Source organism: Balaenoptera ricei, chromosome X (genome assembly GCF_028023285.1).
Source record: "Balaenoptera ricei isolate mBalRic1 chromosome X, mBalRic1.hap2, whole genome shotgun sequence".
Taxonomy (NCBI): domain Eukaryota; kingdom Metazoa; phylum Chordata; class Mammalia; order Artiodactyla; family Balaenopteridae; genus Balaenoptera; species Balaenoptera ricei.
The window spans coordinates 40,261,872-40,383,767 of record NC_082660.1 but is presented as its reverse complement, the minus strand read 5'-3'; the positions used below and the strand labels follow the sequence as shown (position 1 = coordinate 40,383,767).

At 41.4% G+C, this 121,896-nt stretch overlaps 2 protein-coding genes and 1 non-coding gene across 3 annotated transcripts; 1 reads left to right on the top strand and 2 right to left on the bottom strand.

Annotated features, from left to right (window-relative positions):
* Window positions 1-9,502: 9,502 nt before the first annotated feature.
* Window positions 9,503-82,824, bottom strand: MAOA (monoamine oxidase A). Its single transcript, XM_059909936.1, has 15 exons — window positions 81,458-82,824; window positions 63,783-63,877; window positions 53,965-54,102; window positions 34,967-35,071; window positions 34,185-34,276; window positions 27,730-27,871; window positions 24,266-24,415; window positions 23,676-23,835; window positions 22,702-22,798; window positions 19,229-19,282; window positions 14,996-15,053; window positions 13,394-13,491; window positions 11,108-11,219; window positions 10,840-10,902; window positions 9,503-10,653 (listed from the first exon to the last, which is right to left on the bottom strand). The coding sequence occupies exons 1-15, from the start codon at window positions 82,704-82,706 to the stop codon at window positions 10,507-10,509; spliced, it is 2,760 nt and encodes a 919-aa protein (XP_059765919.1). The 5' UTR covers window positions 82,707-82,824; the 3' UTR covers window positions 9,503-10,506.
* TRNAD-GUC (transfer RNA aspartic acid (anticodon GUC)) lies at window positions 39,303-39,375 on the top strand. Its single transcript has one exon. It is a non-coding gene; the product is annotated as a tRNA-Asp (tRNA).
* An 8,135-nt stretch (window positions 82,825-90,959) lies between the features above and the next one.
* Window positions 90,960-91,630, bottom strand: LOC132357296 (large ribosomal subunit protein eL14-like). Its single transcript, XM_059910649.1, has one exon. The coding sequence runs from the start codon at window positions 91,619-91,621 to the stop codon at window positions 90,986-90,988; it is 636 nt and encodes a 211-aa protein (XP_059766632.1). The 5' UTR covers window positions 91,622-91,630; the 3' UTR covers window positions 90,960-90,985.
* Between the last annotated feature and the right edge of the window lie 30,266 nt (window positions 91,631-121,896).

Here is a 121,896-nt window from a genome sequence, read left to right as displayed (position 1 = left end):
GAAAAGAAGGTTGGCCTGACTTTGAGAAGCCAGGGGCTGCCCTTCCCGGGTGTGCCCTTTGTCAGTCCTAGCCCTTGAAGTGAGCTGAGGTGAGACTGGATTTGTTCCTTTCTGTGCGTGTTAATTTTAATTTGTTAATTTTGTATTTCAGCCAGATCCCCAGCTTCCCCTCAAGACTGGGCATGTCATAAACGATTGAGTGAAATAAATAATGAATAAATGCTTCTCTCTTGGATTCCAATTTAAATCCAGGGAGCCCTGGTGAGATCTGAGGACTGGTCTTGTCAATTATTTCTTCCAGACTAACCTCCGGTTACTAATTGGCTCATTTAAATTCCTTCTTTTGAGGACATGTTACAATGGAAGTAAAATAATTAAAGAGCAGCAAACTTGAATTTGTGGTTGGATACGTTTGAAGCTCTGTCATTACCATTCTGATACTGGGCACCATATGAAATTGTGGTCCAGGGAAACAACAGTCAGTTTTAATTTTTCTCCTGCAAATGATGTTTCATAGTAAAATCTGAATATTAACGGTGATCCTTGATTCTTACTTGCTTATATCTCTATGTGTACCCAAAATACTAGCTTTAAGGCAGTGCTTTCCAAACTTTTTCACATCAAGTCACATAGGAAAAAAAATGACTGTATTTGTATGGCATATTTTGTAAATGGATAAGGTTACTCCATGCCTGGAAGTGAGGAGCTTGAGGGCTCCAGGCTCGCGAGACAACATCCCTGTGCCCAGAGGGCTGATGGCCTCCAGATCTCTGCACACGTATAACCCATTTGGGGTGGGACTTATCATCTGGGGAGACATCAAACATCATTTAAACAAATATGTAATTTAAAATCTTTATGGAGGGAAAGTAAAGATAAGGAATTATGATGGTGAATTAATTGTGAGGAAGGGATTGTCAGGAAAGGCATCTCTGAGGAAGTGATATGTCATCGGTGACCTGAAGGATTTAGCCAAGTGAAGAATGGAGAAAAGAACCTTCCAGAGAGAGGCAACTGAGACAGAAAAGGACTGGCTATGTCTGAGGATTTATAAGCAGAACTAGATGGCTAGAAGGTTCTGAGGGAGAGAGGAAGGATAGGTGAGGACAGGGAAGCAGGCAGGGGATAGAGCAGGCGAGGCCTTGGGAACCATGATCCGTCACATCCAAAGTGCAACAACAACTATTGAAGGGATATCGTCTCTGACTGAGGATCAGATTTGCACTTTTAAAGAGATCACTCAGGCTACTGAGTGGTGTGGTTTAAAAAAAAAAAAAAGAAAAGAAGGAAACCAGGGCATTTTGATAGAAGACTAACGGGAGACATGATAGTAGAGGAGAGAAGTACTTCAAGATGTATTTTTAGAAGTAGTAGTAATAACAGACCACAAACTGCTATTGCATCTTCATTTTTTTAAATTAATTTTTATTTTATATTGGAGAATAGTTGATTTACAATGTTGTGTTAGTTTCATGTGTACAGCTAAGTGATTCAGTTATACATATACATATATCCATTCTTTTTCAGATTCTTTTCCCATATAGGTTATTACAGAGTATTGAGTAGGGTTCCCTGTGCTATACAGTAGGTCCTTGTTGGTTATCTACTTTATATATAGTGGTGTGTATATGTTCATCCCAAACTCCTAATTTATTCCTCCCACCCATTCATTTTTGTTTTTGAGGCTATCATATACTGTTACTAACAGCTTCACCTGCCTTATCCTATTCAATGCTCAGAACAAGTGAAGAGCTCCACGTAACAGGTGAGAAAATCTACACTCAATACCAAGATTCAAACCCAGGCCTAGCTGGCTCCAGAAACCTGAGCTCCTCACACTTATGCTCTCCTACCAAGGATTTAACCAAGAATCTGTTTCCAAAGAAAATTCTTAGGGCCAACAAATCAAAATGTACATGTAAGAATAATAAGTATTCTCAGTTCTGTGTCAAATCTAAGAACTGAAACCAACATACTTTCCTGTCCCTGAGCTAAACAATATGAGAACTAATCAAAAATAACTTGGCTACTTGTCCCAGGAAGTACTTGCTCCTTGTATACAAAACTTTGAACCAACAAAAATAGACTATTTATTGAGATGAACAGCTTGTTCACCAAGACTCACTTCAAGACCCCCGCTTCAGTATGCCTACCAATCCTAAGCTATTATGTCATAGACTCTGCCAATCCAAACCAGTTTTCTGCCTTTCAAGACTGGCCTTAAAAATCACCCACCCCAAACTGAAACTTATAAACCCTATAAACCTATAAACTCTATAAACCTATAAACCCTGCCCTAATTACTCCACTTTGAGACACTGCTAAGACCCTGTTAATGTGATATTCGCCCTTACAGCAGTGAGTCGAATAAACTTAGCTTTGCTTGATCGACATGTTTCCTGGTGGTCTTTTGGGAGGTCAACGGTTGACAAGTGTCTGGTAGGAAGCTCTGTTACCTAAAGGGAGACCTGAGAAGAAGGTTCTCATAAGAGCACAGTATTCAGTTGTGTGCAGAATCTGAAAGAATTTGGATTAGAGAACAGAAATTTATTTGGATTGGAGAATAGAAATTTCTGTTCTCTAGTTTATTAAAGGTGCAAAATTGGAGTCTAGTTTCGTGCTTATGTAAGACAAATACACTTCTCAGGACCACAGATTCCGATCTTTTTGTATCTAAAAAGCAAAACTGGGAAATGGCTATATTCAGGAGTGTGGTGGGGCAGGGGATGGGGCATTGGTGGGAGCAGAGGACAGCCCATGTGGTTTTAAATCATTCAAAGTTCTACTTAATGCTCCAAATTCAGGTGCCTGAAATAGCAGGAATTTGAGGACAGGCCAATACTGGTATTTAACTCTCCGTTTTCAAGAACATCAAGGCCCACGTGGTAGGCTGAATAATGGCCCTGACAAAGATGTTCACACCCTAACCCCAGAACCTTATGTGGGAAAAGGGATTTTGCAGATGTGGTAAGTTAAGGATAGTAAAATAGGGAGATTATTCTGGGTTATCCAAGTGGGCCCAGTGTAGTCATAAGTGTCCCATAAGAGGGAGGCAGGAGGGTCAAAGTGAAGAGGAGGTGATGCGTTCATGGTAGCAAGAGATTGGGGTGATGTGGCCATGAGCTAAGGAATGCTGGCAACCTCTAGAAGCTGGAAGAGGCAAGGATTGGATTCTCCTCTGGAGCCTCCAGAAGGAACCAGCTTTGTTGACACCTTGATTTTAGCCCTGCAAGACCCATTTCAAACGTTTGACCTCTAGAACTGTAAGATAATACATTTGTGTTGTTTTAAGCCACTAAGTTTGTGGTAATTTGCTGCAAGAGCAATAGGAAACTAATGCAGCCCATAAAATTGAATGGCTGACATAGCAAAGGTATTCATGATGATTGTGAGAGAAGCTGATCTGCTCTCACTCCCTTTGGCCCACTTCCCAGTGAACTTGACTTCAGGATGCACATTATGGCCTGCTCTGCACAGTTCAACACCAGCAGATGGGCCCCCATCTGCGTGCATCTCCTGTGTTCCCTGGTTGATGCTGATACATTGACCCACGGGAGCTGGCTGAAGACACTTACAGGGCAAGCAGAACTCCTTTACTCATTTTCTTAATAAAATCGAATTCACTGCTAGACCTATTTGGTGTCTATTTAGTCTGGGGTGCACGGTTTACCAGCTTAGATGTCGGTCTTTTCAGGGTAGAGTGGCTGAGGTGCTTTATGTTTAGCTCCACTGAGATCCCATAAACGGAACCTACAGAACTCTTAGGCATCATTCAACATGTCAGGCACTATTAACCATATATTTTTTGAATTCATATAGCCCAGAATAATATAGGCTGTTTGGGGGACCTCCAAGTTAATCCCAGTACAATATAATGTGTAATCACAATTTTGACTCCCAGTGCTTAAAGCGTAGTTGCAGACGTTTATTGCACCAAACGACTCCAAGTCAAACTTCCTGAAAACCCTCCTTACATTCTGTCTCGCTAGGCTGTCAAGGCAGCTTTTGAAAACCCCTCCTTCTCTCCACCTGCACTCCATAGCCCCAAGTTGATTTTCTGAAAATTTCTCTTCTTCTCCCCACTTCCCTTCTCTTGCTTTTTCCAGATTAGTTCCCTACCCGATTTAAGGTAAAAGCCATTCCACCTCTCTCAGCTCACACCAATGTTCTTCCTTACCCATTACTGAGATGGACACAACAGAGGCTGAAGAACCAAGCAGTTCTAACAAAAAAATCTTACTGGGAGATTAGGGCAGTGGAAAGGCTGTAGATACTAGACATTAATATCTTTGATCCATGTCGCAACCGGAAAGTAAGAGAACCACAGGTAGATGTGTTTGGAGGAAATTCTGGAGGTGACGCCTCTTTAGTTTAGCGAAGGATGAAATTGTCTTGAACACTTTAGGTTTTCCGTTGGAAGGAAACAGCAGTGTTTGGCCAGAAGATGGCACTCTTTTAAAACAAATTTAGGCAGCCCTTTAGCACAGGGGGTTGGGAGACAGTGAGTCATAGTTGATAAAGATCTCAGAGTGCAGAGAAGGGCCAGGTAGAAAGGAACAGATGACTGTAGGGGTGAAAAATAGTCAGTGGAGCAAAAGGGATTTAACATTCAGCACTTACTGATGCTTGTTGTGGTTTTCTTTAACATTTAGCCGTGCCATCTGCTGTGGTCTGAATGTTTGTATCCTCCCAAAATTCATGTTGAAATTCTAACCCCGAAGTCGATGGTATTCGGAGCTGGGGCCTTTGGGAGGTGATTAGGTCATGAGGGTGGAACCTTCATGAACGGGATTAGTGCTCTTACAAAGAGGCCCAGCAGAGATCCTTTGCCCCTTCCACCATGTGAGGACACAGCTAGAAGTCTATGAACCAGAAAGCAGGTCCTTCTCAGACGTCGAATCTGCCAGTGCCTTGATCTTGGACTTCCCAGCCTCCAGAACTGTGAGAAATAAATTATTGCTGTTTAAAAGCCACCCAGTTTATGACATTTTTGTTATAGCAGCCCGAACAGACTAAGATACCATCTCATTATTTTTTATTTCCTTTCTCTGCCCTATGTAGTGTTCTTACTGACTTCCTCCACAGTGATGCTTATAGAGGTTTGAGGACAGATCCTCAAAACCTCCCCTGAAATCTCATGTCCTTCTGGAAACTCCCCCTGCATTCAGAGTATCTCAGGCTTTCCTGCCATAGCCACAGTGAATGTGTTGGTGTCTACAGTAGGCTATGTTCTCCACGAGGTAGGCTCTATCTGTCTTGTTCACTGCTGAGTCAGGGAACAGAGCCCTAAGTTCTGATAGAGGAGAAGAAATTCTTACTGTTACCCAACACCTTCCTTTGTTTCCATCCTGGTCCTCCAATGTCTCAGCCAGCTTCTCCTGGCTAAGGGCTATGTCTTGCATTTTTACCACAATCTCGGTGTAAAGCAGACAGTGTGGTTTTAAAAAGTTAATCCATTCAATATTGATGTGCTGTTTACTAGAATGATATCATAGTCAGCAGACATTAAATGCTGACAAAAGAGCTACGATTTCTATCTTATATAGTGAGGGTGCAGTTTTTCTAATAAACTTTGGCACTGCTCTTATCATCATGGCATTGACACAGCAGAGGATAAGAATTGTCTTGGGATGGGCTGCTGGAAGGGTTATTTCTTGAGGGGAATTTCTGGTCTAAGAGGGCTTTTTTCTAACTTTTTCGCCCCTATCTTTTTGCCCTTAACCAGGCCTTTCTTACCCATTCCCAGTAGTTTTACAAAATGGTTGCTGGTCTTGGTACTCATTTTTCAGAAAATCAAAGGCATCCAAAAAGAATTTGTCATTCACATGATGTAAAAACCAAACCTTGCATTTTTTTATTAGAGACCTGAGAACAATTTGGACCTCTGAGTAAAGCCTTCATATGTTTTGCTCGGTTAGGAATCTTTTAAAGGAATTTGAGTATAAACGTTCTTCTGAGGGGCAGATACTTCCCAGGTCAACCACAGTCCCTACTACGCCCTAATGTCTCATGCCTGCTGCTGTTCATTGTTAGCTGCCTGACTCCTGAAGACATTGGATTTTGGACTCCTGCTTATAAATGCACATTCCCCACACCTCCACCTTTAATCTTTCTATTAGTAACCTGTAGAGGGGGCTCCTTCGTTGAGACAGAGTTTGAATCATTTCCAGAGTACATTCCAATTTATTTTAATTAATTAATTAATTAATTTATGGCTGTGTTGGGTCTTCGTCTCTGTGCGAGGGCTTTCTCTAGTTGCGGCGAGTGGGGGCCACTCTTCATCGCGGTGCGCGGGCCTCTCACTATTGCGGCCTCGCTTGTTGCGGAGCACAGGCTCCAGACGCGCAGGCTCAGTAGCTGTGGCTCACGGGCCCAGTCGCTCCGCGGCATGTGGGATCCTCCCAGACCAGGGCTCGAACCCGTGTCCCCTGCATTGGCAGGCAGACTCTCAACCACTGTGCCACCAGGGAAGCCCCTACCTTCCAATTTTGATTTTTGATTTTTCTTCCACATAAATAGTGCAGAATACAATCTCCTAAAGTACAAAAATAGTGCAGAAATACAATCTTCTAAATGCAACTCTCTTACCTAATAGGGATAGGTTCACAGAGAGAGCTCCATTCTATCTGTAAAATCAAAGCTCAAGTCCACAATATCTCTTACCTGACAAAGGGCAACTCTCTATATTTTTGGAGGGTGTAAAGTGGATACTGTGGGTGCCCCTCTCTGGATTCCCCAGCTGCAGGGATTCCAGGCGGAGCTCAGTTCACAGCTGCAGTTCCTCACCCAAGGTAACACCCCTTCCTAGAGGGTGGCTAATGAAGGGATACAGAGGCCAGACCCCTTTGCCTCAATGGGAGACGATTCTGAAGGGCCTCCCCAGCTCCCCTTTAGGATCTGCTGAGGCCCCGGCTGCAACTGCTTTGTAGGTCAACTCCTGCCCAATCCTGCCTTCCTCACCCCCTTATGTGTATTTCCTGAGAGCCATCCCCAATAAACTTTCTAACCTGACTGCATGTCAGAGTCTGTTTCTAGAAAACCCAACCTAAGACAAGCAGTGAACCGAGATACAGAAAGGCTGAGTGACTTGCCCCTGCCATACTGATAGGCAAACATAGATAGAATTCTGGCAACAAATGCATAAATCACATAACGTTGTCGTGAAAAGAATCCTTGGAAGCTATCAAAGGCAGCCCACCCTTTTCCAGACAGGGAGACTGAGGCAGAGAACCAAAGCATTTGTTCAAGGAATCATAAGCTAATTAGGTGAGAAAGCTCTGATCAAACTCCACATTTTCTGTGGCCCAGTCGGGCAGACAATATTCTAGCATTTAATCAGCTCCCAGGAAACCTTGAAAAAAATACAAGTCAAACTGAACTTTGAGAATTTGGAGTCACTACCAGGTGGCTTTTTAAGCCCATCCTCCATGGACAACGTCTCATTGTGACCTCCTGCTATATGAAGCCATTTAACCTTCAAATCATCACCTAAATAGAGGAGCCAGGTCTGAATCAGAGGTGATAGTGCGCTTTATTAACAAACAAAACAGTACCACACAGGCGAAATCGTACTTCAGTGGCAACACATACACACATGTGTACTCCCACGTGTAGCACTGGGGCACGTTTCAGACAGAACATTAGGCGCCAAGTTCACAAACTAAACACAGTTCACAATCCTTCGATATTTTGTCTTCAGGCTAATATAAGTCCTTATTTAACAGCTGTGACAAAAAGGTTAACTTTTCAAATCTCATTCTCAACCTTACTATGGAGTGAGGCTGACTCAGCCTTCAGAACTGTGAAGCAGCTGACTTAACAGGGCCAGGCTCGATCAGCTGCCTAAACTGACTTGAGTATCTCTGGGTGGAAGAGAAGACCTATGGCATCTTGGTGCTGGACCACCTCATGTATGTTGGGAGTTCTCAGCTCCAATTTCATGCCTAGGCACACCTGGGCTGGCATTTATTTTTGATAATCTGTAGCTTAATGGCGCTGATCTAATTAGGAGGAATTAATTGGTTTGCTAAAAAGTTTGAGAAGAGGGTAAATCACATACTCTGGAGTCCTTCAACATTCGAGACTTAGATATGTTAACAAGCTGATGACTGTTAAAACAATTGCCAGTTAAGTTGAAGTCAGCATTTCCCAAAAGGTGTGTCAGAACCGAGTTAATCAGTAAGCAAACAGAAACAACTGAAATAGATCAGGGATGTGATTTCTCAAAGCAGTTTGGTATAAAATGCAGCAAGTCCTTATGTATTGGAGCATATCCAAGACAATACCATAACTCCCAAGTTAGCTAAAACACTTTTCAATTGCAAGGTAAAGAGTGGCAGAAAAATCCTCCACTTTGCTTTGAGGACGTAATTTTGGATTTACAATAAGGTTAATTATGTAATAAACTTGGGTTGGTTCCTCTGGCAATGTTTAATTCCCAGTCAATAAAAAATAGCCAGCGGATTAGATTGCATTATGGGGAGATAATGGAGATAAAAAGGATATGAAACAAAATACTGAATATGGGAGAAGATAGAAGCAGTAGACTCACCAGCTATAAAACAACTGTGTGACATTTAGTACAGGGGCAAAGACAAGGGTATCACTATTAAAAATGGTATCATTCTACTATAAACGGTATACTCTATTATAAAAGTATAAAATAATCAAGATGCAGAATAATTGACCTGATTAATTTTAAAAAAGGAATTTGAATCTAGCTTATATAATAAATGTGTGGAAGCAGGTCCATCAAAATTTTAATTGATTTAAAAATTTTGGCACATAAAGAATAAGCTTCAGCTAGCTAGAAACTTCATTTAAAATGAAAGGCCTCATTCATCAAAGATGCAGGATAAGGTATTACTGGGTATCTACCACCTGGGTAGCTGAGTCCACAGAATCTTCTCAACGGCTTTATTTGATCACATCTGTGTTGATTTTTCTCAGATATTTATATTAAAAAAAAGATACTTTATGGCTGAAACCTTTGGAAGGGGTTTTTAAAAATCTGACAGTCTTTTTTTTTTTGGCTGCACCTCAGGGCTTGCGGGATCTTAGTTCCCCGACCAGGGATCGAACCCAGGGCCCCCGGCAGTGAAAGCACCGAGTCCTAAGCACGGGACTGCCAGGGAACTCCCCTGACAGTTTTTAAAATGGGAAAGACAAGAGGTGAGCACTGTTCTGAGCCCACATTTCTCCTAAGACAGAGAACTTAGTCTTCATATATAAAATCACTCAATTTCATGTCTTTTATAAATCTTAATAACTAAGGCAAGTGGGGTTATAGTAAGAGCCCTCATTTCCTTTCTGTATTTGATAGTCTCGAGAAATAACAACCACTCTCGGCGCCCCCTCGATGCTCTTAGCTGAGTGTCCCGCGGAGCCCAAAGCGTTTACTTTGAAAAAATTAGAGTGTTCAAAGCAGGCCCGAAAAAAAAAAAAGAAAGAAATAACAATCAGAAATTTGTATTTCAGTACTTATTTGAGAGAAATTGGCATGATGGTATTTACTCAAAGGTAACCATGTCAAAGATATATTTAAGTTAACAGATCTGCCTAATTTTACTATGGCTGTAGGAAAAAAGAAAAGATATATGCCACTAGGGGCCTTCAGAAGGCCAGGGTGTACCTGAAAAAAGGAAACTACTGCTTCCCTGGAATTGGCAGAGAATGTTATCGACAACAAGCCAAGTGACGTCTAGCCACCTTCCAGGAGGACGAGAAGGAGCCTATTGCAGTCAGTTTCACGCAGAGCGAATCAGGGAGGCCTCCTGGGGGACACTCTTGCCACTATTTGACTCTGCTCACCTGGGGAGCTACAGACAAGTCACAGCAAGTCAGTTTATGCATTCTACCTTGGTAAACACTGTCCTTTTTAAGAAGAAAAAGAGGAAAAATACAAACAAACCAGCACGAAGGCTAGATGTCTAGAAACTTCACAGAAATTAGAAGATTCCTGAGGCAGCCGCCCACAAAATGTTGTCCCCTCACTGGTCTGAGGGCCTGAATCCTACCTCCACTGCTTTCCCTCATCCAAAGTGGGAGCTGCTCACCCCAGGAAGCTGTGAGTCTCTGGGCTTTAGGCCTACGCTTCACCCTTTGCTAAGGACTTCAAAGGACAGTCACAGGCTGGGCCTTAACCTACTCGGCCTCTACAGAGAGAAAGTTAAATGCTTCATTTCTGCGTTCATCAGACGTTTTGTGTTAAAGGGGAGAAAAACAGGACACAGAAACTGTTTCTTATGAGCATGTCAACTTTAACTTCTTGAAATTAAGAAATTGATCACAAGGTTATTTTCTACCAATCAATACGAGCTGGTCTACAGACAAATCACAAGATGGAGTTTGATCTTACGGAAATTAAGGAGGTGATACACTGAGATTAAACTGAGGGGTTAAATCAGTGCACTTAAAGATGATCCGATGACACAGCCTTTCAATTTGTCAACATTTTGCTTTAGATGATGCTGGGAAAGAGTAAGCAGAAAGCATGAAGCTGAAACTTCAGCATCGGGTCAGCAGCCTGAATTTGCACACCGCAAACCACAGGGCAGTTATCGATGTGGAAAATCCGATGATCTTCAGCAGGCCTGTCACGGAAGGCAGGTTCCTCTCCCAGAAGGTGTGGGTGATTTCTACAGCTGGAACATCCTGGATGAATGAACATAGATCTTTAGCAGAAAACTCTTACACGGACAAGGAGGGGCAAAACATATCAGTAAAATCAGGGCGTGGATCTGCCCTGGAGAGTGGCATCTACAATGACATCAGAGGCTAGAAGATGAGAGATTTTTACATGCAATTCCTGGTCTATGGAGACGGAGCTGCCAAACTTACCTCTGATTCAGGTTCTTGGACCCATATGTCATTCTTTGCCACCTTCCCCAAAGCATTCAAGACCTGAAAGAAAGTGGCCATGGTATTATGAAGTGAGGTTCTGTAGCTTCGACAGATTCAAGGCCCTGCTGGCCACAGCTGAGCCTCGTGTGTGGAGTGAGGGGCAGGGAAGTGGACATATAGACCATCAGTGGTAAGATCTGGAAAGACCAGATGCCAGCTATGTTGCTGGACTCGGGAGGGAGAGCGACTCGGCTTCCTGTCTTACCTCTCTAGCTGCCCGTTCTCCGGCCTCTACTGCCCCTTCCATGTAACCGCTCCACTGTGTGGCCGTCTCCGTGCCAGCAAAGTAAATCCTGCCCACGGGCTGGCGGATCACCCTTCAAGGGAACAGAGAGGTCACACAGAGTTACCTGCGAAGGTGCTGAGGATCAATGAACCAATCACTGCCCTCATCTACCCCGCAGAAGACAAGGAGACTCAGATTGTTTCCAAAACTCCCATGCAACTCAGCCAAAGGTGAAAGGTTCCTCCTTGTTTCCTGGGCCTGCACCGAAGGATCTGAGCTTTCAAGCCAGGGAGAATCAGGCTGTCAGTTCATCAATCACTAAAGGTGATGATGACCTTTTTCTAGCCAGCCAGAATTAGAAATATAAGAATGTGCATTAAGACCACACTCAGATCGATGTGCTGCATGTTTCCTGTTTGCAGTCCATTCTGCTACCTACAGTAAGGGGTGAGTTCTTCATGAGATCACATCTGACTGCAGACCCCAGCCATGCAGATACTCCCAGGGTGCCGGGAGGAACCATGGTGGCGAGTGGGAAGACAGGGAGAGAAACTGATTTGTAGCAAAGGAGAGACCCGAAGGATTATATGTCCGAAGGATTATATGTCTATCTCCTTAAAAAACAACCTCTGGGAGTTTGGGGTTAGTAGATGCAAACTATTACATATAGAATGGATGGATGACAAGGTCCTACTGTAGAGCACAGGGAACTACAGTATATTCAATGTCCTGGGATAAACCATAATGGAAAAGAATATAAAAAAGAATGTGTATAAGTGCATAACTGAGTCACTTTGCTGTACAGCAGAAATTAACACAACATTGTAAATCAATTATACTTCAATTTAAAAAAACCCTTCTGTACAGTTAGTTTCTATGGATTTATCTAGAGACTGCCTGAGGGTAGCAAAATGGGCCTTCTCTTATGAAGAGGTCCTAGTGAAGAGACCCACGGAAAGGTTGGGCTGAATGAGCAACTGTCCCCTCCTACCTTGTCAGCTTTGACTCCTGCCACGTCTGCAGCCACTTTCATGAAATCTCCTAAACCGCTACCTCCACCCCAAAGGCCTTCACCTCAACCCACTGTCACGCCTTTTTCCAACTCAGGAATTCCTAGCTTCATCTATTCCTGATCCTAGTCCCACCTTCTAGACTCCAGAAGCACTCCAGTTCATCAGTACAGTTATCACTAACAAAGGCTATTCATTCTCAGCTTGAGATTTGACACAAATAGCCAACACTAACTGCCCTTTGGAAAAGGAATTGTAAAAAGCACCCAAGACCTAAGTAGATTTTCCCATGAATCATTTAATCTTTTATCAGATATTGATGACTTTCACTGAAATACTGCACAAGTCTAAAATGATTGATTCTGGCACAAACCTAAAATTGAACTAAAATCATTGCTTATTTAATAATTCAATCAAGAAAAAACAAACAAAAAGCTCATGTAAGGTAAGGGTTAACAAACCCTTCTTCCTCCTCTGTGGACACACGTGACCTTGAGTTAACTTTCTAGTTCTGTTCCTCTAGAAACCTGATGAAGGTATAATGCCATATATGTTGCCAGGCAGCACTGCTTGTGGTAAAAATGGCCCTCTTGCATCCCCACATTGGTAAATTGTATCTGGGATGGGAAAACTGTCATGAATTGTAAATATCTGGGAAGAGTCTATAACTTTGGGCTCTCTTGAGTGTGGTACATCTTGTAACTGGGCATGTCCCTTGCGGGGACCCTGGACACTGCCTACGAGGCTGTTATAAGAGACCATGGCTCCTGTGATGCATGGGGCTTCTAAGCTAAGGTGAACTCTCCCATCTTGCACACATGTCAACTCCCCGTGAGTGAGCATGCTTCCCTGTGAAGAGGAATGTCTGATGCTGCTCTGCCGGCAAGACATGTGTAGCCCATGTCCTTCTATGTAGACTGGTGTCCAGGAGCCTAGAGTAGCTGTGCGAGACTAAATGTTTAGTTGAGCTCAAGAAGGCCCCTTGGAGGACACTGCAGCTTGCAGAATTCTCACACGTAGCGCTGACATCTGAAATCCTCACCAGTGTCCTGCGATTATTTTATGTGCTGTCGGCTACTGTCCTATGTACGGACATACTTCTTTTCCTATGGACATCCAGAAATATACAAACTATCTGGGACATTAGAAATAAGAATGCTGATTCCTATTTTTTTAAATTCCCATTGAGCTTTGCTTGTCTATCTTTACGTTTGGCTCACGCCTTGTATCAAGTGGTATAGGGTCTGGGTAGTACCTTCCGTACTGAGTCATGATCCCAGGGGGGAAGTAGGCCGTGTAGCAGCCCCCGGAGTACTGCTCCTCGCACCAGTTCTTCTCTTCATAGTGCACCGGCTGCAGTTAAATGGGGAGAAAATTTCAAAGGGAAGACAAAGCTGAAATGCTACCAGTCAACAATAAAGGCTCTTATGTGCTTTACTTTAACAAAAAGTTTACATGAAAAAAAAAAGCAGCACTGTTTCTGCTCCTGGGCTCTGCGACCACGTGTGTTAGAATATTTAGTCCCCTTCTCACAGCCACCTCTTCCTGTCTCTCATTTACAGATTCAAGGCGTGTGTATGTCTCCTTGTTAGAATCTGCACTGCTTAGGAATCTTGAGAGATGAATCTTCTCTACGTCAAGAAAGAGGGACTTTAAATGTGGGAAGTTAATAAAATATAAGGAAAGTATTCAAAGATGTTGGATAGCTACAGATGATTAAAATCCATGAGTATGAAGATTTTAAGTGTTCCGTGAGAAATAAAATTATAGTCTGTACCAAAAAAAAAAAAAAAAAAAAACAGCGCTGTTTTTCTAACTTAAGGGGAAACACGACAGTACCAAGTAATGGCCTTTTGTGAGGTACCAACTGACAAAACGTGTATACTTTGACTTTCTCAACCTCTTGCCCAGGAGAGACGTGAAGTATTCCAATATCTGGAAGACAGGGCATCTCCATGCAGATTCTGAAGTCTTTAGGACCCCATCAACAATCAGGTTCTGGAAAGGTCTGCTCCAATCTCCCCATTCTCTAAAAAACAGACTTTACTTCCCCATCTACCAAGGCATTACTGCCGAAAAAAAAAGGGTGGGAGGGAGAAGGTAGAAGAAAAGCACAGTGCCTAAGAAAAAGGCTTTTTTCAGAACCCCTTCTCTCAGCTGGAAACGTGAATGATGGGAATCCTGCTAAAAAGGGAACAATTAAAGATGAAAAATGTTTCCCAAGGGACATGAGAGAACCTTCTCTGATTTCCCTAACACATTCTGCAAGTTTATTCTTTGAACAGTTCAGATAGCCCCCAGCTATCTGGTAGGGCCTTTAAAAAGAATTTCATTCTCATAATTGCTTTCAATGGTGGATTGAAAGCACTGAAATTTCTAAATGAAGTGTGAATTGAGTCTGCAGATAGAAAAACAAATTAGTATGACTTTGACCTGGGCAGAGAGTCCAGATTCAGTCTATCTTATCAAGTATATACTACTGTGTCTTCACCAACAAATGATGATACAGCTGGGATTTTATTTTGCAGCAGTCATTTGACATTGACAAGAGGGCAGGACCTCTGTTCTTGGAACTGATCTCAATCACCCTGGAGATAATACCTGTAGCTCCTGCCTCTCATTACAACTGGCTGCCAGTTATCCAGTGAACATTTAAACAGCCCAGGAAACTGCTGCATCAGAAATTGCATACACTGACAGCAGCTTTTAATGGTGTTTTGTGATTGCTGAAGTTAAACCTCCAGTAAGCATATTCCTTCTCTTCATAAGATTGTCAGGAAACCAGAATCTGCTTTGCTTTACCACTTAGAGCAAACAGAGCAGAACCTGCTAGGGATTAAAGCTGGGGATTTCTTACTTGTAAAGCTTCTTGGGATCCTAGCACTTTGGCGTACAGCTCACAGATTTTCCTCTTCCTATAAAAAAGAACCAAAAAATGTTAAGGAAGTAATGACTGATGAGTATAGAATAAACACAATGTGTTCTAGGGCTCTTGCCAATGAACTAGATTTATTAAGGGAAAAATTAAAATCAATGGCCTTCTGTATGAACAGTTCCATGAATCTCTTCACTCAGATTAACTCTTTTCCTGAATACAGTCATGTGCTTTGAAGATGCAACAGAATTTTTCTTCTCTTTTACATTTTTGCCTCTTTCACTACCTAATACCATATCTATTCAGTTAAAATGGGGAAAATGAGATTAAATTCAGTTTTAGGAATTGATTCTAAGTCACTTTTCTGGAATATGTAAAATTCTAAAATAATCTCTTTTACAAGTCTATAGTAAGTATGATGGTGTCTTTTAACTATCCTATATTTATGTTTTAAAGATCTATGAACATATAAAGCTCATTTAATCTTTTTTTTTTTTTTTTTGCGGCACCGCGTGGCACGTGGGATCTTAGTTCCCCAACCAGGGATCGAACCGCACCCCCTGCAGTGGAAGCGCAGAGCCTTAACCACTGGACCGCCAGGGAAGTCCCCATTTAATCTTTTAAACATAACATAAAATATACTATATCAGGAAAGGCCTACGGTTATTCCAAGCTAATAACCTGTCACTTGACAGAATGGTCTGTGGACACAGTACTGGGTCCAAAGGGCATCTGGGGCGGGGGTTGGGCATGATGCGCTATGTGATGTTACCTCAAACAGTCTTTGGTCACCCGCATAATTCATTATGTAAATGACCAGCACAGAACAAGGCACATCTTATATATTAAAAATCAGTAGCTTAATTTATCTAAGCACTTCTTGAAACAGATACATTTTAAACTCACAACCACTCTTGGTGAAATTAAAAAGTTCTAATTTACTAAAATCACCCATTTTAGAAATGAATGGTTCTATTTCGGGAATTGTTTGAACAGGTTCCCACTGACCCAGTTATATACTTTAGGTGTTTACCTTCTTTAGTCTTTATATAGTTTAAATACTGAAAGTACTCCAACATAATAAGGAGCTACTGTATAGCACAGGGAACTCTACCCAAAAGTCTGTAATGACCTATATGGGAAAAGAATCTAAAAAAGAGTGGATATACACCTGAAACTAACACAACATTGTAAATCAACTATACCCCAATAAAACATTTTTAAAAGTGCTCCAAAATATTTTTTACAGGCTAATAAGCAACTGTAAAAAAATATGGCAAAGGGTTTAATTCAAATCTGTAAGACAAGCATTATAAGCCAAAGAGACAAACGGTAAAACAATGTTGAGCCGGGAAGAAAGGGGGGAAGGGAAGGTTATAGTTATTAGTAATAAACAGATTTTAAAAGACGCCAATTTCGGAATTCCCTGGCGGTCCAGTGGTTAGGACTCTGCACTTTCACTGCAGGTGGCCCGGGTTTGATCCCTGGTCGGGGAACTAAGATCCCGCAAGCCATGCAACACAGCCAAAAAAAAAAAAAAAAAGACGCCAATTTAATGTTGCCAAGTTACATTAGAAAATATTTTTTATATGTGTCCCCAATCTCTCTGAATAATGTGGGACAAAATGTAACTTTATAGATTTATCCAAATGCTCACACTTACACCATTTACACAGCTCCTTCAAGGAGCTGTTCATACTACAGATCAATAATGATAAAGGAAAGGCAGAACTGGAAGAAGTCTCAAGACTACTGTCCACCTGACCGTCTCTCTCTGTCTAACCCAAGCCCCTCATTTCGGACGTGAGGAGGCTGAGGCTCAGTGCACTGAAGAGACTGGCTCAACATCACTCAGCCAATTAATGGCAGGGTCGAGGGTCTACTCTCCTGAGCATCCCTCCTATAGTGAGTGCTCAATAAAAATTTACTGAATCAAAATCCATCCTCAGCCAAGTACGGTACCCTCTTTCCTATGCTATGATAAGGTAGGTGACTGATTCTTACCTACTTCACATGAGTGTTACAAGAAATAATTCTGACATTTTGAGTCAATTAGAAAACAAAAGTATTGACAATCATTCTGAAAAACTTAATAATGCTTAACTTATTTTCAGTACATAAAAAATAATAAAATCTTTGTTACAACAGAGTGAACCTTAAAATCTAATCAACCTACTTCGTAGGCAATTTTTCATTCATGAACAATAAACTAGTAATAATAGAAATATAAGTCATTATTTACTATACTTCACATTATTAAATGAGTCAAGGATTAGTTCATACAAACACATCAGGAAATTATCTTCTCCATCCCTTCCTCTCATTAATATAAACATTTTTTAGAAAAGTTATATAAGGTAAGGATGTCGGAGCAATGCATTGATTGATTAGCTGGACTCTAAAAATAACACAACATACTTTACTATTTTTTTGAAATTAATTAATTAATTAATTTTTGGCTGCACTGGGTCTTCATTGCTGCGCGTGGGCTTTCTCTAGTTGCAGCGAGCAGGGGCTACTCTTCGTTGCAGTGCACGGGCTTCTCATTGCGGTGGCTTCTCTTGTTGTAGAGCACAGGCTCCAGGCGCACGGGCTTCAGTAGTTGTGGCGCATGGGCTCAGTAGTTGTGACTTGTGGGCTCTAGAGCGCAGGCTCAGTAGTTGTGGCGCACGGGCTTAGTTGCTCCGCGGCATGTGGGATCTTCCCAGACCAGGGCTTGAACCCGTGTCCCCTGCATTGGCAGGCAGATTCTTAAGCACCGCGCCACCAGGGAAGTCCCAACAGAACGTACTTTAAATGATGGCCAAAAGAGGTCACTGTGCAAGTTGAATTTACCCACTGGTTTCTAAATCTGGCTGCTCATCATAATCACTCAAAAGGCTTGTTAAAAAATACAAGTACTCGGGCCCCACCCCTAACCTACCAAATCATAATCTATCAGCCTCAGAAAAATTTTCCAAACATTCTTTGGGAAATGTTGATGCAGTTGGTCCTGAGAACCATTACTTTAGTCAATGACACTCGAAGTTCTAAGGGTTTTTGCCTTATAAAAATTTTGAGAAGTTTAGCCACTATGTGGAATCATAACCAAATGTCTACATCCAGGCTGGTATTTATTTTACTATTAATAAGGAGGGAAAGCAGGAAATCCAAAAGAAAATGTCAAGCTTAGTGTGACGTAATGAAAAAAAGTACATATTAGATGCTATTTCTGACTTTGTCAGAAGCTAGCTGTGGAGCCTAGAACAAATCATTCCCCATCACTGGACCCCCAAATTCTTCTTCTATTGAGTGAGTAGGTGAACAATAAAATAGTTCCCTTCCTGACATCAAATCTCATGGCTGCTCAAATAAACAAATCCGTGTGCAAATACGGGAACTTCTGCGGCCTTTCCCTGACTTGCAAAGTCATCAAAGTAACTCTCAAAGCAAGGGCCGCTAGTGGATTTGCTGCTTAATTTTTAAATCAAATGCAGAGAGAAGTATACATTTGCATGCGTATTGGCCCTCTTCAAAAGCTAACAAAGGATTTAGGGTTACCCTAAAGAAGGGAAGCCCAGAAATGTCCAGAGGCAGCCCCCCAACAGCCTAATGAGTGTTTCCAGGTAAGAGTTCCAGGTAAGATTTTACTTGAACAAAGGATTCCAGTGTAAAACAAAGCAAAACAAATACAACAAAACAGAAAGAGAGAAAGGGAGAAAAAAAGAAAAAAGCCATTGTCCTAAAATAATTGTTTTCTACTAGGAAGCTCTTGGGAGAAGGGAACATCAGAGCTGTATCCCAGATAATCAAAGGAGCATACTTTTATGTATACAAGTTGGAATAGGTTGGAAGACCTATGTATGGATTTGCTTTTCAGAAAAAGTACCTGTCAGAGAAACTTGGAGAAGGGCTAATGGTCTGGCAAGGTGATTGGGACTTGGCCTCTTAAGCTTTATTCACAGCTAACTTTTTTATGATTTTTCTCCATCCATTTACTGGGAAAGCCTACCTCTCAACCACTGTAAAATGAACACAAAGATGTGAAACTAAATTGATATACACATATGGGCAAGGACTGAGTCAAGGGGGCGTAGCGAAATACAAAAAGGTTGATTTGTTGGGATTTTGAGATGAATGAATTATTGCGTTTTTCATAATGCTGTTATCCTGTTGTTAGTGCAACAAGCACAATATAAAGCTAACCTTTTATACGTTTCAGGTGTAAATTCTTACCTTAGTTCTTTATGGACTTTAGCAAGGCGGTCAGCTTTTCGAGCAAGGATGAAGCTGGAGAGAGAGGTTACATTTGAACGATTAGGCGACAGTGGTTTATCTTAAGAGTTGTCTCTTTAAAGTGTTCTTGCCTCCACCTACTCAGCATTAATAAACTCTCCCACACCCTCCCATTATTTCCCTCTACTAGAGCAAATGCCAGACTGTCTTCATCTGCCTCTCTGTCCAAAACCCCTGCTAGGCTGTGGGATCCTAAACGACAGGTCACCTCCTACTCAATATTTTACCCCTAAAGTTTAGCACAGTCCTTGGCATACAGTAGGAAATCGACTGTTAGATGAATTAATGTTGCGTTAAATGATTATCCTGGCAATGACTGTTGCTGTCTGCCAAGTACTTGATAAAAGCTGGAAAAACAAATATCAATAAGTGCTTGTTGGGACTTCCCTGGCGGTCCAGTGGTTAGGACTCTGTGCCTCCACTGCAGGGGGCACGGGTTCGATCCTTGGTCGGGGAGCAATAAGACCCCGTATGCCGTGAGGCGTGGCCCCCCAAAAAAAAGTGCCTGTAGTGGCTGCCATGGTGGGCCACCCAGATCCCTCTTCAGGACCAAATGCTCATTACCCTCAGCTTACAACCAACCCCTCCCTAGCAATTGCACTCTGTAGCAGAGAACTGCCTGGCGCAAGGTCCCATCCCTTCCCAGAATGACTGGCTCCGGAGTGCGGTGGGTACCAAAACCCAGCCCTTCGCCTCAGTGCAGACACCTCTGAAGGGCCATCCCCGCTCCAGAGCTTCCCAAGGGATGGCTTTGGCCTCTGTTGGGGCAACACTGGAGCCCAGCCTCTCCCTCTGCGCAATCCCGATTCCTTCCCTTCCCCCCAGGTAGCGCTCCCCATAGCAGTTCCTGAAGAACCTCCTGCACCCAAATCTCCATCTCCGAGTTGGCTTCCTGGAAAATTGGCCTAGCACAGTCCTCAAATTCAGTGACTCAGTAAAACTCAGTTATAATCTCTCTGCTTCCCTTTAATCAAATAGATTCTATTTATTATACTGATATTACTAATTGCATGTATATTTTAAAGAATTGAATTGTGACAAGAAATCCTTAGTTATACTATTATTAGAAAGCTTTCAAAAAATCCAAATGAGCTAAAGGACAATGAAATTATTTCTCCATTTAAAAAAAGTTTTAAAATTGTATTTTTTTGTCCTAGACCGAAAAGACAAGTAGATCAAGACTGAAAATGCGAGGGCTGAAAACAGGTATTTCATCCTCTCCCTCAAGCCCCCCTCCCAATTAAACTGTTCCTCAATTTGATTGGCAATTCGTTTAGAGTTGTTATCGAGATCATTCTGGGAAGCAAAGATACAAAGCTGTGGACTGTTTAAGAAATTTGAACCATTGAACTTCTGGGGACATAGTCATGATTTTGGTTGATTTAACTAACACTTTATGTTGTGGCTTGCTGGTAATGATTTTAGTTAAATTTTAGGTTTCTGCAAGAATCAGTCATTTTAGACTTATGCAGTATTTCAATGAAAATCACCAACATCTGATAAAAGATTAAATGATTTATCTGAAAACCCTTTTAGATCTTGGGTGCTTTTTACAGTTTCTTTTCTAAAGGGCAGTTAGGGTTGGCTATATCTGTCAAATCTCAAGTCATGAATGAAATAACCTCTTTGATCTAATTGTAACAATGGACAATTATCATTGAACTTTCTTTGGTGTTTTATTGGGGAAATTAAACATCCTGGCTTTGGGCTGGGAACATTTCACAGCTCTAAAGTACAAGGTCCTTTCTAGTTTCCAAAAGGCACTAGTTATCACAAACAGTGCTGGGCAATTATACCACCCCTGTCTTCAAGGCTTTCATTGCCTAGAGCAAAGAGCAGGGTAGAGGCAATATAGCTTCAAGGCAAGAACAGGGTGGAAGCAATTGTCCAGATAAAACAGATCAGAGTATCACTTTCTAGGAACTCCCTAAATAAGCCCATTACCATCTAGAAGGCTTCTGCAATACATGTCCTTGTTAATAAACGTAAAGAAACCCCAGAAGAGCAGATGCTGCAACATTTAATACCCAGGGCAAGAAGAACATCAATATTCTTTCATCTACAGTTGGATTGATCTTGACCGACAAGTCTCCTGAAACCTCTACCTCAACCTCCTGCATTTCTTTGGCACATAGAAGGCGATGGCAAACTGCCCAAACAATCTATGTGTTTTCTTGCCCAGGGGGGTCAGAGGTGAACAGGGTGCAATGTTCCTATAGTCTTTACATTGTGAGCACCTGCCTTTACCAGGGAGGCTGGTGCTATTTCTTATATTTTACAGCCAGAGAAGTGGTTATAAAATGTCTTGTTAGCAGTCCAGTAGCATAGCCTTTTTCTAAGTCCCTAGGGTCATGGGTCTGCTCCTTTTGATTTTGTAATTTCCCTTCAGTGATGCAATGCACATGAGCTAACTCTCCTCGGGGTGAAGGGGAAAACCACTGGTTTCTAAAAGTCACTGACTGCTATAGAAGCTGTGCTCTTTTATTGCAATGTGGTAGAATAAATAGCCCTTTTGTTCATATTGCTTTGAGGAGGACTAAAAGACATGGCAACTGGGAGGCTACGGCACTCCTTAGAAATTTCTTTGTGGGAGCTCCGATTCCCTCTCTGGAACCGTAGTCTCCAGAGGGCAGAGCAGCTGTGTGAGGGGATGGTAGGAGAGAAAAAGAGCTCTCCTCTTCCAGACACAGAACCTTGCCCTGGACCATCTGTGGTGAAGTAGCCATGGAGTGACCTACTGGATAAAGTGCCCTACACTCAAGGCCCGGCTCTCCTTTGAACTGCACTTCCTCATTAGTCATCCATCTTATCTCCCAGGGTAACAATTAACATATTTTTCTTCACTTTCTTTTTTTTTTTTTTGGCTGTGCCACACAGCTTGTGGGATCTTAGTTCCTCGACCAGGGATCGAATCTGGGCCCTCGGCGGCGAAAGTGCGGAGTCCTAACCACTGGACCACCAGGGAATTCCAACAATTAACATATTGACATTTGCTATGTAGTGATGTCTAGAATGGAGAAAGGAATAAAGCCCAGAAAACATAACTTTGGAAGGTTTTACAGGATAAAACAGTTCTCATTCCAGAATGGTTGTCAACATCCTGTAGGCAAGGTGGTCTACCATCCCGCCTGTCTAGCTGCGTTTTTCACTCTGTCCTCCACATGTAAGTTTACGGGGGAAAGAAACATACGGGCACAAGTTCAAAGTGCTGTTAATTTTAGTACAGTTTCTCAGTGTTCTTGTGCCACATACTCTATTACTCTAATATTTTCATACATGGAAACATGACATAAATTGTCTGTAGGGTTATTTAGCATTGCTTGAGCTCTGGTCCAAAACAACATGTTCTGCCAGCACACACACCAATACACCAACAGAGTTTGAAAAATGCAGAACACCCAGCTCTAACTTACCCCATGATGGCGGGCAGCGATCCATCTGGCTTGGTGTCATCCAGGGTTATTGAAATGGGAGCTTCCTCATCTTCGATGATCATACAGCCACAGTAATCTTAACCAGAAGAAAATCAATAGGAGATTGAGTAACCTCACCAGAGATTTAAGAGGGATATTTATATATATATAACTCTTTTGCTAAGAGGAAGGCAAATCTTAAACTATTGGTCTTTGCCCCAACTCTAGAAGTTATTTCCTATTAAACACGCACACTGACTATACAAGGATGTTTGGTCGGTTACCCAGGCACATTAGAAAATGACCCATCTCAATGACCTTTACATAAAGGTCAGGTATGATCAGTGCATGAGTAAAATGGAGATGGCCCTGGAGTCCTGGAACACATGGGAAGGAGGGGGGTGTGTTAGAGGGAATCACCCCTGTGAAACCATGGAAGAAGTGGCAGGAAGGAATCCTTTCCTTCCTGAGTATGAGCTGAAGGCTTAGCAACAACAGGCACCATATCTGCCCAGACTCTGCCTCATTTTATCCTCACAACACCCCAACAGCAGGTCTCATTGTTACCATTTTACACAGAGGCTGAGGCTGAGAGAGGCGAAGTGTCACTTGAGGCCACACAGCTAGTAAGCAAGTGGAGCCCAGGGATGTGTAACTTCAAAGGAGTGCTCTTTCCATGGTGCTCCTTTGTCTCTGCTCATGAAGAGTAAGTGGTGAGACATATGCCAGGGGTCTGGGCAATGTGGTCCTGCGACCAGAGGGACCTCTTCCTTCCCCCTCACTGCCAGCAAGCGCTCTTGGGGTCATTTTGTGTTGTCCGGGGCTATGAGGAGTGGACAGACTGAGATTTCTGATCCTTTCTCTACCAACTGGAAACACTTATCGTTTTTTCTGTTCAGTGTGTAGTATAAAATGTTCCTAAAAGAGCATGGTCTTCGCTTAATACAATTTAAACATGAATAAGTGCAACCTACCCTTTTTCTTCCAAAAGGCCTCCTTGTAATACATCATGCACTTAATGATAGCCCCCATTGGAAGACGCTGAATTAACTGGTTTCTCTCTGAAGGAAGCTCTGGTCTGAAGTGTATCTTGGCAGTCAAAGTTGGAGGGACGGCACTAATTACGTATCGGCACTAAAACACACAAACACAAGATACCATCTCAAACGTGAGTCGCAATCTTTGCAGGGAGCGTGAAACATCACATTTACCATTTTGAATGACAGTGAGCGGTAACAGTGTACAGTATGAGGCCACTGTGAGGCAACAAAACAGAATAAGGCAGTCAACCAAGGCTGGTAATTTGGAAGACTGAGTCAGAAATACACCAGCATTAATTACGCCACTGCTTGGATTATATTTGGTTAGAAGCTGCAGAAGACAGGAGACCTATTTAATATAAGCTTCTCTTTTTTTTTTTGGCCTTGATGTGCAGCATGTAGGATCTTAGTTCCCCCACCAGGGATCGAACCTGTGCGCCCTGCTGTGCAAGCGGGTAGTCCTAACCAATGGACCACCAGGGAAGTCCCATAATATACGCTCTTTTTTGACGAAACTGGATTACCTCATAAAGTTGATGATTCAACGTCTCTATCATGATGTTGTCACCTGACTGGTCAACATAGGTGACAGGACACCTCAGCTTCACTCTGTCCCCGAGGAGGTGCATTATCCGCTCGCTTACTTGACCAGATCCACCTACAAACTTCCGTTCCTACAGGAGAAGGCAGGCAGGAAATGAAATGTTATAAAATCCCAAGGAAGGAAGATCATATTTACCACTGATCAGAAACCTCCAGAAAGTCACAGGCCATATCCCCACCCTCTGCACCCTTAACTATTGGAAGAACTCATTAGGACAGAGGCAGTCTACCAAGATACCTCAATCATCATGCTCTACACAGCGTCTGGTGACGAAAAGCTGTTACCAGCTTATAAAATCACAGAATGGCGGGGGAGGGATAAATTGGGAGATTGGGATTGACACATACACACTACTATATATAAAATAGATAACTAATAAGGACCTACTGTATAGCACAGGGAACTCTACTCAATACTCTGCAATGGCCTATGTGGGAAAAGAACCTAAAAAAGAGTGGACATATGCATATGTATAACTGATTCACTTTGCTGTACACCGGAAACTAACACAACATTGCAAGTCAACTATACCCCAATAAAAATTTAAAATAAAATCACAGAATCAGAAGGAAGGTTCCCCTATACCACTGGCACCTTGACCGAATGCAAATAACAGCAACTCCGTGGGCTTCAAGGGCCCAGGAGTGCAGTGCATGGAGGGAACCCTGGGACGGGGAGGGTGCTGTGCTTCTCCCAGGGGATGCGGTTTCTGTCTTTCTTTCTTTCTTTTTTTGATATTTTTAATAACTTAATAGTGAAAAAGTAAAATATATAAACCACTTATATGGTATAATCTTAATGAGGAAATACATTAAAATGTTAACAGTAGACGGGGTGAGATTATGTGTGAAGCTTTTGTCTTTATTCTTTATGTTCCAAGTATAAACACAAACGATAATGACCTTCTCTTTGCTAAAAACTGTTCAACTCAAGACAACAACCCTTGATTGATCTCCTTCAATAGGCAAGGCCCTGGCATTAGGCTCATTAGAAGACACAAACAATACAGCAGACATGAAGTTGCGTGATTTTGGAACCAAAAAGGCCCACATGTGACCCAGCAGCCGATGGGTAGGGGGGCCTTGGCTTCATAGTCTGTATGGGAATCTAAACTTTCAGAAGGTTTCTTTTTTTTTTTTAATTTATTTTATTTATTTACTTTTGGCTGCGTTGGGTCTTTGTTGCTGTGAGCGGGTTTTTCTCTAGTTGTGGCGAGCGGGGGCTACTCTTCGTTGCGCACGGGCTTCTCATTGCGGTGGCTTCTGTTGTTGCAGAGCACGGGCTCTAGGCGCACGGGCTTCAGTAATTGTGGCATGCAGGCTCAGTAGTTGTGGCTCGTGGGCTCTAGAGCACAGGCTCAGTAGTTGTGGCGCACGGGCTTAGTTGCTCCGCGGCATGTGGGATCTTCCCGGACCAGGGCTCGAACCCGTGTTCCCTGCGTTGGCAGGTGGATTCTTAACCACTGCGCCACCAGGGAAGTCCCAGGTTTCTTTTTTTTTTAAATTAATTATTTTTTTCTAGTTTCACTGAGATGGGGATGCGGTTTCTAACTCCCCTCGGTTTCTTAAAGTCCCAGCCCAGGGTTCTCTAGGCAGAACAGGCTCTGGTGCTCACAAGGATCACCTGGTCATCACCAAATGATGTTCTAAGAATCCAAACCTCAGCTCTTGAGAACTTTTTGCCAAAATGCCTGGAAGTTTCACTGCGGGGGCCGAAGGGTGAAGGCTAAGCATCTGCCTATTCCTCCAGACACTGTGAAATAGTTCCCCTGAGCAGCTCTGTAAGACCACAGGTGCTCTGCCCTACCGCCATCTGCTACACTCACCATGGTCATGCTTCCAGCTTAATCTAAGGTCAGTCCTTAATACAGTGCATTTTGTAAGAAGCAGGGGGAATGTTTTTAGCCTGCTGTAGAAGATTCATTGAATGGTTAGAAATACATGTAGGTAGACTGAAGAACAGCCCAACATTTGACAATCACCTTCTTCCAGAAAGCCTGTGTCAGCAGCCACAGAATGATTCTTACACTTGAATAACTGGTTGTTGTTCTAATGACACAACCACAGTTCTTTATAAAAATATTCCCACAGCAGTTTAGCCCTAAATTCATGATCCGTCCTTCCTCACAAAACTGGGACCATTTAATTTATAATTTGACTTCTGTTTTCCAAGAGTTACTTTGAATGTTAGTATAGTGGAAAGACCATGAACTATTTCCATTTGTGTTCACTACCCACTCCTTCACGTCTAGTATTTCTTGAACTAAGCTATTAAAGGATAAGTCTAAGTTCTTTGTAAAGATACTGGGATAATGGTCTGAGATTCATCATGTGAACTGTGCCCTCCAAAAGGTCATGTGGAGTTTGCCTAGAAGTATCTTGGCTCCTCTGAATGAGGGATATAAATATAAAATACGAGTCACGATATCTCAGAAAGTAAGATATAGGTTAAAAAGAGTAATGTGGGATTTCTGTGTAAAGACACTTAAAAAATGCAACTGCCTTAAGTTTGCTAAAGCTAAGGGTCAAATGGGCAATAACTCTTGGGACCACAAGAACAACTTGGGGACTTCTGGAGATCTCCCAAGGAGAGGAACATTTCACTCAGTTGACAAGGACTCTACACCTCACACTATGAAACAGAACATAAGTTAGAAGTAAACTGATCCTAATTAAACCTTATCCCATCGAGGCATAACATTCCTAGAAAAGAGATATCCGTTTTCTTCCGATAAAGGATAGCCTTGAAACAAAGAATCTCAGAATCTGGAAAATCAGGGAATTAAGATTCTGGTTTCACCACTGGTTTGCTGTGTGTCCAGCCAATGAGTCAAATGAGTTCATTCATCAGTAATGGAAGTAGTATGGAAGCTGGGCAAATGCTAGTGGGCAGCAAAAATTTAGAAGCCAAAATGTAGAATCTACTATTGAAAGAGTGACCAGTAAATCACTTCCATTCTATAACAGTTAACATAAAATAATAACTCCGAGACACAGAATGGGACAAAAAAGCCTCATGTCTGGAACAGAGATGACTTTAAGTACAATTTTACAAGTACTAGAAATTTTTGTTAATTAGTTGATTTTAGTAATTTAGCTCCTCCTACATAAATAGTCTAATTTTACCTACTTCCAAAAGGAAGAAACTGAATTCCTCAAACCTAATTAATTCAAAATGAAACATTCTTTAGTTGTGAACTTATTTTCAGGAACGAGAAAAGGAAATGAGAAATTTTGTTTTCAGAAAAGTTTTTTGGAGATCGTTTCAAAAATCCATGTTTCAAATTCACTCATGTTTCAAAATATAGAAGCAAGTATTAAGCTACTGCACTCGATGAGGGCAAAATCACAAATGAAGTTTAGTGTGAGAATGGACACTCCATACCTGGCCCCCATTGGTAATGGAGAATATCCGAGTGGTGCCTCCACACTGCTTCACATACCACAAGAACCACAGGGCAGACACCTCGTGGGGTTCAGAGGTCACATTGATATTCACAAAGAGAGATGCAAACTGCCTAGCAGTCCTGGTCACAGAACAAGAGCGGAAGTCAGGAGTAAATACGTACATGCTTCACAGGACATTATCTTTTTAAAACACAATTTAGCATGGCTAGAAAACAGTTCTATTGCTTTTGAAAAAAAAAAAAACCTCATGGACTCAATTTCTGAAGGAATGCAGATTTTAACCCTTGGGGAAAATAAACTTTTCCCTTACTTTTAGGAAATTATGGGTTAGTCCAAACATGCTAATCCCAATGCAATCTAAAGGGTTAATATGCTTGTCAGAGTTCATTAAGGATATTGTTTGCATTTATTTGAACAAACTTTCTCTCCTTAACACCCCCCCTGCCCCCACCCTGGTCCAGGCTACCACTGTCCCTACCTAGTCATATGACTACAGCCCCTCATGATCCTTCTCTACATTACAGCCAATTAAGTCTTTTAACAGTCCAAAACTTAAAAAAACAAACAAACAAAAAACCCCACTCTGCTTAAAATCCTTCAATGACATTCACAGCAAAAGGCAAAAGTCTTGAATATGGCCAATATATCTTGCACCATCAGCCTGTCAACAACTTCTCCAAACTCTCATTCCATCATTTCCTCATGGCATCTTTATGGTCCAGGTATACTGTCCACTCGTTGCTAAAACATGTCAATCTCCCCATCTCAGGGCCTTCATAAGCTGTTCCCTGTTCCCTATACTGGGGGGGGAGCATTTCCTACACTATCCAACCTTCACATTTCCCGCCATTATTTATGGCTAATAACTGGAAAATACCATGCCTCAACCATTTATCCTTCCATCCATCCCATCCACTATGATTCATTCCTGAAAGAAACCATCTCTCCCCTTCATTATTTTTCCCCATCTACTAAGGCTTGCTACTGGAACATCATCCCCCTCACTAACCATATCTCCTGTCTCCTCCATCCACTATGGCTTATTCCTGAAAGATACCATTCACTACATCATCCATCTTTCCTGTCTTCCCCCATCACTGTGGCTCACTCCTGTGAGATACCAACACCCCACACCATCTATTGGTCCTGTTTTATCCAATTCATTGTGACTCATTTCTGGAACATATATCCTCCCCATACCCACATGTCTGATCTCCACTCATCCACTGTGCTCATTTGTGGAAGATATATCATCCCCCAACACCATCCATCCTTCAGTCCTGTATCCCCCATCAATTGGCTCATTCCTTTAAGATACCATTCACTCTTCCTGTCTCTCTCAATAACTGATACATCATTGGAGGAAAGCATCCCCCTCACCATCTATCCTTCCTGACAGTCCCCCACCATTAATTGCAGGTCATTCCTGGAAGATACCATCCTCCTACATCATCCATCTTTCCTGTATCCCCCATACACTGTGATTCATTCCTGGAAGATACCATTCTTCACACCCAGCATGCACCAACCTGTCCCCCACCCCCATCCACAGTGGCTCTTTCCTGAAAGATACCATCCCCCACATCACTCATCTATCGTGTGTACAGCCCATCCAGTATGGCTCATCCCTTCCTGATACCTTGCACCCAGAACATTCACCCTACCTGTCTCCCCTTACAATCACTGTGGTTCATGCCTCATGATACCACCCTTTCACACCATCCACTCTTCCTGTAGCATTCTCCCAACAAGCACTGTGGTTCCTTCCTGGAAGATGCCATCACTCCAATGGCTTCCTGTCTCCTCCTAACCACTGTATCTTATCTTGGAAGATACCAGTTCCCTCACTATATTACTCCTGCTATATCCCCCATCATTGTGGCTCATTCCTGGAAGATACCATCTCCTCACACAACCATACCATCTAATCTTCCTGTAGACAACCCCCCACCCCGACATAACTGGTGCATTCCTGGAAGATGCCACCCTTCCCCCCCAAACACACACCATTCATCATTCTTGTCTCCCCTCATGCACTGTGGTTCATTCCTGGGAGATACCATATCCTCACTCCATCCACTATTCCTGTCTCTCCCATCAACTGGCTCATTCTTGAAAGATATCATCTCAACATATAATCAACCCTTCTGTTTCCCCCCATTTTATTATGGTTCATTCCTGGACCACACCATCTCCTCACACCATCACTCTTCCAGTCTCCCCCCCACATGCTATGGCTCATTCCAGGCACATACCATCCAAACATCATCCATCTTTCCTGTCTTCCCCATCTACAGTTCCTGGAACATACCATTCCCCTATACCGTGCACCCTTCCTGTATCCCTCCCCCCCAATCCACTATGGCTCATTCCTGGAAATTCCCATCCAACCACACACATCCTATCTCCCCCACTCACTGTGGTTCATTCCTGAAAGATACCATCCTCCCACACCATGCACTTTTTCCTGTCTACTGCCATCTACTGTGACTCATTCCTGGAAGATGGCATCTCACACCATCCATCATTCCTGTCTTCCCCCATCACTTGTCTCATTCCTGGAAGATATCATGCTCCCACATCATCCACCCTTCCTCTCCCCCCACCTCAGTCACTGTCACTCATTCCTGGATGACACCATCCACTTACAGCATTCACTTTTCCTGTCGTTCCCATTCACAATGGCTCATACCTGGACGATACCATGTTCTCACACCATCCACCTTTTTGCCCCCCCCACCCCGCCATCAACTATGGCTGACTCCTGGAACATACCATCCTCCCACACCATCCATCTTTTCTGTTTCCCACATCCACAGTCGGACATTCCTGGTAGATACCATCTTCCCACACCATCCATCCTTCCTGTAACCCACCATCCACTATGGTTTAATCCTGGCATATACCATCCCCTCACACCATCTACCCCCTTACTGTCTTCCCCTATCCACTGTGGTTCATTCCTGGAAGATACCATCTTCCCACACCATATATTTTCCCATATAACCACAATCCACTGTGGTTCATTCTTGGAAGATGGAATCTCTCACACCACGCATCATTCCTATCTCCCCCAACACTTGTCTCAGTTCTAGAAGATACCTTGCCCCCACCTCATCCACCCTTCCTGTTTCCCCCTACAGTCACTGTAGCTCATTCCTGAAAGATACCCTCCCCTCAAACCATCTAGCTTTCCTGTTGGCCCCTGCCCCCCCCCCCAAACTCACTCTCCTTCATTGCTAGAAGATACCATGGAAACTTCTAGTCTCTCCCCAAAACTGACTCATTACTGGAAGACAACATCTTCCCACACCATCTACCCTTGCTGTCTGCCCCCATTAATTGCATCTCATTCCAGGAACATAAATCCCCCTATCTCATCCATCCTTACCATCTCCCCCTATGCTCTGTGGCTCATTCCTGGAATATACCATTCCTCCACACCATGCACCCTTCCTCCCCAACCCCCATCCTCTATGTCTCACTCCTAGAACAACCATCCTCCCACACCATCCATCTTTTCTGTCTCCCACATCCACAGTGGCTCATTCTTGATAGATACCATACACTCATCCTGTCCCCACCATCAACTATGGGTTAATCCTGGAACATAATGTAACAGGGAAGAGCTAAATCCGACTCCACGTTGGACCTGTTTCTTTGACTTTAACCTTTGCTTTTCGTTGCTTTTGTTATTCTAATCATACATAATGGCCTGCCTCAGGGAACCCTGCCCCTCTGCTGTTCAGCTCACAGGGAGACAATCTGACCCCGCCCACCTGTGAAGGGCTGCAAGAAAGAAGAAACTAACGCATCCCCTCACAGAGGCTGGTCATTCCAGGAGATGTTTTGCAAGACTGATGGCCCTTTTACTTTACTTCCTCACCGCCTCTCCCTCTCGGATTCTATAAAAGAAACTGGCATCCAGACTCCGAGAAGATGGTTTTTCAGAGACACTAGTCTGTCATCTTCTCGGTCTGCCGGCTTTCTGAATAAAGTCATATTCCTTGCCTCAACATCCCGTCTCCGATTCACTGGCCTGTCGTGTGGCGAGCAAAGAGAGCTTGGACTTGGTAACAATAACATCCCCCACAGGATCCATCCTTCCTGTCTCTCCCCTTGCACTATGGCTCTTTCCTGGAAGATATCATTCCACCAAACCATCCATCTTTCATGTCTCCCTCCATGCACTGTGGCTTATTCCTGGAAGACACCATCCTCTCACACCACCCACTCCTCCTTTCTCTCCCATCAACTGGCTCATTCCTGGAAGATACCATAACACCACACTGTCCATCCTTTCCCTTTCCCCCATGCACTGTGGTTCATTCCTGGTGACACCATCCCACCAAACAAACCATCCTTACTGTCTCCCTTACGTACTATGGCTTATTTCTGGAAGATACCATCCTGTCACATCATCCACCTTTCTCCATCTATGCCCATCCACTGTGGCTTATTCCAGAAAGATATCATCATTCACATCATCCATCCTTACTTTCTCCACCATCCACTGTTGCTCATTCCTTGATGATACCATCTCCTCACACCATACTCTTCCTGTCTCACCCATCAGCTGACTTTATTCGTGGAAGATATCATCTCCCCACAGCATCCACTCTTCCTGTCTCCTCCATCAACCGACTTATTCTTGGAAGTTACCATCTACACATACCATCCCTCTTTCCTCTCTCCCCCCATCCTCTGTGACTCATTCCTGAAAGATACCATCATCTCACATAATATATCTCTTATATCCTCCACCAACTGGTGCATTCCCCAAAGATACTATCCCCACACCACACACCCTCCCCCCATGTACTGTGGTTTATCCTGGAAGACACCATCCCACCACACCATCTATCCTCCTGTCTCTACCCACGCACTATGGCTCATTCCTGGCACATACCATCTTCCCACACCATCCATCTTTCCTGTTTCCCCTGTCAACAGTGGCTCACTCTCAGAAGAAACCATTCTGCCACACCATCCACTGTTCCTGTCCCCTGCATACAATATGGTTTATTCCTGAATGTACCAACCCCACACACTATCCACCCTTCCTGTCCCCCTCCATGGTTAATGGCTCACTCCTGGAAGATATCATCCTACTGCACTATACATCCTTTCTGTCTCCCCTCATGCACTATAGCTCATTCCTGGAAGATACAATCCGACCCGTCCACCCTCCTATCTCCCCATCCACTGTTGCTCATTCCTGAAGATACCATCACCTCACACCATGCACTCTTCCTTTCTTTCCCATCAACTGGCTCATTCTTGGAAGATACCATCTGCACACACCACCCATCTTTCTTGTCTCCTTCCATCCACTGTGGCTCATTCCTGAAAGATACCATCCCCTCACAACATCCATTTTCTTGTTTCCCTCATCTACTAGATCATTCCTGGAATATACCACCTCTGCACACCATCCACTCTTCCTAACTCCCCCATCCACTGTTACTCATCCTGCAAGATAACACTTCCCCACACTAAACACCCTTCCTGTCTTCCCCCATCCACTATGGCACCTTCCATGAAGATTCTTAATTCCCACAGCATCCACCCTTCCTGTCTCCCCCCATCTGTTATGGCTCATTCATGGAAGATACCATCCTCTCACACCATCTATCTTTCCTGTTTTCCACATCCATTAGGGCACATTCCTGGAAGATTCCTTGCCCCGACACCATCCATCTTTCCCTGTCCCTTCCCATCCTCTGTGGCTCATTCTTAGTTGATGTACTAACTCCTTGGTTTCTGTTTAAAGATTGCTTCAACAAGGAATCTGTCCTTTGCCATCAGACAGGTCAGGTTCCCAGTTTCAGTCTCTCCTAGAATTATATAATATGTGTATAATGACAGTCTCTCCTGCTAAAAATATATCAACTCCATGAGGTTAGGGGCCATGCCTAACAAGGTCACCACCATTCCTCAGTGCTTCATACTGTGCCTTCACATAGCAGCCCCAAAATGCTGGCTGAATGATCTGTAAGTAACTCAGCTAATAACACAGATTCTCAGTGAAAACATATAGTTTATATCTTTTATTAATATAGACTAGCTTCCCTCCAGTTCTTCTATATTTATATGAAATTACTTTAATATCTTTCCAAATTGCTTCTGTAGCTGACCTCTATATTATCTGAAAACACAATTACTTCTTTTATTGCAAAGCACACAACCGTTTCATTAAAAAAAAGTTCAGCTTCCTTCACCTACTTTTCTTCTTACGTTTTAGATTCATTTTATGTTCAGTCCTGCTCTGAGTGTCTAAAGGGCCCCCAAAGTTGCTACTGATGGAAAGGTCATTAAGTTTCCTCTTAACTTTTTTCCTATAACTTATGAAGAAAAACACTGCAGTTCAAGATAGGATAGGAACGATCTGAAGGGAAGATAAAAGAAAATGTTTTAAATAGTCAAGGTTACTTTGTCCAGCAGATTTTTTCGATGAGATCTTTCATGGTCATCTTATCCCATTCCTCCGCATGTGGTGCCTCCCACGGTGCATCAGCTGGAATCTGCAGAGAAAGAAGGGCCCACATTTAGGTCTGATGGTTACTGCCCACTGCCCTGCCAAGAGGCCCTCAGGAGAACCTCTGAAAACTGGTTTCTCTGTCTATGTTGGACTGTGTGATTGGCATAGAATTCTATGTATAGATAGTGGTGGGTTCGGGATGGATAGCTCTTTGGATTCTATGCCTTAATGCTGTTGCCAAAATAATAATAATAATACATAAATATATGTATAAATTAATATGTAATTATGATGGTCAACATCATAATTATTATTGAAAGCTAACACCCATTTTAAAACTTTGGGGAAACAAATCTTTCTCTCCTTTACTATCTCAAGTGGCATGACATATGGATAAGATCACTATAAGTAGGACTCCTGGCAAAAATATGTCACATAAATTCTCAGTGGCATAGGTTGAAAACACAGGCACACACATTAGTATCAGAGACATGTGGGTTCGAATCCTGTCCCTTGTTGTGTGGTCTTGGGGAAATTATGTAACCCCTTGGCACTGATTTTCTTCATTTGTAAAGTAGAAATACTACCAGCTTGGCAGAGTTGTTGGGTACACTGGAAATGATATGCATCAACGTCCAGAGCAATGTTCCCTGCACTGTGGAAGGATGGATACTAAACATTTGCTATTGATATTTCAGTAACAGGTCACGTGCAAGCTGCACACACACTTTACCTCCTTTCCCATGTTATCCATTGTCCGCCACAGATTGTTGTAATCCAGATAGGCAATGGGATTCCACACTGGAGGGAAGGCACCCCGAAATGGATAAGTTCTCCCCTGTAACATTTAAAAGCAAAGGATAATACCTTAAATTAGGATGACATTCAAAAAATCCCAAACCAACCAGCCTAAGAGCCATTTTCAAGGAAACAGGATCCTCTACTGTGTCAGAAACATCACCTTTGATGGACAGTAAATATATTTGACCTATACAGGCCCCAAATTTCAACTAGATTAGCAAGATTTCCCCGGTGTTATATTACCCGTTTTTAATTTACAGGAAATAATAGCCTTGAACTTGTTTCTACTTACATAGAATAAACAAACAAACAAATAAATAAAGGTAGCTCATATTGATGCCACAATATCCTCAGCTCCTGAGTTCCTATCTAATCTCTTTGAAAGGATGTTCCCACTCAGATGAGAGCAGGATGATCACATGGAGGACTGTCTTTGGACCACATGGAGGACTGTCTCTGGACCACATACAGGACTGGAATAACGAAGTGGAATATCTCAAACTATGCCTTAAGGTTCACACAGGCTAAATAAAGACTGACTAGACTATGGACCATGCCCAAAGTCAAGAATCAAAATATTAGAAATATGGAATAATGGGCATTTGCCATTTTGGGTTGTCCAGTGTCTGTTCCCCTTTCCTAGTAAGCACTTTGGTTTCTTCTTGGGAAACTGCATCTTCTCCTCTGTGAATAGATGTGTAGAAAGGACAGTCCTGGGTACCATCTCCCATTACAGAAGGTGATGGTTTAGATTCTTTCTCCTGCCTCGGCCAGGCTGTGAGTCTGTGATATGAGTTTGGCCAATCACACACTCTCAGAGGACTCTGACCCTGCAATGGGTCACCCAAGGACAGAGGAAAGTTGACTCTGGGTTCTCCTTCCCCATGGCAGCATGCTGAGCAGATGCTTCCTGCTATAAAGACCATGGTTGTGGTTCCTGCCCCTAAATTGCTAGAGTTTCCTTGGTCTCTGCCCATTCTTAAGTGTGGCCCTTTAGCCTCCCATTGATTTTGTGGGCCCTCTGATATCCTTTCAGTAAATCCTCTCTTGTGAGCCTGAGTTGGTTTCTATTGCTTGGTACCAAAACCTCCAACACAAAGACAGCTAATTATTAGCCGCCATTTACTTCATTTCAGTTGTGTGACAGGCACTGTGCTACTGTGAGGGGAGGGTGAATCCTTAGGAAAACAGAGCATGTCTAGATAGTTTCTGAGACTTTATTTCCTTTTTTTTTTTTTTTGGTCGCACTGCACAGCTTGCAGGATCTTAGCTCTCCGACCAGGGATTGAACCTGTGCCCTCTGCAATGGAAGCACAGAGTCCTAACCACTGGACCGCTAGGGAATTCCCTTTATTTCCTAATTTAATTCCTTTTTCTTTAAAACATCTTGTAAACCTTCATAAGGTGAAAACATTGTCTATTAATACAATTTTGCACAAGATTTTGATTGTATCAAATAGAAACATATTCAATATTTGTAGAAAGCCTACTGTGTGCACTGAACAATATTAAGAGCTGGATTTTTTACAAAGGGCTAAAGCAAAACTCCTGACCATCAAGGCAGAGACATGAGACATCAGAGCATTTGCATTCATGTGTGCACACTCATACACACACACTCCAACTGAGTAAGAATATATGGCAGGTACTAAGTGACAAAGAAGTAATTTTCCCTTCCACAGTAGCAAATTCAAATAACCTTGGCAGATTATGTGACCTGATTTCTTATCTGAAAATGCTATACTGCAGTGCTCCAATATAACTTTTTAAGACTCCAAATCCTTTATCATCATCACTACCACCATCACCGCCATTATTACTAACATTTATTGAGATCTTTTTCCATGCCTGGTACTGGCCTAAGCTCTTCATGTGCGTTATCTCATGTAATGCTCACCCCAACTCTCTGGAGGCAAGAACTATTAATATTCCCATTTTATAAATGAGGAAACTAAAGCCCAGGGATATTAGCTAGAAAACAGTGGGACAGAAATTTCCTGCTCCCAAAACCCTTGTTTATAAACCTTGAGATTTCCAGCTTCCTATATGGTTGATGGAATGTTGAGATAGTTTTGTCCTAGAGACATCTTAAACTTCCTGTTTAAAAGAAAGAGAACTTTGAAATGTGAAACTTATAAATCTTCCACACATCTTTTGTGTTTCTAAGGAATAAACAAGGAAACTAAGAAGCTCTGGGGTAACAGGGTCAACTTTGGAAAATGCAGAAGCATGTTCTGAGAGAAACAGGCAGACACAAAAATAACTATGGAGAGGAGAGAGACTGGGTTAAGTAATAGATCACGGGCAGCTTTCAGAACAGTTGGTTCTTGTTATAATTCTTCCCTTAATTGAAATCGGGAAAAATCTATATGTTCCTTATGTTCAAGTAATAGTCTCATACCAAACTGATCTTCGCTTTGAAAAAAAATTGTCTTAAAAAAACCTTCAATATGCTTAATCATCTGGGGACATTAAGTACTATAAATAAAATTCAACAAAATGTGTCCCACATTCCCAATGAACTTCTTCACGGGATGATACCAACCAGAATATGATTTCACACAAGGTCCTAAAGACCCCATGATCTGAGCTTTGATAAACAAAGGGAGGTGGCAGGAGAGGTGAAGAGTTCAGGGAAAGAGAAGGGTCTAGCCTGGCAATCATTTTTAGAAATGGGAGCCATGGAATATTTTAAAAGAAGATCATAAAGGCCCACCATGACATTAATTTTTATCCTGTTGACAGAGGCACCAAGTTGATAGAAGGATTTCATGAGTGTTTCACTCTTAGCAGTTTTTGGCTTTTCTCTTTTTTGGGGGGGGGGCTACTTTGGGTCTTTGTTGCTGCGTGCGGGCTTTCTCTAGTTGCGGCGAGCGGGGGCTACTCTTCGTTGAGGTGCACGGGCTTCTCACTGCGGTGGCTTCTCTTGTTGAGGAGCACGGGCTCTAGGCGCATGGGCTCAGTAGTTGTGGCTCGCAGGCTCTAGAGCGCAGGCTCAGTAGTTGTGGAGCATGGGCTTAGTTGCTCCGCGGCATGTGGGATCTTCCCGGACCAGGGCTCAAGCCCGTGTCCCCTGCATTGGCAGGCGGATTCTTAACCACTGCACCACCAGGGAAGCCCTGGCTTCTCTACTCTTATTCCACAGAAAAATCTAAATTTGCTAAAGAAATGCATGTATGTGGGAACAGGCACGTACCTCTTCCTTTCTCACAAGCCCCTGGAAGGCTTATTTCCTCCATGGCCTGCGTCTAAACTAAACAACTCAAGACTACTTTTTGCATGTGTAAATCTCTAAAGTAGGGCAATGGGAGGGCCTGGAGACGGCTCTTGGTTGGGTGAGAACTGCTTGCGAACAGACCTTCTCAGTATCTTAAATGTGATTCTATAGTTTCCCCACAAAAGTGTCAGCTGTTTCGCAATCCTAAACCACTTCTCAGCAAGAAATGCCTTTAAGACCTAAGAGTGTGAGGCAGGATCTCCTGGAATACTTCTACATGGCTACTGCTCTTGAAAAATTAAAATTAAAAAAAATCTTGGGTAAAAGTCAAGTTCCATTTTGTGCCTATACTATGAAACCTTCCTACCCTTACTAAGTGGCCTTTAATCTCTAAAATGTCTCTGACACAGCAGAAGTTGATGTCGAGTAGAATACAGTGTCCCTGGAATTGTGCCCCAAATACTTAAGTTCCTTTGAGAAACCACACCTTCAATCTACCAGTGTTCATAATAAAGGGAGACTATTGCCAGGAGAGGACAGTTTTTTTTTTTAATTTAATTTTTTTTATTTCTTGGATGCTCGCCCAGTTAGGGCGGGGGAGGACGTTCTTAACACACTGATGGTACTGAGCAAGCTATTTTATGTTATTAACATTTTATTAAGAAATATGCCATATATGATAAAAATAGATAGCTTAAAGAGGAATAATAGAAATGAACAACCATGTGCACACCATCCAATTTGAGAAGCGTGATATCACCAGAAGTTTAGAAGTACACCATGTGCTTCTCCCCATCACGTCCAGCTCCCTCTGCCCAAGACAGAGCCACTGTAGTGAATTTTGTGTTTACCATTCCTTTTCTTTTCTTCCATCTGCCCTGTATACATACATAGATGATACACTGTTTTGTTTTGCCTATTTTTGAGCTTTATATAAACGGACTAAGACACACACTAATGTCCATTGTGGAGCAGTGAAAATGAATGAACTGTGAACAACACCAATCAACATGGATGTATTGATATCTTTAAAATATGTTGGTGCGGGAATTCCCTGGTGGTCCAGTGGTTAGGACTCGGCGCTGTCACTGCCGGGGCCCCAGGTTCAATCCCTGGTTGGGGACTAAGATCCCACAAGGCGAGCAGCGTGGCAAAAAAAAAAAAAAAATGTTGGTGAAAGAAGCAAGTCAAAGAATACATATAGTATGAGTCCATTTATATAAAGCTCAAAAATAGAGGACAGTTTGTGGCTCCCACATCATCCTTTATTGTTGGTCCTATAAGATACGCCAGCAAGTAGCATTTACCGATTGGCATGTTGGAGAATTTCAGCTCTCTGTACTTTTATAGTTTAGTTAAACAAAAGGAAATGAGCATTGGGGCTTCCCTGGTGGCGCAGTGGTTAAGAATCCGCCTGCCAATGCAGGGGACACAGGTTCAAGCACTGGTCCGGGAAGATCCCACATGCCGTGGAGCAACGAAGCCCACGTGCCACAACTACTGAGCCTGCACTCTAGAGCCCGCGAGCCACAACTACTGAGCCCACGTGCCACAACTACTGAAGCCCGTGGGCCTAGAGACCATGCTCTGCAACAAGAGAAGCCACCGCAATGAGAAGCCCGAGCACCGCAATGAAAAGTAGCCCCCGCTCGCCGCAACTAGAGAAAGCCCACGCGCAGCAACGAAGACACAACGCAGCCAAAAATAAATAAATAAATAAATAAATTCATTAAAAAAAAAAGGAAATGAGTGGTATTAAAGAATATCATAGGCCAGGGAGGAAAGCTGCCAAATATTTTTCTTTAATCATCTTGAAAATAAACAGATATGTTCTGCATTGATTTAGGAACATGTCTGCCCAACCCATATGAATTCCTTGGCACCATTCTCGTCCCACTGTTTTGTGACAGGCCTGTAAGAGAAATCTTTTGGTGGTTTATTTTCTATAGTTCATAACAATGCTTTAAATAAAGGAATCATCTAAAAAGAGACCCATTAAATAAGATCGTGTTGTATCAGTAGTTAAAAAAATCATCTTCTTCCTCCTTCCATATGCAGGTAGACAAACTCTTTTCAAACATTATACATAGTGCTACTTTACCCAGAAAAAGCCATCATAATCGACATGGAAACATCTATCCTATCTTTTTTTCTTTTTTTTTTGGCCATGTCACGAGGCTTGTGGGATCTTAGTTCCCCAGGGACCAGGGATTGAACCTGGGCCCTCCGCAGTGAGAGTGCCAGAGTCCTAACCACTGGACTGCCAGGGAATTCCCGTATCCTATCTTAATGTATTGGTTCTCCCAAGCGGCCATCTGGTTCCTCTGTTCTTCTTTGCAAGACCCTTTCTTCTCTCATCTACTGACTCTCCCGGGGTCTGATCCTCAGCCTCCCTTGGCCCACCCATTTCCCTGGGGAACTCATCCATCGTCTGGATTTATTATTATTATATTTGCACAGTCTCATGGTTTGCATTTTTCATGCCTCTGCTCCCTCTACCTCTCACACAACTTCAAGGTCTAGCAGCACATTCCTAAGTTCATGACCTGATTTTCATCTTACGCTCAGTCCCCTCTCTTAGGACTTGTACAGCTAAAACAACGGGCACTTGAGCTGTGCAATCTCATCCCTGGAAAAAGAGAACCATTACACTCAGGTATAAATAATGCCATAACATCAAGAATAAAAGGTTTCAAATGCATTGTTATGCCATCTTTCCCAAGGGACTCTAGGTATATACAGACATTACAAACAAACCATTTAATATAGAAATAATATGAGTTCTTCTGGATGCTCTTGGGTAAGTAAAGAGGGCATTGAAAAAAATATTTTTCCTCTTTCACAAATGCCATTAACTCAGAACTAGGCAGTTAGAAAAAAGATGAAAATATTACACTGTGAGGATGAGCGGCTGTTTTTCTTTAACAGCTTTATTAAGATATCATTCACATACTCTATAATCCATCCATTTGAAGTGTACAATGCAATGCTTTTTAGTATATTCACAGAGTTGTGAAACCATCACCACAGCTAATTTTAGAACATTTTCATCACCCCAAGAAGGAACCCCTACTCGTTAAAAGTCACTCTCCATTCTCTCCTACCCCATTTTGAAGAACTGCCAAACTATTTTGCAAAGCAGCTGCCACCCTTTTACATTCCCACCAGCAATGCATGAAGGTTCCAATCTCTCCATATCCTTGTCGACACTTGTTATTGTCTGTCTTTCTGATTCCAGTCATCCTGGTGGACGCAAAGTGGTATCTCATTGTGGTTTGGACTTGCATTTCCCTGATGACTAATGATAGCCAAAAGTCAAACCTGGCTTGGTGAGTGGAAGGTCATATTGTTGAGCCCATACATTGTCTCCGACCTTGATACCATGGCCACTTTGTATGTGGGCCCACTGAGCAAGTGATAGTGGAAAGAGATGGTGTGATGGCTTTGTACTGTGTCAACTTGTTCAGGCTGAACTGGATTTCCCAGAGTTTTCTTTCCTATATATTTCCGGTTAGGGTCACAAGAGAGATTCTTATGGGAAATTTAGAGAGTAAAAGTGAAGCAGCCACTCATTTTGTAGTTCACACACATTATTGCTGATTTTCATGGCATGAGATAGCGTCTGGGCCTGCAACTACTCCACCCTTCTGGGATCTTCCTTCAGCTTCTACAACTCCTAGGCCTGGTATATGTATTTAGCTCTATGATGAAGGGTCCTGGCTTCTGCAAGACATCACAGTGTCAAGATCAGAGGCAACAAAGACTGATCTGGACTCCAGCTCACGCTTGTGGGTTCCAGCTTGTTCTTGCTTTCCTCCATCATACATCTATCTTCCCTTCCTGACTGCCTGCCCTTCAAGCTCCAGCATCAGATGCAAAGACAAGAGCCTTACAAAGACTCCCACAATTAGGTAAGGCCAAATCCCCATAATAAATCCTTTAATAGTTTTGCTTATCTCACTGAACTTTGACTGATTATCCTAAGGATGGATCATCTTGCACCTGATTACTAAAGCTTACTCTGCAGCAGATGTCCAATGGTCAGCATTCAACATGGGACACAAGGGCAACCCCAGCCAGTGAGGGACATGGATAAATTATCTCAGCTTCTCTGTTCTTCATGGGGCAATTCTTTGGCACATTCCACACAGTTCCTCAGGGAGAACTAGGGGGAATCGAGCCTCAGTTGCCCACAGCTCTAACAACTCATTAACCCTTTATTGGCATTTATTCCCTTCCCTCCTATAACACTGTCTTCAGGCGCTATATCTGGAGGTTGGTAAAGTGCTATATTGAGATCCCTCGGATATTCTGAGTGATATACACTCCTATAGAGAGTCTGGGGGGAAATGTGTCTTATACCGAAGTCTACGTAAGTTGATATTGGTGTTTGATGTGTCTAGTACTTGAGTGGAATAGCTGAGACATTAGAGGATAGGTGGACAGACCCTTTTGAGAGCTTTTTCTTTGGGGACCTAGAGTTTTTAGGGAAAGGTACTCTTCACTGTTACCAGATTTGATCTAGAAAGATCAGTATCACTATCTCTAGTGAGAATGAAGGGGCTTTGGTCCCAGTAGAGTAGTGGTTCTCAACCAGGAGTGATTTTGCTCCCCAGGTTATATTTGGCAATGCCTGGAGAAAGTTTGGGTTGTCACAACTGGATGGGGGATGCTGCTAGATATCCTACAATGCACAGGACGGCCCCATTACGACAAAGAATTATCCAGTTCCAAAAGTCAATAGTGCCCTGGTTGAGAAACCCTGCTGTAGAGTAACATATAAATGTGAGTGAGTATCACTAACTTTTCTGGAATCCAACCCTTTCCATTTGCAAGATTCCTGGATTTGTAGCAGAAGTTGCCTCGGAATAACTCAGGGTGCAGGGTATAGGGATCCTGCCGCCAGGCCTACTAAATTAGGGGTGTGTGGCCAGGCAATCTCTGTTTTTAACAAATCCCAGGTAATCCTAATGTTCACTAAAGCTTGGGTCTTATCACGTTATAGTGTTTGTATAGAATTCCTCTTATTCATTTAGCTATGCATGTTGTCAAATTATTTGAATGAAGAAAAGTAAAAATAAAAATACCTACGCCATTTCTTTTTAATCCTTATCTTTATTAAACTTCAAAAAAGACTAAAGGAAATGGGGACTTCCCTGATGGTCCAGTGGTTAAGACACCGCACTCCCAATGCAGGGGGCCCGGGTTCAGTCCCTGGTCAGAGGACTACAGCCTGCATGCTGCAACTAACAGAGCCCACATGCCGCAACTAACGGAGCCCACATGCCGCAACTAAAGGAGCCCACATGCCGCAACTAAGACACAGCGCAGCCAAATAAATAAATAAATTTTTTTAAAAAACTTAAAAAAAAAGACTAAAGGAAATGATATTTCTGTTATGGTTGTCCATTTTCTTCATTAATATTTATTTCCTCTTGAATCTTTTTCTTAAAAAATCATTTACTCTTCTTCCTTACATTTTTGATTTTACTATGCCTGGATTCCATGTCTGATTTCTCTTGCTTTTTACTGCTCCAAGGTAAAATCTTGTGATCATAATAAGTGAGATGCATCACAGGGTGGTACATTTGGACAGCTTTTGATAAATTTAGCAAGTTCACTATGTCTTTGAAGATATTCAGAGGTCCACATTATATATGTATTAAGTTTTTAATATATATGTAGGTGTACAGTAGGCATACCTTTGTTTTATTATGCTTCACTTTATTGCACTTCACAGATGCTGTGTGTTTTTTGTTTTGTTTTGTTTTTTACAAATTGAAGGTTTATGGCAATCCTGTGTTGTCAGATGATGGTTAGCACTTTTTAGCAAAAAAATATTTTTAAATTAAAGTACGTACTTTTTTTTATACATAATGTTCTTGCACACTTAATAGACTACAGTATAGTGTAAACATAACTCTTATATGCACTGGGAAACAAATTTGTGTGGCTCACTTTATTGTGATATTCACTTTGTTGAGGTGGTCTAGAACCGAACCCGCAATATCTCTGAGGTATGCCTGTGTGTGTGTGTGTGTGTGTGTGTGTGTGTGTGTGTGTGTATAATTTGTTTAAACCCAGCTGGTACCTGGCAGAGGCAGAGTTCATGTCTCCATGCTTTTGGTTCAGGCTCCCCCGGCCCCTACCTCTGTGCCTCAGTCTCCATGTTAGAAAGATTGGACCTGCAGTGCCACTGAGCTGGATCCTCCATCGAGAGCCTATTAGGATGTGCTTCTAGGCCTGGAGGTTGTAGGCATGAGTGAATATTGATCTGAGAGAGACATGGTCCCAAAGATCTCACCTCGCTGCCTACGTCGGAAACCACTTCAGCTTCCTCTGATGCACTAGAGCACTTTGTTCATTGCTCATGGCACTTTGCCGTTTTCTACAATGTATTAAACGGAATTAAGTACATGTCTTGCCTTCTGGACTAGTCTCAACACACCTGAGAAGGACTACGCCTCATTTCCTACACTGCCTTGTAAATACCAAGGTTCTAAGAAATGCTTATTAAATGAAGGAATAAGAAGAAGAGTGGAATTCTTGCTTTTTTATAGCCCATCTCGTATCACATCTAGTTCCCCCAGGCCCCAGAAAGGGTCCACTCTCTTTCTACACAAATGACCCCCTCTTTTCCCGCCTCAGACAAGACCTTCGAATGAATGTCAATTTTGCACTGATTTTTCCTTATCAATTCACAGGCATACCTTTTCTAAAATAGCCATAATCAATATTACCATCAAATTTACTAGAATGCACTATGTGTAAGGTGTGAAGGGAAGAGAAAGATGGGAGACTCACTTTCTTAGGGAACCTAAATCCCTAAAACCATTTTCTATGTTTGCATTTCTCACTCTGATCTTTCTGGGTGCTATATGAAAACGAGTTCCATGGTCATAAATCTGGGGAATCCTGGTTTATAGTTAAACAGCTTTTTTTTTTTAATTGCTGGTCCTCATAAGACTCCTAATTTGCTAATGGACATCTTGGCTCTCAAAGATAGGGTTAGAATATGGAGCACTTCCAAAATTTATCTGACCAACAAACCTCCTCTTTTGCAAAGCACTTTTGGGATTAATATTGCTTGGAAAATATTCCCTTAGGCATGCTTTCTTCATATTCTGGCTAGCACTGGTAGGGGCCTGAGAGAACACAGGAAAACATGGGTTAGAAAGAAGACCTACAATAACCAGAATATTTTCCAAATGCTACAAATAGGAGTAAATTCTCACACATACCTCTCCTGCACAAAAGGGTACACCATCCCACAATACTGAGTCAAATAGCAGAAATCAAATGAAGTTGTTAGGGGAACCACTGACCGAAACCGCCCGCCCTGGCCAGGCACCATAGTAACCACTTGCATGAGTTATCTTACAGCAGGAGGTCCTGGTAAGGAATGCAGAACTAACAAGCTACCACCAACTAGAAGAATTCGGGAAAGGTCAAAAGGAGAGAGGAAATGCCAGTCCGCATGGCCTACCATCTTCCCAGAATCCTTCTCGCTGGAATCCATCTTGGCTGAGCGATGCACGCGCCACCAGGAAGGACCCTGAGTCAGAATGATTAGCCAGAGACAACCGGAAGCTAACCCCATTACCATAAAACCCGAGACTGCGAGCCACGTGGCAGAGCAGTTCTCCTGGGTTCCCTTACCCTGCTGCTCTCCTTCCAGGCGCCCCTTCCCAATAAAGTCTCTTGCTTTGTCAGCACGTGTGTCTCCTTGGACAATTCATTTCCGAGTGTTAGACAAGAGCTCACTCTCGGGCCCTGGAAGGGGTCCCCCTTCCTGCAACAAAATCACTTGTACATCTAGCTAAAACTGCAAGTGCTTTGTGCTGAGTCTCAGGTCTGGGCTCTGCCCCCTTGGAACAGGGCAGTACAGAGGAAAAGTACATCAGAGCAGGTGGAGAGGGTCCAGGGCAAAGCAGAACTTCTTGCCAGAGAGGCTGTTAACTGAGAGCATTCACTTTGTGTATCCCAGTGACCGGGTAGATGCAGCCCTGCCCCTCTACTGGATGGAGTTACCTCAGTGATGGCTCATGCGATCACGATGGTAGAGATGTGATAAGGGCTTGCACTGGGAGGGAGGGTGGACCATAAGATTCTTAGCACAATCTTCCCAACATTTGGACATCAGAAAAGTATTTTTTAATACGCTACAGATTGGGGGAAAGTCACAGATACTCAGGACTTCTTGGGTGGGTGCCCAAATAATTATGTAGATTAGCGAGTGACTGCACCCATGTCTGTGTCTCAGGGTTTCCTTTTATCACCCGCTGCTGGTCAGGAAGTACGAGCCAGTAGTGATTTCCTCCCATGTGTCTAAAGCCTGATGTTTTTTTCAGAGACATTTATCTGTTGGATATGGCTGTGGAAACTAGGCCACTGGGTACTTTGGCAAACACACAAAATTAAATCTCAGCCTGAGGTTCACTGTGTATCGTTTGAGTCTGACAAATTACATGAGAGCTATGGGAATGAAAGCAAATGGACTAATAGTTCGGTAATTATTTTCTTTGTGTGAAAAACCTGATATGAGCAAAGTCTTTTAAATGAAAAGGACCCAGTTCAACAGCTTTTGGGATCAAAGTGTTGATTACATTTAACTATAATTAACACTCAAATTTTCTGTGATTCCACCTAGAATTTTCTTCTTCTAGTTGCACTAAACCCAAGCACAAGGCAAAAAATAAAATGAAGTGCTATGAAAACAATACTGGGCTGTTCAGATATAAAGTATCAACATTATTTCCATTATTTGTCTCTTTTCAGTTCCAAGTTCTGTGTCTGCTAAGGTTAATTATCAACTAGGCTTTCACATCTGTCTGTTGTCTGTCTGTCTGTCTCTCTTTTCTCACTCACTTCTGTAGGGCCTTGAACAAAATACTTGCATTCTTACAACTTTCTCCTATCTCTAAAGTAAGAATAACTGTCACTTACTAAAACTCTGAGATCCACTAGGTTTTCAAAAGGTATTCGTTCATTGAGTTTGATACACAAGTGAAAAAGCTTGGAGTCCACACCTGAGACAGAAGGCTATATAGTAGCATCGATCTTGTTAAGTGGCAGGACAGGGCAATGACAGGAAAGACTTTCTGGCAGGGTCAGTGGGACAAGAGAACTTTCCTTCTTCAGGAGGCCCAGAATGGACAAGATATGGGATTTGAAACTGAGCAGGACCCTGTGGGGGTCCTCCCTGTAACAGATCCTTTCCATGGACCCATTTCTACTTCATAGGAAATAGGCTTCATTCAGCCTCCTAGACCTTCCCTAAGTTCCAAAGGGCAGATTCAAACAGTTGCTAATGAGGGAAGGAAGGGGGATGCAGAAACAAAGGAGGAGCAGTCAAGAAACAATAGTGCATACTGAGCCTGTGCTCTAGAGCCCGCGAGCCACAACTACTGAGCCTGTGTGCCACAACTACTGAAGCCTGTGCACCTAGAGCCCGTGCTCCACAACAAGAGAAGCCACCGCAATGAGAAGACTGCGCACCACAACGAAGAGTAGCCCCCGCATGCTGCAACTAGAGAAAGCCCGCATGCAGCAACAAAGACCCAACGCAGCCAAAAATAAAATAAATGAATAAATAAATTATATATATGTTAAAAAAAAAGAAACAATAGTGCAGCGATGAAAGCAGGGTCCTGGTTCCTGCTCAAGGAATATACATAACAATATCTTTGAGTGCTTCTGCAGGAACTAAGGTCCCCACCCAGGTGGAGGATGGTAGTTTCAGGCTGAGCACGAGATTCCTGGAGCACCGCCCTGTTACCTCACCACCCACCAATCAGGAGAAAGTCACACACCCTGCAGCCCTCACTCTAAACTTTGCCTATAAAAGCTTCTACCCGAAAACCATTGGGGAGTTTGGGATTTTTGAGCACGAGCCACCGTTCTCCTTGTTTGGCCCTGCCATCAACCTTTCTCTGCCCCAAACTCCGACGTTTCAGTTTGTTTGGCCTCACCGTGCATTGGGCCCTGGAACTTGTGTTTGGTAACAGATTCATAGGACATTAGGGGGTTTTTAAAGGTTTCAACTATTAGAAGGCTACTCTGCAAAAGTTTATGATTAAGCCTTTTGGTTGGGGTATTTGGGTGTGTGCTCTGAGGTGGGAGTAGGGGCTACAGAGGGAGGAAGTAGAAAGCAAGGACGGGGGAGGCTGGGGGAGATATGAACCTCAAACTGGCAACTACATTCTAACCTGAAAGGTCAGAACCTCTAGGAGTTGTGTAATCACAGAGACTAGAGCAGTTTCTCTTGAGGAAGCTGCTTTTATGTTTCATTCTATTCACAAGGTTCTTTTAGCCATTAACCAAAATGCCAGGGCCCCACTTGAGGAGGTGATCGAAAAGTTCCACAGCCTCAGTGAGAGAAATGCTTTGTGTCTGACCTAATCCCCTTTCTATGCTGCCAGTGATGGCCAGTCCAAGGCAGGAGGGTGACTTTAGACTACTTCTCAATGAATGGCTAGAAAATGCCTTCTGTAGTAAATTACTTCCTATTAAAAATGAATGAAAGGAAGATGAAAAGCATTCTGTGGATGGTAGCACAACAATATGAATGTACTTAATGTCGCTGAATTGTCCACTAAGTATGGTTAAGATGGTAACTTTTATGTCTGTTTTATCACAATTTAAAAAAAAAACAAATGAAAGGGGAAAATCGAATCATTAACCTGACTTTGCTATATATAGGGCTGTCACTTCAACTGAGTAGAAACTTCATTCTCTAGAAACTAAATCTGAGATTTACTCCTGAAAGTTTATAGGAAAAAGAAAGGAGCCTTTGAGAGAAAATGGCTAATGCTGACCTAGCTTTCTAAACAGTACAAGGCTTTAAGAGTAATTTGTCATTAAGCTTTCCTATGATCCACAGGAAGTAAATGAAGTCTTTTAAAAATGGAGAGGAAAAAAAGAATGGAAGTTACTAGCAACTGTTTTTTACAAGCTATGTCTATATATCTTTATACTGAATACTTGATAGATTAGAGTGAAAATATGTAAACATTTTGAGTCTCTCTGCTTTTAAAATCCTAGGTATAATTATAGTTTAGAGGAAAAAAATCCCTTTTGTATTACTTCATTTCTATGATCAACAAAGAATTTTTTATCATGAACACAGGCCCATTACCACTTGGCTGTCCTTACCTAATTGTCTTTCTTCATCTTCTACTCTGACTTACACAAATTACTTTAAATCCTCTTTTTTCTTTTTTAAACCAGGCAGAGTATAATGGCATAAAATAAAATACTCTTATCTAGATCATACTTTGATTATTAAGTTTACATAAGTCACTTATGAAAAAGAATATACAGCCAACAATTCCAAGCCATGCCCCAGACCTCTAGCCTTAGTATTTTAACACAGTAATAGAATCCGTCTTCTTCAGCCTGCTGAGCCTAACTGGGCTGGCCTCGGGGTTTCTCAGGAGTCAAGTGCTCACTGAAGCCCAGAGGGGGACCAGATCTATGGCTCAGGATACAAGAGAAGAGGCCACTCTGGTGAACAGTACCACATATGACTCCTAGGCACACCCACTCCCCTCCAACCGCTGGAGTCCACAGGAGCCCTTACAGCCAAAGTGGCATCTTAGGACTCCAAAGCTTGTTGGGGTAAGGTGATTTTTGTCATATCTTGGAGCAGTTTATTAAAGGGGTTCACAAGTTAACTCTGCTCACAGAATAAGGAACAATGTGATGTAACTCACAGAACCTGGGCTCAAGAGATGGAAAACCTCACGTTGGCTCCTGATCTCTCTGAGACTCAGTTTTCTCATTTGTAAGATGGGAGAAATAATGCTTATTACCTCAAAGGATCATTGGGAAGCTCAAATGAGGTAACACAGGTATAGGCACATTACAGATGGAAGACAACACCAATGCATAGAGCGAGGAGGGATGAATTTAGGTGATTAAAAGAAAGACACGGCAATCAACATCCCTACAAGAGCCTAACACCTTTGGCTTCTTGAGTTTCCTACTGAGACGGGTTGAAAGTGAAAGTATAATTTTCTTTGACAAAAGAAAAGAGTTCTATGAGTTGGTATGGAAAGGTGTTAAAAGCAGCTTAAAAATATATTGTCCCCAATCCAAAGGAAACACCTGATTAGAAGCAAGAGGTCAAAGACGCAGTTATATCTGGCAAGCATTAAGACAAACTGATAAAAAATATATCCTCTGCTTTCAATACAGCCTACTGGCTAAAACAAAGTTCACCTCTTAGCAACAACAAAAAAAATTACTTAGTATTCCAGAACACACACGTTCTGAAAAGCCTGTGGTTTCAGTCGTTGGCATAGAAACATGGAGTAAATGGCTGTGGGAAGAACAGAACCAATACTCGGAAAAATTGCTTGCTAAGCTGTTACTATCAGGAAAGCCTATGTTGTTTTAAATAAATCTTTATCACACCGTTCTCTAAAAACAAATGTGTGGTCTATATTTATAGTCTTGATTTTTATTTAGAGAGGATGTGAAAAGCAGGGAGAAAGTGAGAATGCATGAAAATGTCAGTATCTCCTTTAAAGTAGTTCCTGCAAAATGCCTTGCTCCATCTCTGGCAGTGTTCTCCCTCTTGACACCCTACTTGCATTATTATGATCTGGAGGAACCCATGGAAAGAAAAAAAAAAAAAAAGCGGAATCAAGTGTTTCTTTCTTCTTCTCCAAGACCTGGCACTGCTAAATTTAACAGTCTCCACAACTCAATGAAACTAACTCATAAAACGATCGTAATGATGGTGCATCTTCTTTACTAATGCAAGTAATCAATCAATCGATCCAAGAGGCATTCAAGTCCACCTGCTTCCTTTACACCTTCCAAAAGAAAAGAATCCATAGAGAACATTTTAAACATATCTAGCTGACACCACTTCAAAGCCACCTTTTAGGTTAAAGATATGATTAATTTATATTAATTTCACAAATCAGATGTAGTCTCCGAAATAAAGCTGTATTGAATTCACAACATTCATAAAACCTGCTCACCGTAGGAACCAGTCAAAAACCCTATTACATGAGAATCAGGATCTACTAAACCAGAATTAGAATAGAGATTCTATTCACAAGATCCATGAAGGTTAAAGGCAGAAATGTTAGCGAATATTATTTATTTACTTATCTCCTCCCTTGAGATGGCAAGCTCCATGTGAGCAGAAACTTGGATCATGTATCCACCACTGTATTTCCAGCCTACAACAATATCTGGTACAGAGTTGATTGTCCAGTAACGACTTACTGAAACAGTGAATGAATTTAGCATAACCATATGAACCTTCTAAAAATAAAGCAGATAGACTTAGTCTCTGGGGGAAGGGACAGGTTGGAAACTACCACCTAACATCTGTCCCCAGTGCTTCTGAGGCTCAGGCTTGGAACTCCACATAGTCATGTCAAAACTTGCACTGTAAACACAATCTAGCAAAGGTCAAGAATAGTTCTCTGGTGAACACTAAAAATCATCCTAGAGTAGGTTGAAACTGGATGCACTACAGTCTGCTGACAGAAGAAACAATGGAGGCATTCTTTAAGGCTGTACATCAGGAAAATTTAAGAGCTGAAGCAATCTGGATCATAAAGAATATGGCTTGGTGTAACTAGACAGTGGCAATCTTCCAGTGATTCACCCACTTCATTTCAGTGTTATTTACAGAAAAGAATACACTGTATTAGATTACAGAAGCTGGGGTTGTCACGAGAGCTGATGCAGAAAGTGTCACAAAGACAATTTGCATTATTAACCCAATCTACTATCATGTCGGGGGGGAAAAGTCCATTTTTTCCCTAGAAGCGAACAGAACAGTGAGAGTTGATATATTCTTAAATAAGTGGAATTATTTTTTGCTATACAGTTTATTATCAGTCTTACCTAGAATAGTTAGATGAATATCTTTCTGCTTTTTCCCTAATCTGGCCTCCTCACTTTCTAGTTTCCTGGTCATTATAAAAACATCCACTACCCTGAGTATTTCTCATTGCAGAAATGATATGATTTATTAGAAACACTAGCAGAAAGGCACTTATTCAGATAAAATAAATTAACCTCTAACTGATGCACTAGTTTTTTACCTTAACTTTGCTATCTACCTTGGGTGAAAATATGTGTTCCTTGGCAGGGTAAAGTATGTGAGAGGACGGTTTAGTGGTAAGTATTTAATTATTTGCTGTGCTGCGCGGCTTGCGGGATCTTAGTTCTGCAACCAGGGATCCAACCTGGGCCACGGCAGTGAAACCACCAAGTCCTAACCACTGGACCGCCAGGGAATTCCCTAATAGTATTTCTATTCTCCATCTTTTTATTAGATGAGATTGTCTTAAATGAAAAGAACAGTGTTTAGCATCTTAAATACGTGCTTATTTGTAAGTAAATCCTAAAATTCATGAAGAGCATATGCTCAGGGGGGGTAGGCAGACCATTACTAGTTTTATACCTTTGTTCAAGTCACTTTACCTCACTGAACCTCAGTTTTCTCCTCTGTAAAGTAGAGCATAAGTTTGCTCAGATTCCAGGATAATCATCAGACTCATATGCTTCCCAGTTGGACTAGACAGTGAATTTATACGACTGTTTAATTAGCAGTTGAGTGCAAAGGATTTGGTTTCTCTCCCTACATTAAATATGATAATACAGGTAAAAGTGCTCCATAAAGGTTAGTTGCTATTACTCTTACCTTTGTTATCACTTACTAGTCCGGGTAAACAACATGCCGTGCAGAGATGACAAAGTGGGGAAGCAAAGGAGTTTTTCCTTCTCGATCATGGCCTATTGAAGCCAGCATTCATAAACACTTTGTATAATTCTTTTGTAGTTTCTTCATTTCTCCCTTGACCTCTGGACCTCGTTTTTCTAAAGGCTACTGGTTTGTTTTTTCACGTATCTCACTGCCAGACTCTCCCAAGCATCCCAATCCAACCCAGACCAGCTATCAGAGTTTCCCAAGATTCCTGACCTCCCTGATTGCACATCGGTGTGCATATACTTCAAGTATCCTTCATTCCCTGCTCTGAAAGGCCCTGAAGATGCCAGACCCACATGATTGCTGGGGTGGAGTGGAGGCTTAAATGTGTCTGTTGAGAAGTGATGTGGTTACTGGTGTGGGAATCCTGGCATTAGAATGAGTAAATAACCCCAGTCCTGACGACTCTAGTTCCAGGAAATGGGCTACAACGTCAGATCGGAAACTTGATTTCTCAAGGCACATTTCCAGACTCCAGCTGCTCCACGTTTGGCTTCAGTAAGAAAGAATAACACGGGCAACAGCTGCTGTTTCTTGAGTGGATATCAGAACTTAGAGTTTAAACAATCTCTTGTTTAAATAGTAGGAAACTGCACAACTGAGCTAGACTTCCCAAGAGTCATGGCTAGGTGCAGAGAAAATTACCAAAGTGTGCAAAGAAATGGATGCAAAGGATGAGGATGAATGACCCATTCAAAGTCTTAAGAAGTGGCCTCAAACTGCTGTGTTCCTTGGGGCCTTAGAACTGCCTCATAGGTGCCGCAGGGGCTGCCTGGGCTCTGTGTGTGTGTGTGTGTGTGTGTGTGTGTGTGTGTGTGTGTGTCTATTTCTGGTGCCTCCCCCAGTACTCTGCCTTTCTTTTCTTCTTGTTCTTAAAAACAAAACCAAAAAAAAAAAAAAAAAAAAAAAAACCAAATGCTTTCCCAAATAAAATGCTCCCCTATTGGTCAGTTGAGTAAAACATCAGGCTTACCTTGACATATTGAACAAGACGCTCATTTACGTTCACTTTGTAAGTTTCTAAACCCAGTTCCTTAGATAACCGTAAGATCCTGTTCTGCGTTGGTCCCACATAAGCCCCGCCAACGTCTACGTAATCAACATGTTGGTTCTGTAGAAACAGAAAAAGTGTCCAGAAGACTTTAGTTAGAACTCTAAAACAAATGTTTCTATGTCTTATAAAAAATAACCCTGTTTATTTTTTACAATTTAAATGTGCCTTACATCTCTCTTATAAAGTGCCACTGAAAATAGCAAATCTTTCTCCTCTACTCCAACCCTATAGTACACTCATCATTAAGCAATCCCATTTGTCGAGTTATTGGTGAGGCTGATTCAGCAATAACACGCATAAAGAATAAAGAACACTGTAGTACGCCCTGCCGATCTAGATCCTTTTCAAAGCATTTAGCTTTATTATCTATGCTTTTCTTTGGGGTTGTTGCTGGAGGGGTCACCCAGAGTTTTATTAGGCCTAATTCTCTGATTTCCAGCAGATGAAATCTTCAATCAGCCCACACTGGTGGGCTCCTGATCCTATTTTAAAACACTTGCAGGGAAGAATGCATCATAGGAAAAGAGTACCAAAAGGTATGAAAAGATTCATATACCTAAAAAATATTTTATAAATATGCAAACCTTCCTCCATAAACCGAAATTTACTTTCCTCTTCTTAAATGCACTTTTCCATTTTCCCCAGCTTTTTTAGTAACACATTTCCCCATGATTTAATCAATAAATTGTAAAAAAAAATAATAATAAAATAAAATAAAATTGTGCATTGATGAGTAATAATTCCTCCATGTGTTTGTAATAACTTCTTATGGGTCTGTTTCTATTTTGTTGTTTATACCAGTTCTAATTCGCGTTGCCGTTTCTCCTTGTTTGCCTGATTATTTTTTATTGCGTCCCACTGATTGAATTTGAGAAAATATAGAAATTATCTGAATCCTGAGAGGATTATATCTTTCTCAGAGAGGATTTATGTCTCCTTCTGCCCAGCACCTGGGGACGCTAACAATACTAGATAACTTTATTGCATTTTGTGTGCCTGAGACAATTTGAAGGCAGGTTGAAATGCAACGTGACCTAGTCCCTTTGCTGTTCACCCTTAGCGCTAGGATGCAGTCCAACCCGAAGCACAAGGAGTTTACCAACACATCCCTCCATATACACACACTTTGGTGGGCTCTGGACCTGACCTTCAGTTGCCCTAGCTTTGTAAGACTTTTGAAAAGTACTTCTCAGTCCCTCACTTGCTTCTTCAGTGGTCAGCAAACTCCCACCTCTCCACCCCCAGGGGAAAAAGCAGGTCAGTGTTTTCTGGATGTTGGTCTAGTGATTCTTCACTATCTTGTTAGCTCTCTGATGCTTTGAAGGTGTGTGTGTGTGTGTGTGCGTGTGTACACAGTGCAATTTGTCTAGTCTCCTTATAAGTAGTGGGAGGGTTGGGATAATTTACCTAATCTGTTATTTCCAAAAAATCGATTGTCTAGAATTATGCAACCTTGCCCTTCCTGGGGTAATATAACCTGATATTATCTTTCCATTGCAAGATATGCTTTGCTAACATTTTGTTTAGAATTTTTATATCTGTGTTTATAAGTGAGACTGAGATTGCCCCATAATTCTCCTTCCTTCTCCAGCCCTTGTCTGTTTTCTTGTATTACAGTACTGTTAATCTCATGAGTTAGAAATCATACTTTCTTCTATTCTCTAGAAGGCATTCGTATATAAATAGAATAATCTCTTCTTTGAACATTAGGTAGAACACACCTGTAGAGCTATCTAGGCTTAGTGTTTTCATTGTGGGAAAATTTTAAATTACAGATTCAATTTATTTTGCGGTTAAAGCACTACTCACATTTTCTATTTCTTAAATCAGTGTTATTTTTTATAAATTATATTTTCTCATCGTATGTACACTGCATATGTTTCAAAACTATTGCTTTAAAGTTCATGACCTCTTCTTTTCACTTATTTATTGTTTATTGTATCAGTAGTTATATCTTCATTTTCATCCCTTTTATTGTTTAGAGATGTCTCTTTTTCCTTTTCCTTGAAAAATCTTATCAGACACTTGTCTAGTTTTAATAGGACTCTTTAAAGAATCAACCTTTGTTTCATTGATCATCTTCATTGAGTATTTTCTATACCATTGATTTATGCTCTTTTTTCCTCTTTTTTGGATTTTTTATACTCTTAATTTTCTAATTCCTTGCATGCTTAGCTTATTCATATTGAGCCTTTTGTTCTTTTCTAATAGAAAAATTTAGGCTATGAATCTTCCTCTAATATGGTTTTTAGCTACACCCACAACTTTATTTTAGTATTTCCATTATTGTGCGGTTTTAAGTATTTTCAAATTTCCATTACAATTTCTGTCTAGATCTATGTTTCTAAAAGTTTTGTCATGTTTTAATTTCTACAACTGGAATTTTTTTAGTTATCTTTCTGTCATAACTGCATTGTGGTCAAAGAATATGGATTATATGATATCAATCCTTGAGGCTTACTTTAAGACCTAGCACATGGTTGATTTTCAAAGATTTTCCATTTCTGCATGAAAAGAACATAGTCTTCTGTTAAGTAATATGCATGTTTTATACATGTCCATTAGAAAAAGATTAATTGTGCTCAGCCTTTGTTTGCTTCATTTATTATTAACTTAGAAAAGTATGTTAAACCCCCCCTACACTATTGGGCATTTAGCTTTGATTCCTGTCAATTTTTGCTTTATATTTTGAGGCTACATTATTCAGTATATACAAGTTCAGAATTGTTCGGTCTTCTGGGTCTTTTATCACTATGTATTGAAACTTAATCCAATGAAACATTTTTTTGTTTAAACCTTATTTTGTCTGACATTAATATAGTTAAAATAGCTTAGATTAGTATTTGTATACTATCTCTTTCTCCATCTTTCAGTTAGAGCTTTCTTTATTCTGACATTTCCCCCCTTTTAACTGAGAAGTTTAGCCCATTTATATTATTATTTCTTTTAAAATGTCTTAACTTTACTTATTTTATTATGGCTTTCCATTTGTCCCACTTTAACAGTTTCCTGCCTGATTTCTTTTCTTCTTTTGGGTTAAGGGTTTTCTTCCTTTTGTTTTAAGTTTTTCTTTTACTTGTTTGGAAGTTATACTGTCAGGCCTATTTTTTTTCTAGCTATATTAACATGCATACTTAATATATTCTAAAGCTTATCAATATATTATCTTTCTACTGAAAAATACAAAACCTTCATGCATCAACTGTGATCACCCTTCTTCTAATCTGTAAACCATAAAAGTACCTTGCTTCAGGTTTATTTGTCTCCCAACAAATTTGACAATATTTTGTTTTATTCTGTTGATGTTGCTGAATTTTATTTAAATATTTACCAGTATCTTTGCTCATTGTCTCCTCTTAAATTTCAGACCTTTTATTTGTTATCATTTTCCTTCTTCTTAAAACACAGCCTTTATAATTTCCTCTAATCTGGGTCCTAAGTTCTCTATTTTTGTCAGTCTGATAAAAAGATAGTTCTAGCAAGCAACAAATTCTGGTTATTTTCTCTTTCTCTCTCTCTCAGAACAGTGAAGATATTGTTTATCTTCTGGCATCTATTTTTGCTGTTGAAGGGTCACTCATAAGTCTAATTATTGATTTTTTTCAGAGTATGCATAATTTGTCTTTCTCTTTTCTAAAAAAAATTACTTTTAGACTTAAAATAATTTTTTTAAGATCTCTTTTCTTTGGTATACTGCAGCTTCTGTGTCCGGGTGAGAATTTCTTTTCCTTTTTCATGCTGTGGACCTGTTAGGTTTCCTGGTATCTTCCAACAATGCTGGAAAATCTTCAGCCATTATTTTTTCATACCATCATAACACTATCTTTCATGTCTTAGCTGCTCCTGCCATTGCCCCACATAACGTATTTTCCAATCTTTATCTCTGAACTGCATTATAGATAATTCCTTCTGATCTAGTTCACTCATTCACTTCAGCTGTGTCTAATACACTGTTTAATCTGTCTGAGTTTTTTCATTTTAATCAGTACATTTTCATTTCTAGAAATTATTTTTAAACTACTTGATCATTTTTTCTCAAGTTTCTTTTCCCTGTTGCTAATTTTAAGCATGTCTTTTCTTTAAAACATGCTACAGTAATTTTTTTTTCTGTGTATACTTCAACTATTGCAAAATCTTTCTGGATCATTTTTTCTATTTATTTTCCTCCAGTGCCTTGTTTCCTTGTACGCTGTCACTTTTGACTATGAGTTGCTGATTTTCCTTAGAACTTTTTCTGTGTAAGTTATTTGAGGCCTGGGTGGAAACGATTTGAGTCTATTTCTGCCAGCCACCTTGGCACTTTAAATGTTCTGTCCAAGGTTTTTCACACCATATAGGTAGTGTAAATTTAGATTGAAGCCATGGATGAAGGCAAGCTTTATTTTTCTCCCTTTTAGAATGGTAAGGTTTATTTCTCTTTCACTTTCATGTACAGAGTATAGCACACGGGATTCCAGTTTGGAGTATTTCCTATTAAGTTCCCTACCTTCAACAGGTTCTGGATTTTATTTCCTGTTCCTTGCCATACAGCCATCACAGTGGAATTGCAGAGTCTTCAGGGTTCAGTAGACATCCAAGGTGAAAGTCAAATTTTGAGCTCATTTAATCCCTAGGCTTCATGTTTTTACTTTGCTTTGGGGATTCGTTAGTTCATTCAACAACTATATCTTGAGTGCCTACAAGGTGCCAGGTACTGTTCAAGAAACTTCTGTTACATCAGTGAACAAAATAAAAATCCCTGCTCTCAAGGGGCTTTCATTTAGTAGGAAGAGACAGAAAATGAACCACAAACATAATAAATATCTTAGAAGTTGATAACGACAGTGAAAAAGGAAAAAAAAAACAACTAGAGAAGGACAAGGCAGATTGAAACTGCAGAGGAAAGAAGGAAAGATTTCAGCTTCAAATACAAGGGACATATAGGCCTCTGAGAAAAGGTGATATTTGCGTAAAAGGCTTGAAGGAGGTGTGGGAGTTATCCATGTGCATATTTGGGACAAGAGCATTCCTGGCAGAAGAAAGAGCCACTGCAAAGATTCTAAGGGAGAAATCTGCCTGGTGTGTTCAAAAAACACAGGCCAATGTGTCTGGAACAGAGTGAGCAAGGAAAAGAGAACTGGAGATGAGAGTAGAGAAGTTGCAGGGCGGGGGTGGGGGGGAAGGGGGCAGATCATGGTACGTGTCACAAGACATTGAAAGGACACTGGCTTTTACTCTGAGTGAGAAGGGCAGCCTTTAGAAGGTTTTGAGCACAGAAATGCCAAGATCTGACTTAGTTTTGAAAGGCTCATTCTGGCTGTCACACTTAGATTATAAGGGGCAAGGGTAAAAAGCAGGGAAATTACTTAACAGGCTATTGCAATAATCTGCCCTAGAGGTCATGGTGGCTCCCACAGGTGGGCACCACGGAAGCGGAGGGAAGGGTTGAATTCTGGGTATATTTTGAAGGCAGAGCCAAAAGAATTTCCTGACAGAATGAATGTGGGGTCTCACAGTGTTGAACATGACTCCCAGTTTTTTTGGGAGTTGCCATCCTCCTTTATGGGGAAGGCTGCTGGAACAGTGTTCTTTTTTTTTTTTTTTAATCAGTTTATTGGTTTTGTTTGTTTCTTTTTTTAAATATAAATTTATTTATTTATTTGTTTGTTTAGTTTTGGCTGTGTTGGGTCTTCGTTGCTGCACGCGGGCTTTCTCTAGTTGTGGAGAGTGGGGGCTACTCTTCGTTGTGGTGCGCAGGCTTCTCATTGTGGTGGCTTCTCTTGTTGCAGAACACGGGCTCTAGGCATGCAGGCTCAGTAGTTGTGGCTCACAAGCTCTACAGCGCAGGCTCAGTAGTTGTGGCACACAGGCATAGTTGCTCTGCGCGGCATGTGGGATCTTCCCGGGCCAGGGCTCAAACCCATGTTCCCTACATTGGCAGGCAGATTCTTAACCACTGCGCCACCAGGGAAGCCCCTGTTTCTTTTGTTTTATTTTGCTATTGAGTTGTATGAGTTCCTTATAATTTGTTATTAACCCCTTATCAGATAGATGGTTTCCAAATATTATCTACCATACTGGTTGGCTGCCTTTCATTTTGTTCGTGGTTTCTTGTGCTGGGGATAAGCTTTTAATTTTTATTTTATTTATTTATTTATTTATTTATTTAGGCCATGCCACATGACATGCGGGATCTTAGTTCCCCAACCAGGGATCGAACCCGTGCCCCCTGCAGTGGAAGTGCAGAGTCTTAACCACTGGACCACCAGGGAAGTCCCTAGAATAGTGTTCTTGATGAAGAAGAAAAGAAATTCAGTTTGGATGTGTGAAGTCTCAGATGTCTGTTCAACATCCAGGAGATCTGCAAACTTCCAACTTCAGGGCAGCACAGTATATTTTATTCAGCATTTTATTTTAAGAGGGAGAGTCAATCAGGCTTCCACTCTGCCATGATACCAGAAGTGATGTGTTCCTTTGACTTCTTTCATCTGTCCCTCATATAATCCTAACTTTCCCTTTTACTAACTATTGGTGTTGTGCTCCAAACCTTCTCTAGCCTCCAACATCCTTTTCAAGACAGGAAGCACAAAACTGAAGTCAGTATTCCAATAAAATTTAACAAAGACAGTAATAGAATTCTTGGAAGTTTCCAAAAAAGATGTCTTTAGAACACAGACACTATTTAAAGTAAATAATCCTAAGTGAAGTAGTAAAAAGCGTGAGGCATTTTACAGAATGCTTCTTTACAAAGTCGAAACATTTGAAAGGAGGTGCCCCAGATTCAGCATGAAGATACTGGAACTGTAATACCATATTCTGCTATGTTGCCCCTCAGACTTTAGGATCTTGCGTTTGATCTCATTATTCAGCCTTTGAAGAGGCCACAAACACGCAACTATATTAGGAAACAAATACACCAACCCTGTGGTAGCCCTGCAGGCATTTCAACTTAATTAATTTGGTCCTGAAGAATTATGGGGGAATCACACTAGGAAAAAATTGGGAAGTTCTGAACAAATAGAAGATCTATTTGAACAGTTGCCAAGTGACAATATCAAATTTGACATTTCGATATTTAAAGATCCAGAGTAATTTTTATGGCATCTCCTCCCCAAATCCTAATTGATTATGCTAGTAGAAGCAACTGTAACAATATTAAATTCAGTTTCTGATTAAATACCATTTCTGTCCCTGCTTTGTAAAGCACTCCCCGCTTTTTCCCTTCTATTTATTTGAAATCTTATAGATGTCAAGTCCTACTTTCTAAGCATTTCAGAGTTCCTCTCTCACATACCTAAAGGGAATTTTAATATGATGCCTAATACGCAATAGTTCCTGTATGGTGCTGACATATATAAATGATGTAGCATGAAAAAGCAGCCTGGGACAATAGCATAGATGGGGATAAGCATGTTGGAATTCTCATTTCCCTTGTACAAAGAGACTTGTTCTTAACTGAAAAATCCGCAACACGACAGATGCTCCTATTTAATAACCAAAAGGTTTTAGAGATAAGAAAAGTAGGGCAAAGGGACAACTTAATACCTATCTCCAACATAAAGGAATGTTTTTCAGAAAATGACAGGAGAATCATATCTAACAAGCTGGTACAGGCAGAATATGCAATCTTTCTTTTGCACTACAACGCATTGCCTTCCATTAGAACTTGAAGTTGGGGGGAGCTTCAAGTACATTTAGATTATATCTCACTGCCCAGATGAGAAAAGTGACATGTAAAGTGCTAAGAGTACTTACCCAAGGTATGACAGCATGTCGGGCCAGTACAGGGGCCAGAATCCCAGTCTCCTCACTCCCAGACCAATAGCCTCCCAGAGGACTACATCTGAGGAGGTACTCAAATTCTCCAAATGCAATTAATCTGGATTCACATTAATTTAAAGCAAGCGAGCATCCACCAAAGAGCAGCACTTCTGTAGCATCCCCTACGGATCTTATCAAAATGCAGAGTCAGATCCAGCAGGTCTGGGGCAGGGCCTGAGATTCTGCATTTCTATCAAGTTCCAGGGTGATTCCGAGGCTGCTGGCCCACAGGTTACTTTGAGTAGCAAGGCCGTAGGGTACTCTTAGAGCTGAGTAAGGTAAAAATAGGCTTATGATACATCCCTGTACATCTAAAAAGGCAGAAAGTGAATGACAGAAGGGGAGCTTGGCTTGGTGTGACTGAAACGGCTGGTACAATATCTTAGTTCAGATGTTGGTTGGCTATTTCATATCCATTTATATTCCCCCTTTCCCATGCCTGCTTCTATTATGCAGCCCGGAAATGTTAAAGACTTGCTTTCCCAGGTTCCCTAGCAGCTCAGGGTAGCTGTGTGTCCCAAACCTAGCCAATGAGACTAAAGCAAATGTCTGCTGGGGTCTTCTGGTAAAACAAAGGCTTTGTTGCAGATAAGACTGGGGCCGCCTCTTCACGCTCTTTCCTGCCTTGAATGAGGACTTGATGCTGACAGATGCTGCAGCCATCTGGTTACCATTAGGCAATAAGCCAACAGGAAAAGAATGGCTGAGCAGAAAGACAGAAAGAGCCTAAAGATTCGATGACAAAGCTGAACCCCTGCACCAGCCTGGACTACCTACCACCAGACTTCTTCTTATGTAAAATAACTGAATGTTTGTATTGCTTAACCCATTGTTATTATCACTGCATAAGCCATTCTGTTATAAATCTGACACATCTTCTAATTAGATAGATGCTTCCTCTCCTTCCAGTCACTTCAACAGTCTGGTTTTGTCCTTACTGCCAATCCCCAGCCTTTAACGCTCTGTTTCTGTGCTCTAGCAAAGGGGCTCATTAGTGACCTTCTAAATGCCAAACACAAGGGCCCCTACTCAGCCTTCATCCTGTGTCAAATGCCCCTGGCATCTGATTCCATTTATCATCCCTTCTCTTTCCTCTGCTGATTTTCATGGCACTGTCCTAATCTGGTCTTCCTCCCCAGCCTCCACTGCTTCTCTCTGGCTCCTCTGCCTCTGCACTCCCTTTAAATCTGCATGTTCCCCAAACTTCCATCTTTGTCCGTATTTCCTTTCTACCTTACATCCTTCCCTGTGTATCAGTTCCAGATTTCAACATCCTGCAACCATTTCTTCAAATAGTAGTAAACACCAGTTAGCATGCATTTTTCCAAAATGGTGATGTAAGCCCAAGCACAAAAAGGCAGTGATGTAGCAAAAACTGGGCTTCCTTCTCATGTCTAGCTGACCCCACCTGAGAAGCACACCTCTTAGGGAACAAGGACTAAGGAAAAAGCTACACAGAAATATGCTACATTTGCCTCTGCTTACTGTGGTCACACTTCTTTTAAGTTGTGTATTCTTGGATAAATAAATAAGGAACCTATACTGTGTGTGAATGTCTCTCTCTCTGTGTGTGTGTGTGTGTGTGTGTGTGTGGTGAATGTACAGTCACTTCAAGTCCAGCCAAACCGTAACCTCACCTGAGACGCTATCTACTCTATTTAGGTCTCTAGTATGGAAATGATGACGCTGTATTGAAGTTATTTGTTCACGTTTGTTTTCTTCACTAGAATGTAAGCTACTGAAGGTCAGAAGCTGTCACTCTTTGGTGGGTGCTTGTTGAAAAGAACAGATACTTATTTAATGCAGTAGTTTAGGGTTATGGAAGACCAATGGCTTAACTGCAGAAACTCTTGAGATTTCCTCCAGCTCTGTGACTTCCAGTGACCCCCATCTCTAGTTTGTGTGAGATTTTATATGTAAGTATTAAAATCATTTACCCTCACTGTGTATGTTCTTCCTCCAACTCTGTCCCGGGCTTCTAAAACCAAAACATTAACTTCATGTTCTGCTAAGAGTTTGGCGGCAGATAATCCTAAAAGGAAAAAAAGGAAAACAAAGTCAAGGAACATATTAATACCTACATGTGAAACATTCAACATTTAAACAGGTCTACATATAATATAAATGCATCAGACACAATTATCAGACACAAGGTATCAGACAGAATTCATTGACTGTGCTATCTAATAAATTCTGAGCACACTGTGATGAACTGAGCCACCAATTTTATAATCTAGCATATATTACATTATCTATCATAAGTTAATTTTATTATCTATCATAAGGTTGGCTGAAAAAATGTAATAATTTAAAAAATATATTTTGGGGGTTTTGGTGATAATCATATGTAAGGGAATTTGTTGAACCCCTAAATCAACCCTTATCACATCACTCTTCTAGAAATCCTGATTGTATAAACAGAAGTATGTTTTCCTGGAAATTCCCCCTGGCTTACACCAGCCCCCAGTATCTCTGTGCTTTTCTCAATTTAAAACCCCCCTATAATGACCTCCTATCATTTATACCTGGATTACATGCTTGCTAGATCATGTTTTCCCCGCTAGATTAAAAGTTACCAAAGGCAGGAACCATGTTTCATACTTTATTTATTGGCTCAAAGCTGAGTACAGGCTTTCACTCATCAACAAAAACCTTCATAAAAGATAGACTTTTAAACCCAGTATAGTAAGGGAATCCCCTGGCAGTCCAGTGGTTAGGACTTGGTTCTTTCACTGCCGTGGCCCTGGTTCAATCCCTGGTCAGGGAACTAAGATCCCGCAAGCCACACGGTACAGCCCCCAAAAAAGCAAAAAACAAACAAAAAAAAGTATAGTAATACCAGAAAAGTAGAGGAAAATGTTGTGGATTAACATTATATCAAGGGTGCATGCTATCAACATGACTTATCACTGATGTTAATCTTGTTCACCTGGCTGAGGTAATGTTGGCCAGGTTTCTCCACTGTAAAGTTATTCTTTGTTTCCCCTTCCATGCTATATACTCTTTGGAAGGAAGTCTATGTACAGCCTGCACTTAAGAAGTAGGGAGGTATGTCCTACTTCCTTGAGGGTGGAGTATTGACATAAATGATTTGAAATTCACCTGCACAGGAGATTTGCCTCTTCTCTCCCATTTATTTATTTACTTAACCACTGACTTATATCCCTATGGAGTCATACATAGTTGTTTTATACTTTGGGTTATAGTTCAATACTATGTTATTTATTTTGTTGCTCAAATTGTTTCAGCTTTGGTCACTGGGAGGCTCTTGTGTCCCTTTAACGTGCCTTCATCATTTTGTGTGTATGCGTGTGTTTGAGCACTTCCTTACTTTCTGGCATTAAGAGATGTTCCAGGCTCATCTTGTCTTTCTCTGCCCAGCCCTACAATCAGCTATTTCTTCAGTGAGCCTTGGTTCCTCTTATTGGAGACAGTATTAGAAATCAAGATCTGGGCTCTAGGTGTGCCCATCACTGCTGGGCTATCATTGCTTCTGGGACTGCTCAGCTCACAGAGTAAGGAAATAAATGTCTGTATACACATTTTTAAATCTATCAATACATTTTTGCACTTCAAATGCTATCTTATACCTAGTTATCTTTATCCTCCTATTACAAAAAATACGAAGCAGACTACACAGATAAACATACTTCAAGGAGAAAAAAAATGTTAGAATATTAGGGTGAAAGAGAAAGAAGAATGACACCAGGGATAAGATTAGTAAAGTGATACAAATGATACCTAAATATGTATACCAGTGGTTGAGGAGAGGAACTATTCTTAGTGATTTTAAAACTCAGTAACTTGACAGTTCTAATGGTATATATCCTAAATACAAAAAAGAGCTGCAAACATTTTGTTCAGTAATCATTTTGTGGGTGCTAGGATTAGAACTATTATTTTGAGGCCATTATGTATGTAATGCGGAATAAAGCAAATGAGTAATCAGGCTGCTGTCACTGAGATCCAGGGTTTTGGGCCTGGAGATCAGGAAATTTAGATGAAAGAACAATGAAATAAAGTGCAAATTTAGGGCAAGAAATGTACAAGATGGGTCTGGAACCTCAAGTCACCAGAAAGCAAGGAGGCTAACAGAGACCACGAGGAGTGTGACAAAAAGCCTCAGAAACCTACCTAGGTGAACTCCCACTGGCTAGAGATGGAACAATTTGAGTATCAAGTAAAAATAACAGGGGCTTCCCTGTTGGCACAGTGGTTAAGAATCCGCCTACCAATGCAGGGGACTCGGGTTTGAGCCCTGGTCCGGGAAGATCCCACATGCCGCCAAGCAACTAAGCCTGTGTGCCACAACTCCTGAGCCTGCACTCTAGAGCCCACGAGCCACAACTACTGAGCCCGCGTGCCACAGCTACTGAAGCCCATGTGCCTAGAGTCCGTGCTCCGCAGCAAGAGAAGCCACCGCAATGAGAAGCCCGTGCACCGCAACAAAGAGTAGCCCCCACTGGCTGCAACTAGAGAAAGCCCGCGCGCAGCAAGGAAGACCAAACGCAGCCAAAAATAAATAAATAAATAAATAAAAAATAACAAAGGCAATGGCTTAAATCCACTCATAATAATACTAAACAAACAAACAAAACCTCTCATTGGTCACCTTTGGAGAATGCTAAGGAACCAACTTATCATTAAAAAAACAAAAAAGAATTTGGCATTCATCCTACCCTCCTTATTTGCACCAAACCTTGAAGCAACCAAATAGCTAACAAAGGGAGGTTTCGCTGTATAAAAGTATGCTAGCTAATAAGTGAAGACAGGAATAATTAGAACATCAGCATTTTGCAACCCCTAATGAATTAATAGATCTGGTGCAATGATTGTCAACAGCTGCTAACATGACCAAAAAAAAAAAAAAAAGAGATAACCAGATGTTACCTGCCTCTTAATGGAAGCACATACCACCATGTATGAAGTAGTTAGAAAGGAGGAAGGAAGGAAGGAAGGGAGGGAGGGTGGGGAGAAAGGGAAGGAACAAACAAACTAAATTCTAATGTGATCCAGCCTCTAGATCTGATACTTAGGGGCCAGAAAAACATGTTAAATAATACCACTGGGATGCAATCAACAAAATCTAGATTATAGGAAATTATACAGGAGTACCCTGGGTTTTTCTGTTTGTTTGTTTTTTAAAAACAACTTGCCTCCTCCTGCTCTCTCTCCCCTTTATCCTTCACCAGCTTTTCCTACAATAAACCTCTTACATGGCTAGTTATGTCTTGATGTCTGCTCTCAGAGGAGCCAGACTGACAACAGTATTTTGTTCATACACAGAATGGTATGAAATATACGTAGCCAGAGTCAAGGGTGAGTTTGGGTCTGTAAGATCTAAAATGCAGGGAGGCTAAACCATAATATCCAGCGCTGCTGTCTGCTAACGTTTGTATGCATTTTTGACTCCTTCAAGTACAGTGTACCCTTACATTGCTGACATCCACCCAAGATTTAGGTGTGCAACGAATATTTGGAATTTGCTTACAAAGAAAGGCATCCCGTGACAGTTTAAATAAATGCAAACTAATGTCTGCAAACCTTGGTGCAATGTGTTTTCTGGGACAGAGCCAAAGGCTTATTCTGCTGACCATCATAAAAAAAAATGATGAAGGTGTGATGAAAAACATGTTTATGCATAAATCTTTGTTGTTATGTCTGACTATTTCTGTAGGATTAAGTCTTAGAACGGAGATTACTAGGTCAAAAGATATGAATAATTTTTAGGCTCAAAGCACCACTCTATATATAAAAGCAGAGAAACTCAAGATGCAAAAAGTTGAATTTCTTCCCAGTTCCCCTTACTCAATCTAACCATAAACCAATCAGATAGATAAAAACACCCTTGGGTTTGCTAGAATTACTCGAGTAGCTCCTCTTCTAAAGAGAAGCAGAGGTGGCTCTGAATTCCAGCAGCAGTGGGACCTGCAGCTGTCCAGCCCCCGGAGGCAGCCTGGCAGTTGGTTTAGCACTTTACATCCTACAGATCAATTTCAGGTGTCTTTCCTGTTGCCTCTCACAACCATTCTTCAGAACAGATTTCATTACCCCATATTCCAGATAAGGATACCAAGTGCCTGATATGCCCACAACAAAGTCTCCTGAAAAGTGAACATTTTTACTTCTTACACCCTCGCTTATAAGGCTGCAGCCTTAATAAAATTGAATCTAATGTGTAATTCTAAACAAGTTTGGTGAGTGGGGTTCAGTGCCAACAGTAAATCAACACTACTCCAGAGGCTAAAGGAGGGGAGGGAAGCAGGGCTAGCTGAGCCAGGACAAATGAGCACACCAGTGACAAAGGTCATTTCACACTTTGGCATTTAAGGATATAAACAAAATTAAAAAGGTGGGTGGACCTAGAGTCTGTCATACAGAGTGAAGTAAGTCAGAAAGAGAAAAACAAATACTGTATGCTAACACATATATATGGAATCTAAAAAAAAAAAAAAGGTTCTGAAGAACCTAGGGGCAGGACAGGAATAAAGACACAGACCTACTAGAGAATGGACTTGAGGACACGGGGAGGGGGAAGGGTAAGCTGGGACAAAGTGAGAGAGTGGCATGGACATATATACACTACCAAATGTAAAATAGATAGCTAGTGGGAAGCAGCCGCATAGCACAGGGAGATCAGCTCGGTGCTTTGTGACCACCTAGAGGGGTGGGAGAGGGAGGGTGGGAGGGAGACGCAAGAGTGAGGGGATATGGGGATATATGTATATGTATAACTGATTCACTTTGTTATACAGCACAAACTAACACACCATTGTAAAGCAATTATACTCCAATAAAGATGTTGAAAAAAAAATTCCCAAAATAGGGGCTTCCCTGGTGGCGCAGTGGTTGAGAATCTGCCTGTCAATGCAGGGGACACGGGTTCGAGCCCTGGTCTGGGAAGATCCCACATGTCGCGGAGCAACTAGGCCCATGAGCCACAATTACTGAGCCTGCGCGTCTGGAGCCTGTGCTCCGCAACAAGAGAGGCCGCGATAGTGAGAGGCCCGCGCACCGCGATGAAGAGTGGCCCCCGCTTGCCGCAACTAGAGTAAGTCCTTGCACGGAAACGAAGACCCAACACAGCCAAAAATAAATAAATAAATAAATAAATAAATAATTCCCATTAAAAAAAAATTTCCCAAAATAACAAACAAACAAAAAAAGCTGAAAAAAATGGTTGTCTCTGCATTACAGGAAAATGATTGGCCCTATCTTGGCAAGGAAAGTTTAAGCTCTTAGTTTGAGAAATAAGGAACATGTTTAAAACATTTAAAAGGGATTCCAGAAAAATGGTTTCCAAATGGTCTTGGAATTTGAAGGGGGAAGGTTTAAGTCATTTAGAAAAATATTTTTTCTAAGATGCTGAATAAATTGGGGGGGGCTAATGTTTCAGTTTGCATGTTTATTGTGAAGAAGACTGATAAGGAACTTCCATGATAACTTAAAGCTAGAAAATACAGAATATGGAAATACAATCAAGATGCCATTAGAGAAAGTTATTTTTGAATAATAACTAATAACTAATTTTGAATAAATAACTCAGTAAGTCATAAATAAAGCACAGGCAAACACTTGCAGTCCAGAATGGCTTTTTCTAATATATCGACTGTGGCTGTCTGTTGATTCGAAAGGAAAAAAAAAAACTAAGATAATGTCTGCTTACATCTTGAAGCAGGCATCTTGAATTATATTCCTCAATTCTTTTTTGTTATTATTCTGTGTATCACTATGCATTCTACCCTCCCCTCACTACAAAATTCAGTAATCACTTATAGAAAAAAAATCGTATGTCAACTCCACAGATTAGTTTAAGGGCTTTTGACATAAATTTCAAAATAAATAAATAAAAGCCTGTCTTTTTTTTTTTTTTGGTAAATGGGATAAAATTGTTAGAAAAGAAAAGGTTTTTAAGTCTGAAGGTAAGTCACCAAATACAATGTAGCTACTAAAAAACAGATTTTATAATCAAATATTTTTTTACTTTCAAATCAAATATTTGTTATGAAAAGAGAAAATCTCATATTAAACCTATTTCATCTTGTTCCAAAGAAATATAGGTTAGCCAAAGCTGAGAGCATTGTGCATTATAGCTCTTCCTGTCATTCATTTTCTATCATTTAATGGCCACATAGAATCTAGGACAATAGATGAAGCCTGCTTCCCACCCACCTCTCTTGGCACCCCTCCCCACCTCCAAGACAGGGAAAGGGTTTAGCACAGGTAAGTGGTTGACAACCATCCCTGGCCTCAGGGGATCGAGGGGACTCCCGATTTGCAGCATTTGGCTGATTCAAAATCACCAGTGTGATTACTACCAATGTGATATCATTGACCGCAAAACTGGGAAGAGAAGCGTTCAGTCAGGATCAGTCCTTTCATGACAGTAGAAGCTGGCTCCAACACACACTGTCAGACCTATAGACTCCTGGCCTCAGGTCAGAGAGGGGAAGGGTAAACAAGTCTGGGAGAGAGTCTATTAGATCAGCAAGTGTATGAGATTCATTGGTGTCCTAGACTCTCAAGTGTCCTAGTGTCTAGCCTGTGAATCTCCCATGGGTGTGTTTGAAGGAAGAGGTCTAAGCGGGCACTGGCAAAATATCCCTGCACCTGCACCAAGAGCTCTTCCTCTCCCAAATCATGGCAAACTGAGCCCATTAGGAGGAAAAGAGCCCCGAATTCCCAAATGTCCTGTGGTTTTCTGTGACAGTAGAGAGCCTGGAGAAGCTAAATGCACAGAGTTTGTTAAAGCCCTATTATGTATATAAGGATCTGATCACTTTCAAAATGCAAAAACCTGAAAAAGGGAAAATAGCAGATTATGGCACAAGAGAAACTTCAATCACTTTGCAATTAAGTATTTTGAATAGGGATGATGAGTTTAAAACAATATGGGCTTCCCTGGTGGCGCAGTGGTTAAGAATCCGCCTGTCAGTGCAGGGGACACGGGTTCAAGCCCTGGTCTGGGAAGATCCCACATGCCGCGGAGCCACTAATCCTGTGCGCCACAACTACTGAGCCTGCACTCGAGATCCTGCGAGCCACAACTACTGAAGCCCGTGCCTAGAGCCTGTGCTCTGCAACAAGAGAAGCCACCAGAATGAGAAGCCCGCACACCGCAACAAAGAGTAGCCCCCGCTCTCTGCAACTAGAGAAAGCCCACACCCAGCAACAAAGACCCAATGCAGCCAAAAATAAATAAATAAAATAAATAAATTTATTAAAAAAAAACAACAATATAATTCCTCTTCTGGTTTCTCTCTCTTCAGCCATTTGGGTTTTAGAGAAACCAACATAAAATAGGTTAATGGATTTATTAGAGAGGCTTAAAAAAAAAAAAACCAAGCCTGCTAAAAGCACACCTCATATGAGAGTTCAGGCAATTGTTAATCCTGGTTATTAGATCAGGAGAGCCTGGGTGAGATGATGTATCCAGCCAGCAGTGCTGTTGCCATGGCAACCTCAAACCAAGCTCCAGCTTCTTAAAGCCACTGCCCATGGAAACTGTGTTTCCACAGATTCTGCAGTGCTTCCAATGTCCTGAGATGGTTACAACCCCACAGAAATGGGATAGGAAATGATTTAAGCCACACAGCACACCTGGAGAAGGAATTAATATCAGCAACGAAGGCTTTGACGAAATGGTGCTTTGCTTCCTGGGCTATAAATCTGTACCCCTGCCTTCTCTACCTCACCAAGGGCTCTTTCCTTTACCTTACTTCTTCAAGTACATTCACATTATGAAAAAAGAGAAATTTGTCCACTTGACTCGTGCTACCCTTTCCAGTTCAATTATTGATTTTCCTTCTACAACAAATGATTAGAACAAACCTTGAAATGTAGCATATTCCTCATGAGAAATGTCCAGTGACCCCACTTTCAATACAGACAAGTGATATAATCATCTGTCACAAGCTGCTGTATTTTTCTTCTTAGCACACATCACCACCTGGCACTCTATATACATCTGCTCCTTCCAACCACTGCAATCTTAGCCACTCTTGTCCAAACCATTGTGGCCTTTTGCCCTTGTCCAAGGCAACATGACCGCTTGCCCAGAGATCTGCCTCTTAACTAGTGTGTTATATGTGTTAGACACCTTTGCATCCTTAGAATAGAGCCTACCGTGCTGCAGGTGCTCACTCATTGCAATGAACAGAGGAACCACATACCAAGAAAAGAAAACCATGCTCACCTGGATGAGGGCAACGGGGAAGTTTCTAATGCTACTTAGATTATATTTATCTCAAGCAACTAAGAAAGACTGACAAGGACAGGGTGCCTGGTCATTTAAACCTTTATGCCCAAGTAAATTCGCAGATTCTTAATACTACTAGTACATTTTCTGGTCTTTGAACCAGTATTACGCTTTTTTAGCAAAAGAGAATGGAGAATATCAATGTGCACACAAACTTGTCCCCGATACATACATACATACAATACAGCCATTCTTATTATCTATCATCTATCTATCTACCTACCTATATCTATATCCATCTGTATTTTGTGCTTCCTTTCAGAGAAATAATTACCTGCTTTTGAAAATGCCAAATCTTCTGATCCCTTTGATAAGCTAAAAAGACAGAACTGTCTCAAATGATAAATAGATAAAAGCTAACAATTAACTTCAATTTGCCCTGAATTCAACAGACTCGTTGTCTAGACAGTCCTAATTTATTTGATTATTGTTCAGCATTCATCTTCACTTTAGATAAATGGATCTCACACAACTTAGGGAATGCAATTACTCCTTAATTCATTATTTGCCCCATTCTTTCACTGAAACTGAAAATACACCAAGGGCACTCCACACTGCTATCCTCAGGTGCTGCACACTAGGATGCACTGTGGTTAGGAAGCAATTTCCAAAATGTTTTATGGAATACTAGTCCTCAAGATGCTCTGGGGAAAAGTATCAATGTTCATGGAAGTTGGGACATATGCTGTTTCCCCTTCTGGGACGTTTATGGTGCACACTGGCATATTAAAGGCTCTGATAAGTCCTGCAGTGAAGAGATTCGTTTAACTTAGCATTTCTCCACCTTTTGCCTTAAAAAAAATTACATCTCAAAAAATACACTTTGGGAAAGCTTGTTTCAGCCCTTAAAATACTGTCAAATATTTACAGTAATAAACTCACCTGGGCAGGGTCCCAAGTGAACAATGCCTAGAGCACAAGCTAAGTGTTGAAGCAAAGCTTTAGTGTAGCTATGGCTTATGTTCTGCTGGCTCTCCTAGTTCTTCCTGTTTATTTCTTAAAGTGGTATTTTTCTTCAACTTTGACGTTCATCACCACCTATGAATGTGTATACTGTACATCACATATTAAATATTTTAAGTTAATTTTCTATTATTCAGTGAAGTGATCTCTGACCAACAGAATTCTTACATAACTGCACATTTGGACTATTGGACTGAATACTCCAAGGAAAATAAAAAGTACAGTCAAACAACGGTTCATACTAAAGTTTTAGAAGCAATGTTCCCAAAGAAGGGAAAAAGCAAAACCCATAAATTTTGCTCAAATCACATAATGAGTGCTCGATCAATATTTATTGAATGAATAAATAAATGAATGAATGAAGAATACATGCAGACATGCAAGAAAAAAGTCTTTCACTTAAGCCACAGCTCACAGCTAACTCATTTAATCTGAAAAAAAAAAAGTCACCTGAAAGGTCATCCTTGTTACATTTCAGAATTTATCCAAAATCCACAGCACTTCTGTGGAATCCACTTCTGTGGATTCAAGCATTATTTCCTCCATGAAACCCTTTCCTGTCTGTCATTTCCTTCTCCCTTTTTGTGCCACCACTGAAGCCCTGAACCAACCTCAAACACCAAGGGCACTTCAGGTTCATGGTTGTAACCCCTGCTACATAGAGGGGTCCTATGCCTCACACGGTCACTGGAGAGACAAATGGACTAACATAAATTAAGAGAACTTAACTCCTCCATTTGGGTCTGAACTTTGTCAGATGCCTTCAATGACCAATGACCTTTATAAAGTAATTACAAATGCATATTAAATTGAAATGTGTATTTAATATCGATGGCTTCAATTCAATACGTAAAATCTGTAAACACCAATCTTAGAAAACTATTTAAAACTCACGTCGACCACCACAGCCTTCCGTTTTCTTCACCAATATTGTCTCCCCAAATTCTTTCTTTTCAAAACATGGCAGGTTCACTGTTATATTTATCATGGTCTTAAGGTAGGAAATGCAGGTGCCTTATTTTTCAGCCTAGATGTCTTGACTGTTTTTATTATTGTCTATTTACATATTCATTACTGGTAACTGTCTAATGACCTAATAAATCCTTTGAATTCTTATTTTTCACCACTTCTGTGAGTCTCAGTATCAGCCCTAAATCTTTATATTATAGGAACAGTGACAATTAAGAGATTTCCATAATATCAGATGTTGGCCTGGTGCAGGGAAAAAAAAGTCTATGCATAAAAATATGCTTTGATTTTTGGTGAAAAGGTCCAATAGCTTTCATCAGATATTCAAAGGGACATTTGCTCCAAAAGGTTAAGAACCACTGATCTAAACTATTCAAATAATTGCTATACATTGTCCTAAAAACACCAGGAATGGACTTTTCTAAAAGGAAATAAATCCTTCATATAAAAGTCATCCATCCTAATAGGGTGCCTAATATTTTTAAATTTAAATGTTCATGAAGCAGGGGAATTTCCTGGTGGTCCAGTGGTTAGGACTCTGAGCTTCCACTGCAGGGTCACAGGTTCTATCCCTGGTCGGGGAACTAAGGTTCTGCAAGCCGGGCGGCCAAAAAAAAAAAAAAAAAATGTTCATGAAGCAGTAACATGCGATGTAATATAGTCTAAAATATGAATTACTGTGAAACAACAGCCACTAGTTTTTAGAGCATCAAGCCTCAAAGTAAAACAATAATAAAAGTTTACTGCAGTTCTATGAATGAGCCTATAAAGCAAGCCTAAATGAGGCGGGGTATATTCCAAGGTCAAGTTCTGCCACTAAGAATTTTGTGGCATTTGCATTTGACCCTCCTGAGCCTCCGTTTTGGTTCCTTTGAGCTACTATAAGCTGCAATTCTGTGACCCTTGAACATGGTGAATATGTAATTAACTCAACTCTCAAAGCTTATCACCTGGTTTTTATGTTCTTATTGACAGTCTTACCTAATAAATCAACTGAATATTGCTGTAAAGTGGGATTTCTTTCCTTTGGCCTGGCAACAACTAGAAAAGGGCTTTTAAACTAAGGCTCAGAGGAGCCATGGAAAAGGTGTGAATGAGCACCTGTAAGGCAGACCCAGATTCTGATTTAAGTTAGTGTAGGATGTCAGTATGATGGATGACGAAAACCATTTCCAGAATACAACATGGAAGGAAAAAGTGTTGGGGAGAGGGTCCAAAAGAGAAAGCTGAAGAGATAGACCTTTAGGAAGCCAACTATACTGAAAAAGATACTGGACGATATATCATACATAACTTAATCCAACCTCTAATTTTACAGATGACAGAACTGTGGTCCAAAGATTTGAAGCTGCCTTAATTCATAAGACTAGATGACAACATAATAAAGAACAGATTATCCAAAGGAAAACACAAATTGCTGGTAAACTGTAAAACATTTTTCAAATAAAAGGAGAAAGCAGTCCTAACAATCAACTTGTCTCAAACACTTACAACATTTAAAAATATAACTGACTTCTTTTGATTTATTTTGTGCAGTTCTAATCACTCAAATTTAAGATGAAAAGTAACTGTCATTATGAAATCTATCTCATACATGCAAATGTAGTCTTCAAACCAGTGCTCATTGGATGTCTACACTCTTGCAAACCCCTGTATGTGACATGAAACTACAATATCACCTCAGTCTTTTTGGGTATACCTGCATCCAAATACTGGCAAGATTTATCATATGTAAAATATGTGTATGTCACACATGTACAAAGATCGTATGACCCAATATTTGCCAATAACAGACTTCCACATTTCCTTTTCTTAATTGTTGGTCTCTATGATCCAATTATACTATAGTTATATTATACTTACATAATTATACTATACTTAGATCTATTGGGTTTTGTTTTTTTTCCTTTTTTGGCTGCACCACGTGGCCTGCGGGATCTTAGTTCCCTGACCAGGGATAGAACCCATGCCTCCTGCAGCGGAAGCACGGAGTCTTAACCACTGGACTGCCAGAGAAGTCCCTAGATCTATTGTTAAATATATTTTTCACATTAGCTGAGTATTATGTATAGATAGATTCATATCAATTAGTATTGGCCAAATGTTAAAACTGCCCATTAAATGTCAGATAAACCCCAAAGCTCATTCAACTATGAAGACATCAAAGAATCAGAACCCAAATAAATGTAATTCTTGTATTCTTTCTTCAACATTAAAAGTTAATAAAGTAAAAGAATCCTCGCTTATTTTTGAGAAAACAAAATTAGGGCCAAGAAGTGTTCTGAAAGACAGAAAATTCATGCTTAGCTGGCAGTGAACCTCAGAGTACCTAAATAACCAAGGCACTGAAACTAAGTGGCATATTTTTTAATGTAAGCTTTCCTTAATCACTACAAAACTGTACAGTATGTGTTGCCAAGTTCTGAGTTAAAATGCCTAAAACACTCCTAGCAGAAATGATTCTTCAGGGTGATGTATTTCAGCAAAAAGGGAAACTGTGGTATGTTGTGGACTCGCTGGCAGGATTCAGAACATTAGTCAATCTTCTTGCGAAATGGCTTTTCTGTCTCCGATGATGAGAAAGATTCCATCCCAGCTGCTCTTACACAGCACAGTGTTCTGGGCGGCTATGCTCTCAGTTCTTTTAGTGGAGCTCAGCTCGTGGATACAAATATAGGGAGGTTCTATTGCTTAGTCACTATTTGGAAAAAGCTCTCTCTCCAAGACACTTGGAATTTAATTTCAAAAAAACGTGGAAAAATTCTAATCACCCAGGACTATCCAGTGTTATGATGAAAGTGTTTTCACTGTGCCCTGGCTAACTGTGGGGCAGATGTGGCACACTGGGGTAATCTCAGTTAACTACCAGGATCACATCGCTAGAGGCACAGTAGGCAACTGTTTTCCTCCAGTAGAACTCTTGTCATGGGTTTAAATTAAACACTACTCATGTATGGCTTAGGGCCTCCTGACTCCGTATCTGTGCTCCTCCATACTCTCTTGTTCGGTGTGTCTTTTTTCCACTCTCTTATCTCTACCTGTTAAAATCATACTTATCTCTCAAGGTATATATATATATATATGCATGCATATATATATATGCATGTCAATTATTTTCTCACTTGATTACTTCTTGCAAGAGGATGGGGCACCTTGTGGGCAAGGACACTTCTTACTCCTCATTATATACCTCTTGCCCCGTGATCTAGCTACTGCCTGGCATACGGTAGAGGCTCCCAAAATGCTTGAACGAGTCCAGGCCCCAGGGCCACCCCTACCCATAATGAGCTGCTTTGAGGGGTACAGAATTCCCTTTCCCTAGATGTGTTCAAAGCTACAGCCAGATAATTACTAAGGAGATGCCGTCGAGAGGACTAAAATCTTACGTGATTGGACTAGACTGTCTTTTAAAAACTCCTTTTGCCCAAAGACTCTGAAGTATGCACTGTTCCCCGGAGGTGGGCGTTTTCCTCCCCTCTTTTCCTTTTATCCTCTCTCCCTAAAGAGAGCTAATTCAGAAATTCTCAGTTAGGAGCAGATTTTAAAATCTTATACCACTGGGTTTCTGTCACTTGTTGTATCTGTATCAGCTTATGAGTAAGAAGTAGCATGTAAAGTCAGTGACTCAACTGCTATATTTAAAATAACATCAAGAAACAGGACATAAAATAAGTTCAAATGGTCAGATATAGATTACAAGCTCCACAAGAGGAGAGAAAAATCAAGAGAACCAGAACGATCAAGGAAAAGAGCGTTAACTGGGTATTGAAGAATGGATAGGATGTAAATGTTCAGAGAGAAGCACTTCCGTGTTAGGAAAAAAACAAAAACAGGGAAGGAATGGAGGGACAAAATAAACATAGTGTAGCACTGAAGACAAGAGAGCAGTGTGACTAAAGCTATGTTAGGGATGGTGGGAAATGCTACTGGTCCAACAAGGTGGGACTAGATATGTGGAGGGGTGGGTGGAGCTTGAGAGGCTGGCAATAGACTATTGAACATCCTGAGCAGAACAAGGTGATGAGAGAAGTATTTAAAAAAAATCAAGTCTGGGATGGACATGAAGGGAGAGCCCAAAGTGTGGCCACTGGGAAGATGGTCATAACCTGGTGAGTTGAAGGGGTTAAGGGTCTGTCCGGGGGATGGGGGAGACACAAGAGAGGAAACAGCCCAAAGGAGGAGTTAGAAGGATCTGTTGATTGGATGTAGAAGATAAAACAGAAGGATGTGTCAAAAATGATGGAAAGGATGGTGGTACCAAGAACAGAGTCAAGGAAGTGAGGAAGAGAAGCTAGGTTGGAGGGCAAGGAGGCTTTTGAACATGTTGAATATGAAGTAAGAATAAGACAGTCAAGTGTGAAATACCCAAGAGCAGATAAGCTATGGGACAGGAGTTGGGAGAAAGTAAAGGATTCAAACTAGAGATTTAAGAGCTTCCTATAGATAAAGGGAAAGGTGAGGCCCTAGAACGAAAAAGAGAGGGAGAGAGTGCATAAGAGACCCAAAGTGATGAATAGCTGAACCTCGAGGCCGTTTCAAAAGTAGAAGGTCGCAAGAATATGGGCACAATGAAAGGAACAGAAAAGGAGCAATCAGTGTGGGATAAAAATTCAGGATCCAATAGTGTCACAGAAGGCATGAAAGAAGTTCCAAAAAGGACTTGGTGATAGATGATGGATGATGGATAAGGGCCAGAGCATGTTGAAGACACCATTATACTACTTACAAATGAGTGCGGGGTGGGGGCTTCCCTTCTCAATTACTAATAGAGTACATAAAATTACTTAATTGGTGAGTGGGAGGAAAAAGGGATTTCGTGGCTGTAAGACATGCTGTTCCATGATTTTTAATGACAAAAGGGAGATACATTAAGATGCTGCTATTCTTTGTGCAGAGATAGTTATAAAAAAATGAAAGATAATTCTGTTCGTATGGACGGCTTTTGAGGAATTGAGGATTTGTACGCTTCTGGGAGCTATTTTGTTATATAATAGGAATAACACTGCAGATGCAAAGTATTGGCCATATATTATAAGCATGTGGGTAACATATTAAAATGTGCCAGTTCTGACAGAAGAAATATCCAAAAGCATTTAAAACTGGTATGGGGACTATTAAGTAATTCATGGGATACCGCTAAGCACACACAAACATGAGGTGTTTCTGAGCTCGAGAACCCTTGGGAAGTAATGCCTCTCACCTGCTCGTGAAACACCCAGTCTGTGTGCAGGGTTTATCCTAAGCCAGACTTGCATCTACTTTCATTTTAGTTGTGAACCATCTGGCAAGACACCACAGCCAGGGAGCAACGTTTCTGGTCAGTTTGGGTGTTAAAATCAAATCTGACTGATAAGAGATGATATTAAAGGAATCCCAGTGCCTTTTCCACTGCCACTGATGAAGTGGAAGTTGGGTTCTGGAATAGGAGTGTGAACTACCGTGCAAGAAATGCTCTCTTCTTCCCCCAAGGGGAAATGAACAAATTAATAATTAATAGTGACCGTGGAAAGATCCAGGTTTTGAGGAACCTGAAGCTTATATAATTTGGGTGCCCTCTTCAAGAAAAAAAAAAAAAAAGAATGCAAAAAGACAAATACAAGATCCAGTATGAAACTGGTTATTTATTTAGAATGAGAACCAGAAGGGACCTGCAGTTGTAAGGCCATATAGCATAAGCATCATCAGCTACATGGTAAATCCAATTCTGCTCACGACCAACTACTTGGAGGAAAGTGTGGAAAGGGAGAAAGAGCCAGTCATCAGGCAGAGAAAAAGTAACAGACAAAATGCTCCTTAAGGAATACTGGAACACAGAATAAGAAAAAGACAAGAATAAAATCCCAGAAAGAACCTTGAATTGTGAAATATGAATGGTATAGAGATGGGAATAGAGACAGAACTCCTAATCAATTTACACAACACATTATCATCATGTTTATTTTCCAGTGACGAACAATCACATTGCTTCTAGGAGGTTCGCATACAAGAACTAGGCTTTTAGAAACACCAGTCCACTTCATTGCAGGCAGTCAACAAGTGTTTGTTGAATGAATAAATAAGCTAATAAATGAATGAAGGGAAACAAGAGAAATACTTCTTTTTCGTACTCTCCACCAGGATCTGCTTTCCTGATGCTCCCACATACATGCATGTTTTTGTTGGCACTGGCTGGAGTTGTCAAAGCAACAGCTCATGCCAATCTCTTCTCTGGTGATTAAGACCGTTATCCAAAACAGGCCAAGTCAAAAGCTATCTTCACCCAAAAGAGTCTCCTCAAAAGGATTATACATAAAAATGGCTACTTTGGGGCACTCTACTTACTCCCTCCCACCTTATTTTTCCCTCTTTCTAAATTAGATCCTGCAGGTATATTTCAGAAATGGTTAACATTCTCCCAGGTTGTGGACAGACTAGTGTGGGGCTCTAGCTAGAGCTGAAACACAATTCCTAAATTTCAGACATTTTACCAATTATGACAACATAAGTGACAAATTTAATATATCAGTCATGATGAGGTTTCCAGGAAGATCTGGGAAAGCCTTATGCATCACTCAGCTGGTCAGCTACAAACCCAAGCCAGGACCAGAGGAACCCAGGCTTGCCAGCTGGCTCATCACAGGGCAAGATTCAGACAGTGGGGAAAGACACAAACAGGACATTCCCTTATCTGCCCTCAGCCCCTGCTTCACAGAGAGATTCCCTTTGGATAATAAATGCCCTACACTTTCTGCAAGTTCTAAAAAAAAAAAGGCTGGAGTAGGTGAAAACTAAGAGCCCACCCCTCTCCCCCCGCCCCCACGTTTGTTTGTTTTTTTTTTTAAAAAACCTTTTCCTAAAAGATTCTTCCTCCTTCCTCTCCAGTTACCAAATTTTCTAAGGAAAAGCGCTTTGAGAAGAGCAGGACGGGAATAACACTCAATACTACCAAAATCCGTAGACTGATGTTCTGTTTAGGGCAAAGGGCGTGAAATCAGTAAGGCAAAGCAGCTACCTCAGGAATTAGGAGTGAGGGTCTTAAATGGGAGAAAATCATTGCCACTTCCCCGGTTAGGTGATTTGACATCTGCAGAGTTACCTCCGTTTCTAGGTTTTGTAAAATAGGGACGAATAAAGTACCCACCTTACAGGACAGCTGAGGATTGAGAAAATCCACGTAAACTGCTAAATATAACTGCACGGCAAGAGCTAATTAAATGTTAGTATTTCATAGTAGTAGTAAAATTATTGTGCCTGCCTCCCCCAGTTCACACCACCAGCAAACCCGGCTCAACCCCACCCCCTCCTCGCAGGATCCCGGGCCCGGCCACCGTTGCACTCTCGCATGCACAAGGGAGACCCCCACCAAACGCCACCTTGCGGCTGCAAGTCCCTCACCCCAGGCCGGCCAGGGTCCCTCAGGCTAGCGCTACGGTCCACACTGACCTGAGATGCCGCCTCCTATCACGACTACGTCGAACATGTGTCCCGCTCTATTCGCCTTCTCCTGACTCTCCATGCTCTGGTCGAGGCTCTCCCGGGTCGTGGGTAGAGGAGTGGGGCTGGCCAAGGGCGGAGCGGACTTTTCTACCGACTCTAGGGGGGAGCCCGAGGGCGGAGCCGATTCCTCCACCGATACCCGGGCGGAGCCGGGCGCTGAGGGCGGAGCGGACCCTGGTACTGGTACTCCCGGGGAACCCGGGGGCGGAGCCGATTTTTCCACCGATGTTCGGGGGTAACCTAGCTCTGAGAGCTGGGTGGACTCTTGTGTCGACACTCGGGAGGAGTCCGAAAGCGGGGTAGATCCTCGTACCGACCTCTCGGGGGTGCTGAGAACCGAGGTCGGGGCAGACCCTTGTACCGATTCTCGGGAAGAGTCCAAGAGCAGGGCAGATCTTGGTGCAGATAGCCGGAGGGAGTCGGGCATGGAGACCTGGCTGGACTCTTGTACTGACAGTTGGGGGGAGCTACTGGGTGTAGGAGGTCCTTGTACCGAACCCCAGGGGAAGCCGGATACTGAGGGCGGGGTGAACCCAAGTAGTGACACTTGGGGAGTGTTACTGGGTTGTGGAGGTGCCCGTATTTTGAGGAAGCTGGGCATCGAGGGCGAGATGGATTCTTGTACCGACCCTCGGAGGGAGTTCTTGGTTGTAGAAGTTCCTGGTACTGATACCCGGGTGGAGTCGGGTACTGAGGGTGGGGCGGACTGACGTCGGGACAATCGGGGGGATACTGAGGGCGGGACAGATCCTTGTATAGATGCCCAGGGGTTGCTGGTGTCCGAGTTAGAGGCTGGGACGGCTCCGTCCGAGGTGGTCGAGCGGGTTGCAGGCATAGGGATCCGGTCGGTCTGGAGGCGGGCGCCAAAGCCCCAGAGGCCAACCTCGGTGTCTGTGTCAGTTCTTAGGCCAGGAGCGTGGCTGAGTTGGGAGGGCGCGCTGTGTCTCCGGGAGCACCCCGCGTCCGCTGCGGACGCGTTCGACAGGGGGTTGGAAAACTGACGGGAGACGGTCTGCCACTCTGAATGGATGCTCCACATGGGCGTAGAGGACGAGGCCGCGCACAAGGCGGAGGCCGGGTTCGAGATCGGCGCAGCGGGGTCCTCGACTCTGGGAGCGCGCTGTGCCTCGCGCCCGCTCCCGCCGCCGCCACTGCCGCCGCAGCTGAAGGAGGCCGCTGAGTTGTGTGCGCTCATTGTTCTGGAGCGCGCGCGGGGGGCGGGCCTGGGGGGCGATGTTCTGCTCTCCTCCGCCCCTCCCTCACGGGCGCGCGTCTCTCCCGCCCAAACTGGCCCGGATCCTCACCCTCGGAGACCCGCCCCGAAAGCCGGGCCCACTGCGGGGTGGGAAGACGAGGCGCTGAAGCGGCCTGGCTCCGCTTTCCCCGCCTGTACGCGGCGCGCGCGCGCGCGCGCGGGGAACCCTCCCGCCAGGTGCGGCCTGGCGACGCCACCGAAATAGGGGGTGTGGCCTGGCGAGAGCGTGGGCGTGGCCACATGGGGGTTTCAACCTGGTGCTTTTATTCTTACGCTTTAACTAAAAGGGGAGGACTGAGCGGGGGTAGGGGGGTGAGCTTAGGGAAGCGGGTACTGAAGGAAGCGGACCTAGAAAAAGTGGTTGCAGGGCCTCCCCCCCCCACCTGGTTTGGCTCTTTTGTGACGTCACAAGGAGCCTGTGAGGTCTGCGCAGTCGCACTCCCTCCCTCGGGAGGGGGTTGGGGTGGGAACTGCCCCCAGGGGGAGACTTTGCAGTTATTGGTTCTCTATGGGGGTTTTCAAGCTGAAGTTCTTAACCAAAATCGAAGCAAGTAGGCGAGAAAATTAAGAACTCAGCTATCACAGATTAAGTGGGACCTGCAGTTTAAAAGCGAAGGTCAATGGATGACTAAGGTGCAGAACCAAATAAACACGTGTTTCCCCATCCTACTGAAAAGAGGACTATTTAGTGCGTATATTTTATTGTGCAGTCAGCCTCTAGTCTTGCTAGTTTTATCCCTTCCTTAAATTTCCACCTTATCCTCCTAGAGCTGAATTTGTCATCACTAGAGCCCTCAAAAAGATGTAATTTTGACATGAATTCAGAGTAAGTGTTGAGAACTCTAGGAAGTTAACTAGTATCCATTCCCACTTACAAACATTTCTCTTGCTCATCTGCCCACCTCCCCCCTCCATTTGTATCAAATAGTATCTTGTTGAAGAAACTGTAAAGAAATACAGATTTAGTTTTTTCTTTATCCAATTTTAATAGCTTTTACTTTCTAGCAAAGGAGTTGAGACTTATGACTAAATTGTCTTAGACTTTGAAGCAAAGAAAGAGGAAATAAAGAATTCAGCCCTTTCTAATGTGATTCTGTCCAACTTTTTCATTAGTCCCATTGCTTTATTTTCATTCAAATATTTGATTTCATACTATGTGCTAGGCACAGGGCAAGGTACTTGGGATACACATGTGACACAAGACAGCTGGAGACCTTCAGTGACATACAGCCTACTAGAGGAGCTGTAGAGGAAATAAACCACTTGCTTGGTGTGTCAATTCAAACTCTGATAAATATTATTTTGGAAAGGTCCATAGTGATAAAGTGTTCGGGCGTCTAGACCATTCTGGAAGTTAACTTTGGGAGGGGGGGTATGTAAAAATGTCCTAGAAAGAGAGAACAATGTGGATGGAGGCCCTGTGGTAGAAAGAAACATAGTTCATTGGAGCAGCTGAAAGGCAACCCATGGAGCTATGGCAAGGGGACAAGCGCGGGAGGCAAAGCTGCTGAGATCAGCTGGGCCAAAGTGAGATCCTCAGTCTGTATTCTAAAGCAGTAGGAGTTCAGCTAGAGATAAAAATGTAGGACTCTTATTAAATAAATAATGGATGGAATAGATGGGCAAAAATGTGAGTATTTTCTCTCTTCATTTTACTTGTTTGTATTGTATATTTTATCTTTTGTAATAAAAACAGTACAAGTTACTTTAAGATAGATATATAAATAATTGTGACATATCCTACAAGTATTATTTCCTCCCTTTGAGACCTTGGGCAAATTACTTAACTTCTCTGTGCCTATCTCCTCAACTGTAGAATCTCTTAAGTTGTTGTATCAGTCAAGGTTCCAGCAGAAAATGGCACACCTCATTTGAAGAGACTAGCACAAAGGAAGTATTTTAAAAGATGTGGGAAGGGAATTCCCTTGCAGTCCAGTGGTTAGGACTCCGAGATTTCACTGCCGAGGGCCCGGGTTCAATCCCTGGTTGGGGAACTAAGATCCCACAAGTGGCACAGTGTGGCCAAAAAATAAATAAATAAAAATAAAAAGATATGGGAAGATGGAGAGAAACCACAAGGAATCGTGCAGTACCCGCAGGCTGGTGACAGCAAGAAAGGGAGAGAGCAGTAATCAGAACCTGGTGGCAGAGGTGTTTAGAAAGGGCTACCTGACACTAGCCGTGGCCTTTAGTTCAGAAAGGCAGTCAGTCCACAGGAAACCCAGAGAGAGGGAACCAGGACATATAACACCCAACCTCCCTCTCCTCCCTCCCTCCAACAATCTCCTGCTAGTCCTCGCCATTGACCCAAGCCAATCAGAAGCTAGAAGGCAAAGAAGCCTGTTGATGCAGTCCAGACAGGTCAGCCTTCAGGGAACATAACAGGTTAGAGAAAAGTGGTGGGTACACCTGGAAGGGCCAAGAGAATCTCTGTAGTGAGGTTTCAATGAGCAAATGAATATAAAATACTTGGATAATTACTCAATACTTACCCACATTTTAATTTCTAAAAACTACACTATATTCATGTCACGGACTGTTATTTACTTAACCATTATCCTCTTACATTAAGCATTTAGTACTTTCCATTTTTTATATAATACATAACATGGGGTTGAACATTTTTGTGCATAAAATATTGTACATATTTCTTAGAATTTCCTTGAGATAGAATCCTAAAAGTAGAATTACGGGTAAGAGAGTGGTGGCATCTTTAAAGCTCTTTGATTGAAATTACCAAATTTCTTGCCCAAGAGATCGTCCAGATTTATACCTCATCAGCAATGTCAAAGAATGGCTGTCTTCTTACCACCTCAACTCCAACATTAAGCGAGTTAACTTTTTAACCTCTAACTTGAAAGCTGAAAGTCAACATGGTATTGCTATTCTAATCAGTGTTTCTTTGGTTATTAATAAAACACTTTCTTCACATATTTAATAGCCATTTCAATTTCTTCTGTAGTAGATGATCAATTCCTGTCTTTCTGTAGTTGATTTCTGTAAGTGCTTTATATAATAACGTATTAACCACTTGCTTGGTATTTTCACTGCAGCTAGCTTTTACAACTTATATTTTAGTATTGTTTATGGCATTTTACATATGCAAAAATTTTAAATGTATGTGAGTCTATCTATTCTTTAGTGACTTCTTCCAGTGCTTTTAAACAAATTTTATTTATTTATTTATATTTATTTATTTATTTTTGGCTACACCACTGGCTTGCAGGATCTCAGTTCCCCAACCCGGAATTGAACCCCGGCCATGACAGGGAAAGTGCCGAATGCTAACCACTAGACCACCAGGGAACTCCCTTCCGTTGCTTTCTTTTTTTTTTTTTTAATTTATTATTTATTTATTATTTTTATTTTTGGCTGTGTTGGGTCTTCGTTTCTGTGTGAGGGCTTTCTCCAGATGCGGCGAGTGGGGGCCACTCTTCATCGCGGTGCGCGGGCCTCTCACTATCGCGGCCTCTCTTGTTGCGGCGCAGAGGCTCCAGACGCGCAGGCTCAGTAGTTGTGGCTCACGGGCCCAGTTGCTCCGCAGCATGTGGGATCTTCCCAGACCAGGGCTCGAACCCGTGTCCCCTGCATTGGCAGGCAGATTCTCAACCACTGCGCCACCAGGGAAGCCCCCTTCCGTTGCTTTTAAACTTAGAGAGCTGAAGGGATAAAATCTATGTTTTCTTTGGTTTTTTGACGGTTTGATATTTTAAAACTGAATTATTTAATCCTAATCTATTGGTGTGTATTTTGTTATGTGCTGTAAGGTGAGGTTCTAAATAACACCCCTTCCCTCCCCCAAACACACAAATAGTTAATCAATCATAACAAAACTATCTGTTGAAGAATCCTTGCCTTCTCCACTGATTTGTTTTACCTCATATAACACATATACTGAGATCTGGTTTTGAACTCTTTCTTTTGTTATATTGACCTGCTTATTTTGCCACATTGCCATCAATGCCACATTGATTTACTTATTGTTGCTTTATAGTAGGTTTTACCAGAAGGAAGGATTAATCCCTTCCCAATGCTCTTCCTTACAAATTATTTACTATATTCTTATATATTCTTTCTATTAATATATTCTTATATATTTAAATGAATTTTAGAATCATTTCATCAATTAAAAACTCTTTTGGTGGGACTTCCCTGGTGGCACAGGGGTTTTTTTTTTTTCAATTTTATTTATTTATTTATTTATTTATTTGTGGCTGTGTTGGGTCTTCGTTTCTGCGCGAGGGCTTTCTCTAGTTGCGGCAAGTGGGGGCCACTCTTCATCGCGGTGCGCAGGCCTCTCACTATCGTGGCCTCTCTTGTTGCAGAGCACAGGCTCCAGATGCGCAGGCTCAGCAATTGTGGCTCACGGGCCTAGTCACTCCGCGGCATGTGGGATGTGGGATCTTCTCAGACCAGGGCTCGAACCCATGTCTCCTGCATTGGCAGGCAGATTCTCATGCACTGCGCCACCAGGGAAGCCCTTATCAGGTAATTTCTGATTGACTAGTTTAAGATTCCATTTCTAGGAGAGCTGAAATTGTAATTAAGTCCCAGTATGATGACGTGGGGCTTAGCATAAGTGATCCCATTTGGGACTTGTTGTATTGTTTTTAACAAAATGAAAGAAGATCACTGTGATTATCTTTGTGGAAGAGACAGTTAGTTATCCCCCAATATCCGTTTTCCATTTCTTCCTTAGAAATAGAATCCACAGTTTTTGCTGCCCAGAATAAAGACTATAATTTCCCAGCCTCCCTTATAGCTAAGCGCGACTAAGTTCTGGCAAATAGATATAATTGGAAATATCATGTGAAACTCCCAGGACGTTTTCTTAAAGGGAGGGATTGTTCCCTCATCTTTCCTTCCTGTTACCTGGAATATAGACATGAAGGCTGGAATTCACATTGTTATCTGGGACCATGAGATAAAAGGAGGCTGGCAGAGTAGTAAGATGTAAGGAGTATGTACATTTCTAGACTTTTTTAAAATATAAATTTACTTTATTTATTTTTGGCTGCATTGGGTCTTCGTTGCTGCACGTGAGCTTTCTCTAGTTGCGGCGAGTGGGGGCTACTCTTCATTGCGGTGCACGGGCTTCTCATGGCAGTGGCTTCTCTTGTTGCGGAGCATGGGCTCTAGGTGTGTGGGCTTCAGTAGATGTGGCACACGGGCTCAGTAGTTGTGGCTTGTGGGCTCTAGAGCACAGGCTCAGTAGTTGTGGTGCAAGGGCTTAGTTGCTCCACAGCATGTAGGATCTTCCTGGACCAGGGCTTGAACCCGTGTCCCCTGCATTGGCAGGAGGATTCTTAACCACTGCGCCACCAGGGAAGTCCCTTCCAGACTTCTTTACATGAGAGATACACTTCTTTTTGTTTAAGCCATTATTATTTAGAGTTTCCAGTCACAAGCAGCTGAGTTTAATCCTTCTGATATAGTTCTTTAAATGAATGCGGAACAGTAAATATGTGTCTACTGTTGCCCCGCTCAAAAAGGATACTCCCAACTGTTTCTGTTTAGGTCCACCTTACCAGGGGCAAAGATTCTCCTTTCTTGCCTCCCATCCCCACCTTTTGATCAAGGATGGGGTGGAAAAGGAAACTTATAAACGTCCAATATTGTTGAAAGTTGTTTGTCTGGAGGTTATCAGTTGGAAGGCGAGGGGGAGGGGGATCCCTTTTACTTAGCACTCTGGTTATTGTGGCAGAAAATTCATTCCTCCCATTCTTCAGTCCTTCTTCCATTTGAGCCTCTACTTTGCCATCTCTTTCCACTTTGCCTAAACTCTGTCTCATCTAATCTCTGGGAGAGGAAAAGCTGGCACACACATTTCTGAGACTCTTCATTGACACAAAAGTTAGAAGTTTCTCTGAATATTGTTTTAAAAATATTTTATTTATTTATTTATTTTTGGCTGCATCAGGTCTTAGTTGCATCACTCGGGATCTTCTTTCGGCAGGCGGGCTCTTCGTTGGGGCATGCGGGCTCCAGAACGCATGGGCTCTGTAGTTTGTGGCACATGGGCTTAGTTGCCCCAAGGTATGTGGGATCTTAGTTCCCCGACCAGGGATCAAACCCATGTCCCCTGCATTGGAAGGCGGATTCTTAACCACTGGACCACCAGGGAAGTTCCGAATAGTTTTAGTGTATCTTTTTTTTGTTTTGTTTTGTTTTTTGTTTTGTTTATTTATTTGGCTGTGTCGGGTCTTAGTTGCGGCACAGGGGATCTTGGTTGAGGCATCTTTCATTGCAGCACACGAACTTCTCTCTAGTTGTGGCACGTGGATTTTTCTCTCTCTAGTTGTGGTGTGCGGGCTCCAGAGCACATGGGCTCTGTAGTTTGTGGCACACGGGCTCTCTTGTTGAGGCGCGTGGGCTTAGTTGCCCCGCGGCATGTGGGATTTTAGTTCCCCTACCAGGAATCGAACCCGTGTCCCCTGCATGGGTAGGCGGATTCTGTACCACTGGACCACCAGGGAAGTCCCTTAATGTATCTTTATTTCATCTACAGTGTAGACTGGAGGAGTGAAATTGGCCCTGAGTGTATCAGTGAGAGCAGAGGGGGCAGGGAAAATCATAGAACACAATCAGAATAATACTTTGAGATATAGCCCCACTGTGGGAAGGAACCACACTGATTATCATGGTAATAACCAGAGACGGTATCACTGAGATAGGACATATGTGGACCGAATGAAATTCTCAGAAGAGTGTACCACATACAAGAAGAAATAGAAACGTTTGTGGTTGAGTATCTTAATAAGTGACAGGTGACTTAAGTTCAGAGTGGGGCATTGAATGTAGAGCCATGAGATAGGAACTAACTATGTCATCTCAGCTGGTCAAGGGCTGAAGTTAAGTTTCTATACTCAGACCACAAGAGCTGCTGGCCCCTTTAAAGAGGTTCTTGTGTGCAGTGACAGAAGATCAGGGAAAGGTAAGTCTTTCCAAGCACATCAACATCAGTTCTTTCCCAGACTTCTGGTCAGCAATGATATTGAATCAAGCCCTTTGGATAATTTTTTTAATGCCGTCTCTGGCTGTCTGCATCAATAGCCCCTAGAGGGGCCGTGTCTGACATTTATAAACGTGTTTACTCTTCCCTTCACCTAAATAGACGAAGAGTCAGAGAACCCTCTGAATCACGTGGCTCTAGGCAACTTGAAGTCCACGCTCTTTAAATCATTCCTTTAACTTTCAATATTTCAAGACAGAATTTGAACAAGATGATTAAAACAACAACAACAACAACAAACAAACAGGCAGTGCTCTCCTTGGAGCGGATGAACAATTAAGCTCAAATCAGCCTCACTTAAGAGATGCAGCTCCAGGCATTTCCACTGACTGGGACCAGGAAGGCAATGTAAAATGGTAAGGTAAACAAACAATTATCTCTACAATTTGATCAATATGGAAGTGGAACGACAGGCAAACAAGACGTTCCTTAGAAGCATCATCTTAAGAGGGACTTGAATTATAAACCATATAACTGCTTTCAATTTCCTCAACTTGTTCTTTTGTATAAATACTGTTCAAAAAAGCTGAGGCCGTGTGCTGGTTAGTTAGTCTCCATTTCTCCCTTCTCCACTGTGATTTTCCACCCTTCTCTGCCCTGCTCTGATTCCCATGGAATACATGGCCTGGGCACCCCTGCCTTTTAGCTTCTGGTTGGGTTGGGCCATAGGAGTGGGGGTTGCCAAGAGAGTGAAGGGCAGGAGAGAAAGTTCAGGGTGTTTATTCCATCAACATCAACATCTCTGCCCCCCCCCGCACCCCCCGCACCACCCCCCCCCCCGCAAGTTGTGTGAGGTCATGGCCATGGTTGCCTCCCTCTAACTCCTTCTGTCCTGCCATCTTTTTTTTTAAAATGTATTTGTTTTCCTAGTTTATTTTTATAAGAAAATTTACTAAACTCAAGCATCAAAAGCAGCTGGGATTTTACTTATTTATGGGAAATATATTTGTACAAGGGAAAAAAATTAACCCAGTCGTCTAATTATTATGATTTCCCATGAGAACATTACTTATGACTTTGTGTGATGACTTTGAGTCTGGGCAGAGTGGGACTAAGGAACTGATTCTCCAATGACAACATTAACAACCCTACCATCAATCTGCCTCATAATCCCGGCCCCAGTAACAGACTTTAATCCATACATTAAACAGATTTGCCAGCATGTCAAAAAGAACCTCTATTCTGTTTATAACAGTGTCTTACGCTCTCATGCTTTCTTGCCAGATGCCTTTAGAGCAGGTGCTTTCTGGGCTGGAGCTTTCTGACCCTTCTGAGCCTTTGGAGGAGGTGCTGCCTTCTGGCCTGCAGCTTTCTGGGCAGGAACCTTCTGGGCTGGAGCCTTCTTACCCGTAGCGGTCATCTTTTTTGCTGGAACCTTCGCAGCAGCTGCCGTAGCTGCCCCCTTAGCAGCAAGTGCTTTCTTGGGAGAAGCCTTCAGGAGAGCTGCCTTTTGAAGTTTCTTAACTTGAAGCTTGATTAGTCTGTTCCTCATTTTCCTTGCCTTCATGACTTTATAACGATCAAAATCTGTCATCTTGGCTTTCTTTTCTCTGGCTTCAATCTTCTTGGCCCACCTTGTGGCTGCGCACTTTGCATTGATATCTGCCTTCTCCCAGGCTTCTCGGACATACTTCTGGCGGGCACCGTGTGGGAACCTGAGGATGAAGTCAGTGAGCTGCATGCATTTGAAAGGCATAGCCTGTCTCCTTACTTGAGTGCAAGGTCCATCCACCAAAGCCCTGTTCTGATCAATAACATCTACAATCGCAACCAGCCTCCCGGCATGAGGCCCAAAGGAGACGTAGGCCACCCAGCCAACCTCCACGAAGCACCTGAACACCATATTGGCGGCGTTCGGCGAAAAGCTGTCCTGCCATCTTTCACAGCTTCAGCTCTCAGCTGGGATCCCTTAACACTGTTTCTTCCCCATGCCCATTCAAGCCAAGTAATGGCTCTCCATCATTGCTAGTCCCTGCGTGCTTTAGCATTCCTTGTTGGTTCCCTTAATCCAGCTCATACTTTTGTAAATGCTCCCTTCTTAAAAAGTCTATTCAAAAATCCCATCTGAATTTGTCATGTGTTTCTGATCAGGATCCTGATTAATGGTCAACTGCATCAGTGACTCTCTGATAAGCGAGACTTTGGAGCTATGTTTACTTCTGTGTTCTATTTGTGAACGAGTGCCTTAAAATATTTCAAAAATGAGGTTGTAATCCCAGTGTATATGCATGGTGAGTATACCATTCTAAATTTGCTGAGCTGGAAAGGAATGTTTAAAAAGAGAAGGTGTGACCTGATATCTGTTATCAGTCACCACGATCCTATGTGTGGAGGTGAAAGTTCTTTAGAACAGTTTGGATTGGTAAGTATGAGCATGAGTCAGCCTCATTATTTTCAATTGCTTCATGTTCCAAATTAAAAAAAAAAACTGGAGTTAACAGCTCTTGCTACAAGTACAGAGCACCTGTGTCCACGGAAATCCTTTCAGTTTACATCTGTGATACATTAAGATAAATTTTTTAAAAAAATTTAATTTTAATTTTAAATTTTTAAAAAATTAAAAAAATTTCCTGAGGTAACTAAAATCTGAAATGGTGATTATTATAATAATTTATTTAGTTAATTTATTTATTTTTGGCTGCGTTGGGTCTTTGTTGCTGTGCGCGGGCTTTCTCTAGTTTCAGCGAGCGGGGGCTACTCTTTGTTGCTGTGCGCGGGCTTCTCATTGCGGTGGCTTCTCTTGTTGCGGAGCACGGGCTCTAGAGCGCAGGCTCAGTAGTTGTGCTGCGCAGGCTCAGTAGTTGTGCTGCACGGGCTTAGTTGCTCCGTGGCATGTGGGATCCTCCCAGACCAGGGATTGAACCCGTGTCCCCTGCATTGGCAGGTGGATTCTTAACCACCACGCCACCAGGGAAGCCCCTCAGTCATTATTTTTTGAATGATCAGAACAGATGTTTGGCTTCTGCTGAGTCTAGGAGGGAGTAAATTCCATGGATAATGCTCCCAGGAACACTGTCCCTGGGGACAGAGAAATCCATTCTCTATTACTTTTCCTGTTCCCATCAAAGGGTAACAGAACATGCCACACCAAAATGTCACTTTGGCATAAAGATTATTTTGATCCGGAGGCAAATGGGAATCAACAGAAGCAAAATGAAGCCTTCCAGAGCTTTCCCTATCTAAATAAAAGCAGACACTTCTGAGAAATGAGGACTGCCATAAATCCCCTCTCCCAGGAGAGTTTTATGGTCATGAAGAAGATGGAAAGTCAGCACCAAAATGGAACCCCCACAAATAACCCTTACCTTCCATTAGTTTCTGCCCTGTATTTACCTTCCAACAGCTTGCTACCCTGGGAAGCCTAAAACCCTGTTTCTTTGTCTTGTCAAATCTCTGCAAATTTATTGTTCTGTTCTTAAGGGACTATATAAGCCCAAGTTTTAACCACTCCTCGAGTTTCTCATTGCTGAGTGCTCCCATGTGCATGCATGATGCACATGTTAATAAATTCTGCTTGTTTTTTCTTATTCATCTGTCTTAGTCTATTTTATAGGGCCTCATCTGGAGAACCCAAGATGGGTAGAGGAAAAAGAGTCTTTTCTTTCCCTACACCATTTTGGAAACCTCACTTGCCTGCAATCGAGGAGCAAAGGACAAAACTACCACGTTTGATAGGTCAAAGTCATGGTTTGCTTATAAATACCTGATGCCCCAGCAGAAACAGCAAGCAGCCCTTTGAACACTTAGACTAAAATTTTTTTCTGCCCTATTATCTTTGGGCTACATGGAGTTACCACTGCAGGCAAGTTTCCAGTTGTTCCAACAGGACTGCTTCCACCTTGAACTCTTATCAACAACTTAGATTGTGTATTCATTTCTATTTGCATTGTTCAGCTTCCCAAGGGGATTGCATACTTCCATATGACAGGAGCTGTCTGAGTTTCATGCCAGTAATTATACTTACATAGGTTGGCACATGCTCACCATCATCACTGAAGTTATTTCTGAATGATAGTCCACGCAAGCCATTAGCAATCATCCTTGACTTATATACGTATCACTATTGAAACGTTAACACTTCAATTTTTAAAATACTGGTATTTGGTGAATTCCAAGCAAGATCAGTAGTCTAGTTAATCATATTGCCAATGTCAATTTCCTGTTTGGCCCTCCACTCACCTGCCCCACTCTCCACCTCCTACACATACATTCTATGTACCAGCAAGAGCAGCAAAATGTTTCATAATGTCACCCCTTTATTTGTGCTGCAACCTGGGCTCCATTCTCCCTCTGTATAAATTTCTGCCTGGATGATCTCATTTGTTCTTTTAGGCTGAATTAATCATTATCTCCTTATGAAGCTGTATCTATCAATAAATGTTGTAGAGTCCCATTTGCTTCAAGGGTCTGCCTTTCTAGGCAATCCAGTTTCCTTTCTTTTCCCCTACCCCCAAATAATCAAACTTAGGGTTTTTCTTCCCTTCCTCTCATTTCTTTTTGTATTGTTTGTCTTTCTCATCATCTTCTTGCCTGTTTCACGCTTGCCACTGTCCATGTCAGAACTTTTAGGTGTGAACCTATTCTTTCTGTTTTGTCATTATAAACAAGATCCAAAGCTCATTCTCGTCATGTTATCTCAAAGTCATTTTCCAAAAGGATCCAGAGAATATTTAGGGTGAAACAACAGTTCCAAAGCAGCCTCAGAGGGAAGATATATTCAGTAGGATTAATCCCTTGCTTCGAGGAAGAAGACAGATCCAATATTCCTAACTTGTTTAGGATATCTGCTTCCTTGGCTGGCACATTCAATCAGGGATAGCAGACCCCCAGGCTTCTGGCCTTTCTTTGCTATCACTCTCTCTCTTTCTCTCTCTCTACTTGGCTCTTACCCAAGTGAAATGTAAAATCTTTCAATTGGGTTTAAGTTTTAAATACTAATGGATGCTTGGGGAAATTGGCCATGGGTGGAGTTTTATGAAAAGAAGAGATTCTGCAGGATGATATGTGTCCTCACATTCACTTCCTAGCCACCTTTCCTTGCCTACAGAATAGGCTGCAATTTGTTAGGTGAGTGCCTGCTGTGTGTTCTAGGGGCCTTTTAATTTTTTATATCCCTCTCCCTTGGATGGAGGAAGTTTAGATTATATTGGAGCCAGGATTTTATTTGCTCAGTATTCTACTTTGCTCTCCCCAAACCTCTGAGGGAGAGATTGTTATTGTTGATATTTTAATAGAATATCTCTATCTCTCCCAGGGGTATTATTACATAGCTGATGACCCAGTGACTAGAAAGTCACTAAGTAACTGTCCCTTCCAGAAGATTCTTCCAGCTCTGCTGCTGGTCCTAATGTAGCTTTCCAAGCAATTCTTTAAAAGACAGGATGTATAAATTTTATATCCCTTTTTAAAGAAATTCAGTCATCATATCTTATTGTTTTTTTACAACCTTTGTTCTACTGAATATTATTCCTTTTATTATTTATTCATTTATTTATTTATTTTTATTTGTTTTTGGCTGCACTGTGCTGCTTGCAGGATCTGGGGCCACGTCAGTGGAAGCACCAAGTCCTAACCACTGGACCACCAGGGAACTCCCAATTTTTAAGGGCTTTATTGAGGTATTATTGACATACAACAAACTGCACGGATTTAAAGAGTATAATTTCATACGTTTTCACATATGTATACACACCTGAAACCATCACCACACTTAAGAAAATGAACATATCCATCAGCCCCCAAAGTTTCCTTGAGCCACTTTGCCATCCTTCTCTCCTGCCCCTGCCAACTCCTAATTCCTAGGCAGCCATCGATCTGCCTTCTGTCACTGTACATTAGTTTGCATTTTCTAGAATGTTGGATACACGGACTCAAAATAGAATGTATTCTTTTTTATCTGGCTTCATTCAGCATATTATTTTGAAATCCATCCATGTTATTATGTATATCAACAGTTCATTCTTTATTGCTGATAGGGGGTATCTGTAGATATTGGACAATTGTAGATGTACCACAATTTCCTTATCCACCCACCTCCTGATGGACATTTGGGTTGATTCTAGTTTTTGGTTATTACAGATGGAGCTGCTATGAACATTCATGTGCAAGACTTTGTATAGTTTTATACTTTCATTTCTCTTGGATAAAACCTTCAGGTGGAATGGCTGTATTGTACAGTGGGAATATGTTCAACTTTTTAAGAAACTGTCAAACAGTTTTCCAAGTGGTTGTACTATCTTACATCCCTACCAGCAATGTACAAGAGTTCCAGTTCCTCCACATCTTTGCTATATTCTGTTGAATACTGAGTGTTGTCTTGACAAAATGGACTTGCTCTAATTATACCTAAGGAGAAAGTCAGGGTTTTTTTTGTTTTTTGTTTTTTGGATGTGCTGCGCACCTTGTGGGATCCCACCTCCCTGACCAGGGACTGAACCCAGACCCTCCTTGGCAATGAAAATGCAGAGTCCTAACCACTGCACCACTAGGGAATTCCCTTTGTTTTCGTTTTTGGTATAGGAGTGCATGTAAATCTGTGGTTGAGACAAATAATCATACTGTTATAACAAATGTTATCTGCTCTTAAAATCCAGGTTCCTATTACCTTCTTATAGAAAATCATATCCCACTGAGAAGAAATAAGACAATAAAATTCAAGTATTAAAAAATAAGAAAACCGTTGACTTCATATTTCATAGCCAAGGTATTTTAACACATATTAGGAATAATTTTTGCTAATTTATATGGCAGGAGGATAGATGATACATTTCTCATCACATTTTTTGGGTTTGAAATGTAAAATTAAACAGTCAGATTGTTTGATGATGAACGCTTTTTTTTTTTTTTTTTTTAAATTTATTTATTTATTTATTTATGGCTGTGTTGGGTCTTCGTTTCTGTGCGAGGGCTTTCTCTAGTTGCGGCGAGTGGGGGCCACTCTTCATCGCAGTGCGCGGGCCTCTCACTGTCGCGGCCTCTCTTGTTGCGGAGCACAGGCTCCAGACGCGCAGGCTCAGTAATTGTGGCTCACGGGCCCAGTTGCTCCGCGGCATGTGGGATCTTCCCAGACCAGGGCTCGAACCCGTGTTCCCTGCATTGGCAGGCAGATTCTCAACCACTGCGCCACCAGGGAAGCCCCGAACGCTTTTTTTTTGATAATACATAAGTGATTTGCCAAGTACTGCTCTGGTAAAGGAATAGACTTATATGTATTAAACTCATCCAGGGCCGTGATGCTAAGGAATTAAGTCACAGACCAAGCTATCTGATGAGCATTTCCTCCCTCAAGAATTATTGTTTGAAAAATGCAGACAAATGCAATAGAAGTTTGTCTGTGTTTCTAGTCCCTCACTGTAGATTTTGCTCTGGAATGTTTGTACAAAACATAAAGCCATTACTATCACTTCTGGCTGTACACCACTCAAATAACACAGGGACTAACTAGTTAATGATGAAGCAACTCTTCCTGCCAGAGCTAACACCAGCAGGATGCAGTCTTGCTGCTAGAAAGTCCTTGGGCTCTGCTGTTGATGGCTTTATGGGTTGAGTCACCTTGAGGCAAATTCCCTTTGGTAGTTCAGTAAATAAAATCTTTTCACTGCATTTGCTAGAGCAAATACAGTTAGGGCAATGATCCAGGGTTTTGGACTATTTAAAAACCCTAAAATTCTTGAAGTCATCCCACAGTGGTACAGTGTTTTAACCTTCTACTGTATTGTGTTCCAATCGAAGTTTCAGTGAACCGTTCTGTCTGATTGTTAGAGATGACAGATGTGAATGACGCCATGTCCAAGACAACAGGGATCACCTTAAAATTAAGTAAAACTGAGATACACAATATCTTTTCAGTATCTTAAGTTGTTGAGAAAAAAATATTTTAAATGAGGGATATAATTGTTCAAAAGCGATATCAGGTGGAAGAGAAATTTTCCACTCAAGAGCAGAGAGGAAATACAGAATGCATGTATCTTTTTAAATTTCACTTAGCATTAAGTTATGGGCATTTTCCGAATTTTTATGAACTCTTTGTAATCATTTATGATTGCTTAACAGCCCATCAGATGTATATATAGACTTAATGTCTTAATGTCTTAATGTCATTTGTTTTCATGTTTTTGCAAATTGAATTAATGTTGTGATGAAAAAAGTATGTAGAACAAAGCTTTTTCCATATTTGGAAATATTTCTTGAGGATAGAGTCCAAGAAATGGAATTACTTTAACAAAGGATATTAATCTCTTAGTTTTACTATCAAATGTTAAAGTACTTCCCAAAAAGATTGTGCCAATTTGCACCCCACTGGCAGTAAGAACTTGTTGCATTGAAACCTCACCAGGGTTCGGCGTTTTATAATTTTTTAATATATTCTAATTTAATAGAGAAAATATTGCTTTGTTTTAATTGCATTTTAAATTACTAGAGATTGTTTGTTCTTAATACTTGCTTGCTTCTGAGTTATCTACTCATACCATTAAACATTTATATCTTTTTAAGTGTCCATGCTTTTATTTATTGATGTATATGAGCTTCTTAGACATTAAAAATATCAACCCTTGGTCTATCCATGCACAATTTACCACAAAAGAAAAATCAGCACCTCTGCCTGGGTCTCCAGTTCTAAAATAGCCGTAGGTTGAAACATCCCTAAAACTAAAACTAAGTCTAAGCTAAATCTTTTTTTTTAATTGCAGTTTTGTTACCGACCCTCCAGAGTTGGTCCCCAACAAGGGTCCTTCTGCCTGGCGTCCTTGGAGCCAATGGAAGGAGACAGAGTTCAGCTCAGAAGCAAAAGGAAGCTTTTATTCTTGAACAAAGACGGGCAGGAGTTGCTCGCACATGCGCTCCGCTACTGGCCAAGCTGTGGGCGGGGCTGCTTTGTCGAGATCTGTATAGCGGGAGCGGGGTGGAGTTCTCGCGAGGCGGGGCCTGCGTGTTGCTCACAGCCCAGATCGCGGGGCGGGGCGCAGCATCTCTGCGCACGACCCGCCGCCACCATCTTGAATCCCCGTGTCGGTGTTGCTGTTTCGCACGAGGAGCTCCGGTCTTAAGTGCTGGGTGCAAGGACTCTGCACGCGGCACCGTCTGAGCAAGCGGAACTAGACAAAGCACAAAGGAAAAGAAAAAGGTTAGACTTTATTACCCAGATTCTATTTGTATTTCCCCGGCATTGTTAATGGGCTTTGTGACGGTTTCACGTTGACCTCCTTTCATAGTGTCTCAGTTTACCGCTGCCAAAACAATATTCCAAGGAAGATATTTTCCGCTGCGTTCGTATTTTAGCTGTTTGCACTCATGGTCTTTCTGTTTCCCAAACTTATAATACCTTCTGTATTTTGTAACAGTTTGTTTGAACCCTGTTCCCAGAAAACTGACTGAGCCAGAGCTTAGTGTATAGCTTATTGTATAGGAAGTAAATTCAGGATCATTCTCAGGTGATCACAATCTGCGGGGAAGTGAAGGAAGCAGGACCAGGTGGGGGTATACTGTGCTGCAGACACAGCAAAGGTCTCAGCTGATTTCCCAGGGAGCTCTGAAGCTGGGATGGCCCTTCAGAGTTGTTATCCTGCCCTGAGATAATGGGACTAGGCTTTCCACCCCAACCTTAACTGGTCATTGGATGAAGTTTGCTCCTAGAGAGGGAGTGTGACCTTGTGGCAGTTGGCTGTTTTTTGTTTTTTGTTTTTTTGGCTTTTGGCAATTCCTGGCCACGGGGGTAATGAATGTCTCAGTCCTCAAGGTGGAATTTGGGCTGATGGATCACAGCATCTGCTACAGGGTTGAAAACACTGGCAAGACTTGCAGTTCTTTGGGTCGACTGACTTCTTCTCTGACATATCTGGTCTTCTGTAGGCCTGAGAAGTTGAGTATGGCTTTGTTAAACCTAATCTGGTCTCAAGTCCAATCAATTCTGGGTCTTATCTAGTGCTTTATCTTAGAACTTTGGATCAAGTTCATGCTCTTCCTGGGACATAGAACTGCCATTTCTGTGTGGCTATGTGGGTTTTATCTGAATTACACATACCTTATTGGCCCAAGGAGAGGCCTGCACCAAGCTCTCCAGCTCTGATAGGATTCTGGGAAAACTGGACTTCCTGAGACCATTATGTACCAAAGTGGGTCTCACTTCTTCCTTTTCCTCTAATGTCCCACATTCTCATTCAATCTGGACTTGATAGTCCTTGATTGGTTCATAAATCAATCAGTCTTGAACTTAGATGTTGACAGAGTGGTTACCCAGGCATTGGCTTGAATGCTTAAATCAGCTTTGAGGTGAAATTTGTATACCCCAAAAGAGGATATTCATTTTGCAAGGTCATTTATCTTTAAATATATATTACTATCTACAACTAGGGAACAGATGTGCAGAGGCCCCTAGAAATAAAAGATGGCTGTGCTCAGAACCTAGCTATATCTATGGTAAGGCACGGTGAATGCCTAATGAAGAATCATAGTTTCATTGCTCAAAAAAATGCCATTGCCACTCAAAGCAGGTGAGGAGGAGTCAAGGGAGATGTTAAGGGGAGTCTTGAAGATTGGCAGCACTCAGAGCATTTTCTTATCAGACCCTTCTCCCTGAGATGGCCCAACCCCTTTGGCTCTGCCTCTTCTCTTCCAGATTACCATGTACTCATACAAAGAGTAGTGAGAAGCATAATTTACTGCTCCTGGAGTCAGAGGAACTTGACTCTAGGCTTTCTGCATGTGCGCCTATAAAGAAATCAGGTAACTACCCTGAGCCTCAGTGTTCTCCTCTGTAAAATGGGGGCAGTAGTCCTGGCCTGGTTCTTGCGGTTGTTCTAATGGCATTAATGTATTAATACTTTATTTCTTGAGCATCATGGAAGTACAAGGTGTTCCACTTAAGTCAATTTTTTCAGATAATAGACCCAACTCGGTGGCATAATATTAACTATTTTTAGCGGAAATCTTTTAAAAACTATGTTATACACTTGAAGTTTTGGAAAGTAGTTCACAATAAACATAACTTAATCTTTTTGATCACTTAGGCCACCATTATGAACATCGGTTGTACCTTGATGTCATATGGTCCATATAAGCTGTTTTTCCTCAATTTTAACTTTTTTTTTGAAATATAGTATACATCCAGAAAAGTGCACAAACTGAACACAACTGGGTAATTAGCACTCAAATAAAGAAACAGAACCTGCACCCCTCCAAGAGAAAGCATCATCCTGACTTCTAGTAGCATAGATTAGTTTTGTCTTAAACACTATCTCACTGTAATTATATTTATTTAACAAGGAGAATTTATCATCTCTTCTTATATGCTCTCACAAATTTTATCTTATGTGTAATTCAGTATACTTTCATTCTGCCTTGTTTATTGGTTAGTTTTTGAGCAATTCATTTATTCAAGGTACGTTTTTGAATATTTGCTATATGCCAGGCACTGTTGTAGGAATTGGGGACAAGACACACATAGTCCCTGCCCTCATGGAATTTACATTCTAGTGGGAAATACAAACAGCAAAAGTAAACACATAAAATTACTACAGGTTGTCTTTAGTGTTATGATGGGAATCATTAAAGTGCTATGATAGGTGGTAAAGTGAAACACTTTTAGTGAAATTATCAAGGAAGGTCTTTTTCAGGAGTGACGCTGAGGTTGAGTAAGAGCCAGTCATGCAAAAGCCAGGGGAAGCATGCTCTAGGCAGAGGAACAGCAAGTTCAAAGCCCCCAAGTTGGAAAAGAATTTAGCATATTCTAGGAACTAAGATGGGGCCTATGTCCCTGTCCCTGTGTGGAGGAGGTGGTTTTTTTTTTTTTTTAAGGTTTTGATAACTTCTTTTTTTTGGAGGAGGTGTTTTGAATGAGGGAAGTGTGGAAAGGTGGTCAGGAAAACATGTAAGGTCTTTCAGGGCGTGGTGACAATTTTGGATTTTATTTTCTGAGCAGTTGGAAACCATTAGAAGGTTTTACATAGGCGAATATAATGATCTGATCTACGTTCTAGCTGCTGGATATCGGGAGGAGACAAGTTAGAAGGTGTTAAAGACTAGACAGAAGGCTCAAAATGGAGTCGCTTATGCTAAGCCCCACATTACCAAACTGAAATGTAATTTAATTACAGTTTCGGCTCTCCCAGTAATAGAATCTTAAACCAGCCAATCAGGAATCTCCTGATCAGCACTAGTTAGGTAATCTGACTGATAAACCCCTGCCATCCCCTAAAGGAAAGTAATCTTGCAATAGTCAATCTGCTTTTTTGCTTAGTCCAACTTCCTGGTTTATGCTTCCTTCTGTCTATAAAATCTCTTACCTTGTATGACTCCTCAGAGCTCCTTTCTATCCTGCTGGGTTGGATGCTGCCCAATTCATGAATTGCTGAATAAAGCCAATAAGATTTTAAAAATATAGTTAAAGTTTTATTCTTTAATAGAGGCTACTGCAATAGTCTAGCTGAAAGATGCTAGTGGTTTGGATCAAGAGGAAAGGAAGGAGTTCATGTTGACTCCTGGGTTTCTCCTCCAAGCAACTAGATGAGTGGTGGAATGGTGAGGTCACTATTTACTGAGGGGGGAAGCTTGTTTTTTTTCACCAATTTGTAAAATTAAGACAATGTTTTTTTCATCAAAGTATTCTCATAAAACCTATTGTAGTACTAGGTGAATATTTGTTAAATAAATGAATTGAATAGCCTTTAAGATCAACTGTTACTTTTATAATGGTCAATGTACTTGCCCCTAATAAGTTCACATCTTTTAATTTCTTATTTTTAATCTTATGCAGCCTGGAAACCCGATAATAAAATCCTCTCAACTTTCTGCAGTTACATCTACAAACCTTTCTCAGCATTCGCACCAGTCTTTTCCTCATTCCTTCCAGTTGCAGTAGAAACTGTGCTCTGAATTCTCTCTCCTTAGTATTCTCATTATTTCTGGCCATTGTCATTCCTTCTCTTCCTCTTCATCTCCATCTTCCTCCTCCACTTTTATTTTTAACCCTTTCTTTTCTACACTCTTTCCCATCAAAATGTAAATCTGCAAATAGCTCCCATTCAAAAGACAAAGGAAAAAAAGCTCTCTCTTTTTAAAAATTGAAGTATAGTTGATTTACAATACTGTGTTAGTTTCACAGACATAGAAAACAACTTATGGTTACCAAAGGGGAGAGGGGGGGGGGAAAGACAGAAAAGTTTCTTTTTGTCTCATCTGCTTCACCTATTGCTTATTCAATCCATTCTCATTTTCTTGCCCACTCACTGTCCAAGCTCTCTCAACTCCCTTGCACAGCCAAACTTCTAGAATGAATTGTCTATACTTGATGTTTCTCCTAATTCAGCTCCCACTCTAGCAATCTGTATTCCGACTCTACCACTCTGCTCAAACTGGTTTTGCCAAGTTTATCAGTAAGTGTTTTGTCACTAATCTAATTAACATTCCCCAGTTGTCATTTTATTTGGCACTCAATGTTCCCTCTCTCCCTGAGGCACTCTTTTCCCTTTCCTTCTGGAGCAGTACACTCTTGGATTTCTATTTACTTTTCTGGTAGCTCTCTCTCCGACTCTTTTTCTTCTACCTCTTTCTGGATGTTTTTGTCTTTCATTATATTGCCCTAGGCATCCTCTCTTCCATTCCATGTCCTCTGACTGGGTGAGCTCATTTACCCCTGGGGCTTCCTTTACCAGCCATACGGTGGAGACTCCCAAGTCAGAGGTCTCTTGTGAGCTCCAGACAAGATTCATCCAACTGCCACCAAAATATCGTAACTTGTGTGTAGGCACCGTAAGCTCACTCAACAGGCCTAGAATAAAATTCTTCATTTCCCCTGCCATCACTACTCTCCCTCCTCTATTATCTTAATGAATGACATCATCTTTTACCTGGCTGGAAAGTCAGCCTTCCCTGATTGCCTTCAGTAGTTTAGGTCTCCCTGCCACGTGTTCCCCTAATTCTCCTCCAATAATGACACTACATTTTAAAATTTGTTTTATAATACTACATATTTTATTAGAATCATTTGTTGCATTATCTATACCCCCCCCCATACAATGCAAGATTCATGAGGGCAGGAACTGTTTCTATTTTGTTGTCATAATCCCAACAACTAGCATAAGGAGCTGACCTATAGTAGGTGTTCAATATTTGTTTAATGAATGAATGAAATATGTTAGAATGGTGAATTAACTCAGAATGATAGTTTGGGGCTGTCTAGTATGAATAAGTTACATGGGATTTAGTGCATGAACTTTCTTTTAGGTGATTAAAGGGAAGGTGAAGAAAAGGCATAGATGTTTCCTGTGTATTGTTAGACATTTCTTCAGCACTCTTCCTCTGATACTCATTAAAAAAAATGTTCCAGGCCTGAAGTCAAGTAAATGCTATCCTGGTTTAAACCATCACTGCCTACCAAAGTAGTTAAGCATTAAATAGACAACCTAAATTTCGTGGAAAAATATGCTGTTCTTTTAATAAGCAATTCTGCTAATTGTTCTAGCCAGTTCTTCCATTTTCAAAACCTAGTCTCGTAATCAAAAGTGAATTTGACAGTCCTCCTGTGTTTAGAGAGTTTTAAGTTATTAAAGTCAGTTTTTATTATGATATTTTCCTATAGTTGTTTACATGTATTTTTATTTGCTTCTGTCTCTTAGTGTGAAGTAATAGAAAAAATATATATTGGCCTCTGCCCCCAGTTCCTGGCACAGAGCTCGTAAAACCCTTGTAATTTCCTAAGTGATAAGAGTACTAGGAGCATCTTTTGTTCTAATGAAGCAATGCTTGGTGGGCTCCTGGATGGGGACTGGTCACCAGAAAGACCAAGCTATGACTAGGAGCTTGGAACGTTCAGGCTCATCCCCCATCTTCCAGGAGGGGGAGGTGGACTGGAAATTGAGTTAATGATGAATCTTGCCTAAATGATGAAGCCTCCATAAAAATTCCAGTGGTATGGGGCTCAGGGAGCTTCTAGGCTGATGAACACATGGAGGTGCTGGGAGAGGTCCTGGAAGCTCTGTGCCCTTTCCTACATACCTTGCCCTATGCATCTCTTCTATCTGGATGCTCATCTGTACCCTTTATCTTATCCTTTTTATAATAAACTGGTAAGTAGTGTTTCCCTGAGTTCTGTGTCATTCTAGCAGATGATCCAACCCAAGGAGGGGGTTGTGGGAACTCAGTTTATAGCCGGTTGGTCAGAAGTATAGGTGATAACCTGGGACTTGTAATTGGCATCTGAAGTTGGGGTGGGGCAGTCTTGTGGGACTGAACTCTGACCTTGTAGGATCTGATGCTAACTCTAGGTAGATAGTGTCAAAATTAAATTGGATTGAATTATAGGACACCCAGCTAGTGTCTCAGAGAATTGCTTGGTGGGGGAAACCCCCCCCATTTGGTGGCTAGAAGTGAAGTGTTCTGTGTGAGTAATAAAGAAGAGACAAGACAAGTGAGTTTTTCCTACTCACTTAGCAAGTCATACAGTTGAAGTGAGAAAATAAATACTAAAAAAATCAATACTAAGTGAGCATTGCATAATATTGTTGGACTATCACGTGAGGAGCGTTGTAATCTAAGACTACTAATTCCTTTAGAGCTCAGCAATGTAGGCTTCATTTCATCTTCTTCATTTTCTATATTTTTAAAATCTTTAAACATGTATGAAAGATTCATTGCAATATGAAATCTCTGTTTAAAAGCTACAAAAGCAGCTCTTATGTAACACACATTTTTTTCATACAGAAATCCTTGCACCATTATCTAAATACCACAGCTGTCACTGCTTTCATGGAATATATTTCCTAAATATAGAACAATTATTAATCACATGATGGGTGCACATACTGTGCAAATGTCTGGAAGAGGAAAATGAGACCAACATACATATTTGACATTATAAATATATCGCAACTTGGCATATCGACATAGTCCCTTAAAAACATAGAGCAAGAAAAGAATCTCAGGTTTAAGACTAATCCTGAAGTTACATAACCTTGGCCTTTCTCAGTGATTTGTAACTTATAGTAAGGCAGTTCTGCATACACACATGCATGACACAACGTTAATAATTGCACATTTCATCTAGGGTTAGGTATCTTGGTATATCAGGATATGAGTTATTCACTTATGAAAACTTCCCAGGAAAGCTTAATCACTGACAAACAAATCCATCTTTTGTTTTCCTTTGACTTCAGGATTCTCAGATTTGCCAAATTCTGGAGTTAGTCCTAGACCCATGGAAACCTGTCTTTCTCTTCTGAGAACGTGTTGTTCACTGCCAAGTTTACTCCATGGTACTGTTAGTCAGGGAGAGAGACTAGAACAAAGTTTACACCATTTATTATACTCCAAAACTGTAATACTTTCCACCTAACCTGAATATGATTGAATTAGGATATGTCTGTAATAAGTGCTTATGCTTTACTTACAACAGATCTGAATACAGATCAACTAATTTTAGATTAATGATCACCTACCAGTAGTATATTAGTTATGTAATGCTGCATTACAAATCACCCCAAAAGTTAGCACCTGAAAGCAACAAACATTTATTACCTCCCAGTTTCTGTGGGTCAGGAATCTGGGTGCTCCTTAGCTGGGTCTTCTGGCTTAGGGTCTCTCACGAGACTGCAGTCAAGGCCTTGGCTGGGGCCACAGTCATCTCAAGGCTCAGCTGCAGGAGGACCCACTTCCCACCTCATTCATGTGGTTGTTGGCAGGATTCAGTTCCTTGTGGGCTGTTTGGACTGGGGGCCTCAGTTCCTCCCTGGCTGTTGCCTGGAGGCCATTCTCAGTTTCCTGTCACGCGAGCCTCTCCTTGGAGCAGCTCACAACATGACAGCTGCCTTCATCAGGGCAAGCAAGCAAGAAAAGCCAGAGAGAAAGTGAGCAAGGCAGAAGTCACAATCTTTTTGCTCTAATTTCTGGGAGATTTCCTCATCTATGTTTTCCAAACCATCTACTGAATTTTTAAATTTTTGCTATCTTGTTTTTGAGTTCTAATAACTTCTTTTGATTGTTTTCTTTTTTTTTAAAACATCTTTATTGGAGTATAATTACTTTAAAATGGTGTGCTAGTTTCTGCTTTATAACAAAGTGAATCAGTTATACATATGTCCCCATATCTCTTCCCTCTTGCGTCTCCCTCCCCCCCACCCTCCCTATCCCACCCCTCTAGGTGGTCACAAAGCACCGAGCTGATCTCCCTGTGCTATGTGGCTGCTTCCCACTAGCTATCTATTTTACATTTGGTAGTGTATATAGGTCCATGCCACTCTCTCACTTCATCCCACCTTACCCTTCCCCCGCCCCATGTCCTCAAGTCCATTCTCTAGTAGGTCTGCGTCTTTATTCCCCTCTTGCCCCTAGGTTCTTCATGACCATTTTTGTTTTTAGATTCCATATATATGTGTTAGCATACAGTATTTGTTTTTCTCTTTCTGACTTACTTCACTCTGTATGACAGACTCTAGGTCCATCCACCTCACTACAAAAAACGCAATTTCGTTTCTTTTTATGGCTGAGTAATATTCCATTGTATATATGTGCCACATCTTCTTTATCCATTCATCTGTTGATGGACACTTAGGTTGCTTCCATGTCCTGGCGATTGTAAATAGAGCTGAAATGAACATTTTGGTACATGACTCTTTTTGAATTATGGTTTTCTCAGGGTATATGCCCAGTTGCTGGGTCATATGGTAGTTCTATTTATAGTTTTTTGAGGAACCTCCTTACTGTTCTCCATAGTGGCTGTATCAATTTACATTCCCACCAACAGTGCAAGAGGGTTCTCTTTTCTCCACACCGTCTCCAGCATTTATTGTTTGTAGATTTTTTGATGATGGCCATTCTGACTGGTGTGAGATGGTATCTCATTGTAGTTTTGATTTACATTTCTCTAATGATTAATGATGTTGAGCATTCTTTCATGTGTCTGTAGGCAATCTGTATATCTTCTTTGGAGAAATGTCTATTTAGGTCTTCTGCCCATTTTTGGGTTTGTTTGTTTGTTTTTTTGATATTGAGCTGCATGAGCTGCTTGTATATTTTGGAGATGAATCCTTTGTCATTTGCTTCATTTGCAAATATTTTCTCCCATTCTGAGGATTGTCTTTTCATCTTGTTTATGGTTTCCTTTGCTGTGCAAAAGCTTTTAAGTTTCATTAGGTCCCATTTGTTTATTTTTGTTTTTATTTCCATTTGTCTAGGAGGTGGGTCAAAAAGGATCTTGCTGTGATTTATGTCATAGAGTGTTCTGCCTATGTTTTCCTCTAAGAGTTCGGTGGTGTCTGGCCTTACATTTAGGTCTTTAATCCATTTTGAGTTTATTTTTGTGTATAGTGTTAGGGAGTGTTCTAATTTCATTCTTTGACATGTAGCTGTCCAGTTTTCCCAGCACCACTTATTGAAGAGGCTGTCTTTTCTCCACTGTATATTCTTTCCTCCTTTAGAAAAGATAAGGTGACCATATGTGCGTGGGTTTATCTCTGGGCTTTCTATCCTGTTCCATTGATCTATATTTCTGTTTCTGTGCCAGTACCATACTGTCTTGATTACTGTAGCTTTGTAGTATAGTCTGAAGTCAGGGAGCCTGATTCCTTCAGCTCCGTTTTTCTGTCTCAAGATTGCTTTGGCTATTCGGGGTCTTTTGTGTTTCCATACAAATTGTGAAATTTTTTGTTCTAGTTCTGTGAAAAATGCCATTGGTAGTTTGATAGGGATTGCATTGAATCTGTAGATTGCTTTGGGTAGTAGAGTCATTTTCACAATGTTGATTCTTCCAATCCAAGAACATGGTATGTCTCTCCATCTATTTGTATCAACTTTAATTTCTTTCATCAGTGTCTTATAATTTTCTGTATACAGGTCTTTTGTCTCCTTAGGTAGGTTTATTCCTATTTTATTCTTTTTGTTGCAGTGGTAAATGGGAGTGTTTTCTTAATTTCACTTTCAGATTTTTCATCATTAGTGTATAGGAATGCAAGAGATGTCTGTGCATTAATTTTGTATCCTGCTACTTTACCAAATTCACTGATTAGCTCTAGTAGTTTTCTGGTAGCGTATTTAGGATTCTCTATGTATAGTATCATGTCATCTGCAAACAGTGACAACTTTACTTCTTCTTTTCCAATTTGGATTCCTTTTATTTCTTTTTCTTCTCTGATTGCTGTGGCTAAAACTTCCAAAACTATGTTGAATAATAGTGGTGAGAGTGGGCAACCTTGTCTTGTTCCTGATCTTAGTGGAAATGGTTTCAGTTTTTCACCATTGAGGACATGTTGGCTGTGGATTTGTCATATATGGCCTTTATTATGTTGAGGAAAGTTCCCTCTATGCCACTTTCTGGAGGGTTTTTATCATAAATGGGTGTTGAATTTTCTCAAAAGCTTTTTCTGCATCTGTTGAGATGATCATATGGTATTTCTCCTTCAGTTTTTTAATATGGTGTATCACATTGATTGATTTGCGTATATTGAAGAATCCTTGCATTCCTGGGAGAAACCTCACTTGATCATAGTGTATGATCCTTTTAATGTGCTGTTGGATTCTGTTTGCTAGTATTTTGTTGAGGATTTTTGCATCTATGTTCATCAGTGATATTGGCCTGTAGTTTTCTTTCTTTGTGACATCTTTGTCTGGTTTTGGTATCAGAGTGATGGTGGCCTTGTAGAATGAGTTTAGGAGTGTTCCTTCCTCTGCTATATTTTGGAAGAGTTTGAGAAGGATAGGTGTTAGCTTTTCTCTAAATGTTTGATAGAATTCGCCTGTGAAGCCATCTGGTCCTGGGCTTTTGTTTGTTGGAAGATTTTTAATCACAGGTTCAATTTCAGTGCTCGTGATTGGTCTGTTCATATTTTCTATTTCTTCCTGGTTCAGTCTCGGAAGGTTGTGCATTTCTAAGAATTTGTCCATTTCTTCCAGGTTGTCCAGTTTATTGGCATGTAGTTGCTTGTAGTAATCTCTCATGATCCTTTGTATTTCTGCAGTGTCAGTTATTACTTCTCCTTTTTCATTTCTAATTCTATTGATTTGAGTCTTCTCCCTTTTTTTCTTGATAAGTCTGGCCAGTGGTTTATCAATTTTGTTTATCTTCTCAAAGAACCAGCTTTTAGTTTTATTGATCTGTGCTATTGTTTCCTTCATTTCTTTTTCATTTATTTCTGATCTGATATTTATGATTTCTTTCCTTCTGCTAACTTTGGAGTTCTTTTGCTTTTCTCTCTCTAATTGCTTTAGTTGAAAGGTTAGGTTGTTTATTTGAGATGTTTCTTGTTTCTTAAGGTAGGGTTGTATTGCTATAAACTTCCCTCTTAGAACTGCTTTTGTTGCATCCCATAGGTTTTGGGTCGTCGTGTTTTCATTGTCATTTGTTTCTAGGTATTTTTTGATTTCCTCTTTGATTTCTTCAGTGATCTCTTGGTTATTAAGTAGTGTGTTGTTTAGCCTCTATGTGTTTGTATTTCTTACAGATTTTTTCCTGTAATTGATATCTAGTCTCACAGCATTGTGGTTGGAAAAGATACTTGATACGATTTCAATTTTCTTAAATTTACCAAGGCTTGATTTGTGACCCAAGCTATGGTCTATCCTGGAGAATGTTCCATGAGTATTTGAGAAGAATGTGTCTTCTGTTGTTTTTGGATGGAATGTCCTATAAATATCAATTAAGTCCATCTTGTTTAATGTGTCATTTAAAGCTTGTGTTTCCTTATTTATTTTCATTTTGGATGATCTGTCCATTGGTGTAAGTGAGGTGTTAAAGTTCCCCGCTATTATTGTGTTACTGTTGATTTCCTGTTTTAAAGCTGTTAGCAGTTGCCTTATGTATTGAGGTGCTCCTATGTTGGGTGCATATATATTTATAATTGTTATATCTTCTTCTTGGATTGATCCCTTGATCAGTATGTAGTGTCCTTCCTTGTCTCTTGTAACATTCTTTATTTTAAAGTCTGCTTTATCTTCACCCCACTGCCCACCCCCGTCTCCGCCCATGAAGGGGCTTCCTAGTGTGTGGAAACCTTTCCTCCTTCACAGCTCCCTCCCACTGGTGCAGGTCCCGTCCCTATTCTTTTGTCTCTGTTTTCTCTTTTTTCTTTTGCCCTACCCAGGTACGTGGGGAGTTTCTTGCCTTTTTGGAAGTCTGAGGTCTTCTGCCAGCGTTCAGTAGGTGTTCTGTAGGAGTTGTTCCACATGTAGATGTATTTCTGATGTATTTGTGGGGGGGAAGGTGATCTCTGCGTCTTACTCTTCGGCCATCTTGAAGCTCCTCTCTGATTGTTTTCTGAATGTTCTTTTGTTATAGTATCCTAGTGTTTTTTCACAGATGCCATATTTTCTCTTAACTGCCTGGGGACGTTAATAATTAAAAATTTATATCCATTACTGTTCAACTAGAGAGGCAGAGCCACAAGGATGTGTGTGTGTGTGTGTGTGTGTGTGTGTGTGTAAATCTTTGTGTCTGATGTTAGAATGTGAAGCCCACAGGGCAGGCAATCAGGAAGGAAAGATGGCTGTAAAGTGAGGAAGAGAAAAGGCAGGCTAGAACCCTACAAGGACAGACTGAAATCCATGTTAATTTTTGTTGCCCCTGACCTTAGTGGGTGTGGCTGTGATGCTTCCTCGAAGAGTAAAACACACACATGCCTCAGGAATTGGAGATGCTGTAGGAGAATCCAGGGAAAGATAGAACAGTTGCAGGTCCAGCTGCTGCCTCACACCAATGAGTGAGTCAGCAGATCAGCAACAGTATGTATGAGCTACAAAATGCCTGCTGCTTCCCTTCTGTGCTCCAAATTTCCCAAGACTCTCCCCTGTCGCTGACCCTAACTGGAAACATACAAGAAAGGGAATTCTGGAAAATGTAGTTCAGCCTAGCCAAGCTGACACATTGTAAAGCCACCACAATTACCAAGCCATTCCTATAGATTGATAGCTAATCAATTATACCACAACACTTGAAAATGCATCTCATAGAGATTTACTTAGTCATCCAATATTTATTGAATCCCAGTAGGTACAGTCCCTGCTTTTAAGGAATGCACAGTTCAATGGGAAAAACAGAAAAATCAATGGAGAGCAAGAGTTCAGAGGGAGTTCCAGAACTCTGCATTCTCTGGTTACAATAATCTATTCCTCAGTCTCCGTATCACCATTGACAGGAATGAAAAGGAGACCAGAGCTCTGCACGTTTCTGGCAAAACCTCCATGTCCAAGCCCTCTTCCCCCTTCACTATCTGCCTTGAGAGCACCAGGAATGATCTCACAGTGACGTGAAGCCCATGACAGCTCCCATCTGAGCTCCCATTTGTCTTCCTTGCTTTGTTTTTCTCTCTAGCACTTACAACATTTTGACCCACGATTTATCTTGCTGAATTATTTGTTTGTCTGTCTTTATCCATTAGAATGTAAGCTTTAAATGGGCAGAGAATTCTTCTGTATGATCACTGTTATGTCTTCAGAAGAAACTGCCTCACACATAATATATGTTGAATACATGTTTGGAAATAAATCATCTACTCATCTCAAGGAGGCATCCCACGATACCTATCATGGTTTTATTAAACTGAGAAAGAGATGGAATGAATAAAAGGTATTCAGATGCCATATTTATCTATCAGTTTAGATGGCATGAATGTTCTGGAAAAATTCTCTTTATTCATATATTTGGAAGAAATGATCCACAGAAACAGCCTCAATGAGCTACTTAATCTTATCTTCTGAGGAAGAGTGTAGAAGAATGCTTATCTTGCTCCTTGGTGTTTTTGACAGACCACCAGTCCTCTGTTGATGCCGGTTTTCTTAAGTTTGTGAAGATTTTTTCTAAAATATTATTTGAACCTGAGCATATTTATATAGTTTTTCCTACTCATCATTTTTATACCCCAGCAGTTTCAAGGTTTATAGATAAGCTAAGGCAATAGTCCCTAGATGCCAATATGTTTCAAAAGTATAATTTAATGTCTTCTTCCCAAAAGCAGTTGTTTGGCATTGCTGGTATGCAGTGCCAAATCTGGGATTATTTAGGCCAGATGAAAGTAAGAGTAACTGAGAAGTGGGTTTTAAGGTTCATCAGGATTTTCTGCAGAACCATACTGCCATCTGTTCCTCATTACGTAAGAGGCAATGCTATGTGCTCACCAAATGCCATTTCATTTTCTACTGTCTGGATACACAGGACGGTTACAATTCCCAAATTCCATTGCCTTGAGGTTGTAGCCGCGACACTGGATTCTGGATAATGAGTTGGCATGTAGAAGTGGGTGGAGAACATGTTTTCTAAATGGCATAGCTTCAAGATGGTGGAGCGTCTATACCTTGGGTGACTGAGTGTATAGCACAGTCTCCCATTGACTGTATTGATTGTATAATGTGAGTGAGAAGTAATCTTTTGTCGGGTTAAGCCACTGAGCTTTTAGGGTTTGTTATTGTTTCCTGACTAATCTACCCACCTTTGATAGGAACCTGTGACTGAACTGAAAAATTCAGAATTTAGATTAGAATTATATTCTGGTTCCTAGGCACACATCTCAGAAAAAGCTACTTTACTCCACAACGTTGGAAGTTTCTAAGTAAACTAGGAGTTTGCTGGGATCCCTCCCTTCTTTCTTAAGAGGTGTCATCTGCTTATCTATAACCATAGCCAAAAGGTTTGGTCTTATTTTCTGCATATGTTCTCTCCAGAACATTTCTCTTAGGAGCTTGGTGCTTTCTGCTACCTTTGGCTTAACTGCGGGAAACTTTCCAGGGCTGGAAATCACCACAGTGTTCTCTCGGAGATATGGAGGATTCCCTCTGGCTACCCTGTCCCTAAAGGGATAAAGTGTTTTTAGAAAAGAGGAACAGAGAGTAGAGATATAAATCAAAATTCTTGTTTCATTTGAGTTTCTTTTCCATCTCCCAAGGGATGCACCCGGAGACATAGGTCTTCCCTTGGAGAAGGCCACCCTTCGCTAGCTCCCCCTAATTCCTAATTGGCTTTTCTGTCCTTAGTTTTGGCCTCTGCTTCCCAAGAATACTATCTTTCAAATCTTTCAATCTGAATAGTCTCTCCTCCCTGTCTGGAGAACCACATCCCATCCCACAGAAGAAGATTGGTGTGGCTCTGTATTCAACACAGAGCTGCACCACCCAGCTCTTTCTTCAAGGAAGGATTTGCCTTCAGGGTCTGCCTCATCTGCAGAAAGCAGCCTTGTGGGAGCTCATGCCCTTCCAGGGCAGCCCATATCCAGTGACTAAGGGCGGCAGTGGTATAAAGGCCCTGCTGTTTTGTCCTGATAGGAGGCAACTCTGATGAACAATCCTATCTTCAGAGATCCTCACTGGATTGAACTAGGCTGTATTGGGCCTGCGCTGTAGTTCAGCTTCTCCCTCTGCTCCCCTTTCTTTTAAACATATTGATCTCTAATAAACATCTTGTACCCCAGACTCTACCACAGCATCTGCTTCCAGAGAACTCAACCTGCAAGAGGTTCTCTGGATCCTGTCCGGTTCCTGAAGTCATCACTAAATCTCCTGCATTTTGCCCGATAGACCTTGATATTTGTCACCAGTTGTTCTGCAGGCAGTGGTGAGGGAAGGGTGTGTGTATGGGTAGAGATCTACTACTGACCAGGAGAGCTGTCAGCTATGCAGCTCCAGAACTCAGTGACCTACTCACGTCTTTTAAATGCTATCACTCATTTCTTTTAGAGATCATATAATCCAAATACATATTGAGAAAAAATATTCCCTCAATTAGCAAAGAGCTGTCTCTGCTTTTAGATACAGTGTAATATGTCTCTCTTTTTGGTATTATTTTGAGAATAATACAACTGGTACCATTGATATTTCTGCTATAATTCAATAATTCAATTCTGCTATGGAAAAGAAAATTAAATGGGATGGATGAAAGCCATGAGAAGTGTTAAGCATAGATAGTAATGTTAGAAGCTCATAAGATATATGCAAAATTCACAGGATCTGTTAAGTATAGATAATGAGTAAGCATGTAGCTTGTGAGACAGGCAGAACATATAAGAGGTTTTAAATTTAGACAGTAAGCTAGTAACCTAAAAGATATGTTAAAAGATAGGTAGAATAAATGGAGTATAGAATAGAATAGACAAGAGTGTTTTTATGGATAGAAAGTAATGGAAAAACCAAGACCAAATCATGATGATGCTACTTCTGGTTGACAGTTATGTCACCCCTAAACTGGCCACCTATTGGTGGCATCCTGTAGGGTACAATTATGACTTCACACGTGCTCTTCCCAAACAAAAGAAATGAATCTCATAGCTGTTCTGCAGGCTTATTGACAGGCTACATCTGTGTCTAGGAGTGCCTGTCTCTGGAACCCACAATACATAGTTTTCTAACTGCATCATCAGTGGGCGAAGGCTGATGGCGCAGAGAAGGAGAGAGAGAGAGGACATTCTAAAGATTCAGGTGTGTGGTTCTTCCACCCTGCTTCTCTTATCTTAAGTGTATTAAACTATCCCATCTTTTCCTTCTTGCTTCTCATTGTGTTTCAAATAGATTTAATAAACTGTATGCTTATTATTTGCTTCATGATTTGACCTGTGAACCTTTCTGTTCTGTAACCTCTGGGATTCTGGAATAGCTTGCCTGATATCGATGATGGCTACCATTGTATCAAAAGGATTTCCCACATGATACAGTAGGTCACCATTATTTTGTTTTCTTACTAAGAAACTCATCGCTCTTAACAGGCAATCACAACAGAGCACCACTAATATTTAATAGCCACTCCTTCTGTTTCATGGGGAAGCACATTAGTTTTTTACTTCAGTGATTATGGTGGTTTTAAAATAAGTTCACAGATTCTTTGATGTTTCTCCTTTCAAGACAAGATGTAGAGTTTAATTTCCTTCTCTTGAAGTGTGCACTAGATTTAAGAGACTCACTTCTAATGAATAGCATATGGCAAAAGTGATGCTGTATAATTTCCAAGACTAAGTCATAATCGCACTGTGGCTTCCTCCTTGCTTTTTTCTGTCTTGGATCATTTCCTCTTAGGGAAACCAACTGACATGTTTTGAGGACCCTCAAGCAGCCCTATGGTATGACCAATCTGGTGAGGAACTAAGGCCTCTGGCGAACAGCCACATGAGTGAGCTTGGAGTTGGATCCCCCCAGCCCCAGGCTTTCCTTCTCTTTGAGTGTAGGATGACTTTGGTCGTGGCCAACATTTTGATTATGACCTCACAGCAGACCCTGAATCAGAACCACCCACTAAGCCACTCAAATTTTCGACCCACAGAAAGTGTTTGATAAATATTTGTTGTTTTAGGCAAATTTTGGGGTAAGTTGTTACTCAGCCATAGGTAACTAATGCAATAATCCACTCTGATGGGTAGCTGAGGGTGAGGGCTTCTTACATATGAATATTCATGGGAAAAGGGTCTTTTATTTCCTTCCAAAATTTTGACTTTATCTTGTGACACACAGAGAGCAGTGAAACCAGCAATCTATAGAGAATGAAAAACAACATCTCAAGGTTTTGTGGAAAGAATTGCAGGAAACTCTGCATTTAAAATTGTTTAATTTTCATGAGTCTGTGCCACCTTCATGATATTAAAAAACTTGGAATAATTTTCTTTGCCCTTTCTGTGTTTGAATGATGAATGACCTCTCTAAGGGAGTCAATGCCTCATCAGAGGCAAAAACCTCATGTGGATTTCATGCCTTATCATTGCTCCTCAAATTTGTATTTAACCTAAAGTTGTATTTAATGTGTCAAAACCCAGACTTACCCCATGGAAAAAATATGTTTACTTAATTTAGTATTAGGCTTAAGTCAAACTGCAGGGAACCTCGAAGATTCAGTACTTGCAGCAAAACTGATTTGCAGTCCTGCAGCAGATTTACTTCACAGCACAGTCGAGTTTATGCACTTCTTGTTACCATGGCCTGTCTATCTTGTGGTCATGCCAAAGTCTGTTGTTTTCTGGTGGACTTGATAAATGGTCCAAAATGTTGGGAGACAGAAATAGTTTGGCTTTTAGCAACTCTTTTACAGTCTTACCTTTCCATCAAGGATTAGCAGGAAAATCTTGAGAGACAACTGTATGCCTTGATTTTCTGTACCAGTACACCCACACAATTGGAATTGTTTTAGAAATTTGTTTCTACATTTTATAGTACTTATAAAACTTTGTGGCATAAGTATACATACACATTTTTGTCCTAAGCTTCAAATGCCCTCACAGGTTTTTAAATTCCTTGTGGGCTGTGTGGAACAAAGAAGAAAGCACAGACAGGCTTTAGAACCAGACAGATGTGGGCCTAAATTCTGGCTCTACTGCTTACTAGCAGCGTGACTCAGGCACGGTACATAATGTCCTTGAGCTTTGGTTTCCTCCTCACTAAAATGAACACAAGGATTTTAGTCTCACAGTGGTCTTGTAAGGGCTCAGTGAAGTAATGTATGCTAACAATGTGTCACATGGTAGACACTCTTTCCTTTTCCACCTTTATTCGTCACTCTGAGCCATCCATCACCCATGCCTTCACCCATGCATGCTCCAGAACATTTCATGGTGCCTACTGCAGTGTTTCTCAGGGGATATTTATTGGATTTAGGTATTATTATTTTATTAATAATATCAATAATACTTCCTTTTCTCAGCCCATACATCTAATCCATGGGAGAGTCTAGTACTTTCTTCAAGATATATCCTGCATCTGCCCTCTTGAGTCACTCACCCTAGGTATGGAGCGCTGCAGCAGCCTCGAACTGGCTTTCTTTTTCCACTCTTGATCTGCTTTAGTGCCTCCTTCCAAGTAGCAGCAAAAGTAATCTTAAAGTCTGAAACCAATCATGTCACCCCATAGCTCAAAGCTCTTCCTTGGCTTCTCTCTGTACCTGGAACAAAAGCAGACTTTCATCCCATGACCTCCAAGGCCCTGCATCACTTGTCTCTGCTCATCTCTCCAACCCAGTCATAGGCCACTTGCCCCTGCTTGATGTGCTGCAGCCCCACTCATTTTCACTTGCTCCCACACGCCCGGCTTTCCCACCCCAGGGATTTACATAAGCTCCTGCCATGCTCTTCCCCTCTGATCTTTGATCTTTGTGGAGCTGCTTCCTTCTTACTTTAGGTCTCAGCTCCGATGTCATCTTCCCAGAGAAGCCTCCCCTGACAGTCCATTCCAAAGTAGATTTCCCTTTCCTTCTACCTTCTTTTCTATATCAGCCCCTTATTTCTCTCCTGCATAGTATCTATGATGACTTATTTTACTGATGTCTATGTTTAATTAATTTTTATCTCTCTCCCCTGCAAGCATGTAAGCTGCATGAAGGCAGGGTGCTTGTCTCATTCATCATTATTTTTCCAGTGCTCCTTGCCTCTTATGGTGAATAATACAAAACATTAGCTTGTCCCTCCTTTTTTACTATTCAATAATCTTCATATTACCTTCCTTCCATCTATAGCTGATGGATAAAGAATGATATAAAGTTTTGGATAAATTGAGAACAAACAGTTGATTGATTTAGTCTGTGTGATTTGCCTTTTCAGTAAAAAGCTTTTACTGAGTCTCCTGGACCGCTCAGTAATGGAGCTTGCAAATAAATACAGCTTAACCAAGAGGCTTTAAAACTCCTTTAAATATTAAGAAAGGCTACAGGATATATTGAGGAAGGGGAGCAGAGAATGTTAGCTTTAATACATCCCAAACTTGAGTCAAGAACCCTATGGCAAAGAGAGGGTAAATAATCTATTGTCTTAAGGAAGTAATTAGCTAAAAAATCATCTAGCACATAATACCCCCACCTAGTAAAATACCCACTAAGGTCTTTTTAAAAATTAAAAAAAATTAAAAAAAATTTTTGGTCACACTGCACGGCATGCGGGATCTTAGCTCCCCGACCAGGTATCGAACCTGTGCCCCCTGGAGTGGAAGCGCGGAGTCTTTCCTGCCTCCTGGACCGCCAGGGACGTCCCACTACTAAGGTCTTTTACAGGGTTTGTCTCATTAGATTATTATCATGAATCCTTAGCAGGAGTGTTTCAATACAAGGGTGCTAAGGATATTGCTAAGCATCCCCTAGGTCTGCCTGAGCAGAAACTCCAGTCATCAAAACAGACTGCCAACGTGTGTCAGTGGAGAGCTCTGCCTGCAGATCAACCTGGCAGCGTGTGTCCCACGTGCCAGTGGAGTAGCAGATGAGCTTTCCTTCAAGGAGCATTTGTAAGAGGAGAGAAAGTGGTAACAGTCTGTTCCGTAGTAAAGGTTTCTGTGGCAGTCACATTCCTTCTGAGACCCTCTAGATAACTCCAGAATCCAGTTGATGCTGGAGGGGGGCGGGGGTGAGACAGGCAGTGACGAGTCTCTCAGAATTCTTTGTTGCCTCCCACTGTGGACAGAACTCTGCTCCTAGAAATATCCCTCCTCCTCATCAGAGGAGTCAGTTTCCAGAGCACACGTGCAGGGTGGGTTGGATGCTCCCTTATGTTCCTGAATTGTAGAGTAAGGGCATGTCCAGCTGTTGGCAGTGCCCACCACAGCCTTGTGGAGCACAGTGCTGGCACACAGAAGGCTTTTTTGGTTAATATTTTTTTAAATTTTGAAATAATTTTAGATTTAGAGAAGAGTTGGAAGATAATACAGAGAGTCCCTGTATTCTCTTTGCCTCGCTACCCCTAATGTTAACATCTTACATAACCATGTATAGTTATCAAAACTAAGAAATCAACATTGGTATAATACTAGTAACTAAAGACTTAATATTAGGATTTCATCAGTTTTTCCCACAATAGGCTATTGATGGCTATGATTTCCTAACAGGAATACCTTTGAGTCAAAAGATAAAAGGGGGGCTTCCCTGGTGGCGCAGTGGTTAAGAATCCACCTGCTAATGCAGGGGACACGGGTTCGAGCCCTGGTCCAGGAAGATCCCACATGCCGCGGAGCAACTAAGCCCACATGCCGCAACTACTGAGCCCGTGCACCACAACTGCTGAGCCTGCATTCTAGAGCCTGAGAGCCACAACTACTGAAGCCCGCGTGCCTAGAGCCGGTGCTCCGCAACAAGAGAAGCCACCACAATGAGAAGCCCGCGCACCACAACGAAGAGTAGCCCCGGCTCGCTGCAACTTGAGAAAGCCCACATGCAGCAACGAAGACCCAATGCAGCCAAAAATAAATAAATAAAATAAATAAATTTATTAAAAAAAAAGATAAAAGGGAGTACATGTTTGATAAAGTCAAAAATGAGACTCAGGTGTTGGTATTCAACTAGCGGGTCAGGAAGCCAGTCTAGATAAAGAGAGCAGCCAAGCATCATTTAAGTTTTCTGAATGTTGTCAGGATACATACTTCTCCCTTCTTAATTATGTTGGTCTTTTCTTTAGGCACTATAGCTCTTTCTCTAGTTAACTCTCTCTGCTGTTTTCTTCTCCTGTCAATCTCTGGTCTTTGGGAATTAGTGGTCCAAGTGAGTAGCAAAGTGGTTTGTTAACAATGAATTAGAGCAGAGGGCCAATTTTACTTTGTCCTAGATTAAGATGAAACATGTAAATTTCTAAGTGCAGCCCTGTGTGGGAATTGTAGCAAACAACTGAAAGTAAGTGCTAATAGAATGATTTAATAGAGGCAGCACTTAATCCAGGCACTTTTGATTTTTTTTTCCAGCTCTAAACTTCTTATTCTTAAATGAAATTAAGTTTCTACATTTAAATCTGGTGTCTGCCATTAAGTTCTAAACTAGAAAGTTCAGCCTAATACTTCATTGCTTGGGACAGATAAGAAACCAGACATTAAAATTTGATTCGAGGTAATTTGTTTTTTAGAGACCATCACTGCATGGGACAACCATAGATCAGTGATTTGAGACACCTTTTAGATTCTTGTTCATCTCTCTTTTTTGTTCCTTCACATGTAAATTCTCTTCTGAATACAATTAACTTTCAGTGCTGGAGCTGTGAGTTTAAACAAGAGGATTTCTCAGAAAACCCTCCAACAAATTCTAAAACCGATTTATTACTATGTGTGGATTATCCCTGTCACGGTAGGACTTATCTTGAAATTGGCACTACCAGACTTTCTTCTTGGCATTAAGACTTGCCTCAAATGAATCAGGGTCTTGGCCCATCAGCAGTAATAACTTTACACTGTGCAGTGCTCTGCAGCTCACAACGCTTTTCTACTTTTGTTCTCATTTTGTCTTTAGGCATCTCAGTGGCATCTGTACTTCATAACTCAAACAACTGAAGCTTTGGATGTGTAGTTGCCCAAGGATACAGAGTTAGTAAGCGACTGAGTTGGGATGAGACTCTAGGTGTATTTCTTTTTCCTAGCCAAGCAAATTCTTGGTCTTAACTCCAAACAAACCTTAGACACTGTAGTGCTGCCCTCCATGCTGCAGGAGTGTTTGTGTGCTTGCTCTTCTCTCACAGTAGAAGTGGCCTCAAATTTCAATAATGTTCAAATGTCAGTGACTTTCAAATGTAATTTGTCTTTGGCTCTGAAATCAGTTGACCAAAACTAATCTAATAACATGGAGCTTTCTTTGTTTAATCAAATCGTAAGAGAGGCAATAATAAAGGGCTTTCTCAAATTGTCAGCAGGGGTTATCTCTTTTTATTACTTTAGCTGTTTCCAGTGGAAGTTTTTGCTGCTACAGAATAACTAGAAAATCTAGTTCTGTTCTAGTGTTACTGACCTTGCCTATTCTAGACTCTTGCCTTGATAACTCTTCCCTGGTCTAACTTTTGTTCATGTATGAGTTTGCCTTTCTAATATTGTTAGGACTCAAGAGAAAGCTTTTTTATCTTGGGTTTCCTCATTTGCAAAGCACTATGACCTCAGCTTTTCCTGCTCGTAATACCATTAGAACTTTTAAGACCTAATCAGAGTTGGACAAAGACTTAATTTCATGAAAACACTTGGCAGACAAATCATGGGAGCTGGATAGGCCCTGCTTGGATATGATATAGTAAAAATTAGCATAGATTGAGAAGGGAAAAATCTGCCTTGCCATTCATCAAGTTGAGATAACAGATTAAGTAAATTGTAAGTTATCAGGAAACATTTCTCTCCAGGTCATCAGAGCTGTAAAGTATCATAAGAACATGCTATTTTTTCTTAAAGCAAAACATGGACATTACTCCAGTTTCTTTTATGACAGTACCATTAATATGAAAACCTGATGATGAT

What these genes read in the sequence shown, in the direction of transcription:
- MAOA (XM_059909936.1), bottom strand. Translation starts at nt 82,706, where the DNA reads ATGAGCGCACACAACTCAGCGGCCTCCTTCAGCTGCGGCGGCAGTGGC. An exon ending in GAAGAACATACACAGTGAGG is followed by an intron (nt 54,103 to 63,782) that starts GTAAATGATTTT and finishes CTGTTTCTACAG; the next exon opens with AACCAACATGTTGATTACGT. An exon ending in TCGCTGCCCGCCATCATGGG is followed by an intron (nt 19,283 to 22,701) that starts GTAAGTTAGAGC and finishes CTCTCTCTCCAG; the next exon opens with CTTCATCCTTGCTCGAAAAG.
- LOC132357296 (XM_059910649.1), bottom strand. Translation starts at nt 91,621, where the DNA reads ATGGTGTTCAGGTGCTTCGTGGAGGTTGGCTGGGTGGCCTACGTCTCC.